The sequence below is a fragment of the Ictalurus furcatus genome, chromosome 5 (assembly GCF_023375685.1).
Source record: "Ictalurus furcatus strain D&B chromosome 5, Billie_1.0, whole genome shotgun sequence".
Lineage (NCBI taxonomy): Eukaryota > Metazoa > Chordata > Actinopteri > Siluriformes > Ictaluridae > Ictalurus > Ictalurus furcatus.
The window spans coordinates 27,566,563-27,710,741 of NC_071259.1; the positions used below are offsets into that span (position 1 = coordinate 27,566,563).

Consider the following 144,179-nt stretch of genomic DNA (forward strand, 5'->3'; position numbering starts at 1 on the left):
GAGGTATGAGGTGAATGTTCTAACCACCATGTGCCCTGAAAAATGAATCAAATTTAAGAATCCCATGTGAAAATAAATGATTCATATGTTCAAAAACAAACGAATCACGTGTAAGAATCACATGTGCAAATGAGAAACCATACGTAAAAATCACATGAAAAATTAATAATTTGTCAGAATCATATGTGAAAACAAACGAGTCATATGCTAAAAGTATTGTAAAAATGAATCGTGTGTAAGAATCACATGCACAAATGCGAAACCATACGTAAAAATCACATGAAAAATGAATCATGTGTAAGAATCATATGTGAAAACAAACGAGTCATATGCTAAAAGTATTGTAAAAATGAATTGTGATTAAGAATCACATGCGCAAATGAGAAACCATACGTAAAAATCACACGAAAAATGAATCAAGTGTAAGAATCACATGCACAAATGAGAAACCATGCGTAAAAATCACATGAAAAATGAATCATGTGTAAGAATCATATGTTAAAACAAACGAGTCATATGGTAAAAGTACTGTAAAAATTAATCATGTGTGAGAATCACATGTGCTATGAGAAACCATATGTAAAAATCACATGAAAAATGAATCATGTATAAGAATCATATGTGAAAACATACGAGTCATATGTTAAAAGTATTGTAAAAATGAATCGTGTTTAAGAATCACATGCGAAAATGAGAAACCATACGTAAAAATCACACGAAAAATGAATCATGTGTAAGAATCATATGTGAAAACAAACGAGTCATTTGCTAAAAGTACTGTAAAAATGAATCGTGTGTAAGAGTCACATGTGCAAATGAGAAACCATACCTAAAAATCACATGAAAAATGAATCGTTTGTAAAAAATCACATGCAAAAATGCATGAATCATGTGAAATAAAACAGTTATAATAGTTAAAAACACGTGCACTACGTATGAAAAAGGTGTTTCAAAAACCAAATGTGTAACTATCCCATGTGATTATTCATATGTGAAGCTCATTCTCTTCACATAAGGTGTGCATCCTCACTGTCCTCTATACGAACAGAGAAGTCATTCACACACATGGCTGTGCTCTTTGATTTCAGCTGCTTTCAGTGCAGTGATGTGAGATTTGTCTGTGGCCCTTTAAGCAGGGCGGGATGCCTGATCTTCCACTGGGACGCTTCCAGGCTTCCAGCCGGCAGATAAACTTTGAGTCCTGAGCCAGGAAGGCTAGACTATAAGGTAGACAGCACACGGATGTGGACTTACTTTCAAAGCCCTACAAAGAAAAAGAAAAAAAAGCCATGTAAAACTCAGAACCAGGCTTCAGACGAAGAGCGTTTGATAAGATTGCAGGCTTGAGCAGCATTAGATGCAGTGAGAGAAAGGGGGCAGAAGAAGAAGGAGAGGAGGAGAAGGAGGAGGAAGAAGAAGAGGAGGAGGATGGAGAGATCAGAAGCGGGTGAGATGCTCCTGCGTAACGCGAGCGCTGTCTGTCCTTGAGCGCACATGCAGGACGGAAACTAAACCGAAACATTAAGCTGAACAATATTTAACACACACACACACACACACACACACACACACACACACATTTTATATGGAAGAGGATTTGTGCTGCAGATTTGCGCAGAGAATTTGAGTGCTCCTGGGAAGGGATTACGCATTATCTGAAGTTCATCCCGATGACAGAAGAAGAGATGTCTTGCTTTCAATACGAGCTCAAATCGTGGAACAGAGCGCGCGTGCTCGGAGACATCGTCTCACAAGGTAAGTTTTGGGGATTTGAGGTTTTTCCCAAAGCCGCCTCCATACCCCGCGACCCTTTTACGCACGGTTCTAAGGCGCGTTTTTATTTCATCAGGACATTCTTCAAAATCAGCTGGGACTTTTTTTATTTTTATTTTTTTATATATAATTTTTTTTTTTTTAGTTACCCGCGTTTCCACCACAGGACTAGGGACTTCTGGGGGTTCCACTTGCAGGGACCAGGGTCTAAATTAAGTTCCTGGGAAAATATTTCCCCATTGGGAAGTCCGTACTCGGGAGGTGGTACTTTTTCAAAGTTCAGGAACTTTCAGGGGTGGGAATTGGGCGCTGAACATGCTGATGCATGGAACTGGAAAATGTAAAAGTCTACTTAAAACTATCAAGTGGGTTAAGCGAGCTGGGCTTTATTCATACAGCACTACAGTGCGGAGAAAAGCGCGTGCCCTCCCCGCCGCGCGCGCGCGCGTTCCTCTGTCTCAGTCATCTCTAATGATCAAATCCGTTTGCTTACTAGAATTAGGAGCATTCTGATCTCGCTTTACTCCCACTGCTCGTCTCTGAATTACCTGTTTAGCAAAGCAATGCATCACAATCCACAGCAGCACAGCTTGAATCTCCTCCATGCTTGCTGTTGATCAGATTTCAGAAAAGAATATTTTTTTAAAATCTGAACCTTTAGCCAAAGATTAAAATCTCGGACTGGGAATCACTACACCACCAGCTTAGTTTCAGCAAGACTCTAAACTTTGTATCTTTGCCATGGGCGAAGATTGTTCCTGTTCAAAGGTTTGTGTCCAAATCAGAACCTGCTACGTGTTTTGACATATTTTGTATAGAATTTTACTTCTGATTTTGTTTTGTGTCACATTTTGTCACACATCGAGTGTCCCTTTTGCCCCGAGCAATTAACCGTGGGCCACAACTGACTATGACCTGAGGACCCCTTTAATACAATGCATTTAAATATGTATTTAATAAATAGTGTGCTATGTGGAAATGATGCACTAGGGTGATGTAGTAGGCTAGGTAGTGTATGGTATAGAGTGCGGTTTGAGACGGAGACAGTGTGCTCCTTCTGAGCGATGTGAACTTTGTGCACTTTGGAGTGGTCTGGGATTCGGAAACGTTCCTAGAAATAAAATGCTACTAAACTGTACCTTTCCTTGTTGGTAGGGTAGCTTAGATTTTGTACCTGTGTACCTTTACGTTATGCAATTGTACCTTTAAAGAACACTGCATGTGTGAAGGTAAAAGATACATACTAGAGAGACAGAAGGTGTAAAATCATTTCATAGGATGTTTTTTTTTTGTTTTTTTGTTGTTGTTTTTTGAAAGTGAAGATTGTGTATAATTTTGCTTTTTTTTTTTTTTTTTTTTAATATCATTTCCCAGACAGAAAGTGAAAATGAAGCAGCTCGAGCGCCGCTCGGACATCTGACGGACATCAACATCGGAAATTTTACAGCAAGCCTTTCAAAGTAAATGGACCGGCCTCACATCCAGTTTCCATCAACGGGACACCTTGTTCAGAGACGAGTAAATTGCCGAGAGACAAGATCCTGAGTTAGGAAAGCACAATGCATTTTTTTTAATGACATTCAAATATTTCATGTTTATTCTGGCTTCTGGATAAAGCATGAATAAAGAAAACCATATGGACTTTACACAGGTGAAGAGATGTCTTCACCAGCTGTCGGAGTTCTGAGCCAAATTCCCAGGTTTATAAATTCAGAAGTAAACTTTTTAGAAGTGACTTTTCGATCCTAAACCACAAGAACAGTCCAAACCCACTTTCCTTCCCGGTTTTCTTAAACGATAGACCTCGCTTAGAAAGAGAACAAGTGAATACGCAATGGATGATTGACCAGCGAATCAACTATGAAAACGTCTTGGTGTCGATGCTGACAGGCTCCACCCCTTTCACTCGCTTGCCCCACCCCAAACTCCCGGTCCTAGTCCATCCTAGCGCTCCACACCATGCTCCTCCTGATCTGCCTGTTCCTGCACTGTGTGCTCACTTCTCTGGGCCAGTATGACATCTGTAAGTCGCTGGTGAGCACGGATGATGGGCCCACGTGGGAGTATTATGCATGTCAGCCCCGACCCGCCACCATGAAGGACTTCATGCAGATCCGAGTGGAGCCGCCGGACATCACGTGCGGAGACCCACCTGAGCGCTTCTGCACCCTGGTACACAAACACACCCACCCACACACACACGATTGTCATAGTGGCAGGGAATAGTGGCTAAGACAAAAAAAATTAGCGAATAAAATTCCTTAATGTGAGATTAGGGATGTGGCAATATTTTAAAAAATATCATCTCACAATAATTTCATGCTACAGAATTCACTTATCGCAATATTTCGCCTACTTTTACCTACAAAACTTGCACGAGTGCCACTTTTAACTCAAACCTTTCAATGATGTACTAATTTGACATTTATGGAGTGTGTGAATGTGTCTTTATATTGTCCTGCATTGGCCTGCTGTCCCATGCAGGGTGTATTTCCATTTTCCTGGGATATGCTCCAGATTTACAGCAACCCTGACCAGGATAAAGCAGTTACTGACGAAAAATGAATGAATACAAGAAAAAAAAAACCAAAACAAAACCCAACTGTTTTGCACAAGAGTAGATTTTAAAAAGCAATCATCTGTATATCACGGTGAATAATAATAGTTATAAACGTATAAATGATACCTGCGATACTGTCAGAAACATGCACAGTGATCAAATTGATCATGATACTGATATGATTTGATCATATTGCCCATATTGATCATATTGACCTGCAGTCTTGAACGAATACATTCAGTTTTGAACTCACACCTATGCTTGTTTTTAAAAAAAATAAAATAAAATCTTTACATAAATGCTGTAGGTCAGAGGTTTTTAATTCCATGCTACCGACCTCAAGTTGCATGAAAATAGAAATACTGACAAACCTGAAAAATGCGATTTTCTGGTTAAAAAACAACAACAACAAAAAGTCATCTAATGCATTGATTTTGGATGAACACACAGGAGGATCTTCCACTGGCATAATTATTAATGCATAACCCTAAACGTAACCCTAACCTTAACCTCAGTAACCAAAAGGAAACCTTTTGACTTTTTATTTATTATTTATTTTTTTAAATATTTAAACTCTGCAGTGTTTGTAAAAAAATAAATAAACCGATTTCCTCATGTGGACCAGATAAATGTCTCCACAAGGTCAAACCTGTCAGATATTACTGTCTTTGGTGTACCACAGGATACAAAATCATGACCACACACACACACACACACACACACACACACACACGAAAAATTCAGGTGTATTCAAGGAATGTAAATGAAGAATTGGTTTGCACACAGGAGATGTACTGTGTAACAAAAAAACTGTGTACTTGAAAAGTCCTTGAAAAACTTTGCAGCTTCATTTTGAAGCATTTATGTAATTTTTTTCCCACTAAAATCTTAGAAAAAAAAGGGTTCCTTAAAGATTTTTTGGATAGAAAAACCCCTCTGTTGTGGGGTCAGGAACAAACCAGAGAACCCTGGAGACTATTAAATGGAATATAGAGTATGTAAAAGAGTATGCTCACACACACACGCGCACACACACACACACACACACACACACACACACACACACACATGCATGCAAACCACAGACTGAACTGACATCGTAAGGCCCTTATTGTGTTCACCGATGAGAACATGGCTCGTACGGATGTTTCAAAATAAAATACCAGGACGTTGCAAAAGCCTTTCAGACACGTGGATATGCCAAACCGCATTCATTACTAAATGAACCCTGTTTAATGCCCTGTCTTTAATGTGTAGCCTGAATTCCCTCATGGCCTGTAATTGTGTTGTCTGTAATTGAAGGCGATTATGAGAACATAGTGATAGCAGGTATCTGCTACAGCTATCATCAGTCTCCTGTAATCTCTTTTCCTTCCTGAGCAACGGATTATAAATCGCAGACGTGCTTAATGGAAAAGCCTTGTTCACCGCAGCACCACGTGTGATACAGCTTCGGTGCTGTGCCGTGTATATGCACCGAAAGTGAACTACACACGAGAGTCTGTTTATTAGGGAGGCGGGAGACGGACAAAAATAGCATGTGATCATCAATGCCTAGCGCTGTATTGAATAAGGAATAAAACGCGACGGGGTGGTGTGCTGTTCAAGGAAAATATTTCATGACGTGGAGGTGCGTGTGGATGCCTGATGTGAAGCGGAGTTACTGTGAACATCTCAAAGTGTTTTGTGCCACTTAGACCACAGCAATTTACCAACTGAATGAAACGACATGCTTTTTATCAGTTTAGAGGGTGGCTTAGCGGTTACTGATCGGAAGGTCCAGGGTTCAAGCCACGGTGCTGCCACTGTTGGGTTCTTAAGCAAGGCCCTTAACCCTCTCTGCTCCAGGGGTGCTGTATCATGGTTGACCCTGCGCTCTGACCCCGACTTCCTGACATGCTGGGATACGCGAAGAAAACAATTTCACTGTGCTGTAATGTATACGTGCCCGATAAAGACTCATTATCATTATAGTTATATTTAATGTTACGGAATGGACAAGTTACTTCCTGTAATCACGTACGTTACGGCAGATATAAACCATCGTCCCCGTACTATCCTCTCTTTTGAAGTTAATAAGACCTCAGCTCTTCACGTTAACTGTTTCAAGACTCCTTCCATAAACGAGACAGAAAGCTTCACCGTATCAACGATTAGACATTTTTCTTTGTTAAATAACAACACACATTTTACCGTTTATTATTAACCTTAGATTACGGAGACCGTCTGTCATACAAGTCCCTGTGAATTAATTATTACTATTGAAATGATAATATATCAGTACAAGTGCATTGATATAAACCTCGTGTGTATTACTCCTAAGGTATAAGTAGATGTGAGAGATTGCGCACAGAATTTAATCAAATGTGCTTTATATGTGTGAGTTCTATGCATATTGCAGGCTTGTGTAAGTATCAGTGTTGCAAAGGCTATTAAAAAGTTGAGTTATAGATTACCAAACAATACTTTATGCATCCGTGCTCATTGTAGGCATAATTATGAAGTTGATTCCACTAGGCACGTGTTGTGAAGTTATTTTCGTTCTGTGTTTTTACAGATCATTTTTGGAAATCCTGTATTTATGAGCTACTTTTTGGACCACCCTGCTATATTAATGCCACTAAACCACTAGCATGTCCTGAGGCAAAGAAATGTGAAGTGTAAAGTCTCTGTTGTGCCCGGGGCATATTGCAGGACTTGAATAACTTACTAAACATAATTCCTGAGGCTAGGATTTACTCAAACAGAGCACCCACACTGGACAGCTATGATTTATACCTATACACTGACTTACTGTGATACTGTATACTACATAGAAGCCTTGCGATTGGGATTGACACATCGCTGTGGGGTTAACATGCTCTTTGTGTCTGTGTAACAGCTTCAAATAATATACACAATCAGAAAAATAACATACTAATCTGTACCTTTGTTTGTTACAGTGGTGGTACCTTGACGAATATATCTTGTTGTACCTTTTGTGTTTATCTATTACATGGTGATGTGAGGGGAGGGCCTCGCACCTCAGGGTTGGGGGTTCGATTCCCACCTCCGCCGTGTGTCCGCGGAGCTAGCATGTTCTCCCCGTGCTTCGTGGGTTTCCTCTAGGTACTCCAGTTTCCTCCCCCGGTCCAAAGACATGCATTGATTGGCCGTTTCCAAATTGTCTGTCGTGTGTGAATGGGTGTGTGAGTGTGAGTGTGTGTGTGTGTGTGTGCCTAGGCTGTCCAAGCCTCGTGCCCCGAGTCCCCTGGGGTAGGCTGCAGGCTCCCCACGACCCATTGTAAGATAAGCGATACAGAAAATAGATGGTGATGTGTATGTAGTGTACCTTTAAATATGATTTAAGGTACATAATTGGAGAGTAACCCTGCTGGAAAAAACCCCCCCAATAGAAACCATCATAGAAATTCTAATGGTTTCCACTACAAACTATCAGCTAACCATTAAAACCATTGCCATTATCGGTCCTTAATGGTATCCACTAGACATATCATGCCACCAATAGAAGGCAACAAATTACCAGTAGAGACCCACAGGGACGATTACAGTTGCAATTAAACCAATACAATTCTCATTGTCACCCAAACCTGGAACCTACCCCAGGGAGCATTGGGCACAAGGCGGGGTACACCCTGGACGGGGTGCCAATCCATCACAGGGCACAATCACATACACATTCACACACCCATTCATACACTATGGACACTTTGGACATGTCAATCAGCCTACCATGCATGTCTTTGGACTGGGGGAGGAAACCGGAGGAAACCCCCGCAGCACGGGCAGAACATGAAAGCTCCACACACACCGCAGCGGTGGGAATCGAACCCCCAACCCTGGCGCTGTCAGCAGGGAATACTTTAAAGGTAAACAACACACACCTTTCCTGGTAATACATATACACTAAAAGTACAAAAGGTGTATCCTTGAGGACTGACAAGGAAAGGTACAGTTTTTCCCCCTTTTTTTCCTGTGAGTTTATGATTTAACTGCAGAAATCACTCAACATCAGAGTTTGGAAGTTTGTTGGTAGTTTGCTGATGTTTGCGTCCGCACTAATGCAGGTTGGTAAAGGACAGCCACGCTGGTTAATCTCCATTAGAGACCTGACGAACTCATGGTTTGGGCACTCAGCAAGGCATTTGATTACAGAAGAATCGGATGGAGGATCTGTCCAGCTGGGCTGCTACTACGTGGCGAGCTGCAGACAGAGTGCTTTCGGAGCTAATTCACACGTTTAGCGCATAGGGATAAAAGGAAGACGTGCGTTGGGGTTGGTCTGGGCAGCGTTTACTAGGCGACGTCATTCTCTTGCCATGTGGCATGTGGGCTGGGAAGCACTGACTAACTGGACTGTTACAGGCCACTGAAATGGATTTTTTTTTACAGACGTGCATTTGCTTTAATATATTTCCAGGGGAAAAAAAAGTATTTTAAGAGACACTTTGAACAAGAACTTACATGAAGGATATGAAGTGTGCTGGTGAGCTCTCAGTGTTAAAAAGTCACAGCGCTACTACATTCATGCTTCAGTTCACAGGACGGCAGTGACATACCAGAACATTCTGAATATTATATGTGTCTATACTCATCTCCAATTCATCACCAGGAAAAATGCACCCTGAATGACTTGCATATATATCTTCCAAGATGTATTTTGATTGTTGGTCTATTTTCACTTCGGTTAATGGTTTTCTACATTACCCTACCTGCCAATAGTGGTGCCATTGGGATGTAGCTCTCGCTTCCTCTCTACCTAAAGGCAGCAATGCAGCAGCACTTTAGTTTCTTGGTCTAGTCAGAGTATTTCATACCTGCTCATCTGTACACTCTGTTCAAACAGATCAGCGTCCAAAAATTAGAACTTTCATGCCAATACATCAATGATGTCGTCCTCGTCAGCTTGTAGATCTCTAACTAGCTGAGCCGAGACTTTGAAGGGTGGGGGTTGGCTCAGCGGTTAGCACTCGCACCTCTGGGGCTGGGGGCTGGAATCCCGTCTCCGCCCTGTTTGCGTGGAGTTTGTATGCTCTCCCCGTGCTTTCGGTTTTCCTCCGGGTACTCCGGTTTCCTCCCCAAGACCAAAGACATGTGTCGTAGGCTGATTGGCATTTCCAAATTGTCTGTAGTGTGTCCCCCACCCAGGGCCCCGAGGTTCCTGGGATAGGCTCCAGGCTCCCCTGTGACCCTGTGTAGGATTAGTGGTGTGGAAAATGAATGGGTGCATGGATGACATCGAATGTCGCTCAGAAGTGGTAAGTTAGAAAAGAAGCCCTTGCGTGGTTGTTTTTGGACAGGAAAAGCTGTCTGTTATTACTTACAGCAGAGCTCATTTACATTTACTGTGACATCGGAGCAGTAGACAACCGCTAACTTCTCAAAGGAATAATGAAAATACAGCGCCAACCAACAAATATTTCAATATGCACACATTTAATGGAATTAAATGTAATGTATGTCTGTTATGTAATGTAATTCAGTTTTACTTTAAGGTCTGAAACGGCTAATGAATTTTTTTTTTGGTACTTTGGAAGTTTGGTAGCTTCCTTTCACCCTGATCACACTATCAAACTTTATCCACATGAATTGAAATTCTGATGCCATTCATTCAGTCAATCTATAGACACTTAGGCATCACGCATACTAATACACCATGTTAACTCGAGATGGCTATGTGAGCTAAATACACAGGAGAGGGCTTTTAAGAGAGGGGAGGAGACACGTGTGTGTGTGTGTGTGTGTGTGTGTGTGTTTGTATGTGCGTCAGCACTTTCGAACCCGGATCAATAAAAGCTGACTGATCATCAGACCACTCTGTATTCAGACATTCGGGGGCCAAGCACTTTTAAACAGCACAGACCTTCTGGCACTTCTGAACCTTTCCCACTTTACTCAGTATTCATAAATGATTCTTTTACACACTGTATATGGTAGAGTGCTGTCGCAATTTAGTCTCAGGCAAGGACTGAGGACGTCCTGGTAATTACATCAAAAACCTTTGATAAGAGAAAACTCCAGAAGACTTAAAAGACAAACTATTGTAGTGAGTAATTATTGAATACTGACACAGCGCTCTAATATTGATACCTACCCCATGAAGTATTAATAATGTTCCTGAAGTTATGAGAAGCGAGAATCTTGTGCGCATACTTAACCAGACACTCGACATGTCAGGCTCGCTCGATGACGTCCACTAGAGCACGACGTTCACCTGCTGCTTGACCGATAATGCAAGCCATATATTCGATACAGTATGGTTGCTACTCCATTAAGCCGCTATTAAAGCGTGTACACTTGACGTGCTTCCCTCTTCCTCCTCCTCACTGAAAGTGAGTTAATTGATCAGCAGAAGCCCTCCAGATTCAGTAACTTTGCGTTCTTTGGAGAAGCTTTCCGGCTCATTAAAGATTTAGAGGAAATTTCAGTCACTCAGCGCCCACAGGAGATGCCGTTGCATTTTTACTCAGCGCCTTTGCTCTTTCCTGAACGTGATGTTAGCTCCTGCTGGAAGCTCGCTGTGTATGTACGGCTAATGAGAGAGAGAGAGAGAGAGAGAGAGAGAGAGAGAGAGAGAGATGTGAGAGGAATGTGAAGGCAGGATCTTAGCTTAGCTAAGCAGAAAGATGAAGCCTGACCCTTTGCTGCATACATATCTGATCATCTGTGCACATGCAGAAAGCCTTCCTGTGTTTTTGAAGTGATGCCCAAACTTTCACTGTTGAGCTTCTTACTGGAATAAAGCTATGGATTTTTTATTTATTTATTTATTTTCACCGGTAGCAGTACCATCTGAGGCGTAATCCTGCCCCATATTGAAGTTGCTTATTTCAAATGCACTAACAGAACGAACTAAAAATAGCGACGGGAGGGGATCTACAGAGCAATGCATAAGGGAAACATTTGGTCCAAATTTTATGAGATTTCAGTCAAGAACAAACACACTGGTGCTCACTGAACCAGAGAACTGTGATGTGTTTTAAGGGAACCTTTGTAGTGGAACATCTCAAGTCCGGTACAGCTTTGTGTGTTATTTTGTGTGGTTTTTTTTTTGCCCCCCATGAATTTTGCATGAGGCCGGACTGCTTCCTCGCTATCCCATGGTCCCGCAGGAGAACAGGCCCATCCTGTTCTGTTTGTGTCAGTGCGCTATAATCCCCAGCTGCCTGTTTATCGTGCCTCCTCAGGTCTTCTAGGGATCCTTCAAATTACTGCCGATTCATATGCTAATCCATTGTCCAGTCAGGGCGAGGACCTGGTCGCTTTGTTTTTTTCTCATTACTGGGGGATTGTTCAGCCTGGATAAATGAATTATTAAAGCGGTTGACATTACCATAACAGATCTAACTATGTATATAGCAGAAGTCTCACTATAACGACAAATATTTGGGATTTCTGTGCCGATAGATTGTATCTCATTGTTTACAGTTGTGACTAACCTTTAGTTTAGTTATACGTTGTTCACATGAAAATTGGACACATGATGGTCACATGACCAGACCACAGCTATTTATTTCTTCTTACACCTTATAAAAATGTCCTTGTCAGATGTATATAAAGGGAAGTAAGTATAACATTATATAAAACATATACAACCACCATATTTGATACCATATTTGCTGTATAATATTTAAAGATTCTGTTAACGATACATTAATCGTGTTTTTCCCCCCTATATTTTTTAGCATGCTTACAGGAGGTGCAACATTTCAGTGTTCACTGTGATAATGCAGTGCTTCATCCTAAATGCACATATTTTGTTGTCTCAGTTCTGGAGACCAAAAAAAAAGGGGTGCAAGTTTATATCTTTTTATATTTCTGCACTGTAGCATGTCGGTAATATGAAATTACATTCAATTTAATTGCAAGTATTCATGCATGATGTAACCTTTGGCTATAGAGTCCCACTATTTAAAATTTTGACTAAAAAAGAAACTATATATTTTCACCAACTTGTGAAGAAGATTTTTAAAAGATGCATGGGGATGTCATGGGGATATCCAAAGAGTTAAAGTGCACTCATACACTTTATTTGGGATTAAATTTGGGATTACATGGGTTAAAGAGGCATATACAGTATTGCTCTTATTTTATTTACATATGCATTATACTAGTTAAAATTTGGACACACTGGCCTGTAGAAGGTCTTCCCCCCCCCCTATTTTCTGTTATTTTAGAATATTAATGAAGATAGTAACACTATGGAATTATGCAACGATCAGGAAAAGTGTTAAACAAGTCAAAACTATGTCTTGTTTATTTATTTATTTATTTATTTTCATTTGTAACATTATTCCTGATGAAGCGTTGCATATGCTTGGCGTCATGATGAAGCTTCACCCAGGAGGTTTTTTCCTAAATTTGCCAAATAGACCGAACTACCCACTGCTTCTGCTGTTTTATATATATATATATATATATATATATATATATATATATATATATATATATATATAAAATAAAATATATACTGTATAGTTACATTTGATATATATTTTATATACTCCGGTTTCCTTCCCCAGTCCAAAGACATGCGTTGTAGGCTGATTTCCAAATTGTCCATAGCGTGTGAATGGTTGTGTGATTGTGTGTGCTATTGTGCCCTGCGATGGGTTGGTACCTTGTCCAGGGTGTCCCCCACCTCATGACCCGAGTCCCCTGGGATTGTCTCCAGGTTCCCCGTGACCCTGTGTAGGATAAGTGGTATGGAAAATGTATGGATGGGATGGATGGATGGATATACACATTGTATATATATATATATATATATATATATATATATATATATTTATATATATATATATATATATATATATATATATATATTACGTGTAAACGTTTGGTAGTGTAACTCTTCAGAGGCTGAGTTTGTGACATTACGTATACTCTGCATAATGTTTTAGAGTATTACTGTAAATGAACTGTATTCATACATTTCATTAACATTGCCAACCTCCTACGTTTTTGTATGTCATGACTGAAACCATGAAATACCCAAAGTGTAAAATCTGCACAAATTGTGACTTTGTCTTTACTCCTGGATCTTCCAGTCGTGAAGGACTTTATAGCCAATTTCTGATTACCCTTCAGTCTGTAAAGCGTTTTATTAAATGCACATTTATTTTTTAATTAAACGATTCAGTGACTCCTTAGTTTTGGGGATTTTACTGTACCCTTAAATTGTTTTCTGCAAATTAAAGCAACCCTGGTAGTCTTTATTGTATGAATTTGAATGCAATTATTGGTTCTTATGCTTTGGAGAAACACAGTATCATTGCCACCATGAGTCATGAAGTGTGCATTAAGCAGCTTAACACCTGCATCCAGGGTTCTATAGAATTCCCTGAAACAGCATCCCGGGTGCCCCTGCACCAGTGCTGAGGTTACTAGCAGAGATGGTTGCATTGCATAGTAACATTTTTGGAAGTGTCGACTACTGCTCTAATTCATTCCACTCCATTTCAATTTGATTTATATAGTTTTTTAATTATACACATTTACAGAAATCTGGCTGTAAATAATGTCGCTTTCACACGTGTTTTTTTCTGGAATTGGGGTTCCATGGGAATTGCGCAATTGATCCATGGTTTGGAAAGAATCCTTCTTTGCGGAGGCACACTTGATGCGGACCACACCACAGTTTCGTAGGAGCGAGCCCCAGACCACCTCAGTCTGGTGTCTCAGAAAAAACACGCAAGCCTAATGAGCAAGCCAGAGGCAACAGTGGCAAGGAAAAACTCTCTAAAATTACAGAAACCTTGAGAGGAACCAGGCACAAAAGGGATACTGTCCTGGTCTGCGTGACACCGGATAGTATGATTTATAAATCGTTACTCTTCTGCAGCTCTATATTATAAAGTCAAACCTAAGCGTGTTGAAAGGATGCTCAGCATGATGTGTTCATATTGTTAATAAGAATCCTGGGATGAGCACAGGACAGTCTTTATGTTTACAGCAGTTAAGACTGCTGTGAATTCTGCAGACAGTGAAGATTTAACCCTCATTAAATAAATAAATAAATAAATAAATGTAACAACATTGTTTCCTGCATCCGCCCTGTGTTTGCACTTTCTACCTGTGCTTCGGGGGTTTTCAGTTTCCTCCCCAGTCCAAAGACCTCCACTATAGACTGATTTTATAGATTGATTTCCAAATTGTCTGTAGTATGTAAATGGGTGTGTGAATGCACAGCCCTGTGATGGGCTGGCTGCACGTCCAGGCTGTGCCCTGCCTTGGGCTTCAAGTTCCCTGGGATAGGCTCCAGGCTCGAACCTGTGAAGGATAAGCGTTACAGAAAATGAATGGATGGATGGATTAATATCCAGTTTTTGGTGCTCACTTGATGATGGGAGGCTCATGGTGTGTTTCTCAGGCCGGTATAATTAGATCGCTGTACATTGCACGCTGAGAGGTACTGCATGACTGCTGGCCCTGAGGGAGGTAGCGTCACTGTAATTAACTCACCTGGCAGGAGAAAAGAGGTCTACTTCATCAGGTAGAGGACTGACGTTGCGCAACCTGCAAATACACTGCCAACGTCCTGCTGATGACACGTTATGGTCATGTCTAAGAGCTGTAAACTTAAAGACAGAGTTAAAAGTTGACTTAGATGCCACGGACAGATCATACACACTCGTGAACACTATTCACAATAATATTAGGTGATGTTGCCTAATCGCATTGCGCATACTGTAAATATTTTTTTTGTATCCCTTCTGGTCTTCATATATTTTGATGTATTCTATTTCCGAACAGGTTTATGATTCTAAAACTATATAAATAGTTGAAGAGTTCACTGAAGTTCAGAAATTCCCTCTGTGTGTGTGTGTATATATATATATATATATATATATATATATATATATATATATATATATATATATAAGGCTAATTTGATGAGAGCATATGTGACAAAAGTGACATACTGCCAAAAGACACCTAGATATAAACAGTGTAGCACATGCTGGACATGATACACAACTCAGATGGTTTGGAGGATTTGGCAAATGCAGTGTACTGTAATTAAAATGGCCAATTCATTCATTTGGTCAGATATTATTAGTAAGTAGAGCAGGGTATCAACTTGTTCATGGTAATGTCTTTTGGTGCATTTGTCTTATTCTGCTAAGACTATGGATTTATCATAACCAAAATCTGTACATTCCTGAAAGCTTCTTTAGAGCAATGCCATAGTAGAATCATTTTTGATTCCCAGAAGAGCCATTTTGGTTCACTGAAAAACCTTTAAGTCCATGATTCTTTAAAGGTTCTTCTATGGCATCACTCTAAAGTACCTATTGAGGCACTTTAATTTTTATGGGTTTATTAGCAGGACAGTCATGGTTTTAAAACAGTGTTTCAGGGGGAAAAAAAACCCCTAATTTGTCCCAATCCAATTTGCTATCAAGTACTAGAAGCTTACATTTCTATTCATTATCTTAAATGGGTTTTCTGTTTGCCCCTTTGGGGGAACCCTTAAAATTTCCCTATAGGACTCAACAACAGAGGGATCAAAAATGAACCCTTCAGCAAAGATTCCAAGTAGAACCTATTTTAGAAAATGACCCATTTAAAACTTTATTAATGAACTGAAGGTGCTACTAAGAAATGCTATATTTCATGGATATCCATTCAACAAGAGGGTTCAGGCTGTCATGGGAATCATTCAGGATTTTGAAGAACCATTTTGAGGTGCACAGAAAAAGGTTTTAATATATAACCTTTAAGAGCTTGTCTTGGTGGGGGAACTCTTAACCCTTCCAGAGAACCCTTAATGAACGTTTTTCCTAATAGGAAAGAATCTATAGATTACTCAAAGATTTCTTCAGCTACAAATAGTTAGATAGATAGGTAGAACTATTTAGCTCTCGTGGAACCTCTGAGGAACCCTTGTTTTCTAAGAGTCTATGGCCACCAATTAGCATTGGACCAACTATATGCTAAAATCATCACACTTGCCTTGTACAAGCTGAGTAAAAGCTCAACTAGACTTCCATATGTTGTTTTTTTGACACTTTAAACATCAACACAGGTACATCCCACAGCTCCAGGGTTACTTCCCAGGGTTTGATCTTGAACTTGGGTTATTGTCTGTAGGAAGTTTTGTTTCCATGTGGGCACCCTGTGGGTCTTCATCCCATCTCCCAAAAGGTTGATTGGCTTTGCTAAATTGCCCCTATGTGTGTGATGTACTAGCGGCCCATTCAGGCTGAATTCCCACCTCTCCCCCAGTATTCCTGAGATAGGCTCCAGATCCACCATGATAACCAGGATAAAATGATCACTGAAAACGAATGAATGAACATTTCTTCAACGGACAGTCACCAGTCAAAAAAATAAATAAAAACACTCTGCAGGGGATTCTGTGAAAATCTGATAATAAGAAAAACAAGAAGGAAAGGATCAGTTGTAATTAGAGCTATATTACTGGGTTTGACCTTGTATCTGGCTGTGTACTTAATCCGGGTCATTGGCATATGATTTAAATAGAATTGTAGGCTGCAAGCTGAGCATCAGCTGTGAGGTGAATTTCAGCTTATCAGCTAAACCGGCTGAAATAAAATTGAACTGAATGAACTGTTAAATAAAGTTAACCCTAACTCTCATTTACAGTTGTGGTCATAAGTTGTTGCGGAATCTGCAAAATGTTAATAATAAAAACAAAAATAAAAAAATTTAAACCTGGATCATAAAAATTGCATTTTGTTTTTTCCTTATTGCTGCCCTGAATAATCTACTTCACATAGCATAGTCCACAAGACACAATAATAACTGAATTTACACAAATGAACCAGTTCAAAAGTTTACATCCAGTACCCTAACCCTAAACCTAACCCTAACCCTTAATACAGTGTGTCGTTACCTGGATGATCGACATGGTTTTTATGTTTTGTTACAGGTTGTTTGTCCTGAGCAGTTAAACTGCCCACCCTCTGCTCTTAAGAAAAATCCTCCAGGTCCTGCACAGTATCTGTTTTTCGAGCATCTTCTGCATATTTGACCCCTTTCAAACAGTGGCTAAAAGATTTTAAGATCCATCTGAGCATCAGTGAATGTTCGTACCTTTTAGAATAGTATGAGTGTACGAGTACCTCAATTGTCCTCCGTGTGGAAAAGATGGATCTCAACATCATCATCAGCCACTGTTGGAAATATGCCGAAGATGCTGGAAAAGCAAAGAATGTGCAGAACAGTGCGCAGTTTAACTGCTCAGGACAAATGATGGACTCAACAGCTATCACAAAACATAAAAACAGTCATTGATTATCGAGGTAACGACACACAGTATTAAGAATCGAGCGTGTGTAAACTTTTGAACTGGTTGATTTGTGTAAATTCAGTTATTATTGTGTCTTATGGAGTATATGTAAACATCTGTAATGTGAAATAGCTTATTCGGGGCAGTACTATATACATACATACATACATACATATATATATATATATATATATATATATATATATATATATATATATATATATATATATATATAATTATTAACATTTTGTAGATTCTGCAAGGCGTATGTACACTTATCACCTCAACTGTACATGTCAAATGGGAATGTAAACTTATATTAGAAGTGCATGTAGAACATAAGGCCTTAATAGATGAACTATTAATGTCCAGCATGGAAGTCAGACTAGCTTCATGTACAGCACACTGATTCTTGTTTATTGAATCTATGCTAACTAGTTCTGTGTTTTGACAGCCATAGCCGCAGACTGTGTGTGTGTGTGTGCGTGTGTGTGACCACCAGAGTGCAAATGAACATATTGTCAAACACTCTATTTTGCACCTTGTTAGCAGTGACAGGATTCCTGTCAGGCTGGTGGCTGTGGGGGTTTAGCACAAGAGCCACCTGGAGTAGCAGCTGGCCTGGATTTATTGTACTGGGTAAAGGATTGAGAAGCAAAGGTAACCTAAGGTTTGCTGTGCTAAGATTAGATTTCTGACTATGTCAAGATTAAGCTTTAACTGTGTCTTGGGAGTATTGTACATTATATGCAAGTATACCGGATTGCTTTTATACTGTAAGAACTATTGCATAAAAATCTTTCAATATTGTCTTACTTAAAGTGTATAAGAAAGTTATATAAGAGTGTACAGTATAGTTGTGTGTTTCTGTTATTAATTCCAAAGCACTGTTAAATTCTTGATTGTGATTGGCCAGAAGCTCTCAGGTGTATAGTAATGTGCAAGGTTTACTACGTTATCATTTCTATAGTAACAACTCATTCACAATGACCTGTTTGTCAGATGCATAATTTAAGCCTAACAATAAGAGAATAAAAAAAACAACCTGTTGCTATTTAACAAAGAAAAATGGATACATTGCTCTGGTGAAGCTTTCTGTAAAGAGACATTAAACATTCATGAAAGAAGACTGTAGGCAGCGTCAGCACATTAACGTAACCATTAAGTTTTCTGCCATGAGGAAAGTCTTCATTTTGCGGTTTCTCGGTACCATGGCAAGCAGTATTTTTTCTTATTATTACCTTCAAGTGAAAGAGGAAAACAGAGATGCTGGTGAGGGACCCTCTGTTTATAGCTGTTATAATGAAAGTGATAATTGGAGCTAACTTGTTTCATGGAAGTGCCTCAAAAAAACCAACAACAACAACAAAAAAAAAAAAACCCAGCACACTGCTGTCGTATCAGAGGAATATTTTAGGACATGCTGTTGTTGGAAAACAATCAACTTTGGTAACAGTAACACCTCATCAATGATTATTTTCTTATTACAGCACACCATGTTGTATTTTATTCCTTAATAATAATTATTACATTTCAGTTACAAAGACTGTCCTACATTTTAACCTCAGCATACACTGTGTTTTGCCTGTATCGGGATATTTTAGATGTGTCTGTTAACTCTGTAGAATGCCAATATATCTGAGGTACAAATGTATTAAGGGGTCAGGGTGACCACATGACTGTCCATCGGCTAATCCATCCCGTTTCTATGTCATTAAAACACTGGGGCAAATGTGTGCAGCCTTCACAACTATACTAATGACAGGGACTTTAAAAATGGGACAAAGTTAATCTAGTGTTAAGCAGTATAATCCAACAATCCACTAACTGCCATGAAAGACAGAAAGACAGGCCTGTTCTTAAAGCAGGGTGACATATTTAGGATTAGAATTGGACTTTTTCAGCATGTTCACACTCACTCCATGTGTGCTCAGTTGACCTGATTGTTTCCCTCCTCTATTTACTAATAGATATTTCATTGCCGTGGACCATTCGGTTTCTGAATTTTACAGCAATGTATCGTTGACCATTTTTAAATTCTATCCGGTTTATTTTCATCTAAATTATTTGCAATATATCTATAAATATATAACAATACCTATTTCATAAATAGACAAAAAAACCGCACACACATTGGCACATTTAGGGACCCTCTTGATAGTAGGTAGGGCGGCTAGGATCAGGTGGTAGAGCGGGTTGTCCACTAATCGTAGGGTTGGCGGTTTGATTCCGGCCCCACATGACTCCACATGCCGAAGTGTCCTTGGGCAAGACACTGAACCCCAAGTTGCTCCCGATGGTAAACTAGCGTCTTGCATGCCAGCTTTGCAGCCACTGGTGTGTGAGTGTGTGTGAATGGGTGAATGAGAAGCAGTGTAAAGCACTTTGTAGAACTGCTAAGGATAAAAAAGTGATATATAAGTGCAGACCATTTACCATTTAGGTGTATGCTTTTACCCCCCATATTTACCCTCCAACATCCACAATTTTTAACCATTAAAAATAACCTATAACGTATAAATATACCCGACTATGGAATTTGAAAATATGCAGCTGTCCTGGTAGCTAACCACTGGTAAATTAGCTTGCATTTGTAACACAAGCGGAACTGTTTTCATAAACTCTTAGAAACATCAGAAAGTGTTCCCGACTAGTAGCCTATCGGAAAGCTTAAAAAACCTCAAAGAAACAACAAAGAGCCATTAATCTAAGAATGCATTTTGAGAAATGCACAATGTTATTCATCACTAACATTACTTACTAAATTACATAGCAGGCCAGATAGCTAACCACTAATAAACTAGCTTGCGTTTCCCCCAGATTGACAAAAGTGAGATTTCGGTACCTGAATCTTGTTTACAATTGCCAAATTCTTAGCAAAACCTGAAAATATAGTAAAATATAGTAAATATTTTTTACATTTAATAGCATGTTGTAGATTACTAACATTAGAGCTATTAGCTAGCAATTCAGTGGCTAAGAGGTTCCACGATTGCTTCTGATGATAATTTGTTGTCCTAATCCATGGAGCTTGTTTAGTAGAACATGACTAACTGACCTGTAATATCACCCTAACCTAATCAGTTTTATCCAGAAAGTCCGTGTTTAAAATAGTAAAACAGTGGCTTTTCCACTATGTTAAAAAATTTGGCCCAAACACCAATCTATATAATCAGAATCAGAATCAGCTTTCTACAAGGACCATTAAAAGGTTGAGTTCTTTAGTTATAAATTTGTACAATTTGTACTGGTGTCCATCCATCCATCCATCTTCTACCGCTTATCCTCTTCAGGGTCACGGGGAAACCTGGAGCCTATCCCAGGGAGCATTGGGCACAAAGCGGGGAAAATCCATCGCAGGGCACAATCACAATCACATACACACATACACATTCACATACCCATTCATACACTACGGACACTTTGGACATGCCAATCAGCCTACCATGCATGTCTTTGGACTGGGGGAGGAAACCGGAGTACCCGCAGGAAACCCCCACAGCACGGGGAGAACATGCAAACTCCGCACATACAGGGCCACGGTGGGAATCAAACCCCCGGCCCTGGAGGTGTGAGGCGAACGTGTTAACCACTAAGCCACCGTGCGCTCTTACTGGTGTCTTCTTGCATTACCTGGATCGCAGTGTTGACCGATATTGTTTTTGTGTTCCCGGTTTAGGAAAATCCATACCTGTGTAGCGACGAATGTGACGCGTCCACTCCGGACCTGGCCCACCCGCCTCAGCTGATGCAGGACCGTGAACGCACTGGCCTCATCACCTACTGGCAAACGGTGACATGGAGCCGCTTCCCAGATCCGCTGCTGGCCAACATCACACTGTCATGGAACAAGAGCCTGGAGGTGACAGACGACATCGAGATCACCTTTGAGTATGGCCGACCCACCATCATGGTGCTGGAGAAGTCGATGGACAAAGGCCGAACCTGGCATCCATACCAGTACTATGCTGACGACTGCATGGAAGCGTTTGGTATGCAGCCCAAGAGGGTGGAGAACCTTTCAGCAACCAATGTGACTCGGGTCATCTGCACCGAGCAGTACTCGCGCTGGGTGGGCTCCAAGAACGAGAAGATTGTGCGCTTTGAGGTTCGGGACCGCTTTGCCATTTTTGCAGGGCCCAGGTTGCTCAAAATGGACAACCTGTACACACGCATGGAGAGCTTGAAAGGTTTGAGAGATTTCTTCACGTTCACTGACTTGAAGCTACGGCTGCTGAGGCCTGCGCTTGGAGGAACGTACGTGCAGAGGGACAACCTGCTCAAGTACTTCTACGCCATCTCTAATATTGAGGTCCTCGCCAGGTAAGATCTCACGTCATTGTATGCTCGTCACAGTAGTTTTTTTTTTCTCTCCATTTTTCTCCCCCATTTGGTAAGGATGCAGGCTAACACGTATTTCTTCCAAGACACATGAAGCCATCCAATCGCGTACTCATCGGAGAGTGCTATCTGCCCTCTTCCACATACATGACCTCACAGACTCCCATGATTGGCTAGTGTCACTGTGAGTGACAGGGGAGAGACAGCATGACATCCATCCCATCCAGAGAGCACGGCCAATTTAGCTGGGCATAGCTGTGGCATCGAACTTGTGATCTCCCAAGGATAGGGCGAATACTTTTCAGTTGTACCTCAATTGTTTGACAAAATATAAAATGCAAAATTTAGCGAAAATCTTGGAGGTTAGGTTCACATCTGTTGTCGAACTGCACATAGATATATTTCGCCTTAATGGAATACTCCAGTGTTCTTAGCACATGTGGAATTACCACGTAGCTGAATTTTGATTCAGATCTCATAACTGAAGAAAGAACCGAAAACCTCTTTACGTGAAACTCACTTAAAAAAGGGCAGTTGCTGGAAAAGTCAATAAGCAATTTTTTATAAACAAAAAAAAAAACCTTTGTTCATTCTTCAATCCAGTGTCTTTATAAGTCAAGCTCTACATCTGTGTTATTTGTTCTTCCAGACCTGGGACTACTTTTTCGAGGGAAGGATTCGTGGTGTGGATTTGCTTCGATTAATATGTGATTGTGCATAGACACCACAATATTTACCATATTATTACAATGTTTGAAAGATAAAAGTATAAAAGATCACCTCTCTCATATTGGCCTTATCCTAATTCCTTGGAGAATATAACGCTTGTAGTTTCGAATTTGTCTCGTATATTCGCTTAAAAAAAAAAGCTTAGTAGCAGAATTCAATAACTACACTTAGACCTCCATTATAAGTGAACTTTAAGTCAATGGGTTTTCCGGTGTTTTCTCAAAACAGGAAAAAATGTCTCAAAATAGTTTGATAATTGCACACACTCTACTGATGCCAGGAATGGAAAACAGCTAAACAAAGCTGACATATTCCCTTAATATTATGTCTATAGTTATTGATTAAGACTTCTTTCGAAGATTTAAAGCATGTGCTCAGAAGGGAAACACTTCTATCACAGTCAAAGCTGCTCTGTCCTGGATGTATATGTCGGAAAACATATACATTATGAAACTATTCGGGACGAGGGCGTCGATGCACAGCACAAACGTCCGGTAATACAAGCCTTCAATCAATAGTTATTCTAGTATGTCAAACAGGAAATTGTTTTAACGGCGACAGCGAGAGAGCTGGCTTAAAGCAGACAAATGGACCTCACTGAAGCTTGACTGATGTCTCAGTTCCATGATGCCTCAGTTCCATAATGACTAAGCCAGGCATTGAAAATGCTAAGCTAATACCCTGCTGGAAAATTGTTCCTGGATATTTTATTCATCCCACAATATTGGGAAGCGTTTTAGCAGCGCTGAATAATGAAAATGTCTTGGCCTCCCCGATGGGCCGGATGGTGAGTGCTGCTCTAAATAGACTGCACGGAGAGCCGTAGGGTGGCGGAGCGGGGAGTGCGAGTGGCGGGCACAGGGACGTTTCTGTCACACAGCGGAGGCCCAGCCATACTTTCTCTGTCATGCCTCATTTCCGCTTGTCAACAAGTGTGGCGTTATAATCACTGGTAATTACGTTAAATGGGGTATAATAACAAGGGATAAGCATCCCTAACTGAGTAAGATCTAGTGCTACTTGTTCAAAGGAATTCAGGCTTGCTGGTTATTTTTACCGCTGTGGTTTGTGTCTTGTTTCCAAGATCAGATTATGTGTTCCCTCAAAGCTTGTCTAGTTAGGCCAGATCACTAGCCTTGGTGGAGTGCTTCTATAAATATATATATATATATATATATATATATATATATATATATATATATATATATATAAAACAAAAGAGGCTGGCTTAAAAACAAAAAAGAGAGTGGTTTCTGTGTTTTTTTTTCTACTGCTTTTGATGACATCTATGAGTGCTGTTGTAGAGCTGCCTCTTTCAGAAGTGAAGCGTAACTTTCACAAAGCATCATGCAGTACAGTGCCGCATATGTCAAGCGGCATAATGAGGCACTGTCACTCTCTGTGTGTGCGTGTGTGGTTGTGTGTGTGTAATTGTGTGTGTGTGTGTGTGTGTGTGTGTAGCTCGCTCTTCACATCTCCATTTTTGCTTCAGTATTGCAGGAGAGAGTAGACTTGTGTTTCATTCCCCTGCTCTCCTGCACGCTGCCGCGCTGCAGTCTGACATGTGATCCAGGCATAAGAGACTTAGTTCACAGACAGGAGTCCCACTGGATCAAGCCCGATTTGGAAATGCTGGAATAGCATGGGGAGCTCTTCCTCAAGGAGGCAAGCATCCCAGAGACGTTGTCTTGAACCTGATTAAACCTGGAACCTGAGGAAATTAATTAGGTTAGCATTATTCGAAAGGATCGTGTCGAATTTATGCAAAGACTCCAGCTCATTAGCTAGCTGCTTTACCATGGGAGGATCTACACTTCTCGGTGTCTTATTTACTACACGTCCCCCGTCTCCTTTTCTCACTGCTGCATGAACCCTATCTCGGGCTTTGTGGTGCAGCTGTAGTCTGTGTAATGCTACAAATCAGAATCAGCACTGGGAATATGCTGCTGATGTTGGGTGGAGTGCACAGCAGCCAGTTGTGCTGTATTGTCAAAGTGCTGAGAAATCAAAAGTCCACTCTGCAAGAGTGAGTTCGAGTAAGGAAGATGTTAAAAGGAAGCTACACGTGCACAAAAGCGTCAGAGCGCTACACGTGCGCAAGAGCGTTAGACCGCTACACGCGCACAAAAGCGTCAGAGCGCTACACGTGTGCAAGAACGTCAGACAGCTACACATGCGCAAGAGCGTTAGATCACTACACGTGCACAAAAGCGTCAGACCGCTACACGTGCGCAAGAGCGTCAGACCGCTACATGTGCACAAAAGCGTCAGACCGCTACACGTGCACAAGAGCGTTAGATCGCTACACATGCGCAAGAACGTCAGACAGCTACACATGCGCAAGAGCGTTAGATCGCTACACGTGCACAAAAGCGTCAGACCGCTACACGTGCGCAAGAGCGTCAGACCGCTACACGTGCGCAAGAGCGTCAGACCGCTACACGTGCACAAGAGCGTCAGACCGCTACACGTGCACAAGAGCGTCAGACCGCTACACGTGCGCAAGAGCGTTAGACCGCTACACGTGCGCAAGAGCGTCAGACTGCTACACGTGTGCAAAAGCGTCAGACCACAATGCATGGTTAGACCATTTTTAGTGAACAGGCTGTATGTTCTTGGAGGAAACTTGTTGAAATGATCAGACTTGTGCTACAAAAGTACAAAAACCACAACTCAGAAGCATTCAGTGCCAGGAAAACACAGGTTGGAAATTTTCAAGTGATTTGCTGCAAACACTTTGGACTATAAATAGCTGAAACAGAGCTGTTGTCACTTAAGCACTGATCCTATATCAGAGGTCTGATGTAGACAGCAGCCGGGCAGTCTGCGTTAAGACAGATGAATCAGCTGGAAGCGCCCGTTCTGTCTGAGAGCTGGACAGAACCATTATCCTCCCTGACCCCCTCAGTCACTTCCTCCGTCAGAATGATTTTGGAAATGTCAGACTGTCAGCACAGAATCCTGCTTATCAGAAGTTAGTCTGAGGCTTCAGGCGGAAGCCGCACCACCGTGCCTGTCTTGAGTTTCGGTTTTAATTTGCCCTGCGTGTATACGAGGCGAGCTCCTGGCAGAGGAGGCAGCGCTGAGATTGTTACGTGTTGGTAAATACGACCGTGAACAAAGTGACAGAAAAAGCCGCTCTCCGTCAACTTCTGAATGTCCCAGTGTGGGTGTTGGAGAAACTTCTCTTTTGAAGAACATCAAGCCAGCGTAAACCACGCACAAACCTGCCTGCACTATATTCGTTCCGTTCTTGCAGACGTGGGCTAGTTATTGATTTGCTCTAATTCTACTGTATGTGTGTGGGTATTACTTCTCCTCACACCTCAGCTGCTACGGGGGGAATTTCCTTTGTCCTCTCCTGCACAAATTACACGTGAATTCAATTCTACCTGCACACCACAATATTTATATTGAAATGAGAGCATTTCTCCGCTAACCGGTGCTTTGATGCACCAAGCTCTCTGTCTCTATCTCTTTTTCGCATTAACCTCCTTCCCATCTGTCTCTTGTTCTACTCTCTGGCAAGACCGACCCGTGCGAGATACTTAACGGCAGACACTAAGCTCTCTCGGTAGCGGTAAGTGGATTAGCTGATGACTGAGTGAGCACTGAGAAAAACCCAGTGCGGATGAGTGAGGGAAAGAGCTGTTCTACTGCACCGCTCCACTGTTCAGAATCTACAGAGCGGGACCGGTTAGCTCAGATCAACTCGTTCGGCCCGATCCACCGTGTCGTTTAAGATGTAAAAGCTGGAGCTTAGATTTAGTACACTTACTTTAGGGAGGCTGGTAGGTGTATTCTTTGGCTTCGTGCTCTTAAAATATCTCAGGCACAATCCAGGATCAGCGCTTATGACTAAGAACAACCTACGATCAATAGAGGAACACTTTGATACAAGATTAGTGTCTGAAAATCCGTACACATTGTGGAATTTTGACTCTTTATCTTACACATAATTATGTAAACTACAGAATTTCTTCTTTTACATGTATGTCAGATACAAGTAATTGCCTCACACCTCTGGGGTCGGGGGTTCGATTCCCACCTCCGCCTTGTGTGCTCGGAGTTTGCATGTTCTCCCCGTGCTTCTGGTGTCATCCCCCATTCTGAAGATACGCATTGAAGGCTGATTGGCATTTCCAAATTGTCCGTAGTGTGTGGATGTGTGAGTGTGTGTGATCGTCCCCTGCTTTGTGTCCTGAGTTCCATGGGATAGGTTCCAGGCTCCCCGCAACCCTGTGTAGGATAAGGGGTACAGAAAATGGAAGGATGGATGGATGGAGGAATGGATATCATTCTGACTATGGTGCCGGAGCATCATGGACATTTCAACAGCCGATATCTAATGACAAACTGAATGAATTATCCTTATGATCTGTTTTGCTGCAGTACATAACTATGCAACCACTTGGGAAAGCCTGGCATTCACTATGTGAGGAAATCACACTTAGCTAGCAACATTGTAGACCGACTGTTTTTACCACATTTGTTAAACTGGCTCCTTACCAAACATGATCGTTGTGAAAAGATCGCCAAGGCATGATTAAAAAGTTTGTTTAACCAAAAAAAATAAATAAATAAAATTTTTATATATATATATATATATATATATATATATATATATATATATATATATATATATGACATATTTATAAGATGAAATATATTCATGGGTCGTTAATGTTGAGGTGTCAAAGTACGTTACAGTCAGAAGAATCAAATGAAAATTTGGACCAAAACCTGATGTATTCTTTTGAAAGTATGGATTTTTCTAGTAAATTCTATATTGATGCCAAAGGAAAGTGAATGGATATTGAGTTGTTCGGTTGGCTGCTAATTTTCATTCATACAGTAGCTAGTCAAGTTATCATGATTGGTCGAGCCATTTCTTCAAATCTTATTTTTTCATAGTTTTCGATATTGCTGGTATCAAGTATTGTCATCAAATACCAACTGTACAAGTGTGTGCATGCTGCATTCTTTGGATATACAGTATAAACCACAATATAAACTAACTATGTATTACATAAGAGCTTCTAGAGTGTACCTTTCGCCTTAACGCACAGTGTACCTAACACCTTTCACATTAACCCACAGTGCACCTAACACTTTTCACCTTACTTGGTCTGCTCAAGAATTTAGTATAGCATCTTTTTTGATCCGTCTCAGCTGTCTACGCTACCAGACGAGGCATGAATAGTTTGTTTCAACTGAAGACAAAGCACCCAGAACACTTCCTGCACCACTCTCCAGCATGTGCCCTAAGTGTGTCACATGTCATTATGGGTGAATCCGAGGGCTGTTGCTGCTCCTTTCTTTCCTCATGGGTGTCTTGGTGTTGTGAAGAGCAGGCATGCGTGAAGGAGACCAAGCACACATGCACACACAGCTGGGTGAGCAGATCAGAAATCCTCCTCCTCCTCATATTCTCTCCTGGGCCTTTCACAATTTGAGAGAGCGGGGGCTCCATCATCAGCCTGTCCTCCGAGAACTGGTACGCCAACACCTAAAGTTTGCATCCAAAGAGTGACAGAATGGATAGAGATCAGAAGCTTCCAGTCCCAATCCTCAGAGTGCGGTGCAGTACAAAGTATATTGGTTTTAATTAACTCGTTGGCGCATCCCTTGATTATTAAGCATTTTGGAGTTGAATCAAGTGCAGTGGAGCTGGAAAAATACAAAACCGGTCATTAAACGAGTGCATCAAATGCATGCCTTAATAATGCCAGATTCATTCATTCATCTTCAGCAATAAATCCAGGATTAATCCTAGTCAGGATTGCGGCAGATCCAGAACCTATCCTGGGGACACTGGTCTTGAGGTGGGAATACCCCCTGGATGGCCATTGTAGGGCACTACGTACACACATTCACACACTTAATCATACCTAGGAGCAATTTAAAGCCACCAATCACACCATTAAGTGCTCAGTTCTGAATGAACCACATATCACATTCTATCAGTCTGAAGAACTATAGCACAGCTATATATGAAGCCATTACAGTAATATCAGTATGTGTCCATTCATTTTGAACCAAGGAACAAATCAGATATTCTATAAATTCAAGTGCTCAGTATCTAATTAACTGGTGCCACCCATTAGTGTGCTGTGCCATCTCATATCTAGAAAGCTGGACATGCCACTGATACAAAGCACCTAGTGTAGACATTTACTAATTTTCCGCAACCACTCTATCCGGGTTGCAGTGGATCTGGAGTCTTTAATAGGAGCACTGGGGATGAGGTGGGAATACAGTTCATCGCAGGGCACTATACACACACACACACACACACACATTCACACATAGGAGCAATTTAGAGTTGCTAATCCAGTTACCAGAATGTTTTTGGGAACCCAGAGGAAACCCACACAGGGTGAACATACAGTGTGAAACTCCACATTGACAGTAAAACAAGCTCAGAATGGAACTGAGGACCCCCGAGCTGTTCAGTTCCACCAGGGCTGGCAACGAGAGCAGTCCGAAAGGTGCTTTTCAAAGTATGTTATTTATCTCTTATACCACAAATAATTGATTTCTTTACACTGGTATTTTTTAAGTGCTGCCACCTTTTTGGCTTTCAGCATTCTGTAACCAAAGCTCATGTTGAAACATTCTGAATGTGCTTATTTTTGAAACCTTTCATTGAAGCAGTGTTGGTTACAGAGGGTCACCCGCTACAAAAGTAGCAGAGCTTGAATGCTAGGGCATAGAAATCAATTATCCACGCTTACCATCTCGCCGAGTGAAAAGAACCACTCATGCTATTTGAAATATTGAATTAACCGACTGATGTAAAGACGTTCTGAGCACAACTGTCAGAGGTGACCTATTTACATCTTTAGCTAAGCAGTGTGCGGGGGATACAATTTTGCCACCTTTGCATGTGCATCTGTGAATTTTTCTAAGATTTGTGTGTAAATTTCCTTCTTTTTTTTTTGCTTTTGTCTGCAGTTGCTTGTGCATGATGTAATACTTGGCCTAGTTTAAGGAGGAGCTTGGTGCTGTTGGTACAACAGTACAGTGGCGAGCAGAAAGGGGAATGTATTATGGATGGAAGGGTCTAGGGCTGAACAGCACTTAATGCAACCTCTGGGGAACGGCACGAGTGTGCTGCTAAAAAGCCCTGCGCCATAAGAACTGACCATCAAATGTGAGTCCTTGGCCTCGGTTACTCTTCCGCTAAGGTTACAAAGCAGACAGCTCTCAATGCGGCTTCGACGAGAGCACTCTCAATACATTCATTACACTGGCATATGATGAGATACATAATTCAATGATGTCGAGCAAGTGTGGAGACAAGTGTTCTTGGTTATTGCCGGTGTAAAGGAGTTGCTGCGGCTCTCTGTAATGGACTTTCTCTTGGTTGCGCATACACATCTGTATACACATGTGTCGTACAGATTCATTTAGACGCATTTCTCTATAAACTGGCAGATAAAATGTTCCTGTAGACTTCTGAATTCATTCTGCTGCTACCATCATGAGTTCCATCATCAATAAAGATTAATGAGCCTGTTCTGGAAATAGCTATGCAAGCCCAAGCCATGACACTACCTCCACCATGTTTCATAGATAAGCTTGTATGTTTTGGATCATGAGCAGATCCTTTCTTTTTCCACACTTTGGCCGTCCCATCACTTTATTAGAGGTTAATCTTGGTTCCAGAACTTTTGTGGCTCATCTCTATATTTCTTTGCGAATTCCTATCTGGCTTTCTGATTCTTACTGCTTATTACATCTTGTGCTTTGGCCTCTATATTTCTGCACTCGTAGTCATCTTTGAACAGTGGATTGTGATATCTTCACAGGACATTCCAAATTGTTGTATTGGCTATGCCAGTAATAAGAAGAAGAAGAAGAGGAAGAAGAAGAAGATCTGATTTTCTCAGCTTCAAAATAGCTTGCTTTTCTCCCATAGACAGCTCTCTGATCTTCGTGTTGGCTTATCCTTTTTCACAACAAATGCAGTCTTCACATTTGAAACTGAAGGCTAAAACCAAGAGGAGATGTTCAGAGCCATTTACTGTTTAAACAATCAGTCCAGCAGGACACACCTGGCTAACAAAAAGAACCGTCACAGTCAGTCACAGGCCTACAATTTCAGAGGTCTGATACAAAATGTTGTTTAACGCGTCTCCATATAAATACCATGAAATAAAAGCTGAAATTCTAACCTCTCTTCTAATATTCATCTTTCGATCTCAAACCCAAATGTCTTCAGTCTACAGCAAAAAAACAAACAAACAAACAAAAAAACAATAAAAGAACTGGCCTTGCCATTCAATTGATTTGGAGGGGACTATATACTTGCTTAGTAACAGCCAAAACTGTCTAAGCTAAACCAGTCTCTTGGATCTATGCCTGAACTTTTGTTTTCCATTATACATTCTTAGTCTGTGAAAATGGGCAGCGAACCATTTTCATATTAGGTGAAAGTTGGACTGCATCCATGGCTGAAAATCTTGCGAGATATCAGGATGGTTTTATTTCCAGCTTAGTTTTCTTACTCTCAAAAATCCTCAGCTCTCTCTATTTCCCGAGAATAAAATGTAGTGGACTAATGATGTCCTCATCATTAGTATAATAGAATTAACCCATTGCTATTAACCCAAACCCTGCTCTCACCCCAAAGGATTAATGAGAAACTGATGTCCTTGTTAAAATCCTGCTGCCCGTCTACACTCTGAACTCCGATAACGCAATTAGCACTTGAGGGAGTCATAATTGCGAGGAGTATAGTGATACTGTAAAGTCTCCACATCTTAAGAATGATGAAATGGGAGATGCTGCTCCTCCATTACATTATGATTCAGCACCCAGCTGGAATCCGATCTGAATTTTACAGCCTAAGATAGCACACGTCGCAGTGCTTTCCGATGTTTCCGAGGGTGCAATCCAATACCACAGACGATATCATAAACCCTCCTAAATTGTGCGACGTCTCTTGTTCTGCACTGCTTGACATTGTGTGAATTTGAGCTGCCGCTCCCTCTTGAACAGCAGTCAGTAATGATGTAATGGGTATTATGGAAGGAGATGAGACTGTCATCCAGCGAGCGCAGTACTGTGATTAAAAAATGAAAAGAAACAACAACAAAAAAAAAAAACCCAGAAAGAACAATACGTCATGTTGCATGTAATTCAAGTCTTTAATCATTCCTGCTTTCTGTACTGCACTTCAGTTACAGTTCACAAGGATGATAGCAATTTTAATTACTTTGTGCATGCGAACACACACACACACACACACACACACACATATATATATATATATATATATATATATATATATATAAAAATGCTTGCACAGATTTCTTTTAGGCACGTGCAATGAAAAAGGGGAAAACAGCCTTTAGGATTTTGCTGTGATTTGTGCCAAAGTTTTCAAAAGGTTATCAAGCAGAAAGGAATCACAAGTAGGGGGAAACGCAGGAATAACTCAGAACTGTCCTCCTACACCTTTCTCTGAGCACCGGGATCTTTGAAATTTGATTAAGAGGCGTTCAACTCCCTGAAAGCCGGCACCACAGGGGTAAATATCTCCGCTGCCCGGATCTGCGCCCCAGGGGCTGGAATAAAAGCGGGTGTCCTGGGAAGGCAAACAGAATTTTTCATCAGAACGCCGTCCCTCATCAAACTTTCATCTGCCCATTCTTTATGGTGTACTATTTCCTGCGCATAACGCCACCTCGGTAGGAGATTCCTGCTCAGCCGATTCGTGCCCATCCTCCTGCACAAAAGCATATGGTGCATTAAAGGCCGCCGCGCTCTGCCCACTCGCAATACCAGCCTAAACACCACGACTGAGACGTGCAGGGTGGATGCATCAGACTGAGCAGGACTGCGTGGCTCCTCCATCCGGCTCCATGCTCGGGAGGTGTGAATCACACAAACTGGCCAGGGATATTGTAAATAGGACAAAAAAATAAGGAAAAAAAAAAAAAAGATGGTAACATTTACTCAACCCTGAAAGAAGTTTTTTTCATACTGTACACAAATATGAGGTCATCTACATACAAAAAAAGATCAGTGACTGAGCTTTGTGTACTTGTTATCCAAATAGGACTTTTTTTTGTTTTATACGCTGATAATATCAAGACAAATATACAGATTAGTGACTAATTAAAGGAAAAAGAGCTAACGTAACTGCAGGTAACAAATTAAATCACATCATTAAACATCATTAAGTATCTACTGCCCCTACACTGTGTGTGTGTGTATGGGGTCTGTTTATCTGTATTGGTGTGGACCAAGTGTCCCCACAAGGATAGGAATTTTTATTTTCCATTTCTTTTCTTTTTTTCTCCTCCTTCTTATTTTTTTGTTGAATTTTTTTTTAAATATACATGGGTGAATCAAAGGAATAACCTTGAGGTGTGATCCATCCAGCTTATCCTACACAGGTCATGGGGAGCCTGGAGCCAATCTCAGGGAACTCGGGGCATAACCCACTGTACGGAACAATCCCACACACATTCACACACTGCGGACCAATTATGGAAATGCCAATCAGCCTACAATGCATGTCTTTGGGGGAGGAAACTGGAGTACCCGGAGGAAACCCCCGAAGCACGGGGAGAACATGCAAACTCCACGCACGCAGGGCGGAGGGCAGGATTCAAGCCTCTAACCTCGGACGTGCGAGGGGAACGTGCTAATCATTAAGCCCCCTTAAAAGTGTGATAGAAGTTAAACTTAAATTAAATGGCACACGTCCATTGAACGAAATGGAAATTATGTACACTTTTGGAAGACCTACTTGCACTAAACAGTGCAAAAAATGTTTTTTTTGAGTCACCATCATACTGTGTGTGGGGGTGTGTGTGTGTGTGGGGGGGGGGGGGTAAAAGAGATTAATATTTAGGTGTAGCATAGTATTAATTAGCTGCATTAATAATTATGCCAGTGGAAGGTCCTCACAAAGAAACATGTGTGTTTAAGAAACGTGTGTGTGTGTGTGTGTGTGTGTGTAGATCCTGCACAAGGGTGATATGTAGAGAATAGTGTCCTGCAGGTTCCTGCTGAGGACAGTAGCGCAGCAGGTGATGGAGACACACTCAGGCAATAATTGGCAGAACCCCACTGTGATGCTTCAATAGGGGGCTGAAATGAATTATAGAGGGCCTTTATCCCATCACCTTTTCACTCTGCAATAAGTACAGCTCATGTGCAGAGGAAAATTAAGATGCCACTTCCTACCTTTTCTTTCTTTCTTTCTTTCACTCGGCCGTAGCAATCAATACGAAAAAGCTACTTTGTGTCGTAGGTATTTCCTTATTTATGTATGACATACCATACAGTTTGAAGCCTTTCTTCAACTTGCTAGGAAGGGCTTCGAATGCAATCTTAAATACCCGATGAACTTCACGGACATTCATTTTCGAGAGCTCTTGCAGACACGGAGTGTAAAATACCGCCATTGCGAGTGTAGCGGAAGAACCGGACACGCTGGACGAGTAGGAGTGTGAGTGTTTCTCTTTCCACTCTCTCTCCTGCATAGTGGTTTAGATTTGTTACCGATGCGCTCGTTGCTGTATCACACGCCTGGGTCTGGCCATCCTCGACTTGCTCTCCACTGTTCTCTAGAGGTCAGCCTTCAGCAGTGGTACACTGGGGTGATGTGGTGCTAATGCAGTCATGGCAAGAACTCTAGTGCTACTAGCTTCGGGTTCCTGTTTCATCTTTTTAGCAACTCAAAGAGGCTTCTTGCTTCTGCTTCATTTTTAAATTTCTGATGAAATTTAGCTTCAGTAATGTTAGACAAATTTGGAGTCGATTTGAACTCATCTAGCAATTGCTGACAGATCTGTCATATCCTTGAGTAGTGAATGTCACACCGTCGACTCTTTCAGAGTTTCCGAGTTTATGCATTTCTTTTATGCATTTCAATCTCAGATTGTGTTGCATTCAGGAGCTCAAAGGTCTTTCTTGTATTTCAAACCCAAACACACTCCCCCGAGCCTTTCTTTCTTCCTTTCTTTCTTCCTGTCTTTTCATCCGTTCTTTATTTCGCTTTTTTTCTCTCTCTGTTTTCCTTCCTTTTCAACATTTCTTCCTTACCATCGACTTTTTCGTTCTTTCTTGTGAAAGAAAGTGGTCGGGGCATTGCGTTTTCTGGTTGTTCATCCATCTGTCCATCCATTCATATTTGCATCACCCTTACAATACGAGATTCTTGTCAGTGCAGCATCTCAAGAACGAGCGCTTAAAGGTTTGTAGGATTTATATGGAATTATTATTGTAACCAGCAGAGGAACTGATTAGATTTTAGGTCAAGGTCACAGCAAGTGTCAGTCAAATGTCTGAAATAGTTTATCATTCGGAGATGTTACTTATACGTTCGGGATCAGGAACTCAAACTCGTTTCTTGGCTAGCTTTTTTTTTAAAATCCACCAGTCCATCCGTGCGTCCGCCCTTGCACCCATCCCCTGCTGATAACGTTGGCATCGAGCTCTAATTCTTTTCTCTCTCTTCCTTTTTTATCCTGTCATCCTTACTATTGTCCTGTCTTTCGTTCGTTCTTTCCCTTTCCTCTCACTCTCACTTTCTCTCTGACCACCTCTGAGCCACTAATGCTCCGTATGCGAAGCCGCAGCGGGCGACGCTTTACATTTACTTTCCGCCCTGTTGGCATCGCGATTGCTGTGGAAGTCCTCCCCATTCCTGCATCCTGTCTGAATAATTTACCGGGGCCGCCGGTGCCAAAGCTTTCAAGGTTCCATGCAACTCTGAGGGAAACATTCTGTAGGCTCGGTGCTCGAAAGGCCTCTCGTTTCATGGTGACCGCCCTGTTTTTCTATCTCATTCTGTCTCTCTTTCTCACGTCTAAAGAACCTTTCAACTTTTCAGATACTTCTGTAGGAGGTGGAGGGAAAAGGCTACTGAGGCAAGGTCTCTTGTGTGCTCCCCTTTTAGCACTGGCTTTTGTATGAGAAGCTTTTTTTTTTTTTTTTTTACTTCCATGTGTTTCCAGCAGGAAAAAAAGAAAAGAAAAAAGATTCAGTACCAAACTCCTTGTGAGTGCCTTTTCACAGATTGCTCAAACATTGGGGGGACAAAAAAAAAACAGCTGCCATTCAGAATGGCACGATAATGGACAAATGAAAAAAGTGTCTCTTTCTTACTGGGAAGGTCTTTTGGAGGAGCACCGCTGGAGAACAGGCATCATTAGTTGAGTACAGAGCTTTCACCACTCAAGTGATGGATTAAGACTAGGGGAAAAAAAAAAAAGTATTCGAAGCCAATTATACTTCTCGGTCTGAGTAATACCCCAGGCACTACTGTTCTTTACAAATCAATATTCTCTTCCTTAGCACATGCAAACTCAATAAAATCCTATTGTCAGGGAGCTGTCATGTTCGATTTACTTCTTACACACTTACATACACTATATTTCACATGCAAAAGTAGTACTATGACATCATGAACTTAGTGCTCATTAACAAGATACGCTGATATTCATTGCTCGTTACAGTCAGCAGGTGCTGATTTAAAATCCCCAGGTACTATAAGCACTAATGGATGTGGAATTGCTCCTTGGTTCTCTTAAGCCGCAGCCATTTGGAAGTAATAAGTAAGACGTGCCGCTGTAATCATGACGGATCTCGGTGTGCCCAGGGTGACTCTTGGGGCACCATTTGTTTCCGTTCTACCTCTGCACGTTTTGCTATGCGTAAGTGCCTCATGATCAGCCTGGCAGCACTTCGGGTCAAATGAGAATAAATGGCACATTGGGACGGCGAAGGCTCACAAAAGGAGAGGAACAGGGGGCCAATAAATATGGGTCCCATTAGCAGCAGTTCAGCTGCTTCAGAGGAGTCCAGTGTTTCAGTGCTCACCTTTTATCTGCCTTTGCACATTCGTTTATTCACTTTGACTCTGTTCGCTTCGTTTGCGCCCGTCCCCAGCTTTACGTCTTTAAAGAAGTTCGGCTTTTTATGTTAGGAGCCATAAAAGCATAAATGAATGCAGTTCCTGTTGGGTTGTTTGCCAAGACACCAGCTGTGCTGTGTTTAAATACTGCAGCTAACACGTACACACACTCCCACATAGATGTGTCAGTTCAAGTCAAGCCTTCAGGACAGCGGAGCTTAACCCGGGGTGATGACTACAAAAGCTCTTTTTAAAATTATACTTTAAATGATACTATCGAGACAGTTTGTTAGTGTCTTGAAAAGTGTCTTCAATCATCACTCTATCCTCACTCGTTCCTTAACTCGAAATACCACACATCGGGCAGACTCCAACATCCATATTCCTCCACTTTCAGAACGGAAAGACTGGACCTAGGTACCTAGGTTTGAAAAACTGCTTGCACACATGACCAAACTCTTGCTGCCTTGATTGATGAGTAAAGCATGCTTGGTTAATTCAAATAAATCGAATTGAATTATCCAGTGCTACCTGATACATTTTAAGTGGTGAGACGCATGTTATAGACTGACTGTGAATTAATTACACCGGTTACAGATTAAAGAGCCACACGAACACGAGCTTGGTGAGGCAAGTTAGTAAGAGCGTGTGGATTGAGAAATGAGTGGAATAGGCTCCATAGGGCTGGATCAATGCTTCATTTCCCCCTATAGTCCATATGTATCAAAGATCACTGATGCTGGATCAGCTTCCTGTGGATCAAGCAAATTGAGTTCAGTGTGATCTGAACTCAAATGAGAGAAGAAAAAAAAAAGGTCCTGGATATAACATGCTCTTCAAGATATTTGCTCTACTCCCCATCGGTTTTGACTCTGGTCTAAGCAAGATGTGTGGAACTTATTCTCCTGATCCTCCAGCCACAGATGGTTAGACAGGGGTTAGAGCGCTTGGTTCTGGCACTGGGTTCGTAATTGAGTTATTTCCCTGTGTTAATCCGTGGGGTGTCCACACTGTGGCCTCGATATAGCTGCCCTGGATCTTCGAGCAGGCCATGTTTATGCAGAACTTGTTAAACCTCAGTTCACACTCCGGAATCAGGAGCCGCAGCCGTGGCAACCCTTTTAGGCTCCCTGCTGTGTGTGTGTAAAAGTGTATCTATGCACAATGTCCTCTCATACCTGGGTGTAAAGATCTACAAGCAACAGAACATCCTCAGCTTTACTGCCCTTTACAGTGAAGCGAATGATGTATTCTGTCCTTGGTTTTTAATCAAGCTCCTATAGTGTCCACTTTGCACTTTTTTTATGAGGTGTCAATAATTTCGAATATTCATGACGCCGACGGTGCATACCAATCTCGTCGCTGGTACGGATTCTGCATGTGCTTTCGCACCCACTAGCCAAGCAAATTTACAAAATGCCAGCAGGCATTTATTCAACTGTCAGAGCAGACAGATTTCTTTTTTCCAGGGCTTTTTCCCTCCTGTCTAAACAGTGATTGAATCATTTACAGCGTGGTCCCTTCCCGGGATGGAGGTGGGGTTAGGTGACACGAGACGCATCAAGAATATTTGCAACTTTTTAGGAACTGAATTCTTTTCGTGCACGGTCGATGAGTCAGTGGACGCGCATTTCTGATGCTTCTTATAGCATTCACTGCCTCGGATTTAATCACACTTTTTTTTTTTTTTTTTTTTTAGTGCTGATGACTCATCAAATATATACATATGAATCATTTCCTGATTCATCGATGCCTGTAGTTTAGAAATTCAGTAAACTGACTTGTACCTAACACATGCTGTCTTTAAGAACTGGAAAAAAATAAATAAATAAACGTTCACTAAATGTATAGAATGCCTTCACAAAAATGTTCATACGAGTAACTAAAGGTTTATAGAAGACTCCTGCAGGCGTGTTAATAGTCCAGACGTGTCACTTGAAGTTTATTCTTAGTATACTAGCTTGACAGAGTATACTACAATAGTGTAGGGTAAACTATTAACTTACGTTACTGTGTTAGTATGGTTATAAAACATATTTTTTGGAATATATCTACTTATTACTCAGTTCTACATACACTAGGAGCAAATAAACATGTCCAAGGATGCCCAGTAAAAAGTACCATTATTTAAAAAATCATCATTGGTCTATGTTTGGTCTGCCTTGATTTGGCCTCAAATTATGTATGTATTTTTGGGTCCGTATTAATCTTTTATATATTACCACTTAAGTCGTTCTTTCTATACGATTGAAAAGATAACTTTCACTCTAGCCGACAGTCCACTAACGTCACCAAAAACAGCCACATCCTTTAAACATCTTTGCAACTAATAGTATTTTTTAAAATATCCTTTAGAGTAAACACATAATTGTAATACATATATAAGTATGCTTTTGTCCATATCGCTTTCTCCTCATAGCAAAATAACTAGAATGTGGATAATACAAGAAAACATGAATTCGACTTTTCAGTGTTAGGATGGATGTTTAAGAGATAAATTATCAACCTTGGGGTGCTAGGGTTAGGGTTAACCTAACCCCTAAGCCCTAACCCCTAAGCCCTAACCCCTAAACCCTAAGCCCTAACCCTGATATAAAACAAAGTTTTAACAACTACAAAGGAAATTATGTTCCAATGAATTGCATGCCATGGGGTGTTTTATTCCACCCATACCTAAATACATATCTTTTTTGTCAAAGAACAATACATTGTAATTTTTTTTTAAAAATCAGTTTGTAGTTATTGTGCAATGTCAGTGAAAGATTTTTTTCTTGAAGTCTTATATTAAATAAAAATGTACTATTATAAGAGCACTGACACTGGATACTCCTTCCATAAATGACAGACAAAAAAGTCTCCTCACGTTAAACGTAACCATTTACAATTGATTAACATTTTCTTTATTAAAAATCTGTTTCGTATTACGTTACGTTAAACGTCGAGGCGCGTCCTTCAGACAAACTCCTGTTATAATTATCATTTAATAACAATATAAATGATAATGTATAAGTATGAGTGCATTCATAAAGACCTTCATTTACCTTGCAGCTGGAACTACTGTCAGAAAAAACTGATCAACACCTTCTGACCAATCAGATTCAAGAATTCAACAGCACTGTAGTATAAGTGTACTTATGCCACAAATAGAGTATATTTTTCTTTAATGTTTTACAGACAGATTATGCAGGTATATCTAGCAAAAAGACGTCATCAGACCCCGAAGAGCTCTGAATTTTAATATCTTTGCTGCTTAATAGAATTGTGGCAGTCCCCCAAAGTAGATTAGGTCAGAAATTGGTAAGGACCCGTAGCTTTCTGTAATTGATTAATGCCCTGCTGGAATCGGGAACGGTCCGGTCGCTCTTGGTTGTCCCAGAAGACACAGCTCTTAATTTGTCGTGATAGAGACTTGATGGGAAAGCGCTCTTGGAAATATCCCTGAATGAAAGACACTGTGATTGACATCAAGTTTTAATTATAGCTTCGGGGTCTCTGGAGTGTGGTGTTGGTTTGGCTCTAGAGGCCTTTGAGAAAGAAAGAAAAAAAAGACAGACTTAATTAAAGTAAATGAAGTGGAATAAAACCACACTCTGTCAATTATCCAGCGTTATCTGCCATGTTGTGAGTGTCTGGACATGAGAAGATGCAGTAAGGATGGGATACAGATGGAACGTGGATACCAGCCCCATGAGAAGATTCTCTAGATGTTAAGTCATCATTAATGTCTGAGCGAAAGAACATTTGTATAAAAAAAGAAAGTTATAAATTGAATTGAGCCATCTTCACTAAAGACACGACAAATATATTCGGCTCCTGGATAGCCGTGCTGTTTCCCGAAAGCATCATAAAGTAGGCATGAATATGCATACATTATTCGGAACAAACAGATTTAAGCAATATTCCAAGAGCAAGAGTGCGGTTACACTGAACATCGACATGGCTGTGATTTGGCCGCAGGCATGCAAGACCCACGGCGAGCGCCGTAGCTAATCACAGTCAGTATAACTCCACGATTGCGATATATACAGCAGTTCTATAAACAAGAAATTAATATTGAATAACTGACACTTCGGACACAATATGGCCAAATGTTCTGTTTATTTTTGCTCCGCTAGCGGAAACAGATCCCAAACAAGCCATGCTGACTTTATAGCTTGTCGGCTAGCTCACTAGCTAGCTCATAACGATATGTACGTTCCCGTTAAAGGTGCTTCCAAATGACAAATGCTCATACGAACAGGAGGTGCCGTATTTATGTTTTGGAAAGTTTTACAGGAAACCAGAAAGGTTTACAGGGCATCTGGTTGAGACTAGACGTGTGCATCAGACTGGGATTATGTAGGACATTCTGTAACAAATAATTTGGGTATGAAGCATGCAGGACAAAGATAGACCACATTTACGTCCATACACTGACAACGTTCATTCGCTCATCCTTAGCAACTACCTCATCAGGAGAATGGTGGTTTAAATTCGGCTACTAATTTGTTCATAATTTGGGAAACTATGAACCAGCTCAATTTGTTAAAAAATGTCACAAACGAAAATAATAACTGCAAAAGCAGGTTAAAAAAAATATATTTCACACACTTCCCTATTTAAAACAAAAAACTTTTGGCCACACCTACTTCAGGTTTAAATGGAAATACAGATACAAACATGAATATTCGGAGCAATGAAGCACATACAGAAAGCTGAAATTGTAGTTAAGATTATCTTAACGGGTACAGATTGTGTTCAGAGTGAACCTCGCGCTAACATTTAACCATGCTCTCTGGTCTGTGAGCCGTGCCCTATCAACGTCGGTGAACATTCATTCTTGTGAATGTCATTTTAACTTTGATTAAAACCCGAATGCACAAGCACACAAGTGCACACCAAGTGAGGATTTCACTTAACAATCAAAAGGAGGCAAAAGTTATCCAATTACTCAGGAATGACGTACTTTCCAGCAGCATCAACTTTTTCATTTCGCCTTATAGATGCCAAATGTGAGCTATAATCTTATTATACAGCAATATACCATCTGTGTAAGGTTTAGTTACTGGGTGTTGTCGTGGAAAAAAAATATAGGTCAGCTTCATAAATATTTCATGCAAATGGTTAGTTGCTCATGCCATCCTTCTTGCAAATGGACAGTGGAGTTGCTCCCTCCAGTGGGAAGAAAAGCATCAGGATTCACTCATTTATTTGATTATGTAGACCGTAATTCTGAAAGTCGTCATTTCCATACAAACCCACTTTACTCTGTGCACCTACAGTGTTTAATCTCAACTATGAGAGGGCGTATGCGTGAGCATTGGTCATAAGCTGGGAGTCCAGATGCTTAGCTATGTGACACTTGGCAGTTTTATTTTTTTTCTTATAACACTGAGGAAGTACAATAAGACGAAGAAAAAAACCCTACTTGACAGCAGATGCCATCTCAGTATCGCCCATTTATTTTAATTAGGTGTGAAATCATCACTCTCTCTTGCACTGTCTCTGTATTTTCCTGTGTATTTCCCCCTGAAGCATAGCAGTTGCATGTCATTTACTTTTCGGTTTCTTCGGTTCTCGCTGCAGTGAGCTTTCGCATAAGAACAAAGCCCGATCAAGTCTTTTCTAACAGATGTGCCGTCATCTGGGCTGCGGAGGATTTTCTTCTCCTACTTTCACACTGTGCAGCTTGCTCACATCTGTCTTGCTTTCGGACATTTCGTATAAATCATGGTTTACATTGGGCCATGGTGTTGTGTCAGGTAATAACATTGGAGAATACATTCAGTCTTATCTGAATCTAATGCATCTGGAGTGAATGGCTTGATTACTACAGACAATCATTTCGGTGCATTGTTCTGAAAAGAGCATCAAACCTTTTGACCTAAAACACACTTATAAGAAAAGCCTAAAGGCATCAGCATGTAGAGATGCATTTTTTAACAAAAAGAAAAGGAAAATACAGTAAGAGGCAGGTGATACGTGAGGCCATTTCAAAAAATTTGTGAGGCTTTGGAATCCCTTGTCGAAGATGCTTTGACACTCCTCAAATTCATCCATCTTGGAATGAAGACGCTCGGGCATGCCTTCTTTTGTAACAGCTAATCACAGGCTTGGTCACGGAGCAGCTGCCATGTGCATACTCAATTACATCATATTTGTCACATATACCACTTTAGACCACGGTGAAATGCTTTTCTCCACCATATCACAGCTTATTAGGAAGCTGGGGTCAGAGCGCAGGGTCAGCCGTGATATCGTGCCCCTGGAGCAGAGAGGGTTAAGGGTCTTTGCTCAAGGGCCCAACAGTGGCAGCTTGGTGTTTGTTCATGGAAGCCAGCCAAATGACATCTTTACAGGAAGTATGCCGGGGACTTTAGGGCTTTAATTTCGTAAGTAATTGTTTATGCATCAATATGTGTGTTGAGTTTGTTACATATACCATTGACCACAGATGCGGGAAGTGGGGGTGTTAAGTGTGCTGTAGCATCCCTGACTTTCAGGATTCCTTCAACAGCATCTGCTAAAACACTACTACTACTACTACTATAATGTTCACTATATGGCCAAAAGTATGTGGACACCTGACCATCACACCCATATGTGGTTCTTCCCCAAACTGTTGCAACAAAGTTGGAAGCACACAAATGTCTTTGTATGCTGTAGCATTACGATTTATTTTCCTTCACTGGAACTAAGAGGCAGAAACCTGTTCCAGCATCAGCTTGACAATGCCCCTGTGCACAAGTACGGTCTATGAAAACATGGTTTGCCAAGGTTGGTGCGGAAGGACAAGAGTGGCCTGGATACCTTTGGGATAAATTGGAACAGCCCTTCTTGTCCACGATCAGTGCCCGACTTCACTGATGCTCTTATGGCTGAAAAATGGCCACAGCCACGCTCCAAAATCTAGTGAACAGGCTTCCCAGAAGAGTGGGGGGGAATGGCGTTGTCATAGCAGCAAAGCAGAGTTCAAGTCAGTATCGATGCCCATGGTTTTTTCAAGGGATGTGTTTAAAACGCACATCTGGTTATAATGCTCACGTGTCCACATACTTTTGGCCATATCGTTTATGTTGTTTAAAATTCCAGCACTTCCAAGGCGAAACGCTTTCCTGCATCCCTGATTATGATTAAAGACGGTAACGGACTGACCCAACCTTTAGACAGTCTATAAAAGTGAGTTTCAAGCAAATAGCTTTGTTATTTCACAGAGTTGGCACACGGTGATGAGGTCATCCGCCAAATCTAAACACAAGCCTGTTCTCAGCAAATGTGAAAACATTTCTATCAGATTGAAATGTGGTCCTGGTGTGAAGGCAAACCATTTAAGCATCGCATGCTTTCAAATAATACATTAGTACCCAGTAACCACTGTCTCCGACTCTCTGCACTGCTTTAGCTTCGGGGCGTCTCATGACAAACTAGGGATTCAGAGTGGTTTCACCCCTGTGGGTTATTCATTTTCATGCATAACCGCAACACCTCCTGGAGCTCAATGCCCGAACTTTCACTACCATATCTGATTCAGCTAATTAGCACGTAGCTTCTTCCACACAGGCGAGCTAATGAGATATCTCAGGGGGCAGGAATGAATATCCAGGGCAGGGTTTCCTCAGTAGGGTAGTCCTTGCCCTTGGCTGTACAGCAGGAGTGCTGTGGCCGGAGCGTTAATTGGCTTGCCTCTTTCTTTTGCTCTAAGTGTGTATTTGTGTGTGTGTGTGTGTATGCAGGTGTAAGTGTAACCTTCATGCAGGACAGTGCACGTTCCGCGACGGCAGCCTCCAGTGTGACTGCGAGCACAACACCACGGGGCAAGACTGCGCTCGCTGCGAACGAGGCTTCAAGGCCAAGTCGTGGAAGCCCGGCTCGTACCTGCCTACTCCCAATGGATCACCCAACACCTGTAAGCACTGTGTACATGTCATACAAACACACACACACACACACACACACACACACACACACGAGAAAGAGATGACAGTGGAGGAATATGGAATATAAGTAGCACACCTGCATGAGAGCACAAGCTGTATGAGCTTTAATATAGGAGCCGGTCAGGTCTCTGTAAAATTAGGCAAACAGGAAGAAAACGAAAGATGTACACACACACACACGCACATACACACTCAATCCCACTTCACAGTGCAATCAGTGAGTGCATGGATTCAACACTGGCTTGTCATTTTCACTCTGAGGAAAATAGCTGGCACATCATAGCGTCAGATGTAGAGATAAAGATGCGACTGTGTTTTCGAAAAAATAAAAGTAAATCTGTCATTTGTTCTCGCTCCCTTGTTACTCGGCCTTCCTGTTTCTCTTCAAGTGCTGTTTGTCTCGCTCTCTCGTGCCCGTTTCCTCGCTCTGTAACTATCTCTTATGCTCTCTGGCACCCTTGTTGTATTGTCAGCTGCTCAATTTTTTCTCTCTGATCAGTATAATCAGATGACTACAGCCCATATGTTTCATTTTCTTATAGGCTCTGATGTAGTAAAGGTTAGCGTGTATAAGAACAAGTGCAAGTGCAATAACGATTGCTGGTCGTTCATATGAATAAAATAGCACGCCTTGTCCCTTTTGCGTGTTTGCCTTCATGAATAAGTGTTACTGAAAATTAGCATTTGGTTGTATAGTGTTGGCTTTATATCAGATATAAGTCACACTTTTGCGCATCATACTGTATATCAATAGCATACATTTACCTTATGTACAGATGCACAGTCATGTATACACTCTTTTATTTCCAGTTCATAACTGTTTTTTACGTGCCTCAAATAGAGCTGCATGATTCTCAATGAGATTGGGATCCAAACATGACATGACTATCAAGTAAAGAATAAAACACAGCAGGGTGTGCTGTTAGAGGAAGATAATCAACTTCACAATAAATAATAAGCATCAACACAATCCTATAACTGCACACCCTGTTATGTGTTATTCTTTAGTCCTGAAAAAGTGTCATTCTTTAAATAATAATAAATAATAACTTATGGTCAAATTGGTGCGATATAAGTGGAATAAAACACATATTCCTCTTATAGCACAGCAATTTGCAAATTATTTATTTATTTATTTATTATTTTTTAGCTCTTTCTCACAGTACGCTGGCGTTCCATTTATCGGACACTTTCAATCAGTATGAACAAATGAATTACTTTATTACCACAAGTCTGTTATAGAATTAGTGAGGACACGGTTGGGTTTCTGTGTGTAGAGTATCATGCCTCTATGTTTAGCTGCTGGTGCACAGGGTGATGGGAAATTCGCACTTCTCCACAATGACATTGGTATAGAGTTCAAACGGACAGCAGAACTAAAGCTTTTTTGATACCAAAGCACCATATATAGCTGCCACAATAAAATGATGAAAATATAAACCTAGTAGGCTAGGTTAAAAAAGAAAAAAAAGAAAACCTATTCTCAAATTCTCAAAGCCCTGAGTTTCAAAAATACTTTCATATGAGCTATTAACCATTATTGTGGAGTGTGAGATCATGAATAAATTCATTGCTGAACATATCCACCCCAAAACAGACATGAAATTCCATTTCTTGGCCTCTGGTAAAAAGAGTTAAAGAACCATAAGTTACAGCATTACCTCTGACTGTTACAAAGTGCTGACACTGGAGACTCCTTCCATAAATAATAAAGTCTCCTTACAGAAAGCGTCAACGTATCACCAAATTGTTATTATTTTGTCTTCTGGGGAACATGTAAATATGTTTTGTAGCTTATCAAATAATAATAATTTACACTGAGCATCCTGTTCAAAAGTTTACACCCCCCCAGGCTCTTAATGTATCGTGTCGCTTTCTTGAGCATCAGTGAATGTTTGCACATTTTGTAATAGTCGTGTACGAATCCCTCAGTCGTCCTCAGTGTGAAAAGATGGATCTCAGCATCATATAGCCGCTGTTGAAAAGGGATCAAATATGCAGAATATGCTGGAAAAGTAAAGAATGTGCAGGACCTGGAGGATTTTTCTGAATAACAGTGGGCAGTTTAACTGCTCAGGACAAACAACTATCACGAAACATAAAAACATTGAAGTCGTTGATCATCCAGTTAACGACACACAGTATTGAGAATCAAGTGTATGTAAAATTTGATATGTTTCTCTTTATTAAATAACAACAGCACTTTAATAAAATCCATTTATTATAATTCTTATTAGATTACGTGGTTATCCGCTATACAGGTCCCTGTGAACGAATTGTTACTATAGAAACAAAAAACGTTGTGATTTGAATTACAGCTGGAACTATCGTCAGAGCTGCTGTTATAGACAATGAATCAACACCTTCTGATCAGAATCAGGTGTTCCATTGACGGAATCCTATCCTATTTTAAATATTGCTTCCTCCAACTATTTTGCATGTGATATGATTTACGCATCACGTAAAATCACCCTCAATATGTCCACTAACTGCACACATGATTAATAAGATTGCATGTGCAAATTAGTACTCCTTATTTGGGATCTTAATAAATCAGGGCCACAGCACAAAATGAAAAAAAAAAAAAAAAACCAACATCAAGAAGAAGAAACCAGTCTGTTTTATTTTAGAGCATACACAAGTGTCTGGTTGTTATATCAGGATGCGAAAAGCAGGTCAGACCCGTGTTGTCAGGTTTTAACGGATTGCTGTGAGTGCAGATATTGCTGTACAAGCAAATTTTCAAGTTCAGTCGGAGACCCTGTGGGCTTTGAGAGGGCGTTGGATTACACTGGAGCACTTTTCACTCTTAATAATGGTGAACAAATCTTTGCTAATAGCATCAGCAAATCGTGAACGTGGTATTCTCAGTTGTTACATCTAAATTATGTTCGCAATAAGGGAACGTTACTTAATACTCATAAAACCGTTGCTTTTGTCTTGCAGGTGAGGCGGCAGGGACTCTCGGCAGTAAGTAAAATGCTGATCTGGCTTTTGACCCATCGTGCTTGTGTTTGCTTTTCTTTCTTCCAGTGTCTCTGCATGATTATTTCCTGCTTAATTTTCATCTCTACCATTAAGTAGAATTCACCTATTGTACATTTTTCCACAGTTTCTTTGTCTTATATAGTTGACGTCTGTGATTACTGAGAGAATGTGTAACATATCTGGTAGAAAGGCTTCTCAAGTGAAATAAATGGACTCAAGTTAAAGGTGCCTGTAGTAATTTGGCACTCTATTCCCTTTTCATTTATCTGTTCATTTTAATTTGGATTTTAATCTCATTTTTATTAAGCACATTTATTAATAAATAAATCATTAAATAAATGAGTGACCCTAAAAAAGGAACATTTGATTGTTTAAATCAGTGAACTAAATGTTCTTGTTTTTTCCCCCTTAGAATTTCCCCAGCGTTTTCTTTTTCCAAAGTGTAATCATTTTGTACGTTTTTAATTCCTGTTCCTTAAATGAAATGCCTGACTGTTTTACACCTTTATGTTACCATTATGGACTCAGCTAAAGCCTTTCTCTGTCGTTGACATGAGTTAGCCAACATGCAGCAGCTCCTTCGTAAAGAATTGGGCACATTTAATAACATGAATCTACAGGGTTTCCCAAAAGTCTCTATAAATAGTTCCCTATGTACTGTATACCAGCACCACGTCGGATGTGCCTTCGTCAGTGGATGTTTGTGGACGTCCACTTCTCGGTCGGACGTACACTTTGTTAATAAGTTTGGCAACAGTGTCGTGTGTGATGTGCTCGCCATGTTTCCTGTTAAACTCCATCGCAAAATTGCCGATTCAGCCATGAGAATGATTTCAATATGTTCTTCTATATATCTATATATATCTATAACTATACATCTCGACATATGTATATATCTAAAATATATGTGTGTATATATATATATATATATACACACACACACACACACACACACACACACACACACACACACAGAGGGGAAAAATTACAGAGGGGGCGACACAATCAAGAGTGTCAGAATGGTATGTGCCAGCCATGCTGTAACTGTCACCACGATTACACAGGCATCTAAAACCCACAGTAGTTCAGGATAGGCCACTTCGCTCTCTGTTCAGCTTATAAATATCTCAGACCTGAGCATCACATCTCCTATTCAACACCGCGAGCCACCTCTGAAACCGCAGTCACAGGTTAGAGGTGCATGCTGCTCGGACTGTCACGTGTAGTTTTCTGTGGATCGTGTTATAAAGCAGAGGTGTAGAGGTGTACAAGCTGCAGCCTGTACTGTGTGGGCATGTATGTTGTAGGTGTGAGTGTGAGAGTGGGAGAGAAAGAAGGAGACAGAGATAGAGAAAGATGAAGGACATTTTATTTGTCCATCTCAGTGGCTCAGCTACTGCACTGGTATATACACAACAGAAGTGCATCAAAATGTGACTGTGAGCAGTTTCTCGTGCTGACCCCTGACTTCTGACAGATGAGAGAAGCTCAGCAGTGGAAGCACTTTATTACAGCTGTGTATACTGTTGTGGCCTCCCACAATCCCCCGAGCCACTGAGCTTCAACCACTTACAGTACAGTTATTGCAGCAGTGCGTTAGCAAGACACACATGCTGTACTTTACACAAGGTGATAAAAAAAAGAATCAGACAGTGAAAGTCAGCAAAATATATATTATATATAAATAAATAATCAATCCGAGATCCGTGGTCTAACACTGGCGTGTTGATAATTTGGTCAGGGGTCATGTTTTTTCCAGTTATCTCCCGTCAGGCTCAGAAATGAATGCACCAGAATCCTCTGGTGCAATAATTTGTACTCCAGTTTGGTCCGATTTTGCACTAATGCTACTGTCCAATGCCAGTGTGACAGAACCCCTTTTAAAAATAATATTCTCCTGACCTTTTATTTGACGTTTGTTTCACAACCAAGTTTTATGAATGTACAGTACACCATTCATGTCAACCCAACTACTAACTAAATAACTATCTCTGTTACTTTGTAACTCCATTCATCTATAACCAATAGGAATAAATTAATAAATTCATTGTCTGCTAAATGTAAGTCAGACTATTATTGCACGCAAGTCGTTATTAGAACTAGTTAATAGAAGCAAAAACAATATAATTGCTATCATATATGTATATATATACGCACACACAGTACAATATCACTTACGTTCTTCTATCTTGCAAGAAAATTGGCTTAATCCAAGGTCAGAATAATGCGTAACAGAGATATGCCTCCATTTTTTTCTCTAACTCCGCCCACTTCCCTCAAAAAGCGGATCTATTGCAGAGATAATTATGTGGTCTGAATACTGCTGTGTGGAATTTTGATATTAAGCTCTCACTAGACACTTGACCCTGAATACAACTTGTGCACAGACTTGTTTTTCGAAGGGAATGAGAAGATTTGATTTACATTCGCATGTACGCTGATGCCTGTCATCACCAGAATACTGTATATCTGACACATACACACATGAACCAATGCCGTGTTCTCGTGAATTATTGTTGTGCTTGCTCTATTCCAATCTAAGTTAAGGCTTTAAGAAATAGGATTATATAATTGCAGCAAATGCAGCACCAGGAAGTAGTGTTTTTGCTGCATTCTGAGTGTGTGTGAGTGTGTGTGAGTGTGTGGCACACTTGTTTTAGCTTCCCGTTTTTCAATGCCACAATGATTTCCCACATGAGGTATCTTGGCTGGATGCATGCAAGAAGGCTGCTGCATGCTTAAAGTTTCATGACGCCTCCAAATATTTTAAAACCCCAAGGTGAGAACAGTTCTTTTTCATTTTGTCGTGTGTGAACTATTGAACAATGGCACGTCACTCAACTCATTTGTCCTTATAAATGATTAACCAGTCCGATTGCTGATTCTAAGCTAGAGAGGTGACCGGATCAGTGACGTATCAAGATCAGACCAATCAGAGCTGAGTTTCCCCAAAAGAATTTTATATTGATATCTTAGATCAGGTTAACTTCTAGAGCGAGGGAGCGATTCAGTGAGCTTGCTGTAGGGAACACGACTCGGTCTTGTAGAGGTGTGTCGGTGAAGGTTTTTGATTTGCTTTCAGGGCTGGTCAGATTTCATACATTATTTCACCCCTGCAGAATGCTGGATACACCTCAAAGATACAAAACAAAAAGGGTTTACTCAGTCCACCTGTATTCATACTAGAAATGATTTGTAGATTGTTGATTCACTCTTTAAACGATTCTACAATGATTCACAGATCTCCATAATCTGATTTTTTTTTTTTTAATGATTTATATTTGCAATGAAAAGATACAAAACGGTTCACAATGTGAAGCAAGTCATAATAAAAATAGTAATAATAATCATTTTAAAAATCTATACATTTGGATAAATGATTGTTTTGGGCTGCAAACTTAAACCAGTTGGGTGGTGAAACATATGTTAGATGTATGTATGTTACAAAACTATCTAAGCTAGATAGTTAGCAGTTTTGTTGAAGGACAAACTTCAATGACTTGTGTCACCGCTTTGAAAGTGACTGTGTGGGCACATTTAGGATTTTATGAATTAAAAGGACAAATAGAACTGGAAAAGAACGTGCTGTGTGTTTGTTGTGTGTTAGTTGTGTGTTGTGTGTGTGAGCTCTGTCCTACCAAGAGTTTGGAAAGTATTTTGGAATTAGAATGACTATCTAAAATCCAGAGTTGGAGGAACAGTTTTCTGATGTTTCTTGCTCACCAGAGAACCCTCGAATTACCAGGTCAATTGCAAGCTTCATCACAAAAGAAACTCAGGTTTCCACTCAGCATTTCACATTCTGGAGCCAAGTGTAGATGTATATCATGTATAACATCGAAAAGCATCAAGATGCGTTGAAATCATTTTATAACCACCGTCTTTGCACCCTGAATTGAAATCACACTGAATCATTCCTGATCAATGATTGTGGCCATTGATTCATTCATTCATCTCCATTAAACACTTTATCCTGGTCAGGTTCACAGCGCATCCAGAGATTATCCCAGTAACAGAAGGCATGAGACGGGAATACACCCTGGGTGGGATGACAGTCCATTGTCGGACACCGTGCTCACACTTATTCACACCATGGAGGTAGAAAGAATCCTTAGAACCTCTCGGAATCCCACATAGACGTTGATAGAACACGAGAAACTCCACACAGTAACCTAAGCTCAAGGTCAAACTAAGGACCTTGGAAATGTGAGGCATCAGCGCTACCCACTGCGCCAACCTTTATTCAAACCTCAGTGTATTGGGCTTTCTCAAAGCCATGTTTCATAATGCGTTCACAACACCTTCCATTTCAGTCCACTGACACGTCAAACAGCGATGGTCTTTCTCTGATTTATTCAGTCATGTTTGACAGACAAGTCTGACTCTCAGCTCCACTGAAACACTTTTACGAATCCAGCGATCACAGCAGAGCTCATGATGGACTGCCAAATGCCAGTCCACAGACAAAAGTATTAAAGAACATACGTTTTTGAATCAAAGGTTTCCAGTGAGGCATCAATCATTTTTTTGTTTTTAATGGAAGTTTAAACAACGCACTATACAGTATAATCTCATCCATCATTCATAGCTCTGGATTGTGGATTGAAGCTCTCCAAGGTGAGCTGTGACCCAAACATACTCAATCCTTACGCCTAAAGGAAAGACACAGAGAGAGAGAGAGAGAGAGAGAGAGAGAGAGAGAGGATGAAAAAGATTTGAAGTTGGGATGATGAATGTTTATTAATCTTGTGGGGCTCCCATCAGACCCAAAATATCTCATACATCTACCCAGCAAGGGCACTGGTGGTGCCCTGGTGTCTTCTCCTGTTTAGGGAATAACTTCACTGAGATCTTGTCTTTGGGAATTAGAGCAGCGAGATCCCCTGTGCAAAAATATTGCTTGCATTTCTTCCAAAACAACATTTAGAGATATGGGCTCAACATCAAATTCGAGTTAGAAATTGAGGAACGGCTTCAACATACAGTAAATTATATTGCAGTTTAGAAATGGTTGATGCATGAAAATAACCAGTAGCGCTTCATGTAGTTCATCAGGTATTCAACATAATGTGGGTAGCTTTATTCAAGCGAAGCAAGATTTTTTTAAGGGAAGCAATGTCTGTATTTTGACAGAACTAATAGTATGCATGACGTAAGTCACCATCTAAAGGCGTGTGTTCATCAACACAAGCTTTTCAGTTATAATTCCAGCACCGTTTTTTGGTTCTTGCTCCAAAGTGGGTACTTTTATGTAAACCAGGGATCAAGGTGGGTGGAGCAGCAGTTTTTAGATACAAATCTACAGTATGCATGTGAGATTGAACCAAAGGTGAGTCTTGGGCGTCAACACTTTGTTTATGCTGAACCTTCTTTTATGCTCTGTGAATCAGTGAATCGTTTCGGTCATGACTGATATTCACACCTCTCGTTATTTTTACATTGCTCAAGCTGTTGGTTTTCTGCCTTGATGGCGCACCGTGCAGCTGAATGGTGCACTGAAAAGATTCAAATTTCAACTCGACATCATAAAAACAAGGCATACCTGCAGACACGCACACACACACACATTCTCTCATTCACACAGTCAGAGTGTGTGAATGCCTTGTTCAGAGTGTTTTGTTTGTAGTGGTGGGAAACACGGAGAGGGCGGAAGAGTGGCGGATGGCAGAGCCTTCCATCTTTTTTGTCAGCATTCTAGCATAGTGGCAGATGGTGGTGGTTGTTGGGACGAGGGGGGATCTGAAGTGTGCCAGTACTCACGTTACACACTCCTGCTGGCCATATGCTTGCCCTCCTGATGCTCCGCAGGCAAATCTCCGCTCTACAGAACACCAAGGCCAGGACAGGACCTGCAATGTATCCTCTCTTTTGTTTTTATTTCTCTTTCACAAACATACATGTCATGCCAACATCCCAGCACTCATATAATGTCTTGTAAACAGATACAACCACAGATGTGAATACCATGCACACTTCTTTTAATTATTTTTAGAAAGCTCATATGGCATCTGGTTGAAACTAGAGGTGTGCGCCAGGACAGGGATTCCCACAGGATGCAACACAAAAGTCACGCAAGCTGGAGGTTTTTGTGGGCAAGCGGTCAGATATGCATCTTGCAGGACAAAGAAAGGTGACATTTGTCATTCATTCATTCATTCATTCATTCATCCTTAGTAACTGCCTGGCCAGGGTCGCATTGGCTTACATTACTACGACTACTACTGGTCTGTTTATATGTTGGGAAATAGAACCAACTAAATTCATTAGAAAATATTACAGGTAGGCACAAACCAATATAATCACTTTTCAAGCATAATAATAATAACAATAATAATAATAATAATAATAATAATAATAAAACACTATGTTAATATCTCTATTTCCAAATAAAGGGGGAAAAAACCCTTCAGCTTTAAATTTTAATACAGAAACAGGAGCCCTAAACAGATACAGATACCTGTCCAGATATTGTATATATACAATGTCCAGATATTGTGGCATTGTATTATACTCCTAATGCAAACCCAAAAACTCAATTTATGCGGGCATGTGTAGACAAAAACACAGCCACACACTAATAGCATAATGACTGCTGTGATTTGAAGGTTAATTTGATTAGTAGTGTTTAAAAGGCAAATGCACGCACTGGAAGCTTTCACTTCAGTTCTATAGCAGCTGGCTGAAAGGCACAAGCTATCATATGCATTTCTTTCTTTCTTTCTTTCTTTCTTTCTTTCCATTTGCACTTTTATTCCATGAAATACTAGTAAATGCTGTGAATAAAGGCTTTGGACATGTTGTACAATGTGTTTGCTGATAAACATTTAGATAATTTCATTTTAAATACTTTACACAACTGGTTACCATTTGAACAGATGCACAATAGAACGTTGCTTCATTGTATAAAAAAGCTTCCCTGTAATTAATCTAGTAGATCGCTACATGAGCAAATCTTTTCTTACACAGCACAGCATTAGGTAAACAAAGCAACGGCATAATGAGGGGTCTTTGCTATTAGCTAACAGAACACATGCGGTAATTTTGTGGGAGTTAGATGAGTGGGCGGGTTTGTAATGCACAATTGGCAGTCTGTGGCTTGAGCCATGGTTTAATTATGAAGCCCTGGGGTGGGGCGCGGCTTTAATAAAACATCAGTATGCCTGGGCACAGGAAGTGGCAGGAGGTGATGGGCATGCTGCGGGTTGTGCTTTTCGAATCCCAATGTACTGCTTAGCAACGGTACTCCCTTAAACGCTAGGGAGACACCAGGATCGTTAGAGTCCTAGACCAGCTTGGGTTTGTGTATGCCACGATCTCATCCTCCCCCATGTAGACTCATAATATTGTTTTTGTCCTTAGTGCCCTTTGTCTATCGTGAATAGCTGAGGTCAGGCTAAAATGCCCCTGATGGGAAAATGGTCTTGCTATTTGATCTGCGTGTTTAAAATCTCACAACCTTCTCTGCTGACTAGACATCAAACCCTCCAGAGACATGCTGACTGCTGCTCCCGTCCCTGCAGTCAGCTCTTCAGTCCCGGACCTGCTGTCCAACAATCCAGGTGGGAGCTGCAGAGACCGCATTAGCATCCTGAGTTGCTCCGCTAGATGGATTAGTGTTGATTTAATGTGGCCTAGTGAATAAAAATAGCTTCAGGCTGGTGCTTTCAATTAAAGGAGCTTTCTTTAGGCTGACATTTTCAATAATAGCAACTTTCCGATGGTGTTTTTAATATACTAGATCTGCTTATAGAAGTAGTGCTTTAGGCAGTTTTGAGTTAGTATTTTGCATTAGCTTCGTTTCTGTGATGACAGATGCTTATTGCTCCTGTCCTGCAAGACACTCATAATTGAATTCTGAAGTTTGTTGTGTTTCTTTCTTTCTTTCTTTATGTGTTTTTCTTGCATAAACTGAAATGTGCCAGTGCACACTGTCTTTATGTGGTCTAGCTAAACCACAAAAGAACTATGATAACTGTTTGGTAATTCTTGATTATGGAAATACTGTGTATTATTTTTTTAAGCGGAAAAAAAAAAACAATAGCAAAATCAATATGGACAGTATCACTAAACTAAAATAAACCGAAGCTTCCCTGCATACGTGATTGATAACCTAAGGATATACAACTTACTGAAAATGTGCATCGTATAAATATTTACTGCAAATCACTAGCAGTAAGAAACTGTACCATGAACTAACATTAATTTAATTTAACTAACAGTATGGTACTGTAAATAAACAGTAGTTTTTTTGGATTTTGCATACATAAAAATTCTTTAAATGGTTTATTCTTAAATAAATAAATAAATAAATATTATACTTAAAAGTAATATATACTTGTGCGCTTTGATTTTAAGCGACTTGTACCACCATTTTACGTTAATGTTAAATTTTTAACAGAAAATAACATTCCAATAAATAATAATGACCATTTTGTCAAAAGAACTCCTAGCTATGTATCCATTCACGTATGTTTATGCGAATTTTGGGATATTGCATAAAAAAACCGATGGATGAAAACACTAGATGCGAATAAAATCTACAAAATGCACATAAATACTCATAAACTATGATGGAAACACATTTGGCAAATAAATTCCTTGATGTACATCAAAAAAAGTCATGTGACTTTGCCTCAACAAATCACGTGATTGGATAGTTGGCTCAGAAGAGTAAAAATGGCGGCGAGCGAGACTTTCCCTAGAAGTGACATGGGATGGAAACGTTGGTTTATTCCCAAATGTTTTATGCGATAATCCAATTTAGCACATAAGTTAAATTCGCAACTTGGATGGAAACATAGCTATTGACACTTTGGACCTGAAACTTGGTCATTCGCACATTTCTTAAATTTGCACCTACTCATTTCCTTTCCTCACTTCCCTTCCTCGCATCTAAGCTCCCCCTTCTGATGAAGCAAAGAAAGGATGCAAGGAAAGGAAATGAGGACAGGAGAAATCAAGGGCGAATGTATTTACAAAAGGAGACGTCCTTGCGCACTGAAGCATGACTTTAAAGTGACTTAAATTATTTTTGCATTTTATTTATAAAATATTATTTATTGCATACATCATTCACTACAATAAAAAGCATCTGCCTAGGAAGCACCTGTGTATCCTTGATCTAGATGCCTGCTTGATTCTTTATACTTCAGAGTGCATTTTAAGATGTGCTTCAATTTATTTTCACATCGTGGGCTGAAGGACATAGACTGAGAAATCAGAGAGGCATTAATTAGAGTTTTGGGATGCACTTTTCAGATCTAGAAGCTGAAATTTACTATTCAGGCAAGTGAGAGGACACACAGTGGTCCTGAGACCTACTATTAGCTCAAAAGATTTTCAAGTGGGAGCCAATTAGCAGAACTAGCTAATACCCTTTTTTAGCTAACTAGATACCTAACAGCAATTCAAGGTAAAAAAATAAAAACTCACCAATTTATCAGTTGAGCTTGCTAACTGTAGAAAATATTACTTAATACGAGCATTTTGTAGGCAAACCTACATTGTAGTCTGTTCCCCAGTTTAGTATTTTGTTAACACGCATTAAGTAAACTTTTCAAAAAGGTTTTATGTAGTCAGGACTCATTTTCCCAGGGCCCTATAAACTTTATTACCTTTTAACTAGAAACACATTTAAAGGAATAACATCATACATTAGATTAAAATCCATACTTCATCCATACTTTTGTTAGTTCCAAGATATGAACTTGGAATGTTAACTAGGTTGCACTAAAAATAGCTGTTAGTCTACATTCATACATTCATACAGTTCAACTCCATGCATGAACAATAGTGAAATGTATACACTAACCTGAAGAAATGCCATGCTGTAGCCTAGAAAAGTAAACAGTAAATGGTTATAAAAGGAACAAAAACGTTAAGTATGAACGTGTCCCAGCTCTCACTTATGCTGAAGTCTAACTCAAGCTTTATGTGCCATATAAATCTGGGGAAGATAAGACCTTGGGAACTGCCAGTACTGAAGAGTCAAAGAAAGCTATCTATCTAAATTATTTTGAGGTTAATTTTTTTGAAGTAAACAGCTGATTCAGATATTTTACATTGTACTCATATAGAGCTAATTAGATTCAACAATTCAGTAACTTACTGCCAGGTGCACGGAGGGTCAAGACAGCACTGCTAACCTGTTTCTGATTGCAATGAAAGATATCTAGCTCTGTAAATGATCAGTTATTATAAATACTTTATGGGAGAATGACCCAAAACTGTTATTAAGCAAAGAAGCTAGCTAGCTAAGTTAGCTAAATGATTTGGAAGTTCATTTCTGAATCAAAGAGCTAATTACAAAGAATAAAGGTTCAACAACTAAATTATTGACACTACTTTAAAGGTCCAAGGAGAGTCATCGCTGTTTAACTGCTTCTGACTGAAATGCCATGTTAGCTGTATGTAAACTACTGTAGTTTTCTAGTAATTTCCATCAAGGCATAGTGTTAGGCAGTGAAGTGTTGGAAATAAAAGCAATTACCCAGCCTACTAACCCAGTTTCCTCTCCAAATGCACCCACACTGACACCAATGCCCTCAGACACTTAAGAGGTGCTGTCCAAAATCTCCACAATTTCTCGCTACAAGAACAAAGATATCATGCGGTATGTAGTGTAAATGTGAGAGCACTCCAACAACATCTAGGTCATCACAACTTTAGTGCATACCTTAAGACCACTTCTTTTTTTCGTTACCTTGTTGAACTTATAGCAAGTGAGCCTGTGACCGGTTATTTGGCTTTAGAGATTCTCCATGAGCTTGAGTTAATAATTGAAGAGCGTAATATTCAACAAAGGTGATGTTTATAGTCGTACCTTCGCTCTGACACCTTGTCCTCCAGAGCATGTGAGTGTGCATACATTAAAACTGTTCCTTCAGAAGCTTCACCTTCACATCTACATGCAGTCTGCTCATAGAACGTGACTGGAAATATTGTACTTTATGATAGTGTATGGGAGAAAAAAATATTTGGTATTAATGATAGAGTAAAGTCAAGGCACTGTAAAAATCTCTACATAATACTTACCTGAACTCATGGATAATATGAGTCAAATCTTCACAGCCCAGACCATTTGGGACAACAAAGGACCAGAATATTGTATTATGTTTTCTTTCCTTCTCCAGGCTTTAGAAGGAAGCAGAAACTGCTTAACTCTAATTCCACAGATGATTGATGGTGGTAATAGTGTGGCATATTCTCTCCTGAGGTGGCGTGAGGCGTTGGGATTAAACCTGATTACCGCTGTGCTAAACAGGTCATTAACGTATATGGGCCAAGATGCCAAGCTAACAGCACCATTGTGCTGAGCTTCTTTCACGTTGTTTCTTCTCGTAATGGTGTCCTTTAACTCATGAGGCCAGGTCGTCTCACAGCCTGTGGAAACCCCTCAGACATGTCTGTAACGATTACGATTGGATAAGCAAGGTCTGTATAAATCACAGCTTCACGATGTTCATCACACAAAAAATTCCATGTGCACTACGTACAAACTGGTTGATTTAATCTTTATTATAAACACTTATTGTAAGGTGCAAGCAACTGTGCAAGTTGCTCTGGATTTTTAGTACATTTCCAGCATTTGGCAGATGCCCTTATGCAGAGCGACTTATATTTATTTTATTTATACAACTGAGCAGTTGAGGGTTAAGGGCCTTGTTCAAGGGCCCAGCAGTGGCAGATTGGTGGTGCTGGAATTTGACCTACCGACCAGTAGTCCAATGCCTTAACGATTGGACTACTATATGGTCACATGACCTTAACGTGTACGTAGGCTATGCTTATAACCTTAACCCAATATCTTTAACCCAATAACTTACATAAAACCTCCAGAAGTGTCGCTTCTCTGACAAGTTCTTGTAAATGTTTATATTTTATCGTTCTGCAGTTTACATGCAGCTGATACTTGGTTCATTTTAGATGTGGCAGGAGATAATAGAAAAGGGCACATCCTGGAGTGTCTTTATACCGAAGAAAAAGTGTACACGATATTATATTCCACAGGATGTAATGAAATCTTTACCAGCGTGTCAATTTGGATGGGATATACAGTATACATTATTACCCGGGGTTATTTCTACTGGCTATTTTATAGAAGGTAAAATACGGTATAATCTTTCCAGACACATGAACAGACAGTCTGTAAAAAATTGTCACTGACATGAGAGATCTGGATGGGACTAAAATCCTACTACATAGAGAGAGATACTACAGTGATAATTACATTATCCCATCTCTCTTTGTAAAATGAATCCTATCCAAATAGGGCTTTATTCACACTGCGGTCTCAATCAACTCTCAGATCCTGTTTGTGCATTACCTAAGGGCAAGTACAAGTAGAATTGAATATTTTGAAGCATTTCTAAACCATCTGGTGTTGTTTTTTCATGCGTTTAATTACCGGAGGGAAGTCGTCAGCATATGAATCATGTCACTGTTGATATGCATTGAAGGCAATGATAAACAAGTTAACCACTATAAAAACAGTCTGTTAATTACCTTAAAGCAAGTTCCTCTCTTGCTTAGACAGCACCCCTGTGACCAAGCAGGTGGAGTAAAGAAAAGAATGTTGACTGCAACAAAGTGCCGTAATATTTATTTGTCCTGTCCAAAAACCAGTTCACCATTATGCTTTGCCACCGGTTCAGCCCTTTTTTTCTCCTACACCCAGGTGTTTATCAGCATCCACCTGTGTGTTTCACATCCGTCGTACTGCTTCAGAACACAATCAGCCATCGTGGGCGATAAATCATTAAATACTCTGTTATTGTGAAACACAATGACTTCTAAGAGCCGAATGTGTGGCAGGTGGGGCTCAGCTGAAAGGCCAGAGCTAAATCGTTTCAGATCTATTTTTGAATAGCGATTGAATGAACCGCTGCTAAATATTTCATAAGAGAAAAGAGGCCAGGTCATGGTGAGGGACACCAAAAAAAAGGGCCAATTTATTGAACCCGTGGAGGGAGATAGATACATGAAACCATAACAGGAAGGAGTGGTAAGACCTGTCCTTGAATAGGATGGGGTTGCGTGTGCATGGAGGGAAGAGGTAGGGGGGTTGGTGTAGCGATGCTATCAGGGCACGTGTATCCCATTTCTGCTGAAGCAGAAATGGCAAAGGTTGAACCAGTGCAATTCCATCCATTACTTCAAATATATACACCCTAAAGGCAGCGTTGTCGGATCATGGGCGTCTATAGTGACAGCAGGTGGGCAGAAATATTAGCTCTTTGACTATCTGTGGTTTGTACAATGTTACAGCTACCTCAGCATCGGATGTGGTCACTGCAGTATCTGACACAGCTGTCAATGCGACAGATGATGTCACAGCAACGACTGCAGCGTTGAGCCGAGAAACGACTGCCTCGCGAAATCAAGCAAGTGACCCCAGCTCTCGGTTGCTCAGTACACTTGCTCGTGGAGTATCTCGTGGAGTTTCTCAGATAACAACCACAGTCACACCAACAGATGCAGCTGCGTCAACACCAACTGCTGTCGTCCAACTGTCCTTTTTTCCAGCTACAGTCACTGATGTCCAAACACCGAATGTGGAAGCTGATCCTGGTGCAGCTCTGGTGCTAACAGATGGAACTGCTCCAGCAACTGATACAGTAAAGGCACTTATAAATAAAGTTTCTCCTTCAACTTGGGCAGTGTCCTTGATGACAGAAGCTGTTGCTCGAGCAAATGATGTGCTCAGTCCAGCAGATGATATGATTGCCTCAGCAATGGATGCTGCTGCTCGGACAACTATTTCTGCCTCTCAAGCAACTGATGAAGTTGCACAAACATCGAATGAGATGAATGGCACAATTATTCCAGAAACTGAAATTGTCCCTTTATTGACAGATTCAATAACGTTGGCTCTTGATGATGTCAGGGACTTTCAGGAACCTGGTGCTGCCTCAACAACCAAAGGACCAATGGACCCTGCTAAAAATATGCCTTCACCTGCTCTTCTGACAGTACCTCCAATAAATTTGCCTGTGATTCCTGCACCGGACTCTGCTGAAACTGTTCCCCTTGATGCGCCTTCCTCAAAACGCCCTTCAACTGATGGTCTCACGTTGCAAGCTCTTGCACCTGAACCTAAAGCTCCTGAAGTTGCTGAATCTGAAGATCCTCCTCCTGATGTGACTCTACCTGAAGTTGCTGTGCCTGAAGCTCCTCTTCCTGAAGCTCCTACACCTGAATCTCCTCCTCCTGAAGTTGCTGCACCTCAATCTCCTCCTCCTAAGGTTGCTGCACCTGAAGAGTCTCCTCAAATTCCTGCATCTAAATTGAATTCTGGTGATTCTCCTCCTCCCCGTGAAGCTCTTCCTCCAGACGCACCTTATTTGCAGGCCTTTGCACCTGAATCTCCTCCAGTTGATTCTGTAGGTCCTAAAGCTCCTTCTAAAGCTCCTCCTAAAGCTGTTTCCCTTCCTGATGCACTTCTTCCTGATGCTCTTCTTCCTATTCCTAAGGCTAAACAAGGGAAAAGTGATATGCCACCTTCTGATGAAAAAGAGAAGTCAGAACCTGCTAAATCAAGAAACCACGGAAAAGAGAAAAAGAAGCCAGGTACATTCCCTTCTTGCAATTACACTCACCCCAGATACTCTCAGAATGTTTGTGGCGAAAGCTCAAGATAAATGTAAAGCATTTTGGCAGAACATCTGGCACAGTATCTCCAGGCATGCTGTATTTTTTGTCAGCCTAGTTGTTATGCATACCCGTTCAGTACTGAGTGAAATACATGACATCTGATGTGTTGTCTGTCGCTGTGATGATCTTTCTGGTGCAAATAGTATCTGGAAATGGTAAGGAGGACACTGAGACTCACAAAGTGGGAAAGAGCAAGCATTCCAAAGAGGAAAAGAAAGAGACGGAAAAACATCAGGAAAAAGATTATGAAAAACAAGAGCATGGGAAAAAAGGTATCTGGAAATAGACAGCATAGCATCTGTGGCAGTGACATGGCTATGGCTATAGATTTGTAAGTAGAAATGTCATATTCTCAAGTTACCCAAGTTACCCGTGTTACACAGGTATTCCATTCATTTTAGAGTTTCATTTTTCCAGATGTTTCATACAGCAGTTCTAAAGGAAAATTCAAGCATTTTCTTCCATGGATGATTTGACTTTTTTCCACTGTAACACAGATCAATATTCAAGCTTAATATAGATCATATCACTGTATGTTTGCCAATAATTGAACGGTTTAAACTAAGCAGTAGCCAGATGTCTTACTTTAAGGAGTTCTAATTGCATACCTTGAAACAATGCTAGCTAGTTAGCTAGTGTTATACTAACAGTCAGTTTATGTGATTGTAGTAATGTTATAATGGCTTTGTTAGCTGCTTGGCTAAATGATAGCTTTCGATAACCTATGTCGTTCTTGGAGATCTTGTTTTTGCTGTAATTAACTAACTGCAGCTTATTTTGGCAGCTCGGTGTAACAGTGTGACGTTAGCGAGTAGCTGTCTATTCGATACTTGTAGAAGCTGATACTATACCTGCTGATATGATTCAAGCTCGAGTGCAAATAATTAAGGGCTAATTTGCAATCCATCACAGAACTGGCTTGGCCCTGCAGACTTAATATGCAATAAAGTCAAGAAAAACTTAACTAGTTGCGAAATTATGAAACCATGGACTGCTTGTGTTTTCTATCAGTTATTTACGTATATTTAGAAAAAAAATAAAGCTTTTTCCAGTTATTTATTGCAAATTAAGCATCAGTAAAGATAAAGTGTCTGTACAAACCCTGTATTCTGAATAAGAAAATAAACTGCAATATGTGGAATATCTGTGATTCTCAGAAGTAGATGTAGCAATGGTAGAGTACAGGGTGTGTTAGATCTGTGTATAGTAATCCTACACCATGATTTTCTGTGTAGCTTGTGTTTGGAGCACCAGTACTGTTTCTGATTGCACCCTCTTAGTGCATTTGTGCCAATAATATTTCTTTTTATAGTTTTAGTCAGTTCCCTGAAGGGAGTCAATTCAATTGTACTTGATTTCATTCCAAAGTCATTCAAAGGCTTTTGATACCTGGTGGGCCAAGAACTCAGTTGACGAGGATAGCATATGTCAAAACTGAAGGTAAGACAATGCCTCAAGATAAAGAGAATTGAATCCTTGCATTATTTGACAACATCTTGGAGACATTTGCTGATAATGTCCTTCAAGTTAATGGGTCTCAGTGATATTGGAAACTGTGGGAAAATAGTGCCTTTCTTTATTACATTCTTCATCTTCACTGTATATTTTTGTTCTTTTCATTTCTGTACTGCATGCTCTGGTTTGTCTCATAAGGTGAGCCGATTTAGATGTATTGGTGTCTTGTGTAAGATAACGCAAGGATTTCCCTGCAGCTGTATGAGAAGTGTTTTCCGTTTGAAAGTGTTTTAGGCTGCCTGTCTTGATAAATTTTAGGGACAGTTTGTGAAACATTGTTCAGTCCCTTTGCTGATCTATGGAGTAATTGAGCATTTATATTTCATTACATGCTGTTGACATCGTCCCACAGCTGGGTGGACTGCGCTACAGCAGGGCCCCATGTCGCCAGCATCTTTAAAACATCATATCAATTATTTATAGTCCCTGAGCACCAAAACATTAAAGAAGTGGAAATTTTGGCTTACTAAATAACTCAACTTTCCACTCAAAAGTGGTGCAAATTGGCTTTTTGAAGTTTATTAAAAAATGCATTCGCATGCCTTGATGTGCCATTTGGAAATAATTATAAACAGTGTTGTCTACCTATGACAATATAATAGTGCCACACTATTGAATATGCAAATAAGTTTACTTTTTTCCTTCCTCACTATGATAAATGTGTTTGATCATAGGACCCCAGGGATAATTCTGATCACCTACTACACTGCCCCACTGTCTTTTCCTGCATCTCACTCTCCTTTCCTTATACTAACACCTCTCTTCTCTCTCCTCTACCAGACTGTGAGTGCTATGGTCACTCAAACCGCTGCAGCTATATTGACTTTATCAACATTGTAACTTGTGTAAGCTGCAAACACAACACTAGAGGGCAGAACTGCCAGCACTGTCGCCTTGGATACTTCAGGAACGCTTCGGCCGAGCTGGATGATGAGAATGTTTGTATAGGTCAGTCAGATCTGCCTCATTTTGCTTACCCACAATGCTAGACCATGTTAACCAGTTTATTTTTAGTTAACAAAATCTGGAACCTTTTTTTTTTTTTTTTACCTACAGTGAATTTAAATCTGGACTCACTGATGATTTTTTGGGAGTTCAAGAGGTTAATCTCTAAAGTCTGTTATCCAATTGTAAGCTAAAATATTCAATTAACCAGCTGTTAGAGAAATGTCTGGGGAGTACCTCCTTTCCTTCTTTCAATTAAACCAGCGTAATCAGGGGAGAAAATGGTTCTGCATCAATGACTTCCAAATTACTACCGTTCAGCCCTTTTCCATCTTCCCTAGTCATCCTTTTGGCCGTCCACATCATTTCAGTGAAGCCAGTTTAAAATGAATTCTAACTTACGATTAAGTAAGAAATAAAACACCACACTGCATGCTGTTATTGGAAAATAATCAATGACACACTAGTGTCAGGTGTCATGTAAAGGAGTTTGAGACAGATGCAAGTGCAGTTAAGAGCTTTTATTGAAGAGAATATAATCCAGCGGGCATGGCAAAATCAACAACGAAGACATGCAAAGGTTAAGCGATCAGACAAACAGACTAGTGCAGGTAAGGCAGATAATCAGAGTGAAGGGCAAAACAGAATCACAACACAATAGAGCGGCTTGGTAACGACAGAGACTTGATCAACTGAGCGTTTACTTTGCAAAGGTCTAGTGAATGCATTTAAAGTCTCATTTAAAGTGTGGTGTGTGTTATTAGTCTTCTGTGGAAGGTGAACGTGTCTGTATGTAGTTTGTAGTTGTAGTTTGGGAGTCGTAGTGCAGTGGGCGTCGGCATGTTTGTAGTCTGGGAATTGGAGTCACTAGTTTGCCGTGACCTGTCATCAGTGTTGGAGCGAAGTTACTGTTTACCAGCCTGATTATTTTTCAGAAACTGCACATCTTGGAGTGTTTTATTCTTTTCACACCACAGCAATGTGCCAATGATTACAAGCATGACATGTTACACTATTATCATTTATCGTTTATATATATATATATATATATATATATATATATATATATATATATAATGTATATATATAAACCCTGTGATTTGAATTGCAGCCAGCACTACTGTCAGAGATGCTGTTAAAGAAAATGACTCAACACCTTCTGACCAATCAGATTCAAGAATTCAATAGCGCTGTGGTATAAATTGTACATTTAATAGTGCTGTGGTATAAATTGTACAAAAGACTGGCCGTGTTAATGCTGGCCATGTTGCTGGTGATGTTGGTCCTGGATGCAGAAGTGCTGCTGTAGCTTATTGTTAAACTGTCAGAGATACTGAATGGCACAATGACAGACTGACCTCTGCTGGAGAGAATAAACCCACATACTAACAATCCAATAAAATGGACAGGCCTGTGTACACATTACAACTCCTGTACACAACACAGTTTGTTCACTGGCACTCTGTCACTGCCAGTCTAACAAGGCTTGCCTAGGAATAACAGCACAGAGGCTAAACAAACCTAAACCTTTATAAAAACTCAAGACTGCAGAAAACCCAAGACTAAAACAAAAAGGTGTCACCTTGATAGATGAAATAGTTGGACAAAATAGCAGGCTATGAGATAATGCTGTGTGAATCTGGAGACTTTGTACATCCATCAGCATATTGCTTTAGGGCGTTGTTCTAAATCCAGCTTTCTCATCCTGCGCATTAGTTAAAACTAAGTAGGGCTTCTCGTGCACCTGCTTAAATTCATCTGCTGATCAAGGGGGAATAAAGTCAGGTGTTCCAGGGCATGCATGTAGGCTAAGTAACAATAAGGCACCACTAAAACTAACATGTAAGCTTTAAGGGCAATCTTTAAACAGATTTGCGTAATAGTCACAGCTGACAAATCTCAATATTCATTCTAACATTGTTTTTATTTATTTGAATTATTCAGTTATTCAGTAACTACTTAGCAGAACTATTGGTAACACTTTACAGTAACAGTACAGGAATAATCAGGCACTAATACCTGAATTAATACATACTTAAATATGAACTAATGATGAGATAAGGCATGCACTAATCCCAAACTAATGAAGAGCCAACCTTAAGTACGCAATGAATTCATGCATGAATAACCTTAAGTACATGTTAGTACACGTTTGTTAGTTAATGTATTAATCAACGCGTAAGGGATAAACAGAATCAAACATGCTCCGAAAGAAAGAATATGAATTAAACGTGCATAATTTCAAGTTGTTTATATGATTTGCGTTACGCAGGTGCGTACACAAACATCATCGAATGGCGATGAATTACTTTCATTCGTCCTCCTTATTGAACATAGAAAGACGCACTAATAATAAACACCAATAATGTCATCTCGGCGCCATCCAATGAGGTTTGTGTAAAATTATATAAACAGTTTGAAAGTTTGCACGTTTAATTCATATTCTTTCTTATAGAGCAGGTTTGATTTAGTTTACCGCTATGTGTTAATTAATACATGAACTAACAAACATGTACTAACATGTATTTAAGGTGTTCACTTAAGGTTATTCACGCATGAATTCATGTCGTAGTTAAGGTTACAGTAGCGCTTCATTAGTTTGTGATTAGTACATGCCTTAACTCATCATTCGTTCACATTTAACTAAGTATTCATTTAGGTATTAGTGCAAGTGTTCCCGAACTAACAGAAGAAAGAAAAATGTAGTTACGCGAGTGAGGAATTTAATGTAATGTAAAAATAGAATTTCAAATGGTTCGATTAATGTAAGTGGTTAATTAACAGAGAAAGACAAAATGTGTGATTATGATTAACCCATTAAACTCCCAGGATGCATTTTTTTTTGGGGGGGGGGGGGGGCATTCCACACTCTCATAACTACGAAGGTTTTCCCATTCACTGTAGTTATATAGAATCATTTGTACCAGTTGAATTATATGCTTTAATTGGAATAAGTCATTGAAAAAGTCATTGGACGTATAAAGGGTATCAAATGTGATGAATTGTGCAGCTCTATCCAGGATAAACTCATCTAAATTGAAATGAGGTAACCTTTGCTTTCTCTTGCACAGAGTGTAATTGCAATCAGCTGGGCTCTTTACATGCTCGCTGCAACGAGACTGGTTTCTGCCAGTGTCGAGAAGGCACCACGGGCCAGAAGTGCGAAGACTGTCTGCCTGGATACAACTGGAAACAAGGCTGTGTCCGTAAGTCAGAGTGATTCGCATAATGATTTAAAATAAGCTACAGTTTAGTGTGCGTTTAGGAAGGAAGGAAGCTGAAGATGAGTTTAGTTAGGTCAAATAACTTGTCTTGTCTTAAAAGCACATTTTTCTAAAAGCTTATCTGGCGACAGGATAAGAATCCAACAGTTCAATTCAATTCAATTTTTATTTGTGTAGCGCTTTTTACAATGGGCATTGTCTCAAAGCAGCTTTACGGAAATATATCAACACGGGATACAGATTTTAAATGTGTGAATTTATCCCAATTGAGCGAGCCGGTGGCGACGGTGGCGAGGAAAAACTCCCTAAGATGTTAAGAGGAAGAAATCTTGAGAGGAACCAGACTCAGAAGGGAACCCGTCCTCATCTGGGTAACAAAGGATAGTGTGAAAGTAAAGGAAAGTTCATTCATGGTTTAATATGAAGTCTGTTTCTTGAACTAGTCCACTGTTCAAAGGAGACCCGAGTGCAAGACTGCAAGTCGTAATTGAAGTCCCAGGGCCTTAGAAGCGACCGTAGTCCCAGCAACCACAGTGAGAATGTCCATCTGGAATTAGCGTTGATGAGAGCTCCAACCAGAGGTAGAGCATCTTAACGGATCAGGCAGAACCGGAGAGCAGAAAGGATCAGGATCTCTAGTATCTCCATAAAATCATGAAACAGCTTCTCTGTCATTAATGCCTCTTTCCTCCTGCACTGATCTTTTTCAGAGAACGTCTGCGACGACGAGCTTCTGCTCTGTCTGAATGGTGGGACGTGTGTCCAGAACCAGAAGTGCGTTTGTCCACCTGACTTCAAGGGCGTCCTGTGTGAGCAGGAGCGCTGCGATGGTGAGAAAGTCTGCAACGGCGGTCCTGCCTGCTACCTCAGCTTCCTGACTGTGCTGCTCTGTTTCCTCGCCAACAGCGTGCTCCTAGCCAGTGCCTAGTGCTCTAGTGCTCGCCTCGGTCCTAAACCTCGGCCCTAGGCCTCAGTCCCGCTCTGTCAGCCTGCCTCGGACTGAACCATGCGGACAGAGGAGGGGTCGCTGCAGCTCCTGTAGCCCTGAGCAGGCCTCATGGTGCTGAGATCTTCTGGGCCGGAGTATGTTTTTAGGGCAGGGCGCAGTCCCAGGTTATAGTCGCCTTCACACAGATGAGAAGCTGCTTGCTCATCTCCTTGCATCCCTGAACGTCTGAGCAGAAAGAAGTATGAACCATGAGACAAAATGAAATAAGAAACAGTAAATCACTCTAAAGAAAAGTGTATATATCTCTCTATATATACACACATATATATAGAAGATGCATATATAATTATTGTTTATTTTTCTTTGTTTGTCACTCTTGTAGTTGTGAGTTGTCACTAAGCTCACTGAGATTCAGGCACTGCACTTATCTGGGGTTTCTGAACAGCGGTGTTTATTACACAAGCCTTCTCAGGCCAAGGTTATTTACACTTCTTCTGAAAATTTCTTTCGAAAATACTTTCCGCATTTTCCTTTGGTGTCTGTTTTCACACAGCTGAACCTGAATAGACATGATGGAAAGGTGTTGCGTGTTTGTGCTGCTAAAAGAGAGAATATCGGTGTAGTTTGCGTTCGAGATATTTATGTAGAGAATCCAGAAGGAGGTAAGTATTAACATATACAATATGCCCGGATTTGAAAATCTTTTATCTATCTATCTGAAAGAGAACGCATCAGTTATTGTAAATGAATTGAATGTTCCTTCATTATTTTTTTGTAGAAAATTATTTTTCTTCCGAGTAAATGTTATAAAGATATAACAAAGCCTTTTATTGCAGTTCAGACTGAAATAATCACATCAGCACATTTATTTCATATCATAATTCTTCTGATGCTTTGGAATGTTCCTCCACTTATACCATTATAGCGTATATAGGGAAATAAAAGCTGATTGGATTAACAAGGTACCCAGCTTTAGCTCCGTTTAAGCCTCACACATGGAGGCCAGCATGCATAGATCATGTACACCTGGTCCTCCTGATAAACCTCCAAGAGCCGTCATTATTCAATCCAGCCGTCATTGATTGATTGGTCACATCACTGCTGTAACCATAGCTCAAAAGCCAAAAACAACAACCCATAACCAACAACATTAGATTATCTGACAAATGAATAACAGCAACAGCACAATGATAAGATAAAAGATGTGCTATGAGTAAAGCGATGAGACTGTTAGGTGATTGATTAGCTTGGTTGAGTAAAGGCCCTCATTCTGTCGCCATGTTTTTAACATGACATTATAAACAGGACGTGTGATACGGTTATCATCTCAGTCAATGTCAGTCTATATCACTGTGGTAACAAAAATGGATTAGAGTATTACAATGTGTTAGTGACACGTGCACCAAGTCGGGCTGCTGTAAATGAAGGTAAACAGAAGTTGTTGTATTTTCACACCTTTACAGGCTTTGCTTTTGGGCTTTCCTGATCATGATGGAACAACTAGCTGACTGAAAGTGTACTGTCAGCATTCCAAAGAATAAAATCTTGACAATCAGAAAGCACACATCAAGTGGTGAATGTTCTTTCTTTTAAACCCTGACACATTACAAACAGACCATTCATCTATCTGTCATTGAAAGCTATGGATTTGATTTATGATATGACAAATGCAGTCCATTTCAGTAAAGGTGTTTGTAATAATGGTATAATGTGGCTTGATGGAAAGTTCACTGCAAAACCGGATAAGTTCATTTAACTCAAACAAATTTCAGGAAACTAATTACCTCAAAAATTTTTACGTTGATAAATCAATTTCTTTAAGCCAAATATAACAAGTTTGAGTTAAATTGTTGTTATATTTAAGTGTATTTGCTTTAAAAAAAATTGATTTATCAACTTAAAAAATTTTGAGGTAATTAGTTCCCTCAAATTTTTGGAGTTAAATGAACTTATCCGGTTTTACAGTGTTGATTGTTTTCATATAACAGCATGGCCCGGAGTGTTTTGTGTCTCTTATACGATGGCAGTGTGATAATTTTCATGTGTCTATAGTTACATTTAATGTTGTGAAACGTACACGTTTCAAGCTATAGCGTCTCTCATTTTTCTCACTTTCTTGAAGTTAACAATTAAAAAAAAATGTAGCTTGTCATATTACTGAGAAACTGCGAGACACAAAGATTTTACTTACTGTTATAAAGCGCTGACACTGGAGAATCTGTCCGTAAATGTTAAGTAAGCAAATCCTTACAGAAATCTTCACAGTATCAATGATTTGTTGTTCATCTTTGTTAAATAATTTGTTTATTATTAGAATTCGATTATGTGCTGCTTTCAGCATACAAGCCCCTTCAATTAGCTGTTTCTATGGAAACGATAACTTATCAGAAAGAGCACGTTATATAGCGTTATAAATAATAAACCCGTGATTTGCCTTACAGTGTCGCACTCTTGTCAGAGTTGCTGTTATTTTGCAGGGGAAAAGAATCAACAGCGTCTGAACAATCAGATTTGAAAATTCATTCATAGTATATATGGACAAAAGTATGTGAACACCTGACCCTCACACTTGTATAAGCTCGTTGGACATCCCATTCCAAAACAACAACAAAAAAGACCAATTGTTTTTCATTGACCTTAGTGCTGTTTGTAAAAAAATCCAATCATACTTCAGTCCCACCTCGCCTCGGTTAGCAATGCAGGCCCTTATCTTGGTTCCATCATATATCACTGATATACGGCAATTACAATTGGGAACCATTTATTCTCATTCCCTGTTAATAAAGGCGTGCCTGAGGGATCAACTCTTGGTCCTTTTCTTGTCATAACATACATGTACTTACACACCTAGAGTCAATTTATTCCCTACCATAATCTCAGATTTTACTACACTGATGACAGCCATATTTATGCTAGCAATAAAACCTACCACTGATTTGTTACTCTACACCAGGACAGCATGTTATCTACGAATTTCTCAAATGAAATACTGCCACAGAAAAGGAATGACTGTTTTTTTTTTAAAATATGTAAATATCCTTTCTGTTTACACTTACATTAAATTATCACCACGCTTATCTTTGGGTTTCTTGCCATCATTACCATAGGCCAACGAACTGCTCAATATGAGCTCTTTGAGGTAGACAAGTGTACCTTTTTAAAAAAAATAATAAATAAAAATGTAACAATTTTCATTTTTATATATATATATATTTTAAATTTGCATAAACATATATAAAAACATGATTACATAGAGTGTGCTCATCTGTAGTTACCAGCCACAACCTTTAAAAACTCTAAAAGTAACTGCTGAAGTTACTCCATTAGTGTCCAGAAGTGGTTTGTTTTTTTTTTTTAAAGTGATTTGTTATAGTTTCTTGTTTTTCTGTGAGCGACCTTGAGTTTCAGAAAGGTGCTATACAAACATAATATTAAATGCTGAAAGCTGCATTAGAAGTGTTGATTAATGTTAGATTCCTGGTTTTGCTTTGCAATGAACAATTACTAGGCTATGATGACCACAGACTCAGACATGCTGAGCATGATAAAATACATAAAGCCACCTGCGCAGAGAGAAAGTGACAGATACACACTCAGAGACAGAGAGAGAGAGAGAGAGAGAGAGAGAGAGAGAGAGAGAAACACACTTTTTAGTCAGCACTGCTAATCCCAGGTGAAGGGTTCTGCTGGTCCTAAAAAAAACTGTAGCATCGTTATATGCAACACAGAACTGATCTGTATGCTATAATAGAAACAGAATTTACATAAATCATATTGCATGAAAGAGAACATAAAGGCTTACAACTGCATAAATGGAATTGGGTTTGATCTAGTACATTAAATGGTTCCTGGTGGTGGTTTTAGGTGAACCTATAGATCCTCACAAAAGATTATGTTCTTTCTTTTTTTTTTTACCAGCCAAAGAGTGTTTTTTTTTTCTAAGGGTGTGTACAGCAATTCTAATTACATAAGTTTACCAGATATGATGTGAGATAACTGATTGTTTTTCTGTAACATTCAACAACAACCCCCAAGGACTGTAATATTTTATTATATTGGAATTGAATCTTCAAGGTTTACCATTTTTTTGGTTTCTTTTTTTCTGAAAATTTATATTACACGGTCCGTTCAGGATTTCTTGGCGTTTTTTTTGGTGATTATTACAGCAAAAGATGTTTGATTTTGTTGCGGCTTTTCAAAAACAATTTGCGATACAATTTGAGTCGTTTTTTTCTGTGCTTTTTTTTTGTTTTTTTACTACTTGAAACTACAAACTACTTGAAATGGCAGAAACTGCAATTGCACTAAATTGTTTTGCACGGTCTTGCACAGTGATGTTTGTAGGTAAGTGAGACCTTTTAGACGAACGTTAGTTGAAGAGGGCTTTGACTGAATGCGTGTTGTGATGACGTCACATGACACGTCTTGGCCCAAATCTGCAGAAAATCTGAGGTCATTTTGAAAAATTACAGGCTCCTCTGACTATTTCAGAGTTTGCTTGACTTGGTTACTCTAAATTGCTCCTAGGTGTGAGTGTATGCACCATGTGCTGTGATTGACTGGCTGCCCATCCAGGGTGTATTCCCACCTCACGCTCAGTGCTCCTGGGATTGCCTCTAGATCCACTGTGACCCTGACAAGGATAAAGCAGTTACTGAAGATGAAGGAGTGAATTTTATGCCATATATTAAGAGGCAAACATTTTAGAACTTGTTCACATCATTTCATAAACTTGCAGAGAGTCTACTCAGTTAAAAAACAAAAACAAAACACCATCAGAATTAGATTGGCATGGGGTAACGGGCCAATACCCAGAACTTTGATATCAGTACTGTATAGAAAATGAGATAAGTCTGATCGGTACCTTAGAATTACCACAAACAATATCAAAGATTATTACAACACGTTTATATACAGTTCAAAAACATAAACATAAGGAAAACATTCCCTTTACATCTATAGATATACACCGATCAGCCATACCAATAAAACCACCTGAGCCAGTCATCTACCTATTACAATTTGGCCCTTGTCAAAGTCACTCAGATCCTTACGCTTGCCCATTTTTCCTGCTTCCAACAAATCAACTTCAAGGACCCTGCTGAAAAAATAATAGAAACTCATAGAATTTGTAATGGTTTTAATGGAAAATGTAATGGTCCCTATGGGTCTCTACTGGTAATTTGTCGCCTTCTATTATCTCATGTTTAGAGCATACAATTATGAACCAACAATGGTAATGGTTTTAATGGTTAGCTGATGGTTTGTAGTGGTATTTGTAGTGGACACCATTAGAAATTCTGTGATGGTTTCTATTGTTTTTTTCAGCAGGGAACTGACTGTTCATTTGCTGCATAATACTGTAAATCCCACTCCTTGTCAGGTGCCACTGTAATGAGATAATCAGTGTTATCCGCTTCACCTGTCACTGGTTTTAATGTTATGGCTCATCTGTGTATTTGTATAGTATTTTTTGAGTAGTAATTTATTATCTTCAGGGAAAACATACAAATAGTTTTTCTTTTAATTCAAATAAAACCAATAATATTACAAGAAGATGGCATTCAGTTTAAAATCAAGTCCTTTGAAAAAAAGGGGGGGGGGCGGTATGTAAATAAATGAGTTAAATAATAAGCTTATAAACACAAACACTGCCATATCAATGAGTACAAATTGGTCACAGGGACTTTTACAATTTATATATATATATATATATATATATATATATATATATATATATATATATATATATATATATAAATAGATATCTATATATATATCTATATAATAGATTATATTTATCAACTAAAATGAACAAAAGCCCATTTTATCTTATATTTTTGACACGGCTTTTAGGTATTGTACCAGATAGTTCTTAAAGACTATAAACAGGGGAAGATATATTTATTTTAAATCTGTATTTATGGATAAAATGTTTAGGCAATAAAATAATGTTATCTATCAAAAAACTTTCGTGTCCTTCTTCTTCTTCTTCTCCTTCATAGTTCCCATTTTTAATATCTACAATAGACAAGTTCAAGTTAGCTGGAAAACATACAAGTAGTTGTACCGCTTTAAGAAATGGCATGACGTCATAAGCCTGCGACCAAACTCGAAGAGGTTAACCGGCTTCATGTACAGCACTGCTGTTGGACGCGTGTTGAATTTAAGCGAAGAGCTAGCGAACTGGATAAATGAGTTTATCAACAGGAGTTTGTAGATAAGATTAAAAGAACAACAACAACACTTAAGACATTTTATTTGATTAGTAAACAGACTGCAGGGTGTGAAGGTGAACGATGCAGCGCCTGTGTTGTTCCCGGTGGTTCATCTCCGGAGTGTCCTTGGCAGTCGGCACCGGTGTCGGTGTTGCTCTGAGCAGCTCTTCAAACCGCTTTCGTCCTGAAGATGGCCTCCTCCAGAGAATCCCCGTCATCCCGATGCCGAGCGTGAACGCAGCGTCGGAACTAATCCCGTATCAGCACGGTCAGTTAACCCCGAGCACATCCACAGCGGCGGTTAAGTACGGCTTCCCGTCTCTGTCTCACATCAGATCGCGGGAGTCGTATGTCACCTGTTACGATTCGCGGAGCAGGACGCCAGCCTGGGTGATCGAGCAGCTCAGTGCTGACGCTCTGACCGGAACATCCGACCGGAAGCTGTGCAACTTTAAGGAGGATGATTCGGTGCACGTGTACCACCGAGCGACGAACAGCGACTACAAGGGGAGTGGCTTTGACAGAGGACACCTGGCCGCCGCTGCGAATCATAAACGGAGCCAGAAGGCCATGGATGACACTTTCTACCTCAGCAACGTGGTACCACAGGTCCTGCCTCATCCACTCTCTGACTAGTGCAGTGGTGACCCACTCTGATCCTGGATCAGTCTGATCCTGCGTCCCAATTCGCCTACATACTGTATACTATGCCAGGGGTTCCCAAACTTTTCCAGGGCAAGGCCCCCCAAATGGCATTAACATTTGATCGAGGCCCCCCTTTTGCAAGATGTCTTTAAAACACATTAAAAATACAGACTTCTGAATATATCCCTCCCCCCTTTTTTTTATTAATAATTACATCTTACATCTTTACATTACATTACATTACATTACATTAGGAATTGATTGTGTGTGTGTGTATGTGTGTGTGGGGTTGTCTGAGAGTGAGAATTTATTTTTCACACCAAATTGTTGAGGCCCCCCGGGCGCCCCCTGGCGGCCCCCACTTTGAAAACCACTGTACTATGCACTATAAATATGCACTATTTTTGTGAAGGAAAAAGTACATACCTTTTGAGTGTGTAGCAAAAGAGTATGTAAGTACTGGGACATAATAACATGTCACGTAACAGAAGAGAACGTTGTTGCCTAGATACAAATTTCCCATTCCCTTGATTTATTTCTCCACATTTCATTTACACCTCTGTAAAATGCGTCCTACCTTATTGCTGAGATTTGCAGATCTACCAGACGCAGGTCTTGCATGAGAAGACTGGTACTGATGTTTATACCTAATGATGTGTGTAACAATAAAAGCCAAGGTTATGATATAATATAATATAATCTAAGTACTGGCTTTAAAATAACCACTTTGGTTAGTGCTTAACATTTAAGTTCTTACACTTAAATACTGAAAACGCATCACTGACGTTACGCTCGTCTGCCATGTCGGCAGGTTGAGTCTGGTAACGCAAACCATCAGAAACGTCCTCCTTCCTCATGCAAGGAGTTGTGGGCAATATTAAATGATAACGTGTCCACGCATACACGCTTTGCAAATCTACACTAATAGGAAATAGTAGACCATGCGGGTACTTATGGGGTACTCATTTCAACATGCCGTGATTCGGGACACGTTCGTTCTAATCTCGGATACTTTTTAGGACGGACAGTAGTTGAACTGGGACGTGGCATTAGTGTTGTCCCTCCTCGCAACATACCTGACATTCAGATAAGCAGCTAATTAGCAGCTCTTCCTACTGTACGTGGGTGGGTTAGAGCAGGGAAAACACTAAAATGTGAATGATGGGGTACTCCAGGACCATGCTTGAGAACCTTTGGACTAGGGCAATGGTGACCATGGTCCTGGAGTACCCCCAGCTCTGAGAGCTCGGTACAATTGGTGTGTGTGAAAGCTGTTTTCAAGCCCGAGAGTGGTCTTGAGAGCGCTTGTCCTCTTGAAAAAGTTGGTCTGGGACTCTCATCCACTGAACCATGGTGCGGTCTGTATCAGGTATGGAAGCGCTCCGCTCTCAATGCTGTGTGCTCAGTGACGTGATTTGTAATGGTATGGAAAGGGTTGTTATGATCAGAGAGGAGGATAGAATGCCTCGTTGGCAAATAAAACCAGACTTTTATAGGATTACAGCACTGTATTTAGCTCAGCTTTGCATGTCTCATGCCGGCCTGCATGCCTTTCTAAAAAAACGGCTCATTCTTTGGATCCAAAAAGTTCTGTTGGTACCAAAAGAAAACGGATGAGATTTTTTGCAAACCTGCATGCGCAAAAGTGACGTATGGAATTGAGAAACAATCCACAGTTTGAAAGGAATTCTTCTGTCTGATATCAAACCTGCAATAATAAGCTCTTCCCTCACGCATGACCTGAATCTGTCCTGGGTGCAGGCTTAAATGAGTGGCTTAGTGGTCAGCACATTTGCCTCGCACCTACGGGGTTGGGGGTTCGAATCCTGCCTCCGCCCTGTGTGTGCGGAGTTAGCATGTTCTCCCCGTGCATCAGGGTTCTCGGGTTTCCTCCTGCAGTCCAAAAACATGCACTGTAGGCTGGTCATCATTTCCAAATTGTCCATAGTGTGTGTGATTGTGCCCTTCGATGGGTTGGCACCCCATCCAGGGTGTCCCCCATCTTGTGCCCCGAGTTCCCTGGGATAGGCTCCAGACTCAGTCATGACCATGTGTAAGATAACTAAGCAGCTAATTATCAACCCTCTGAGCAGAAGTGTGTGCTAGAGCAGGAAAAACACTAAAAAGAAAACCTGCAAGCATGAAAATGAGCTATAACATGCAGGACAGGAGGTTCTCCAGGACTATAGCTGGGATTCTGCATTACTATAAGCCCACTTTTCAATGTTCACGTTGTTGTTTTGTGCCCTGTGATCAAACCGTACATTCTCAGAAACCACAAACAGGTGTTTCTGTTGATGTGTTAATGAATTACAGCATTCTCACGACTCGAAAAATGGAAATAATTTTGCTTTTAAAGAAATATAATAATGATGGTCAATTTGTTAACTAAATCGCATCAAAGATTCTATCATTTGGCTTCGGGGAAATTGCCGGATTGTGCTGTTACTTTCAAAAAGCAGTGTATACGTATACTGTTGAAGACATTTTGGGAAAACAGTTTTGAGTTCCAATTTGGATTCAGCACCTCAAGTTAAAACATAAGATTTTTAAAAAATTTTTTTGACTGACTCAGAGAATTATACGCATTCCTTTCTCAAAAAAAACAAAAGTTTATACAGAGATCCAGACTAATTTTGTTTAAAATATGAGCTCCAGACTGAATGTGGGAAATGTGGGAGATGTAGGGTGATATTCTAGATGTAGATATAGGATGTAATATATTGTAGTAATCTATTGCAGTGTCAGGAATATGAACAATTCAGTATCCCTATACCTATTACATACATTTATTTTAGTTCCTGATTCTGAACGTGTTTAGTCGACTGGAATATCGATCACAGGACTACATGATATTTTTCAAACCATTAACAAAAGTAATAATCGCCATTAAATAATAGTCGAAGCATAAACGTAATAACCATTGAAAAAAGTACACGCATAATCACAACGTGGTACTTTGTCCATAGGGTTCAGTCTTTGCTTCCGCACTTGTATTGTGATTTGATAGTCATTTGCTTTAGAGGTGAAAAAAAGCTTAAGATGTTATATCTTGCAGATTTTGATATTTGTCAGATTTTTCTCTCCACAGAATCCTCACCTAAACCAGAATGCGTGGAACAATTTGGAGAAGTACTGCCGCTCTCTCACTAAACACTACGAGAACGTGTACGTGTGCTCGGGGCCGCTTTATCTACCCAGGTATGCCACAGTTACTGCCACTAACCTCAACCCGTCATCTGAAAATGTAGATATGTCAGAATTTTAGGAGATGGACTCCTTTGTAAAGATGATAGGAAGTTGGTGTAATCACATCTAGTATGTTCCACACTGCTAATAATTGAATCATGCTCTGACGACTAAAATTATACAGACAAAAGCCACGTTGTCCTGTAGCCACTCTTTTGTTATCTTGGCTGTGTGCTTAGGGTCGTTGTCCTGTTGGAAGATAAACCTTCACCCCAGTCTGAAGTCCAGAGCGCTCTGGAGCAGGTTTTTATCAAGGATGTCTTTGTACATTGCTGCATTCATCTTTCCCTCGATCCTGACTAGTCTCCCAGTTCCTGCCGCTGAAAAACATCCCCACGGCATGATGCTGCCTCCACCATGCTTCACTGTAGGGATGGTATTGGCCAGGTGATGACTGGTGTCTGGTTTCCTCCAGACATGACGCTTGCCATTCTGGCCAAAGAGTTCAGTCTTCGTTCAGTCTTTGGTCTGAGGGTCCTTCAGGTGCCTTTTGGGAAACTCTAGGCGGGCTGTCATGTGCCTTTTACTGAGGAGTGGCTTCCATCTGGCCACTCTACCATGCAGGCCTGATTGGTGGAGTGCTGCAGAGAAGGTTGTTCTTCTAGAAGGTTCTCCTCTCTCCACAGAGACACTCTGGAGCTCTGTCAGAGTGACCATCGGGTTTTTTGGTCACCTCCCCGACTAAGGCCCTTCTCCCCCGATCGCTCAGTTTGGCCGGGCAGCCAGCTCTAGAAAGAGTCCTGTTGGTTCCAGACTTCTTCCATTTATGGATGATGGAGGCCACTGTGCTCATTGGGACCTTCAATGCTGCAGAAATGTTTCTGTACCCTTCCCCAGATCTGTGCCTCGATACAGTCCTGTCTCGGAGGTCTCCAGACAATTCCTTGGACTTCATGGCTTGGTTTGTGCTCTGACATGCCTTGTTAACTGGGGGACCTTATATAGACAGGTGTGTGCCTTTCCAAATCATGTCCAATCAACTGAATTTACCACAGGTGGACTCCAATCGAGTTGTAGAAACATCTCAAGGATGATCAGTGGAAACAGGATGCACCTGAGCTCCATTTTGAGTGTCATGGCAAAGGCTGTGAATACTTATGTACATTTTTTTTGTTTTTTTATTTTGAATAAATTTGCAAAGATTTCAAACAAACTTCTTTCACTTTGTCATTATGGTGTAGTGTTTGTAGAATTTTGAGGGAAATAATGAATTTAATCCATTTTGGAATAAGGCTATAACATAACAAAATGTGGGAAAAGTGAAGCGCTTTGAATACTTTCCGGATGCACTGTGTGTGTGTGTGTGTGTGTGTATATATATATATATATACACACTTAAACAACGAGAGCAGCAAGATATAATGTGACAGGATTAAAAAAAAAACTTTCTCATGAAGTTACTTCTCAAGCAGTAAAGGGCTTTAAAAATGACAGACTCCTCCTTTAAATGAATACCTCTTCCTCATGTGTTCATACTTGTATCAATGAATATAAGAAAGATACATATCGATGCAGGTTGTGCAGAGTTGTGGCGTTAATCCAGACTTTGTGCTTTTCTCAGGCAGGAGCCTGATGGGAAGATGTATGTGAAGTATCAGGTGATCGGGAAGAACCACGTGGCAGTTCCCACACACTTTTTTAAGGTTGTGATCCTGGAGAAGAAGCGTGGCGAGGTGGAGCTGCGATCCTACGTGATGCCCAACACACCGGTTGATGAGAAGATCCCGCTCGAGCGCTTCCTGGTGCCCATCGAGAGCATCGAGAGAGCGTCGGGTCTGCTGTTCGTCCCCAACATCCTAAAGAGGACCAACAGCCTGCAGGCCATTACTGCCAGGGTGTGATCTCTCCACACACGCAAAATCACACAAATAACCCACAGCTGGATGTGTGGTCTGAAAGAAATATAAGGTCCATTTACTTGAACAATTGAAAAGTATGAAAATTCATCGTTTAAGTTTCCATCTCAGGGAGTTTTTCCTCGCCACCGGCTTGCTCAGTAGGGATAAATTCACACACTTAAAATCTGCATCCTGTGTATTATATTTCTGTAAAGCTACTTTGAGACAGTGTCCATTGTTAAAAGCGCTATACAAATGAAATTGAATTGAATTGAAAAGTTTAGGAGAACAATCCTGTTGCTACAAAATATCGTGACCAGCTACTGAAATGCGCTTGAGCACAGATCAGTGAGATGTTGCAGCTACTGTATGAGATTTATATGCATAAACATTACAGATTAATATATTACATTATTTTATTCTAAAATGGTCAATTGCATTGAAAGTTCTAATAATAAAAATATTTGAACGACTCGTTGTGTACGTTGGAAAAGATATATTTTCTGTATTTTCATGTTGTGTATCTTAAGCCTGTTTCAGACTTGGGGCTTATTACACATTTTAAGGCGTAGTAAAGCTGACGTGCAGAAGTTACAGAGGATACATGACAGGATTTAAAGAAATACATTCACCAAAACAAAAAAAATGTCTTAGCAAGTAAAAACATCTTGAAAATAGGCATCTAATATTTTGCTTTATTAGACATTAGTATAAGATATAAATATAAGATTATGAAGCCTATTTCTAGATTTTTGTTACTCATTTCAAATTTTGAAATGGTCTTATTCTATTGGAAAAATAAATTTAGCATTGAAAGGATTTGGAGAGATTCTGTATGGAGGAAGGAATGGTCTCAGATCCCTTTCCATGTATTCTCCAACCTCATCAGGTATTATAGGAGAAGGCTCAGAGCTGTTATCTTGGCAAAGGGAGGTAACACAAAGTATTGACTAAAAGGGTGTCAGAAATTGTTGCACCTATATTTAACAAAGTTTTAATTTTTTTAAAATAAATAAATCTGTCTTATGTTTGCAGTTGTTTGATATCCATGAGAGCAGAGTATTTTTGTGAATCTTTTGACCAAAAGGTTAAACAATAAAGGCAATTTTTCACAGCCTTCTTTGCTCATATTTACAGAGCGTGCCAGTATTAGTGGAGGGCGCTGTAATTTCTGCAGTGAATGCTTCATACACAAGGAGTGGTGTGGAACCCATGAAACAAGCTCGATTAAGCAGACATAATGGAAAGGACATTTTTGTGTTGTTTCCTTGTTTAAAATGAAGTAAAAACTTCTGATAAAAAAAAAATCCTGAAAACTGGACAGGTCATGTTCAACTGGAACAGAAACAGAAATATTGAAATTTGTTTAAATCACTTTTACATGATTGAGAACTCCATATAATACCAAAAAAAAACAAAAAAAACAAAAAAAACACTTTCTCACCTCCTTAAATCCAGCTTAATCTTAATTTAATCTAGTCAGAATCTAATTGGAATACATTTATGCATACTTGTTTTTTAGAACACATTAGTATGCATGCTTATTTTTTGAGTATACATATTATTTCTGAGTGTGCGTAGTGTGCGTAGGCATATTTATTTGAAAGTATCCTGGCTTTATTTGAACAAGTATCTTGCTGTTTATTCTTCCTTTGAGAAGAGAACACTTTCTTCATTCAGTTGGACTTTGTTACACTTTGCTGCTTCTTCTTCTTCCTCTTCTTTTTTTCCCCTCAGGTAAATCCTGCGGGACTTCATGTTCAGAAGGAAAAAAAAAACAACTTTTTTTTTTCTGTAACATTCTTTTTTTTTTTCCCTGGAAAAGTAAGGCTAGGAAATCTAAAATGTTTTTGTACTGAAGAAATAAAGCAGAAGACAGAGGGAGATGTTCCCACCACACACGGTGAACATCTACGCTTACTCATGTGTAACCAAGGAGAAAGAAGCATAAGGAATTTTGCTTGTATGCATTTTTTTTAAGCATGCATGCTTAACTTTTAAGTACTCAGTATGCATACCTTAAAAAAAAAGTATTTTATACTTATTTTCTATACTATATTTTTCTATACATTTTATACTGAATTGATTTTTTTAAAAAAATCTAAAACTGAGATAAATCCTGAAAACTGGAGAAATTACTGTTCAATTAGAACAGAAACGGAATTATTGAAATGACTTTTAATCACTTGATTTGTTTTAATCACATGATTGAGAACTAGATATAATAAAAACACGAATCACTTCATCGCCTCCTTAAGCCCAGGGTGACCTCTGTTTCTTACTGACGGTGGCTTTGGTGTTTAGCACGTTCGCCTCACACCTCCAGGGTCGGGGGTTCGAGTCCCTCCAGGGCCCTGTGTGTGCGGAGTTTGCATATTCTCCCCGTGCTGCGGGGGTTTCCTCCGGGTACTCCGGTTTCCTCTCCCAGTCCAAAGACATGCATGGTAGGCTGATTGGCATGTCTAAGGTGTCCGTAGTGTATGAATGGGTGTGTCAGTGTGTATGTGATTGTGCCCTGCAATGGATTGGCACCCTGTCCAGGGTGTACCGATGCTGCCTGGGATTGGCTCCAGGTTCCCCCGCGACCCTGAAGAAGGAGTAAGCGGTAGAAGATGGATGGATGTATGGATGGATTCTGCATGCCTGCTTATTTTGTATATTTGTGTGCATTCTGATATATATGAGAACAGCAAGACACTCATTTAAATACAATTTTAAAAGAAAAAATAAGTATGCATACTCAAAAATTAAGTATGCATACTCAAAAATTAATTAATATCTTGCTATTTCGGCTTCCTTTGAGGAGAGAGCTTTATTGTGTGAACTTTCTGAATATGCATACTCTTTTCCTCATAATTATATCAACTTAAGAGACAAGGATGCATACTTGTTTTTTGAGTATGCGTACTATGCATACATGTTTTTTACGGCATGCAGAATCCATGATGCTTCTTTCAACTTAGTTTTGATCCCCGTCAGTAAGAAACAGAGGTCAACCTGGGCTTAAGGAGGCGAGGATGTGACTGTGTAAAATAAACACTAAAACCATAAATAAAATAAAAAATTCCTGTTCAATTAGAACAGCAACAGAAATACTGAGATTAGTTTTAATCACTTTTACATGATTGAGAACTACATATAATAACAACACAATCACTTCATCGCCTCCTTAAGCCCAGGGTGACCTCTGTTTCTTATTGACGTGGATCAAAACTAAGGAGAAAGAAGCATCATGGATTCCGCTTGCCTGCTTATTTTGTATATTTGTGTGCATTCTGACAAATATGAGAACAGCAAGATACTCATTTAATACAATTTTTAAAAAATAAATAAAATAAGTATGCATACTTAAAAACTAAGTATACATTCTCAAAAATTAAGTATGCATACTTAAAAATTAAATATGCATACTCAAAAAATAAGTATGCATACTTAAAAACTAAGTATGCATTCTCAAAAAATAAGTATGCATACTCAAAAAATAAGTATGCATACTTAAAAAATAAGTATGCATACTTATTTTTGAGCATATATAAATAAGTATGTATACTTTTTGAGTATGCACATTTTAATTTCATTAATATCTTGCTATTTCTGCTTCCTTTGAGTAGTAACTATTGTGTAAACTTTCATTCAATTATCTTCAGTACCCTGTTTGCCCTGATCACGATGTATTGATTCTGACAAGTGTGACCCAGCAAGTGTTTGTGTGTATGTGTGTGTGTGTTGTTATTGCACAATTTTGTGTATATTTATTTTCTGTGTATACATATTGACCATGCTTATTTTGTGTTCAAGGAGAAAGAAACATCATGGGTTCTGCATGCCTGCTTATTTTGCATATTTGTATGAATTCTGATACATGAGAACAGAAAGATACTAATTTACTTAAAATTTTTTAAAAAAGTGAAAAGTATGCATACTTAAAAAACAAGTATGCAAACTCAAAAAAAGAAGTATGCACACTCAAACATTAAGTATGCATACTAATTTGTTTGAGTATGCATGCTTATTTTCAAAGTATTTATACTTCTTGAGTATGCATATTTTAAATCATTGAAATCTTGCTATTTCTTCTTCAGCAAGTGTGTGTGTGTGTGTGTGTGTGTGTGTGTGTGTGTGTGTGTGGTGATTGCACAATTTTGTGTATATTTCTTTTCCAAGTATGAAATAAAGACACTGTAATTGCTTCATGCACTTAATTTTTAGTATGCATATTTTTGTACACGTATGTATGCATACTTTTTAATTTTTTATATTTTTATTTAACAATGAATACTAATTTGTCACACGTTTTTTTAGTATCCACGTTTTTGTGTTTATTTATTTGTTTTTGTTTGTCTTTATTTATAGATGAATACATTCATAAAGTGCCTTAATAACACCCAAGGTTTCAAATTTTGAAAGCATGCTGGATTTTGCTTACATGTTAATTTTAGTATGCATACTTGTCTTTTAATTATGCTGAAGTATTTTCATGTTTTCAATGTTCTTAAGTATGCATATCATGATTACTTTGAAGTGTGAAGTGTGTATCGGCGAGTGTCTGTGTTTTGCTTGCATATTTTCATGCATTTTTTTTCGAGTTTACAAAGTTGAGTACACATCTTTGCTGCTAAGTTTTGAAGTATATTTACTTATTTAACAGCACATGCTACTGTTTTATTCCGTATTTAAGCAGCAGCTTTCTCGGTGTGATTTCGGTTTTTTCGGCAATGAAAACAAACAACACCGGCAGACCTTTGAAATAGCTAAATAAACTTTAATAATTCTAGTGGCAATTGTACATTTAATTGCACTGAACATTCTCTTTAACACAAATGACTCTCCATATACTAGTATGTTTACTTTTTTCTCTTGATGTATTTACATGGAGCAAATTTTACTCTTAAACATACATATAAAAGGCTTTGTGAGATGTTAGAAAAAAACAAAGTTGATCTTTTTTTGCATGCCAGAAAGGGGAAAACAAACTTTGTTATGGCCTGCTTTACCTGGTAAAAGAAGACACCGTGCACAAGGTGGCAGAACAGGATCACTGGAATACATTATGATGTGTGTGTGTCTGTGTGTGTGTGTGTGTGTAGTACTATTGCCTTCAACAGGGAAATAAGACAGAGGAAGCTTATGTGCAATGGTTTACATATATATGTATATTATATTATATTAATATAATATTATAATATTTTATATAGAACACAATTTCTCATCTCTGTAAACAAAATATTTGCGTATCAAGCGTAGCAGTTCAGGGACGGATGGATGTTTAGAGTAACGGAAGGGGCACATTAAGACCACTTATCAGAACAGCGATACTGAGAATCCCGTGTCTGTGAATCTCAGCTACCTGACATCCATCATATAATTCACAACTCAATAAACACAAACGCTGGAAAACATCTGGGGCCAGTCGAACATGGAAATACGTCGTATTAAATAAAATAAATGACCATGGAGATAAATTAAAGTATAAGTTAAACACAAAGTCATAATTACAACCCAGCTTGGGAGATGAATTTTAAGGAAGGAGTTGAAGAAACTACAATTTGTGATATATATAGATATATATATATATTTTTTTTTGTTTCCCTATGATTTTGTTCATTCTCACCCTCAAACAGTCATATAAATACCACTACAAAACCGTCAGAAATCCCAGTTCACCTGGGCTAAAAACTCAACGCAGCAAAATAGGTGCGTCTCTGAAGAAGAGACAGAGCGCTCCTCAGCAGGGTGGAGAGCCTGCAGATTTAATGTCATGCTGCGTTCAAAAAACTGTTAGAACTGTTGCTATTAAGACTGGAAGAACACAAACTGGACCTGAGGGGGGAGGGGGGGGGGAATCATATGCACAGCCTTCTTCATTTCCTCACTCGCTTTCAATGCTACACGTTTATTTGTGTGTCCATGGATAGTCTCTATTACAAGATGTTGTGCTGTGTTTTTTTTTTTTTTTTTGGTTAAGGAGCGTATCCCTACTGCTAGAAAGTGCATAATGGTTAAACACTGATGCATTAAATCCAGGGGGAAATGATTTCTGTTTTCTCCCTACACAAGAACAACATTGATAAGTGTTTCTTTTTTTTCCTCTACCCACGCCACAGCACAGCCACAGCTCGAGATTAGCGTTATGAGTGAGGAATGCGTGCGCAAAGCTTCTCAGAGCTCTGCTGTTTCTAGAAGCGGCACCTGAATTTACAGCCGAAGCCTGACACGTTTATCACAGAACTGAGGAATTTAACACAGGAATAGGAACAGGAATATACACTGTACAAAATATCCCTCTGCTCTGCTAAAAAAAAAAAAAAAAAAAAGAAAGAAAAAAGAAAAAAAATCATAGTGTATGTTTTATGTACATCGACAATACAAACCAAGTTAAATTAAACTGTAAATGTAAAAAAAAAATAGGCAAAAAAAAAAAAAAATCCCTAAGGAATTACAGATCTCTCCTTACCAACACAAACAAACAAACAAACAAACAAACAAACAAACAAAATATACTGCTAGCTCTGGTAGCTTTGAGACATGCAAAAAATAAAAATACAGCGTAAGTAAGAAAAGAAAATACATTTACATTTGGCCTACCAGAAATCATATAAATCAAAAAACACTTAAATAAAGTGCTCTGACAAATAATAATAATAATAATAATAATAATAATAATAATAATAATATACATTTGTATTATTAGCGTGCTGCAAACTAGCAAACTTTCCAATTAAAATCACACTTTCACCACCAGGTTCAGTCTTCAGTCATTCAGTTTGTCGTCTTTGCTTGCTTTGTTCATTCTGTATAAAAACACACACGAGTCAACGAAGCGTACAACTGATGTCATGTCTACTAAGAAAGCTGATCTTCATCACTAGGTTTCACACGCCTGGTTTTCTGGTTATTTTGTACTACTAACAAATGTAAGACTGATTAAACCTGTCCATCAGTCGCTCTGAAATCTAAAGCCCAAAAATGTTACCTTTCCCACAACAAGTTCTGCCATCAGATTGAAGAGCGAGTGTTTTAGCTGAAGTCCAGAGAGTCCCGATTGTATTCCACTGCTTGTGTTTGTTTATTTATTTATGTATTTGTTTATTTATTTATTTTACCCGTAGCCCTTGTACCCAACAGGGTTGTGTGTCGTTGCTAGCAGTTGCTGCTGTTGCGGAACTCGCCGTTCTCGGTGATCTGCAGTTTGCTGGGGTTGGTGGGCGAGATGCCGTTGCGTGTCTGCATGCTGTAGCGTTCCTTCAGCTGAGACAGAGCGCTCATCAACCGAGCGTTAGCCGCATCCAGAGATGCTATCCTCTTCTCCTACAGACAAACAGAGAAAGACAGTTTGACGAAGGAAACAAGCGGAGAAAGTCTAGAGGTTCACATTTATATTAATGAATAAGGCAAACACCAAGTGAGACAGAACACAATCCAAGATTATCAGCTAGAAAGAGATGCATCAACCTAATATCTGGGACAATATTTGTCTAAAACTCTGGACTAGAGTTGTCAAATTTTCCAATCTAGTGTATTGATGAATATTTCACCACAGCACTGTTGAATTCTCAAATTGGACTGGTTAGATTGGACTGTGTTTATTAATGCGTTATAACAGCAGCTCTGAGAGTAGTGCCGGCTGTAATTCAAAACTCAGGTTTAATGCACTCATTCTAACATGCTATCAGTTTTTTTTTATAGTAACAGTTTATTTAGCAATAATAAATGGATTAAAAACTTGTTATTTAATAACAAAACACATATGATCATTGATATGGCGGAGTTTTCTGTAAGGAGACATTTATTTGCCATTGAAGGAAGGAGTCTCCAGTGTCAGTGTCATTTTTCTGCCACGGGAAAGTCTTCAGAAGAGAGGACTTTGCGCTTTCATGAAAGAGTGTGTTTTATTTTGTCTTATTAACATGAAGAGAGAGAGAGAGAGAGAGAGAGAGAGAGAGAGAGAGAGAGAGAGAGAGAAAAGAGAGACTAGTGAGGGAACAACTGTTTATAGCTGCTATAAGGTTAAGTGATAACAGGAACTAACTTCCACAACGTTAAAGACAACTACGGGTAAAAAAGTATGATATGTCATTCATTAATAAATGAAAAATAATATTTATTGCTATGGGTAGAAGAGGAATAAATCACTTTGAATCATGCTGTTATGGGAAAAGAATCTTTCGAGTAAATGAACTTTAGAGTAACAGTAACTCTCCTTTGCGTCATGCCGAATTACACAACCCTGTTGTTGATTATTTTCTTATAACACCACACGCTAGCATTGTTTATTCCTTACATATTTACATACATGCTGTATATTATACACTGTACATATAATATAAGCTACAACAGGTTGCAGCTCTCTGCACTTTTCTGACAAGCTAATTAAATAAACAGTTTTTAAGGCTGGTGGTTGAGAAAAGAAAACATTAATATGATATCAGGATTTTATCAAACAAGGGGAAAACAGGATGGATGCAAATAATAATCTCACAGAACCTGGGTCACTGATCATCTCACCAGGTAACAATGCTTTACTGGGTTGAGCTGCTAGAGATCATACTTTTCTAAGCTCATTATTATGCATATGTTCTGAAATTAACTGTATTTTAATATGGGTCGAAAACACAGGTTTATCCAAAAAATATATATGTTAAATGTAGGTGTGCCACAATTATTGGCAACCCTATGAATTCATATATGAAAAATGTATTTGAAGTATATTCCCATTGATATTTAATTTTTTTAGTACACCTGGGTGACTAGGAACAGGATATTGTTCAACCATGACTTCCTGTTTGACAGGGGTAGAAATATGAGGTATCACACAGGCCAAATTCCCTTAGTCATTCATAACAATGGGTAAGACCGAGGAATTTAGCTGTGATGTGTGGCAAAAGGTTGTTGAGCTTCACAAAATGGGAAGTGGCTATAAGAAAATAGCACAAGCATTGAAAATGCCCATTTCCACCATCAGGGCAATAATTAAGAAGTTCCAGTCAACTGGAAATGTTATGAATCAACCTGGAACAAGACGTGTGTCTATATCGTCTCAACGCACTGGGAAGAGGACGGTTCGAGTGGCCAAAAAGTCTCCAAGGATCACAACTGGAAAATTGCAGAAGTTAGTCGTGTCTTGGGGTCAGAAAGTCTCCAAAACTACAATCCGAAGTCACCTACATCACCACAAGTTGCTTGGAAAGGTTCCAAGAAAAAAGCCTCTACTCTCATCCAAAAACAAACTCAAGCGTCTTCAGTTTGTCAGACACTACTGGGACTTCAAATGGGATCGGGTTCTATGGTCACATGAAACCAAAATAGAGCTTTTTGGCGATAAACACCAGAGGTGGTTTTGGTGCACACAGAGAGGTAGCCATATGGAAAAGTACCTCATGTCCATGGTTAAATATGGCGGTGGCTCTTTAGTGTTTTGTGGCTGTTTTTCTGCCAGAGGACCTGCACATTTTGTTAGGTACATGGCATCATGGACTCTATCAATTATCAACAGATATTAAATGGAAACCTGACTGCCTCTGCCAGAAATCTTAAAATGGGCCATGGTTGGATCTTCCAGCAGGACAATGATCCAAATCATACATCAAAATCAACACAAAAATGGTTTACTGACCACAAAATCAAGGTCCTGCCATGGCCATCCCAGTCCCCTGACTTGAAACCCAATGAAAACCTGTGGGGTGAACTGAAGAGAAGAGTCCACCAGCGTGGACCTCAGAATTTGAAGGATCTGGAGAGATTCTGTATAGAAGGAGGAATGTTCTCAGATCCCTTTCCATGTATTCTCCAACCTCATCAGGTATTATAGGAGAAGATTCAGAGCTGTTATCTTGGCAAAGCAAGGTAGCACAAAATATTGTCTAAAAGGGTGCCAATAATTGTTGCACACCTATATTTAACAAAGTTTTTTTTATTGATAAACCTGTGTTTTGTTTGTAGTTGTTTGATATCAATGAGAGCAGAGTCTTTTTTTTTTTTTTAAACAAAAGATCAAAAGGTTAAACAATAAAGACAATTTTTCACAGCCTTCTTTCACTGCTCATATTTATCAAGGGTGCCAATATTAGTGGAGGGCACTCTATAACAAATAAGCAATAACCAAACTTAAATAAGTGTGTACAAGCACAAATACAATTACAGAAATATGTTAAATCCATTAAAAGTTGGAAATACAATAAAACCTGCATACTTCTCTGCCTATGTCTTGCTTTCTCATCTTTTCCTAAGGCATAAAGGGAGCTTCTTCTCCTTGGAGTGATTTTATTATGAGCACCAGGGGGTGCTACCGTCATATGCAAGTGATTTCTTATCAGCCGTAAACTGCATTGGCTCCCTGCGTCCCTCTGAACATTGAGCTCGGGGAGAAAGAAAACATTCCGACTCGGATCTGTATAGCCGAATCGGGAATTTTCCTGTCGAAGGGTTTTCCAAAGTGAACACACTTGACATCACAGTCAAAATGCCAGAGTCTGTGTGATGAACACGAAGCAGTACTTGTTTTTGGATCGGTTTAGCTATTTTCTGTAATTAGAACACAGCTTTTGACAGAATTTGGATGATCTGGCAATAACAATAATAGACAGAAGTATTTCTTCCCATGCAGTATGTATGATTAAAGGTGGTGTGTTAGCAAGTGAATGTCTAGGGTACTTTGTTGATCAAGGTGGACAGATATATCCGTGATTTAAGCAAAATGAAAATGTTTTGCGGTATTCCTTATACTGCTGCAGTAATTAGATCTCATGATGCTTGTCAAATTCCATACCTAAGGGGTTTGAAGGTTCGTCTTTCAAACGATATGATACACATTTCGATTTGTATTATACGACATGATACACTTAAACAAGGAACAAGATAATAGAGTTAAATATTATTTGTTTCAGTGCAGAGTCCAGTCAGGCCTGATCCAGTATGATTCAACGTAGATAAATATAAGTTTTACATTATGTGGCGCAGACTCACCGAAACTTGACAGTTGAAAACCAAGAAAAGTTTCGATGAGTCTGCGCCCATGATCGTCTCAGGTTCCTGTTCTTGGCTGACAGGAGTGGAACCAAATGTGGGATTCTGCTGTCGTAGTCTATCCACCTCGAGGTTTGATGTTTTGTGCATTCTGAGATGCTTTTCTGCTCACCACGGTTGTAAAGAGTGATTACAGATTTCCTCTGATCTCTCATATCAACAAGCCATTTTAACCCACAGAACTATCGCTCACTCAATGGTTTTTGATTTTTCGCACCAGTCTGTGTAAACTCTAGAGACGGTTGTGTGTGAAAATCCCAGGAGATCAGCAGTTTATGAAATACTCAAACCGGCCCTTCGACCAACGACCATGCCACGTTTAAAATCACAGAGATCACGCTTTCTCTTCATTCTGATGTTTGATGTGGACATTAACTGAAGCTCTTGGCATGATTTTTTGCACTGTAGTGCTGCCACATGATTGGCTGATTAGATAACTGTAACTGCATGAACATGCAGTTGTACATGTGTTCCTAATAAAATGGACAGTGAGAGTATATCGTTCATTTCGGCATCAGTATGATTAGATTCAGGTACGATCCAATAGGATTCAGTTCAGTTAAATCGATGTTTTACACCATGTCGTACTTTAATCCCACCACCTTGTCTACGGGCAATGAGAACATTCGTGATATAATTTTGGGGGTTGTTTCTTGCCTTCAAGCTCTGAAAGAAATTCTAAATCTTGTTTTCTCTCCAACACACACTCACACACACAAACATTTTGATAGCAGTAATCTTTTCCATTTCAAATTGAACCAGATCTTGGCTTGTAAGTCAATGCAGCCGTATCATAGACTGTTAGACTGATTTTCCAATTCAATCCCCTACCACACAATTCATTTGCTGCAGACATTCATTTAGAATAAAAAAAAAAAAAACGACTTCTAAATCCCCTGAACACAACTTCTACCCAAGTAGCAGCTAAAATCCAGTGTGTGGAACTGTACACTGGGGATATTTGGTGTTTGATGATCACCTGGGCTTCAATGATCTTCTGTTTGGAGTCAACGATGGCCTGCATATCTGCATGGTCTTTTTTCAGCTCCTCCTCGACCGACATTAACCTGCAATCCAAAAGCCCCAGAGAAAAAGTTAATTTTTTTTTTTTTAATGTCCGAAAGATATCCAACATCCGGTTATCTGATCAAACTTTAATAGGCTGAGCCTTAGACATGCTGGTTACATTTATAATATCCACATATTAAACAGATTCAAGGCCCCGAGCAAACTCACGGACGTAAGTACAATAATGAGATCTTTTGAGAAATTTGAACCTTGTGTTTAATTTATTGAAAATGGGACAAAAAAAAAGTGGACATAGACCTACAGTAGAAGCTGAAACAAGGTTATTTGTCGTGGGTCAAATAGCGACTCGTGTGAATCGTATCATTGTAAGAGCTGTGTTCCTCTGTGTTCACCTGGTGATGATGCTTTTCATCTGCAGTTCTTTGTCCTCCTGCTGCCTGCGCAGTCGCTCCTCAGCATCCTCCAGCCGAGCCTGGTACTCCAGCAGCATCTTCTGCGTTTGATCATCCTGGGCCTGCAGACGCGACTCGTACTCCTCGAGCTTCTTCAAGGCCAGCCGGAGACGCTCCTGCAGCATGCTGATCTCCTGCTGATACTGGAAGAAATGATAGGGGGGAAAGGAACAGGAATGAAACTTTTATGGATTATTTTTTTATTTCTTGCCAGCGGCTGGGCGTATCGATTGTCAGTGTTGGAAAAGTTAAATCACTGTTAGTGCTGCATACAAAACAAAAACAAAAACGTACAGTGGCAATTAAAAAAAAAAACTAAGGAAGGGTTCAGATCTTAATGGGAGTCTAAATGTTGCTTTATTTCAGACAGGCGCACTTGGAGGAACACTTATTGCCAATATCAGTTGTACACATACGCAGTGTTTAATATAAGTCAGGTTTTCTAATCTCTTTAGTAAACAGACTTGACAGCAATTGCTCAGGGAGGCTCTCGACTATAAAATTTGATAAAAGAGTTTGAGCAAAGAAAAGAGCAGTGAGGGACAGACATCATGTGAAGCGTTCTGTAAGGAGACATTATTTAATATTTCTGAAAGGAGTCTCTAGCGCCGGTGTCGGTTTTCTGCCACCGGAAAGTCTTCAGGACAGAACGTTGTGCTTTGCGGTTTTTATGTAACATGACAAGCTGCGTATATATATATATATCATAAATCATAAAGTGAGACTGGTGAGGGAATGGCTGTTTATATCTGATATGATGTGATAACAGGAAAGAGGAGCTTCAGGCACTTTCCGAAACATGAACGTAAATATAAACAGATAAAAAGTATGACGTCGTTCTTTATTAAATAAAATGTCTGTACTGTTGGGAGGTGTTATTATAGAAAAAAGAATTAATTACAGGGTGATAACAGTTATTCCGTGTCGTGCTATCCTTGATATAACAGCACATGGCGTCATGTTACACTGTATTAGAAGTTATGAAAAAAATATGCAAGCCATCAGATTTTATCTTGTTATTTTGACATCATTTTTATGACTTAATATTTAACACCCCACAATCAATAAATAAGACTTTTATTGAATATTAGCTTACACGGCCCCCTCCCAAACTATTGGAACGGCAAGGCCAATTCATTTGGCAAGGCATGTGAGATCAAAAGATGAATATGAGAAGAGAGTTTAGCTTTTCAGCTTTTATTTCCTGGTATTTATATGTACATGGAACATATTGGTGACAGGCTGAACATGTGTTTCTTGCACTGAACATCTACTCATAGTTTTAGCCTCCAGTTTCACCTGTGAAGACTGTTGTTAAAAAGGACAAGCCAACATGAAGACCAGAGAGCTGCCTATGGGAGAAAATCAAGCCATTTTCCAGCTGAGAAAAGAGGGAAAAGCAATCTAAGGCAATGCAGAAACACTGCACATAGCCAATACAACAATTTGGAATGTCCTGAAAAAAAAAAGAAAGCACTAGTGTACTGAACAACAACAAAAAAAAGAAACCAACAATTTGGTGATGTCAGTGATTCGCAGGCTTGATGCAGTTATTGCAAGCAAGGGATATGCAACCAAATATTACGTGTTAGTTACTTTAATTCTTATTTGTTCCTATACTTTTGCACACGTGAGCATCGGGTGTTCTGATACAAAAGGTTCTATTTTATGTTCTTTAACACATCTAGATGTAGATACCAGGAAATAAAAGCTGAAATCCTAAACGCTCGTCTCATATCCATCTTTTGATCTCAAACCCAGATGTCTTTGGTGTACAGCACAAACAAATGAACTAGTCTTGCCGTTCCAATAGTCTCAGATGAGACTGTAAGTCTTTTCCATAAGCAGTTTCACAGATACGTATTCGGTTGACATATAGCACTGTCTAATATACCAGTTCTGGCCTCCTTACACTTACAAAGACGGAATTCTGTAACGGACGTAGCGTTCATTTTATACAGTAACGAAGATGAATAAATGTTGTGCAAAGATGTGTAGGTACATACAGATCGTATTGCACTAGCTCAGGCACACGGATGTATATACACATAGCCTGAAAGACTGAGCTGAGGAGAGAGAGAGTGTGAGTGAGCAGTGAGTACAAAAAGGAACATAATTTAAAGCCTGTATCCATCACCATTCTGAACAAGGCCAAGTTATAGGACAGGGCCAAAAGAAAATAACCAGCCGTGAAGAAAATAACCCATCAGCCTTCTGTTGCTGTATTCTTGCCTCAAGGTCACTCCGTTCCACGGCTACTTGTTAAAAATTCATTGTAGACCTTTAGAATAACACACTGTTTGTGGTGAAAATTACACTGTAGAGTTCATAAACATGTGCACTGTACATACTAAACCTGATCAGCTTTAGTGTTCAGGAAATGTAGGTTTTATATAGGGATGGGATTAAAAAAAAGAAAAAAAAAGAAGTAGTAATCCACCTGCCCCCCCCCCCCCCCCACACACACACCATCACCAAGATTCTTTATAAAGCTCAGAGTTCAAACTAAATTTATATTAGCCTCAGTCCTTCATTTACAATTTTAAGACCCTGAAAGTAGCCCAGTCCCTTCCAGAACAGAGCTAATAATATTAGCATCAGGAGACAACTGGACCCTGAAAGAAATGAGCGTTCACACACCAAAATAACCCTTACTGTAAGTCATTAGCACCTCCAGGTAGCTACAATACCTTCTGTGTTCTTAATCCCTTATTCTACATCCACACTAGAAGGTGACGAAGCAACAGATGGCTATTCATTTTCTTCGTATGTGACAGAGCTGTGATTTCAGCAACAGCCTCAGGTGAGTATTTTTAACTAGTTACTGTTAACTAGCAAGTGCAAATAACATAACATGTAAACAAATAAATCATACTGATTAGTGCATTGTTTAATTTGTCTGTAGCTAGTTAGCTTTAGAACACTTATAACTACGTCCGTTTCTCATCAGAACTAAAAACAACGTTGGACACGCCCCAAAAGCAACAACAGTAGCAGCCACTACACCCGCAAGCGTCACTAGCCAGTGACCTGTCCAGTATTTCAGTCCTTACCCTCGCAACTACATATAGTACATTCCTATTCATTTCAGCGCAGTTACTAAATATTATGCTTTAAGATAAATAACTGAACCATAAGGTTGGACTTTAGAGGTTTAGCCGTCATGGTAAATTATGTGCATAAGTGTAGTGGGCGTTACCTTTTCAGCCTGGCTGAGCTCATCCTTGTTGAGGAGGTCTTCCCTGTGTTTGGAATCTGGGTCAATTCCCTCCTGCTCCAGATACTGCGCGTTCATATTTAGCAACCACGCAGCCGTGCGGTCCAGAGCGCTGGGATTCACTGGAGATGGGGCCTGTTTAAATTCCAGATACAATACACCCGATGCACACGGTGAGATGTACTGGGGGAGGGCCAGTATGATTATTTCAAACAGTGAAACATTTCGAAGCAAGAAAGGTTTTTGAGTAGGGATTAGCATGTTTCTACTCTCCAGTATTAATATGCTTTGTGCTCTTTGGTTTTGCTCTCACAGGACACAGCAAGATAAACTAACTCTACAAGATAAACTAAAACTTATCATCCTAACCACATTGTCTCTGGGCTGCTGGTTTGATGAACATTTCGTTTGTTTGCTCATTTTAACAATTTGGCTCCGTTTCCAAGCACGTACCTGCACAAGCACGCTCCTAAAGCCCTTTTAAAAAGGCATTAGATGTTGTTTTAAAAGTTTTCAAGGTGACAAGAGCACTCAGGCCGGCTGGGGGATGCTTGATCCATTTTTAATGAAGATTCATTCTGTCAGACTTGAGACGAACAGTTTGGCCAATCTGTGCAGTCATTTAATCAACTGTGCTCCGTGTCTCTGCTCGGGCTATTAATCTAGCCTGTCTGCTTCATTCCCACCCGCTCGTCCAGCTGTGAGTTAAATGCCAAACTTTTAACTTGACTAAAAAGTTTAACTTGTGTGATTCCACCAATAAACTAATATATATATATATATATATATATATATATATATATATATATATATATATTAGTTTATTGGTATTTATTGGAATGAAGCAGACATATATATATATATATATATATATATTAGTTTATTGGTGGAATCACACAAAAATAAATCTCATCATGCCCCAGGTAAATTATAGCTATTCATATCAGAGTTCTAGATAAATGACAGTGTCATTCAAAACAGATGTCCAGATGTGAGGTGTCTTCCTACAAAATCCAAAAGTATTGTGGAAATACATGTAATGTGCATCAATGTAAAGGTTTTATTTAATTAGGAAGTTACAAGAAAAAAAACTGACATTATCTTGAGCTTATATTGTCTATAGCTCAAAGAATCATTAGCTATGATGAGTTAGCTAGTCAATTTCCTTTGCAAATATTAGCTAGCTAAGTTAGTTTGATTGTGGCATTTGTGTAGCATCAGTCTACGTAGAACCCTTAAACGATCCCCCCAGAAGGACAAAGCGAAGACGACATTTTTCTTTAGGAACAGGAATGAGACTGGCTCACCTGTTTGTGCAGTGTGCGAGGTTTGGTCTCGGGACTGTCTCCTTTAGAAGACGAGGACTGCTGCCTCAGCCTGGCTCCATTGCTGGGCCAGTCAGGAGATGACGATGACATCATGCTGCCACTGGAGGGCCGTGGATAGGGTGCAGTGTTGAGCATGCTGGGAGGAGTGCGTCCTCGAGTGACTGTGGGTGGAGGAGGCTGATCGATCCGCCTCTGTGGGCCAGCACTGTTCTGTCGTGGGATGTTGGATTGGTGCTGGGACTCAGTGAGGGACATCTGTCTTCGTGTAAACTCACCAGAGCGTCGCGCAAAGTCATCAGCGTTACTTGCTCCTGCTCCTCCACTTCCAGACCCTGTGCCCATGCTGGCTTGTGTGATGAATGTGGGCTTGATCCCTAGTGTGGCCACATCTTCAGGATTGCCCTGGGAACCGGTGGAGCTTTGGCATTCTGAACCTGAATCAGCAGTGCCACGTGGAGACACTGGCATAGCAGCCGCCATCTGGTACACAGGGTTCTGGAAGCAGAGAGGAGCTAGCAGCTGTGGCCGGCCTGGGGCACTCTCTACGCCTGGTGTTGTGGGTGTTTGCCCACTCTTCCTCAGGGTAGGCCCTCCAGCTGTGCCACCTTTCAGAGTACGGGCAACCCAAGCCCCTGTGCCCTGTGTGTCATTGGTAGGGTCACTGGACACTGTGTTGGCGCTGCTCTCAACACTTCTGCTGTCCTGTAGGTCCACCATGGACAGGCTCTTGCTGCCATTGGAGATCTGCATGTCTGGCTCATTGGCCTCTGAGTAGCTGGAGCTGCGAGCTGGAGATGCCTGAACTCCTGACGCCCTAGTCACGAAGAACAGATCCTTGTTCTCAGGGGTCGGAGAGGGCAGCCTGGTGAAATCCACCAACCTGCAAATTAATAAAGTCACAGCTCAGCTTTTGACCTGCCTCACTGCATAAATTAGCATGGCTGATATAGATGCTAATGAGAACACCTTAATAGCATAGATGAATGTTACCAATCTTGGACCTGGAGCACACCTTCCCTGTACATAGAGTTCTCCCACTCACACTGATTCAGGAAAGGGTTTTTATTAGTTGGATTAGGAGAATTGGAGCAGGGTAGAGGTACTTCAGGACTGGGATTGAGAAAAGGATTGTTCTCATGTAAATCCACAGACGCTAGTACTAAATGGTAGCTCAGCGGTTAAGACGTTGGACTACTGATCATAAGGCCATGAGTTCTAATCCCAGCACTGCAAGCTGCCACTGTTGGACCCTTGAGCAAGGCTCTCAACTGCTCAGATATATAAATGAGATAACTTCGCTCTGGATAAGGGCTAACATCTACATTTACGTCTGTAATTGTAAAAGGTTTGTGACAATCATTAAACTCAAAATTCAGACCTACAATGGAAGAAGCTCCCACTGCTACTATATACCTGCACTTTTGCAATTATACACAAGTATGCTGGAATTATTTTCAGTTTATCAGCTTACAGGGTGCTATGTGTACCTCTCATTTCAGCTGAGACCTCTTGACCGCCAACAGGAAATGCGAAAACTGCAAAATGTGCCGACTAATCACTTTACAAAACAATGCACCATCAACAGATTTAATGAAGCTCTATAATGTTTTGAAAACAGCTCTGCTTGGGGGCTGCTGAGACAATAAAGATCTTTTATAGTGTCAAATAAAGTTATAATGAAATAATTAAAGCTTTAATTCTGTGCTACTACTTCACACTGAGAGTGGCTTAATTTCCATAAAAAGGCTTTTAAAAATGTAATTTCCTTTATTTCACACTTTGTAGTACACACTTCATCTATATCCTATAACGTCTTGATTAAAACCCTTATTATTGCCCGATTACTGCTAACAGAATCAAACTAGGTTTATAATGGAGTCACGTCCACTGTGAAGTTTGGACATTTTTGCGTATTTATTGTGCTGTATGAAGTGTACCTGTGACTGTCACGTATAAAAACGGAGCAGTTTTACAGCCTTGAATGCCATTTATATTAAAAAAGATGGAACACTGTATACATAAGGAGTCTCAAAGTTGAATGAAAAATGACAGCGCAGTGTGACCACCTAAACCCCTATCGCTTTACTGCGCTTGATGAGCACTCGTAATACAGCAATAATACATGTGCAATCGACAGTTTATTATTATCAACTAGTGCCTAAAGCTTTACATAAATGATATTCCAGGAAAACTGTTCGTGAGTTACAACTCTAATACTGACACACTCGTGATGTTTTGTACTAGCTGTAGCTCTGTAGTGGTGCTAATTCCTGTTTTTATTGTTTTTTTTAATAACTATATTTTTTCCCAACATTAAACATGTATGTGTTTAGCAAAATTCATAATAATATAAACATAATAATTATAAAAGTATGTTAATATTACAGACACACACACACACACATACATACATACATACATACATACATATATATATACATACATACATATATATATATATATATATATATATATATATATATATATATATATATATATATATATATTATATATATATATATATATACACACAATTTTATATTACAGTTGGGGGCAAAAGTTTGTACCCCCATGCTTTTCAAATTGAAAACTGGAAAATGTGCCCCAAGACCTATTCTGATGAAGACATTAGATATATAACATCTGTCAGAGTCTGAGTGTGTGGGGTGGGTGGGCTACAGGGGTCTGAAGATTACAACTAGAGACCTTTTGAGAGAGAGGATTTTGAGGATACAAAAAAGGTTTAAGTTAAGAACAAAGGAGTGGGTTTAAAAAATTATTAGAGACCATTTCTGTCACCTTCAGAAATTTGAATCTGGCATTTACTTTTTTTTCCCCACAAAGTTTGACCACTCGTTATTTTATGGAAGAACATCTGTGAAACCCAACATACTAAAGGTATTGTTACATCCCTAATGTGTATTAAGGGTGTGCAAACGTTTACACTCAACTCTGCGTTCTGATTTTTTGTATATTTTTCTGTAACTATGAAATCAAAAGGTCACTTTAGTCCCTGTGACATTTCCTCCATCGCCATTGAATTTACACTATCACTTAGATCAATCATTTTTATATTGATAATAATTGAATATTTAAAAATAAAGTTGATCAAATCCAAACAGACAGTGTGTTTCCATGTGGACATGAGCAGTACATTCATTGCTAAATGGATAGTGAACAGAATATTAATGCTAAATTGGGAGCTGTACAGAATGTCTCTTTTTACCCGCTGAGCTCTGAGTCCATGACTAGCTTGTGCAGACCGGTTGAGACGCTACTACAGCCGGGCATGCTTGGAGAACCCACGCGTTCTGTAGGGGAGGACATCGGCGCTCCAGTGGGGTTAGTCAGGGCCACGTTTACGTCCCTCAGGATCCGTACCAAAGGCCCCAGTTTAGTCGCCGTGCTCTGAAAACACAAGTGTACAGTGCCATTGAACACAGCATATTATTGATCAAACAGAAGGCTAAAGCACATCAGAATTAATTAAGATGAAGTGTTTTAATAAACTTCTTTCTGTGGCGTGATACGCATTCTACCCCTCAGAATATTGAGAGAAGCTGTGTTTCTCTTTTCCTTTGAATTATCCGATGTTTCTGAGATAAATAGCCTACCACCTGTAAGGCTTAACTTAAGAAGAGAAAAGGAGTCAATACTTTAACCAAAAATAAAGTAATGCAGACAACACTGAAATTGCAGCCACTAGGTCTAAGTCACTTAGATGTAGATGCAGCTTGATAAAAAAAAAAAAAAAAAAAAAAACTAAAAAACTACAGTATACATAGCTAATGATTGAGGTCTATAGAATGTTAAAAAGACCTGGTCGAGCTGAGCGACAGCCTCAGACAGCAGTGAGTGGAGTGTGGAGAGCTCTCGGCCCAGGTCAATGTAGCCCTCGAAGCCTGCTGTGTTGGAGATGGTCTCTGGGTTGGAGATCTCCAGCAGGAAGCGCTGCATGTTGGTCCACTCGTGCTCCAGGAACTGGTTCATGAAGGACATGTACTCCTCCTTACTGCCAAACCTAACTCAACACAAGACAAAGAACACATGCTGAGAATCCCTCTGTTCTGCACAGTTTCATGTGTCCTGGCTCGAACAGATCTGATTCAGCTCACCAGCTATTAATCAATAACTTAGGAAACATGTCCAAATAATGATCAATTTGAGCAGCATGATGCTAGTGAACAGCCTGGCTAGCATATGCTGCCATCGTCGCATATTTATCTGTAGCATTAGAAGTGAGAGTGACACATATTTTCAAGGCATCAATCATGAATTAATGGCAGATTTTGGCTTGAATTCAGTCGGCGTGTTTTCGAGAACAGACTGCCCACTGCTCTAAGTGGCTGCAAATCTCCACTAATAAAATCTGCAAAAAACCTTGGATAGATTCTTGAGGAGATTTGCGGGTTTTTCACTGAGTGATGCCTAAAAATGGCTGCTGCTTTTTGGAAACCTGCATCATCACCATATCTGCTTAAACATGGAAAACAAAGTTTTGGAGATAATGTTGAAAACTGTATACAAGATGTGTTTGCCTAATAAAAAAAGATGAGCGTGGCTCAGCTTTCATTTTCATTTGTTTCCATAAATCAATAAGTTCAGACTAATGAAGTCCTTAGTGAGCTGAATGATGCATGTTCGAGCAGGAAAGTTCTAAACCTGTTCACCTCCCATGCACTGGCACTCACTTGGTGAAGTTGGCGAGGTTCTGCGTGACCTTGGCGATGAGGGTGAGCGTGCGCGCCGTGCGGTCGTCAGGATATTCCTGCATGAGGTCGAAGAGCGATGGGGACATGATGGCGGGACACAGAAAGCGCAGGAAGAGCGAGGCACTGATCAGCCGCTCACTGATGTCCGGCCGACCGCGGTTACCGCACTCCTGCCTCCAGGATGCAAACACCTCCTTCAGCTCGCGTGGGAACACACTGCAGTGATGAGACGAGGTGCAGGAGTTTACAACATTGTACTACACCTATTGTACTGGGTTAAAAAAAAATGACCCCTATTTTACAGTTAATCTAAAATTAAAAATTAAAGATATCACATTTTTTTCCCCTTCTTCCGGCTGCTCCTGGATGCCCTTCCTGACGCAACCCTCCCCATTTTCCAGGCTTGGGACCGGCACTGAGAGTGCACTGACTCGTGCAACCCTCCAGTGACTCGGGTTGGTTCCCTGACCGGGAAATGAAAGACATCAATCTTATACATAAATTCAACAAAACTTGACATCAGTGTTATGCTGCTCTGCGACGCAGCCTGAGCAGTAGCTCAAAAAGACGAGATGGCTGGCTTCACGTCACTCGGAGGAAGCATGTGTTAGCCTTTACCCTTCCCGGTCGGTAGCTGTCGTATGACGGGGAGAACCGGCTTGTGGATAGGCATCGGCAGGTGACCAAATTGGGGAGAAAATGTTAATAAAAAAAATTCACCATGTGCAGGAAGTTCCCAAATTGCCAAACATCTGTGAAACTTAACGCACTAAATATCATGTTGCAAACAAAACAGGGATTAAACTAGACCAGGGATGTCCAATCTTATCCGGAAAGGGCCGGTGTGGGGGGAGGTTTTCATTCCAACCAAGCAGAAGCCACACCCCTAAGATTGGACACCCCTGGATTGGACATTCGCTTCAATTTGTACCCGTCCAAATGTAGCAGATAACAGTTCAGCCACAACAAAAAGAAACGTGAAGAAAAAGAGAAGGACCAATTTGAAGAACTGAGTTTGTCTCTCAGACTGTACTGAATCAGTATTGAATCAGCATGACTATGTGTATTTAATGTAGTCCTAACAACACTCTATGTTTAGAGACGCTCTCTCTAAATACTTTGATTCCTCTCATCTGGCTTGCTTCAGTTTTCATATCGACATTATAACAGCTCTGTCCTCCGCTGAGGCATCTAATCAGGTCTAACCTACTGTCTAGTGCAGTCTGAAATAAACTAAAAAAATAAATACAACATAAATAAAAAGAAAGTCTGTAGTGAAGAGTTGTGGCCTAGTTTGGAATTGATCGCTTATCTGAGGCAGAACTGGGACTCAAATTAAGATTCCCTTCAAAGGCAGAGGAAATTGAACTTGCGCGAGCTGTCGAACGCAGGACCAATTTCTTTACTCAGCATGATTTCTGCTATAACTGGGATTATAGTCATTTCCCACGCAGTCTGGGGGAAGAGGTTTCGCTTCACTCTTGGCTCTCGGAGGAGAGCGTACACTCTGGATGTTACCCGGAATGCTAAGCAAGCATGGTAAATCAGACACACTCAGACACACACACACACACCATCTGAAACCAACAAAACAATGAAGACATTCGTTTTAGGAACGCAGTTTGGTACATGGAAAACAGCAGACCTTCAGCATTATATTGTTATGCTGAGGTGCTGATACATGGACAGAAACAGGAGACAAGATCGACCATGCAGGAGTTTCCATAAGTCAGTTACTCTCAAGTCTCTGACGGATTTGATATCATGTAAGGTTAAGTAGATAACGATCGCATTTGATTGAAATGGTCTGCACTTTTATAGCATTTTTTCCAAAGCGCGTTACATTGTGTCTCATTCACTCATTCACACACACACACTCACACACCAATGGTAGCAGAGCTGCCATGCAAGGCGCTAACTTGCCGTCGGGAGCAACTTGGGGTTCAGTGTCTTGCCAAAGGACACTTCGGGATGTGGAGTCATGTGGGCCGGGAATCGAACCGCCAACCCTACGATTAGTGGACAACCCGCTCTACCACCTGAGCCACAGCCGCCCGCGTTTATAAGGTCTATAAGGATGTTTTCCAGTCCCTCCAAGATTTCACAATTTTACAAATGCAGAAATGAACGCAAAATCAAGCAAACCCTGCGATATTCAGAGGAGCTTACGATTTTTCTAAACTACCGCGGAATTTCCGAAGATTTGGGCAGAGACACTTGTGATATGACGTCATCACAATGCGCATTCAGCCAAAGCTCTTCGATTCACATGTGTCGAACACGAGTAAAACTAAAAGGCATCATTTACCAACAAAGACCATGCGAAACAATTTCGTACAATTCAAGCAGTTTTCCGTGAAACTAAAGCACAAAAAACAGAGCTGCATCACAAATTTTGAAAAAGCCACAGAAAACCAAACAGTTCTGGCCGCAACAATTAAAAAAAAAAAAAAGTGATATCCTGTAAGGACTGGCTTTCACACCTATTAGTCTGTTTGACGAGTCGAATCAGAGGGAAGTTGATACTTTTCATTTGCTTGATATTTAGATGGTTTGGTTTAATGTTGCACATAAATAACTGAAACAAAAAAAAACCCACCACAAACAACAACAACATCAACAACAACAAAAGACTGACTAAGGGGCGTGAAACATAGACTACGTTTACATGGACAGCAGTAATCTAATTATTGACCGTACTCTGAATAAGACAATATTCTGATTAAGGTGTTTACATGAGTCGCTTTTAGAATACTTCTTTCATGTTCCCGTTTTACATGTTATAGAACATAGATCGATTAATGGCACACGCCATCCGACGTTCCCTCCAGAATTTCACGTATCGACATACAGTTCGTCTCCGTTATGGTACCGTATACAATTTTGGGTGTCTTTTATTTTTTTAATTTTTACAAATGCTTCAAGTGCAGTTAATTATTTGTCATGCTGTACGTGCAAATAGACGACTGCTTGAAGCCGTGGACTGCGTCCCAAACCGCGTACTTACCATCTATATAGTAGCTGAGATACATGTATTTCTCCTACTATAGAGTAGGCAAAAGACGCTCTCTTGTTTGCCGTCAAATGGTTGAGCACTGCTGTGTGTGTATGTGTCCTGTCGCAAAATGCGGTGAAAACTCTCACACGGCGTTAATAGTGTGATTAAAGTGTTTACATGTCTGTAATACACGTCGATAATGTGACCAAAACAGGAGTACTCCACACGACTTAATTCCATTTGTGTTTACTTCGAGTATGACTTTAGTCAGATTAAGGTCATCAATAATCGCTGTTTACATGCTAGTTTCTTAATCAGAGTATCGTCTTAATATAGGATTATTGTTGTCCATGTAAACGTACTGACTTTCTTTCAGAAATCAGTTCAGAAATATGGTGATAGAAAAGGTAAACAAATTTTTCCCAAGTGCATAGAAATCACAAAAATCACCCGAGCACAGAGAACACGGCGTCAATACTAAAATAAAAATAAAAAAAGAATAATGTGATAATTATGTAAATAACTATTTTTGTCTGATCGATCCAGAATTTTTTTTTTTCATCAGTCCAAATATCCAGAACACACATTCCTGCAGCACTACAGCTCTGTCCTGTGGTTCAGTTAGTGCTGTGTGACTGTGCAGTGTTTATCAGTTCGTATCTACAAAAAACAAAGAAATTTAAAAAAAAATAAAAAATGACGCACCCTAAAATATGGCATGTTTGGTTCACTTCCTGCAGTTGGCTCGATTCAGAGTCTTTTCTCACTGCAATCAAACCTCACTCATTTAGAAGTTCACGTCGAAGTGGTCCGAGACCTCCTCGCTCAGACGCCCTTGATCAGACCTGTGGTTTTGGTCTGATTTGATGTGAATGTGATGTTCTCACCTACCTAACGAACCACACCGAGGATAAAAATGCACCAGGGTTTGATTCAAACAGATTAAACACTGCACATGTGAAGCAACACCAAGTGATCGCTTCTTCAATGAATCCTTACAAACATGAATCAGCTACTTCAGTGGCGGTTTTAATGTTTTGAAAATATACTTTTAGTTTTTAACTCTAAACTCCTTGCAGAAGGTGAGGTTGGAATTTCATCTTTCCTTACCTCAGGTCTTTTTATGCGCACTCTTATCTGAGGAGTCATTCCTGTCTTCCAGATTTGATGCTCTTTTTCTCTGACGTCCTACATTTTCAATATTCAGCTTCTTATCAGTAACTCTATGTACCGTTAATCTCTTCTGAGGCGAGTGAAAAACAAACCAACGGCCAAACAAAAATAATCGGCCGTCTGCAAGAAATATCTCAGCGATATCTCTTTCAAAATGTACTTCCTCCTCCAAGGTCATTAGGTCATTCCTGGAAACGACTGCATGACCTCTGTACAGGTCACACTTACACTAGCTTTTAGTGACGTTTGATGAACTTTGACAAAAAATTCCTCCATGTTGAACATTTTTATTTTGACCTCTGAAGGTTACATTTACAGTTTTAATTTTGCTGCTTCGGCATTTTTTTTTCCCCATTTCCTTACACAGAGAAGGTGTGATCAGATAGTGACACGAATGATTCAATTAGTCGCCTATTTACAAAAGTCATGACCAGACTACTGCATTAAAGGGACAGATTTCATTACGCCGCTCTGTATTCTTTCGCTGGGTTTAATGTTGGCGGTAAAGCAGGAGCGTAGAGCATTACCAGTAGGAGTTGATGATCTTGCAGAAAGCGAGCTCACAGCACATCTTCAGATTGCCTTGGTGCTCGGCCAGGTCGCTGGAGGAGCACTTTGACGGATCCACTTCGCAGTTTTCATCTGATTCGTACAGCGCTTTGATAAACTCGCCTGACACACACACACACACACACACACACACATATATTAACCTGCTGGAAATCAGATAACTTCTTTAAAGTATTTCAGTGTTCAGATGTTTACATCTTAAAATTCATGTTTTCAAAAACAACAACAACAAAAAACGAGCATCTATACATCTATAAACAAAAAATACAAATATTCACAAATTCAGATTCACTTCTCAAATAATTAACTTGTCAAATGTTTTAAAAAAATTCACTTGGAACAAACGTGGTAATTTCCCTGTGGAGTACAGTATATTGCAGCACTGGAGGCAGCAGTAATATTCGAAGTAAACGTGAGCGAGATCGTAGATGCAGGATCTTCCCAGCATACAGCGGATAACAAAGAAAACCCTATTGTGCTGAAGTGTGTGTGTGTGTGTGTGTGTGGCGTGTGTGTGTGTGCGTGGAGAGGGCTTCTGTGTCCAGTTGTATTCATCTGCAAGTTACCCGGATGTTATTCTGTATGCAAATCTAAAAATGTGAATGAACAGAGAAACTGAAACTTCATTTCGAATTTCAGAAATTTACACTCTGCTCTTCTGCAAACCTCAGAATTCTCACGGTTCACTCAACATTCAATTTCAACTTAAAATTCGATCAGAAAATAATAACATTCAAATTCAGACTTCTGCATTTAAAATCAAACGCGGGATTGCATGATTGTAAATAATCCGTGCATCATTCGCTCAATCCGTTTCGAAATAGAAATGCAACGATTCTTTTATTTGTCTTTTCTTTCCAAAAAACAAACAGTTCAGTGGTGTTTTCACGACTAAAAATTCAAACATTAACACTCAAATCTTTGTCTGTCACAATTCGAGGTTGAGCCAGAAGCAGGTGCAGATACAGATGCAGATAAAGACATTTATTTAAAGAAATGTACTAAGACACAAATACACTATGACAACCTTGAAACACACTGTGGCAAGAAACAAACATCAAGACATGAACAACGGGAGTCTAAGACAACAAAAGACCTACAAACCGTGCAGACAGGGACTATATATACACAGGAGTGCTCATTAACCAAAACGTGAATCAGGTGCAGGTGGTCATGTGACAACTAGTGCAGTGCAGTGGCTGATGGGAAATGGAGTCCAGAGTTTCTTGATACGTGACATTGTCTCTCTCTTATTTTTTTGCGTCCATAAAAAACAAATTCTGGAAGTTGTGGATGTCATGAAAATGGAAACCTCCCTGAACAGAAAAACGCCAAGCCCTTACGAGAGTAAGCTTCAATGCTCAGAACTCTTCTCTTTCTGACCATCTTGCAGTTGACCAGTGGGCCTTCAAAGAATTACTGATCTCTTAAATCAATTAAACAATGCTCTGAACACGGGCACTTACTGATGAAAAAACAACATGAACGAATAAATGACTGATCTTCCTGTACTCTAGATTGTACACTTGCACCACTAGAGCAATAGTGAAAAGACTACGCTGGATTGAACATGGTGGTTTTCTTTAATCAGAAAAAGCTTTCATCAGTAAACCTATGAAGAAATAAAACAGTCTTTAATAAAAAAATAAATAAATAAATAAAAAAGCTCAAATCTTACCTAAAGCATCCTGCAGGTACTTCTGGCCCACCAGTTTGAGATATTCCTCAATGGCTTTGGTGGCCAGCGTGTTCTCCCGAAAGATCAGGTGCTCGTTGTCGCCACACCGATCGACCTCTGACATCATCAGATCAGTCAGGAAGTCCTGCATCATACACAAAGGAAAACAACAAAACGACACAATGGCATTTATAATAAAATGTCACGATTTACAATTTTAAAATGCAAGCATGCTATTCCAACCATTGAATAAAAATGAACACCACTATGAGATGGCTGTCCACTGGTGAAGCAGTTTATCCCATTTCCTGTATGGAACTATGCTGAATTGTTCAATACTGCAACTCCATTGATGTCTATTGAATTAATCAATGACCATTTCCACGGCACCAGTTTAAAATCACACATCCTTTACAACAGCACAGTTTGGTCAGAAAGTGTTTGTTCGTTTTCTCGAACAGGAGCTCCTGACAGAGCTTCCAGCTGCAGGGAAAATCTCAGCTTTATATTAATGCACTTGTTCTAATATGTCTAATATTTCTATAGCAACCACTTAGACAGGGACTGGTACGATGGACGGTCCACATCAACAGATTACAAAAACGTGTACTTGTTGAAATGGTGAGATTTTCTGTGAGATGTTGTTTTATTTTGAGTCTCCAGTGCCAGTGCTTGATACTGTAACAGTCAGAGGTAAAGCTGATTCTTTAAGTTTTCAGGAACAGGATGGAGGGCGTTGCAGTTTATTGGTAACATGATAGGCTTTAAGAGAGGCTGGTGAAGGAAAATATCATATAAAACTGCACTCATTGGCAAATTGTTGCGGTATAAGATGAATAAAAACACTTCAGGGTATAGGAAAATCGTCAACTTTGCAGTATCGATGGTCACACGTCGCGGACGTCCACTTAGGTCCGCATTTGGTAAGGTTTATAACGTTCGCTGGCGGACGTTCCGAGAACGTCAGAGTCATAACATAATGTATAACATTACTGAATGTATTCATTTCAGCGAAAGTCCCCTAAGCTTCCCGAATGGCCGTTGGACGTCCTGTGAATGTCCTACGGACGTCGAAGGGGACCCTACACATGGACGTTCGGGGGACATTCGTAGAGGCCATTTAAGGGACTTCCTGGGGACCTTTTTTTGTCAGCTGGGTACATTTTAAGATGTTTGTGCCTAACAGATCTTTAACTCTTACTTAACCCTTTCAGAGGGTCATGGTAAAACTTTGACTTCTTTCTTTTAGATCTTCTAGACAATTTTTTCTATCAGTGTTTATAATTGCCTTATTTAAAAGATACGCTCTTGTTTCATTTCTACAACTTCTTGTAGATAAATTGCACAACAGATAAACGTATGCTCCGTTCTTAGGGTGTGAAAACTTTTAGCATAATGAACTTTTCCCGGTCGAGTGGTTGGAAGATCGAATCTGAACGAGCTGACGGTTCGCTAATGCAATGCAATCTCTGTTAATGCAATGCGATCATGCTAGTGATAATGTAGTGGAAACTAAGAAAACAACGAAAGCACGGAGCACATCATATGTTCTGTGTTCAGCCAGTCAGCTTTGTGTACTGGGGTACTGGACAGTCTTTGCTGGAAGGAGATGTACTGCAATTTTAATATCCAGTCTTATCAGACGGTCCTCTCATCTAGTTCTCTCCTTGTTTTTGTGTTACATTCTGCACTGTACTATTCTCTCTCTTTGTTTAAGTATGTTCACAGAATCCAGAAAAGTCAGAGAACTGGTTCTTGACCTCTCCAGACTGGTTTAAAATCACAGTAAATAAAACATTTGTGTTGTATTGATTGTTTCATGATGTTTCAAGATGTTTCAAGATTCAAGAAAAGGAGTGAATAATTTATATGGTGTCAGAACGGTCAAAAATAAATAAATAAATAAATAAATAAAGAAAGAAAGAAAGAGTGTTTGAACAGAAATGGATTCTGGTGATATCAGATGATAAAGGAAGCAATCAAAGATATCCACCTGGTGGTAAACTATTGACTGTAGACTCATTTACAAAGAGAAAAATAAAATATAATATCCCTTGACAATCCCAGACTGACACGGTCATGTTCACTCAGAACTACTGTATATTTTCTCGAATCCTGAGATCAGATGTGTCTGTACTGCAGTCACGATACTCAGTGGATAACATGATTCCTGTGAGCCCTGCAATCCTGGCAGGACTCAAAGCACCAGGGATTCAACATGGCCGCCGAGGCTTAGTCTTTTGAGCTCAGCTCCGCTCTGGCTTCCTAGAGGTTCTGACCTGAAGACCTGCTGCTAATCTGCTAAGCTCTCCGTGCTCCAGCTGCATCCCATCCTGCATCCCCTGTCTTCCCAGATTTTACTCAGCACCATCAGCTTTCAGAGGACTTGAGCACAGAGAGCAAAGGCCACGTCGAGGAAAGAGCATCAACGCACAGTGCGAACCCACGAGGATGGGTTTTTATTGGATGAAAGAGCTGAGTGGAAGAGAACAGCTCCGATGACTCAGGAAAGCAGAGTGGAGTATGCACAATTAATTGAATCACAGCACTACGATCCAGATGAACTACAGCGTTCTGGCAGTGTGATCTTTATTCATTTTTAAGTAAGGAATAAAACATTTTGGGACATCCTGTTATAGGAAAATAATCGACGCCGGGGTTGTGTCATGCAGCCCCATGTGAAGTGCCCCTACGCATGAGTTACACTTACCAATCCTCATACCACAACAGTTTGCCAATCATTACATTTATATTTATAAAAGAATGTCACTTTAAAAAAAAAAAAAAAAAATCTGTTTATAAATACATTTAGTATCTGCTATGTTACAGCAGCTAGAAGCAGTCATTCCGGCACTTTCTCTTCGACTTAATAAGACAGAAGAAATGCAGCTTGTTACTGAGAAAAAACAAAATGCAACACACTCGGTCCAGGAAAAGGTAAAGCAGCTTTATCTCTGACTGTTACAAAGCGCTGACACTGGAGACTCCTCCCTACAGAAAACTTCACCATAACAAATATTATAATATTGTTTGGTCAGATAACAAGACAATTTTTAATGCATTTAGTATTTGTTTTAGATTCCGGGGACCATCTGTCATACAAGTCCCAGTGTTTTTGCTGTTACTGTAGAAAGGATAATGTATGAGAATGTGCACATTAATATAAACTTTTGATTTTCCTTGCAGCTGGATCTATTACTAGTATTAATGCGAGTTGCCTTTTAAACAAAAGAGGCAAAGTTATGTAGCTCTGCTTTGTCTGGGGGCCGGGCTAATTCTGGGCCAGAAAAATGCAATTAAAGACTGTGATAAAGAATCTAGTGAGATCTAGTGAGTTGCATGGTGATATATGAAAACACTTCAGACTGCAGCGTTAAGGGATGAAGCTTTTAATGTAAACACCCAGCTGTAAAACATCTGGTGCCGTAATGATACGGGGGATAAACAACAGGACCAAAAACAACAAAAAGAGAAACAGCAGTCTATAAATCAACCATTCTATCAAGTTCCTGTCCTCTATAATTTATAGTTCTTTTTTTATTGAAGAAGAAGCCTTTATTGATCACATATACATTACAGCACTGTGATAATTCTTTTCTTTGCATATCCCAGCTTGTTAGGAAGTTGGGGTCAGACATGATATGGCGCTCCTGGAACAGAGAGGGTTAAGGGCCTTGCTCAAGGGCCCAACAGTGGCAGCTTGGCAGTGCTGGGGCTTGACCTTCTGATCAGTAACCCAGAGCCCTAACCCCACTGAAACAAAGCAAGACATGGCATTTCATCAAAACTCCAGAGCTACACTGATGACAGGTTCCTCTAAGGTAAGTACCTAGAAGAGTGGCAGTGAGAGTGTGTTTCTGTGTTGGTGTGCGTGTGTGTGTGTGGGGGGGTGGGGGGGGGGGGGGGGATGGTGGAGTGTCTGTTTAAAAAAGAGCCCCAGGCTCTCAACTAATGACCCCAGCCTCCCAAAATGGGCCAGCAGAAAAATTACTTTCTGCACACACACACACACACAGAGTTGCATATGCGCCCCCACACACCATCACTCTTGTGCGAATCCCAGTGAGACCCCTTGGGCAGTGGCTGCATGAATAGGAGCTCATTAGCAGGGGGCAGGGGCTCTGAATCCCCACCTCAGTCACACTGTGTACACACTCCATCAAACCTCCACATGGAACTGATTCAATGACCAGCGCTGCTCCGGTATGATCAATACTCACTCCACAAACACAATAGTTCTTTAAACCTGTGTCAGAGTTGCATCTGTTGTAATTGGTTTTAGATTCATGGTATCGATACTTGGATATGATTTCTTGCGCTTGTGCAAATGTAGCCATTATGCGGGGAGAATGTGATATTATGAGGAAAACGCCTAAAGCCTAAAGCATAATGTCTACATTTCTAAAACAGTAGCCGCCTCAAATTTAAGGATAGAAATCCACAGCGACCACATTGTACATCATTCATGCAATCCAGCTTCATACTTCCCCTCATTCATGACTGCGCACTGACCTCCCGACAAAACCAGGAAGCCGATGGCATGCGAGGCGACCCTGATTGACCTTGTTTACGGTAACCATGCCACGGCTTAATGAAAGACAATACAGACACTGACCAGCTCCGGCCTCTGCTAATGAAAGACAATACACTCCCGATATACTCCCTGACTAATGTCCTGTGTAATGACAGAGCATACCATAACTGACTGATTTAGCCCAGCGCTAATGACAGGCTAAGCCCGCCAATGACCACTTTGACCAGCTCAGAAATTATACATTATACAGTAGGTTCTGTGGCCAATAAAGGTCTTTCGTTGTACATGGTGGAGACAAGAACAGAAATGAAGCTAAAGAACTCTCAACGTGGTATTTTCACAACATGCAAAACCCCATCCATGGACACTGGGAAGGTATTATCACCTTTCATAACCTAGAACTAATTTGATCAAACCAGGTAGAATAGTTGAACGCATCATTGAACACATTTTATATGATCCAGCATGTACTGTATTGCTAATGTTTGGCTACTGTTTTTATGCCACCAACTAAGTGAACTAAACTGTTACTGCTAACCTGAACTAATTATGTATTTAATTCTCGCTACTATTTACAACAGGACACATGCTTGTCTTTGGTAGTTGGTAGAGCAGTCAATGTTGTGAATGTTAGACCACTAATACCACTTAACTTTGGCTGTCTCTTTATCTACTTTGCTTAATAGTACTGTTTGTTGTTTTTTTTGTAATAATAATAATTGTTATTATAATTAAGCAGCCCTGTGAAAATGCTAAGCAGTTCTAACTTTTATTGTTGTTGTTGTTTCTGTTTCAATGTTTGAAATAATGATAAGAAAATGGCCCTGGTGGTCTATTTTCTAGGCAAAGAAAAAGTATTATAAATTCTTTATTAGAATATTTTGAGATACTGGATTTTTGATTTCCATGAGCTGTAAGCCTTAATCATCGCGATTAAAACAAACAAACAGAAAAAGGCTTGAAATATTTCACTTTATGTTTAATGAATCTAAAATGTATGAAAGTTCCACTTTTTTAAATGAAATTACAGGAAAAAACGAACTTTTCCACGATATTCACATTTTTTGAGACGCACCTGTATATTAACTTGTAATTTGCCAGATGGGAAATTATGTCATAAATGCTTAGTATGTAGATATCATCCTATATAACACAGCTGTTAAAACTGGGCCACAATGGGGATAATTGCACCACATGCCAGTTCCTTCAATTCTACTTTAGGGGTAATGTTTCAAACTTATGAAAGTGGCAAAAAAAAAGCCACTCCGTTTTTGCCAAGAAGAATCGATGAAGTGAAATGAGTGATCCAGAGTGAGGCTGAGAGCTTTTGTACGTGTTGTCACCTCATTCAGAACTGATTTATGAAGACAATCAGCGCCAAAACACGCTGTACGCTTGAGTTAATGAAGACAATAAGAGCATTCACGCCTCCAACGATTCCACGAGAAGAGACAGGGCCTGTCTCCATTGTTCTCGTCTATCGACTGGGTTGTCAGACGGTAGACTTGGAGTAAAGATCACAAAAAAGGCCGATTCTGCTGAGGTGTCTGGTTTAAAAAAGTTGTTAAATCCATCAGTTGAAGTCTATTTTACAGCTGTATTAAGCCATGGACTCCTTCCAGCATCGTTTCCATTTAGACGACTTAATTCGATATACAAAATAACATTAGATACGTTAATTGTGAAAAAACAAGGAGGGCTACAACAGCGAGTTGGCGCTCTGGAAAATATTTAAATGATGAAACAAGCATAATAAATTCCAATAAAGTTCAATTCTGACAAACAGGGGTTCCTTGAGGGTTCTTTGCACAAGTCAGGGTTCTTCACTTCTTGAAGGAGTGACCCTTAAGGCCCGCTCTGCATTTCTGAGAGACCCTCGGTTCATTCATTCATCTTCATTAACCGCTTCATCCCGATCAGGGTTGCGATGGATCCGGAGTATATCCGGGAACACTGAGGGCAAGGCGAGAATGTACCCTGGATGGCACAAACCTATTGCACGGTTCAATATAGACCAAGGGTTCTAGAATTGACTTTTGAACCAAATGAAGCTTGCCATGTGTTGGATAGTAATGGGTTTTTAGCTTCCCAAAGGGGAGCTACCCTTTGTAAACCTCCCTTCTAGGTAAACCTAACGTTGTAGGATTCCAGCCCACGACTTCAATCAGTCATCTGTTTGCACATACAGCATGACAAATAATTAACTGCACTTGAAGCTTTCGTAAAATTAAAAATAAAAACACCCAAAACTGTATACGGTATCATAACAAAGACCGATTGTATGTCGATATGTGAAATTCTGGAGGGACGTCGGACGGCGTGGCGCGGTGATGTAATGACGTGTGCCGTTAATCGATCTATGTTCTACAACATGCAAAACGGGGACATGAAAGGAATATTCTAAAAGCGACTCATGTAAACACCTTAATCAGAATATTGTCTTATTCAGAATAAGGTCAATAATTAGATTACTGCTGTCCATGTAAACGTATTCAATGCCGGACAGAATGTATCTTTCAGTTCTTCATCATAGGTATGGTTGAATTTAATCAAACAGTAGACCCAATTTTTCTTACCTTAGCCTTGCCAGTGCTCTGGAGAATATGCACGAGTGCACAGGCCATCTCCTCCTTGCTCTTGACGCTGAGTGCAGGCTCAAGCACTGAACAGAGGAGCATGTAGTTGTTGGTGATGTACTCAGCGAACTCTTTGTACAGCTCCATGGGGAGGATGCTCATGCTCTGGTAGCGGCATTTCATGCGCACCATGGGCCCCGGCGCTTTGCCCTTGCTGGGGTTGGGAGTGCTCACCGTATACCACTTCTCCACAAACTGTCGTCCTGTCACTGCGCCCACGGGAATGTTCACCAGGCCCACGTAGTTGTTCTTGTCCTTCTTCTTCTTCTTGTCCGTCTCTTTGTAAAGGTGCACGGTGATGCTCTTGACTGATGGCAGGTTGTTGAATTCAAAGTGTTCACCCCAGAAAACATTGTCCGTTTTGAGCTTGCAGGTAGTCCGAGCGTAAAGCGTGTCATCGAGACACAGTTCGCAGAAGTACTTTTTCTTGGCTGGCAAGTCCTTGGCTTCAATAATCCAACATTTTAGCATGTTCTCCACTCGACGACTGTTGTCCTGAATAAACATGTAAATATACAAAAACGCCACGATCAATGAGTCTCATTAAATCAAAGTTTGGCCGACATAAGAAAGAGAATACACTAAAATAAAATGAAAAAAAGACCTTTATTCCGGAAATGCCGCAACTACTTTGAAGTCGTATGCTTTACCTTGTTGGGATGCACGGCTCGCCTGAGGTTCTCCATCCATTTCTCTCTCTCTGCTGCTGACCGACAAGAGAAGCATTTACTTCCTGTTGATGTAGTTACCTGTAATTACACAGTGGATACAATGCTAATATGGATGAAGTAAAGAGCAGAGAAAATGGGTAATTGGACATTAGGCTCAGGTAATCCACCAGTTTTCATTGTGCACTCAGCTCTCATCCACTGAAGAGGTTCCCTCAAGTGGGGAGTAATAACAATTGGCCAAAGAATAGAGAGACTGAATATCCCAAACACAGAAAGCACTCCTATTAAATGCACTTCTCTAATGCACTTCTCACAGAGTAAGGGTGGGGAGTAACTTAAATCATGAAATCATCATCAGGTCCACTGAGATTGATCTGGAAAATGGTTATGCCGCACCTTTTATTTGGACCACTTTCCTGCTTTAAATACTGGTGCTTGGACCCCCGATGGATTTTCATTACGTTAACAGTAGAGATGCACCGATAGTAAATTTCTCAGCCGATACCGATAACCGATTATTCAGAGTGATATCGACCGACACCGATACCGATAGTTCTGCCTTTTCTGCCTTCTTATAAATTAATAAGAATTATTTCCACAATTCTGAAAGAAATGCAAATAAAAACTTTATTCTCTCCGTTTCAACAAGTTGTTTCACAGTAACTGGTCTCATAAACAGAAAACACATTACCCTAAATAACATTAACACATTCATTAAATTCTGAAGATTAAAGTAAGATTTCTTAACTTATTGAATGTTATTCATTCATAATAACATTGACTGAACTTTTAAAAACCTCCTGTTAGTCTCACATTCACTCGTCACAAAGAAAAACATTTCTACTTCATCACTGAACATCAAACTGGTAATATATAATATAAACATTTTTATATAATAATATTCACTGGATATGAAATATACTACTCTACAAATATATTTTTCTGTGAAATATATACTTTTTTGTCAACTCATCTTCATTTAAATCTTTCAACAGCGTACAGGCGCTTTAATTCAGCTCGAGCAGCGCGGGAAAAAAAAAAATCAGACTAGACGCCGAAACTCCCGCTTCACTGCTGCAGCGTCCGGTGTAAAATTTTTATCAGTGCAGAGCTTACAGAGATTACAAACTGCAGTTGTGTCATCATTCCACACAAGATACATCTTCTTTACACACAGCACGAAATCGATGTGTTTTCCCGCCCTCTTTTGATTGACAGGATATAATCGGCCCTGATCATCGGATGTTTCTAAAGCGCGAAAAACTGTCTTTCTTGGCCGATACACCAGTGCGTCTCTAGTTAACAGGATTACATACTAATGCTTACAGAGCAAACTCTCTTACTAAAATGACATGTATGATAGCATAGTATTTCATTTCCTCCACACAAAAGTACAAATAGATAATAAAAGATGCTGCTGATCAAGGACAAAGTGATCAACAAGGGTTTTTTTTTAATCCACGGAATGCTTTCATTGATCTGCCTTATTAACAGCTCTATCATATATTTTAAATGCATTGGTCTTCAACTAATATTTGTGAAGGTCCAGTTGCATGAAATTACACACAGATCATTTGTATAATCTGAATGGTACACCCAGAAAATGAACTTAAGCAGATGCTTAACCTGTCTCTGAAGGCACATAACTTTCCCAGTATAAATATTGATGTGATTTTTGGATTTAATTTAATTGAAACTCAGCACAGATGGACATTATATAAATACTTTTAGACAGACTATAATACTGTGTGATAATGTTGTACCATTATATGGGTATGGCTTAAAACAAGCGTGTTCAATCTTATCCTCAAAGGGCCGGTGTGGGTGCAGGTTTTATTCCAATCAAGCAGGAATACCTGCACCCACACCGGCCCTTTCCGGATAGGAACGGACACCCATGGCTTAAACTAGGCAAGCCTAGAGCACCTAATAGGTCTGTGATCAGTATTAGTCTTTGCTAGCAGGAGATAATAAGTGTAATATCCACATAGCCTGATTAGACTGTCTCTTCCCTTCCCATTACCCCTGTAATCACTTGGTCTACAGTTGGGATTAATAATTGTACTGATTAATCATGTATGGAAGAAGAAATACTGTATATATACATTGTAATTCACTTCCATTTTACTCATGGTTTGAGTAAAAGAAAAAAAAAACCTGCTATCAATCTTTCCCTCCCTTCCTCACTGGTATGAGGCATCCAGCTGCCAGCTGGCCACAGTGAAACTGAGACCATGTCAGCCTGCTGGGCCTTGCCCAGCTCCAGTGAGTAGTGATCAGGACAAAAACAGGGGCGATTCAGACAAAAGTCTGGAGCTGTGCACTGAGCTGAGAGGCAGAGAGATTCACACTGATATTCTCCCAGATATTCTCTTTGTTCTCTCTGTCTAAGACTAATACAGTATCTAAAGGAATACTCAACATTTTCACATCAAATTCGATCTACAGCATCTGTAGCATGTGTGTGTGATTACCATAAACAAAGATTTCAACATGTTTTCCTGTCCTGAGGAAAGAATGAAAAACCTGGATACTTTTAATTTTGACTTTTAATAGATGTCTAAGGGCAGGGGCAGGCAGTAACTGAACTCTGTATAATTAGACTTTACAGAAGACGTTTTTTCAGAATAAAGAATTAGTCATTATACATTCGCAACATGTGGTTCTCATGGCTCAGGAACCAAATGACTTTTAAATACATCGCTCAAATAATTCAACTACAGAAAACAACTTTGGTAAGACTTCTATTCTTAGGGTGGAAATGTTGCAGTGAGTAACCTATATTAGCATTGGGGCAGTGGTGGCGTGGCAGTTAAGGCTCTGGGTTACTGATCGGAAGCCCCATCACTGCCAAGCTGCCACCTGGGCCCTTGAGCAAGGCCCTTAACCCTCTCTGCGCCAGGGGTGCTGTATCATGGCTGACCCTGCGCTCTGACCCCAGCTTCCTGACAGGCTGGGGTATGCGAAGAAAACAATTTCACTATTGTTTATCATTATCATTGGTAAAGATGTGAAATTTGATTTGATTTCCTGACAGAATTAAACAACTGCTCTGAGGTTACCATTACAAGTGAGTTTTTGAGTAAACTGGTTCCTTGTTCTTTTCTTAGTACAGGAAAACATTTTTAAATGGTTATATTGTACACTATGGAAAAAAAATGCTAGACAGTTCCTTTAATGATGATGATCGAACCTAACCCACCGCACTGCTCCCCTGTATGACTAACACAGATTGGATTATTTTTTTAGTTTCCTGTTAAGACATTAAGTGGAAGCTAATATGAAAGGTTGTTCTCTGAGAATGGTAAATGTTCTGTACTTGTATAGTGCTTTTTTAACCTTAGCGGCTCTACAAGTGCTTTACACTGGTTTTTATTCACCCATTCACACACACGGTAGCAGAGGGTTACCATGGTAACCAATGGTAGCCATGCAAGGTGCCATCGGGAAGCGTCTTGTCCAAGGACACTTCGGCATGTGGAGTCATGTGGGCCGGGAATCGAACCGCCAACCCTACGATTAGTGGACAACCCGCTCTACCACCTGAACCACAGAAGGCGTACATGAGATACTCCACACTAATTAATGGTCAGATCAGCCTCGTTTGTTTACGGCACAATGAACAGACTCAAAGATGGCATGTATGTAAATGTCACCCACTGATATACCTGTGATTAACATTTTCATCGCTCACATATTTCCTTCTGCTATTGTAAACCAGAGCACATGCAAATGATTCACCAGTCGATCTCACTTTCCCAACACCACACTAGGACATTCAGTACATGATACTTGGTGAATGACACTAAACTGGCAAATTGACGGTGCTGACCATTAGATAAAATTCTTAATAAAACCAAGGTGAAAGATCAGGGCTCAGTGGACTGACCTCGAAGCAGAAGTCCTGTCCCAGGATGCTGCTGTGCACAGGTTTGATGAGCACTTCCTCCTCCATACTGAGATCCAGAGCTTCCACTGCACTGCTGGGACTGAGCAACGACTCGTGAGACCTCGACTCTTTCAGCCTCGGCATCAGATGGGATCTGACGGGGAGAGAAGAGGAGATTAAGACAGAATCTTCAGAATAAGTTTCAAAACACGTGCTAGGGAAAGCATTGGTGTGTAGTGTGGTGCTGGGATTACATCTAGTAAGAATCGTTAGGTTTTTCCCCAAACGCATGAGCCTGGAAAAAAGGACAACAGACATCACTGGTTTGATTATAGGTGATAATTCATGTTTAATCAGTCATGATGTTGAGCTAGAGAGATGGTCAACGCTATGGGAAGTGTAAAAACACCAGCTAAATGATGCACTTTCTCTGCACTTAGACATCAATTTAGCAATTTATCAAGTAAACCTGCCATTACTGACTGTGGTGCGCAGCTGGTCATCCATCCTCTCGTCTATCCATCAGTGGAAATGGACGACCATCCCTGACTAGATATTATTTAAGACAGTGGATCATTTTCAGTACACCAGTGACCCTGACATGGTAGTGACCCAAATAAAATGCAGTCAGTGAATCTATGGAGGGCTTTTTCCATTGATAAATGGAGTATAAGGGAGAAAACAAACAACAACCACTAGGCAACAGTCAGTAATAGAATACCTACAAAGTGAAAATTTGTAACTCAGTGTAGGCTTCACTCCTTTCAACCATATAACCATTTGTTCCTGAAAAATGAGACATTTTTGCAGTGCGCCACTGCCAAGGTTCAGAGCACAGCATTGTTATTTACCAGACATTTTCAGAAAACTGTCATGCGCCTGCACATAACAGTTCTGTCTTATCTAGGTTGTGGAGGTAACCCACAGTTGGTCTTTCAGAGTATGGAGTAAAAACACCCCTGGGATACATAGGAAACTTGAAGTTAATTCGTTTTACAAAGAAAATGAGATTTTATAATAGAGAAGCGTGTGAGAAGAGCATATTTAATTTCATATACCTGTACTTCCTTGCTGGTGCCAGAGAACCAACCAAAACACATGCTTGTTAGACTTAATTAGATTTCCTATACTAATCTATGACCTGTCCACCAATCTCCAGGTCAGCCATGTTGCCGGATGTTTAATAGCTCATGTCCCAGTCAATGTGGAGAGTAAACCATGGCAATTAAGCACCTGCTGAGAGCTGGCTTTGTGCACACTCACTCTATCCTAGCTATGAATTAAAGATATCTGACCTGAGGAAAAAAGACCTCAGATAGACCTAGTGCTGGCATCAATGAGGACGACCGTAAGCTCATTTACCTGGTTTTCACACAACGCAACCAGGAATCGGAATAAAACCTACAATTCTAGTATAAGCCTGAAGATGGCAATAATAATAATAATAATAAATGAAATCTCTAAATAGAAAGGCCAGTGAATGGAAATCAATGTGTGATCAGATTATGAGTGATCAAATATTGTCCCCAGATTAAAGCATTCCAAGGAACAGTATCAAAAACATGAAACTAAATCAACTGTGCTCATATTCAACTTAATATGCCGATTTCATGTTCTTGCTACATCATCAGAACAGGTCAGATGGCTATGGAAAGCTCGAAAGCCCATGCCAACTTCAACCTCAGCACTGATCGAAGGTAATAAAACCACTTTCTATCAAACCCTCCAGACAGACTGCAACATTATACCTCTGATGGCATGAGCACAACTCATCATCATTTCATAGTAATACATAACGCTGACTCGATAGAACCCGATTTCCCATTGCTTCGGTGCAATTGAGAGAGTGACAAACAAGTCATGACATACAGCTGATATTAAAAAATAACGACTTTCTCCAATGATCTCGCCAAGCCCCTAGGGAAATCACACACAATCTCAGACACTCATTTGTCCTCTAAAGCAGGAATACCTGCTGACTCTGAGGAAATACACAACGCTAATGTAAAACAGCCACGCAGCGATCAGTATAGTGAGTACTGATCAGAAAAAGCCAAGGTCTCCATCAATCAGTCGTAGGCGAATGCTCAGAATTGCTATGACTCCAACATCTAACCTTTAAAGCATTTAGCAGACGCTTTTATAGAGAGCAATTTACAGAAGTGCACTGAAGTCTCATGCACTAGTACAAATAGACTGTGTCTAAGAATGCTGTAAGACTAAAACCCTGTTAGTTAGGAGTTAGTGCAAGAGAGTGGCAGCAAAGTACAATTTAAACCCCAATTTTTTTTAACCTTTCGAAAATAAGCGGCGTCAATCTAGTGCTCGTTTAATCAAGAGGCGAGTCAGCCGACTCGGCTGTTCAGACAGCCGACGGAAATTCATTCCACCACCAAACATTAAGCAGAAGAAATCTGACCTGCAGGAGCGTTGTGAATATGACACACACTTCAGCATGCTGAGATCATGGCACATCAAGGCCGGGACCGACCGAGATAACGTAATCCTCCTAAACCCTCCCTTCCTGCTGCGATACACTCATCCAGGAGGAGAGCTTTGACTTATTGGCTATGACTCACAGGCATTCAGCTGTAGGTTTAGTGGTGATTTACTGTACAGATTACATTCATTGTAGTGGCCTGAGAGGGATAAATACGCACCAAGAGCGCAAGCGCAAATCAGAAAGTGTCAAAAGAAAAGCAAGAAAATAAACAAAAACGAACAGCGAAACCAAAAAAAAAAAAAAAAAACGAGACGGCAAAATCAAAAATACAACAGCAAATTCACAAACACAAAAGTACAACAGCAAATTACACACAAAAATACAACAGCAAAGCCAAAAAAACATGACAGCAAAAGCAAAAATACAACAGCAAAAGCAAAAAACATGACATCAAAAGCAAAAATACAACAGCAAAACCAAAAAAACATGACGGCAAAAGCAAAAATACAAGACCAAAACCAAAAAACATGACAGCAAAAGCAAAAATACAACAACAAATTCACAAACACACACATAAAAAAAAAACCCAAAATACAACAGCAAACAAACATCAAAACCAAAATAATAACCACAAAACCAAAAACACGTCAGAAAAACTAAACAAAAATGCAACAGCATTAACTCCCAATGTGAAAGGTCAGTTCCCAATTGAACATCACATACTCTTTGTTGATTGCACAGCTGGAGGTTTTATTCTGGCATTTTCTGATTTGCCGTAGTGTTTTTAATACTTTTCGGGGTTTTGTCTCGGGTTTGCGTTTGTGATTTTGTTTGTGTTGTCGTTTTTTGACTACATTTACAAGCACATCAATATTCTGAGTAAAGTCTATATTCGGGGTTGCAGCCATATTCCGAATACCATGTCTATACGCGTGCAGCCATCAGAATATTCCTGTATACATGGTTGTTGGAGTGTAAGTATGCCCGAGTTACCGTTCCTAAAAACCTAGCCTACAGCTAAGCGTCTGTTAACGCCCACAATTCCTTGCGGCCTGAGCAAGCGCATATATCTGCTTTCAGTGGATTTTCTGAATAAGGTGTTTACATGCAACACGTTTCTGATTAAAACATGCATATTCCAGGGGTGAGAATCAGAATCTAGGGAATCAGAATATTGTCCAAATCTGAATCGGGTAATCGGATGGCAGTGTTTACATGACTCGATACGTATTAGAATATTGCCTAATGATGTGCATGTAAATGTAGTCTGTTTTTGCCGTGTTATTCAGAAACAACAGACTGAAAAAAAAATCATCCAATCAGCATCAAGCATATGACGTTCAATAAGGACCTACCCTTTTCATTATGAGTTAATGTCGATGTGTTTTGCTGTGGTGGTTCTGAATTCGTTTTTGGTTTCGTCGTCGCGTTTTTGCTTTGTTAATGTGTTTTGGACTTATGGGCCACCGTAAATCCACAGCAATGCAGCTGTAGACAGAACAACAAGGAAAGGACGTCTGAACCTGATTGAAAGACATCCACACTGGTGATGTGTCTCCTATAAAAGTGAGCTCGACATGAGTCATCAGTTATTTTACTATCAAACTTAATGGCATCGTTAGAGGTCTGCACATCGGTGAGATCGCTACAGCTGCGAAGAAGTAGGAAGGATTTTGGGTACTTGCAAAATACAAACACTAATCACATGCACAAAAAGTGAATTTACCCAGACTTAGTGCTGTAACTGGTTTCGTCAATCTGATCAGCCTTTTAATGATTTATTAATGGGCTATAGTTTATATTTCAACCTACACGTTTCCTCACGTTCTTATTAAAAGATTTGCCTCAACAGAAAAATTATGTACCATAACAATCACATTTCTGCTACTCTGTTAACTGGAGCCACCTGTTCTGCAGAAACTGCAGCCATATACAGAGACAAACGGAGCATGAAGAAACGCCACATTTCCAGTACTTACTGTTTAACGTAGCGATAGGCCATGATCCCACTGAAACATGAACCGACTACTGAAGGATCGGTTCGATACGTTAGTGTAACGATCCTTGATTTCCTCCTACGGTGTTATCCGATGATGAGGTTCGAAAGCAGAGCACAAACACGGGTTAGAGCAGTCAGGTTGCAGTGCAGCGCTGCCTCTGAGCACCCAAGGGAACAATCCCGTGTGCCTTGAACACACCCTTCAAGCATTTTTCCCCTCCAAGCATTTCTATTTTCAAAACATGGCATTTTGGTTGAGAGTGAAAACTGCTAGATGTACCAGTCGTTTCTGGTTCAGATTCCTGCCTCTGTGTGTGTGATGAGGGAAAAGAAAGAGGATTTGTATGGACCGGGACACGTGGGTTCAAATCAAATGGACCTAACGTTAGGGTTTAGTTAATCCTTTGGACTGCACAATGCTAAAAAACCAAGTAGTAAATATCCATTCCAGAAGGGGAAACGAAAACCCACTGGTACAATCTGCAGCTGTATTAAAGAACAAAAGTGACAGAGTGATAGCAAGGGGTCGGATGTTAGAAAAAGAGTGGCGAGACGGGGACCTGTGTGGCGTCTAATTAAACTCACATGACTGAGCGTGTGTCCTAGGCTCTCTGTCTAAAAGAGACTGTGCACTCCACATCCAAATGGTTCCCACACTCACTGACAGGAAGTGAGCGCCTCCCTCGAGACCTCTGCTTAAAATCGGAAATGACTGCCATGCAAAGCCTGCATGTCAGGAAATCAGCAGCGCAGGCAAAAGGAGCGACAGTTTAGCACTGAAAAAGTCAAATGTCGGTCTAATTCATTACTTAAAAGATATTACAACAAAAATAAAAATAAATAGGGACCTGAATGCATAAATAATTAGGCTTGTGCATGAATACTCAATCAAATCAAAATCAATCCAAGTCAGTGGAGGCACCACACGTTGAATTTTCTCACTTAGTGTTCAATCGAACATCACAATAATAAAGACAACAATTATTCTGAAGCCAGTCAGGCCATGCGGATGAATTTATTACTCGCCCAGACAGCTTACGTAATCAGGCGAGCTATAGACAGGGTCAGCCCTTATAAACTGACAAGCCTCTTTCTCAAAGCAGCTCATTTGGGTAATGCTGTGGTAGAATGCTAGGCTTTAAAATGACCAGAAGCAGAGTACATCAATATTTAAGGAGCCAGAAAATGGTGTTCTTCTGTGCAAAAACATTGCTATTATTCACACAGTTATGTCAATCAGTCAGCTGACCTATAAACGTCACAAATCAACAAACATCCTGACCCAAATATCAGCACAACACAAAAAACATGCACAACTGGACTCAAACCTAATTCCTATTTCTCAACCTCTATAGGAAAGGAAAAAAAAAAAAAAAAAAAGGACTCTTCATACAGAAGCGACACCAAAAGCACAGCTCTGTCAACAGGGAGCCAATTAAAATGCACTGCCATATCTCTACTAACCTCGGCCAAGTGTGTGATGAAGCAAGACCTCGCTCTGAGTTTTGGAGTTCACATGCTTCCAGGCCATTTGCTTATGCGGCCAAAATGGCCAAAATGTGATGTAAAAGAAAGCACATCAGATCTGTGAGGTGGCAAATTCAGCATTCGGCACGCAGTAAAAACAAATCTCAGAAGTGTGCTCTGCAGTTTTTGGACTCTCACTCACTATGATTCTTTTCCACCCAATTTATTCCTCTTGGCACAACAGTGAAGGCCATAAAGGCCAGACAGGCTTACTATCCTGCACGTCCAGCCCAAAGCCAGTCCTCAACGCAAACCTGCCAGTAACAAGCCAAATACAAAGGCAAACATATAGTCACGTATTTTTTTTTTTTTACAGCCAGTCCGTATCGACTTAAATTACACCAAACTACTCAGTGTGAAATTTCTTTTTAATAAACACAAGGGGAAATCAACTCACAATAAAATCCGAGAAAGGAGCGAGTTGAAATCAGCAGCTATGCAGAACAGTTATTTTATCTCGTTTTTTATTTAAATGAGCCATCACAACGAGTTGCAATTGCAAAGAAAACACAGACAAGCCATTCTCTTCTGCCGAAATGACCCCACACCTTCTGATGAAACTTCAGATGCCTCCTGAGTAACCTTTTAGCGAAAAAAAGGATCAGAGGCGATCTGCTTCGACTGTGGGCGGAGCTTATTTCCAGGCCAGAAAATCCCAACAGAAGGCTGACATAAAGAAAGTAGCTACATGGAAATATTACGAAATTTCAGTTTTCCTTTGTTATATGAGATCCGAGTATTAAACGTCTAGAGAGAATTTTAAAAATGTACACTGTAGCTTTATTTGAAACGTAGCTTGTGTGGTGTGTAATCAACAATCACATTAAAATAGAAAAAACACACGAAATGTCTACGTGTATATGTTTGTTGCAGAGCCGCAAAATCAATCAATCAATCATTCTATCTCTCTCTCCATCCATCCATCCATCCATCCATCCATCTATGTATCTATCTATCGTCATTCATTCAGCTAGCTAGCTAGTGTCACAACAAATTGAACAACCATTTCTGACACATAATACCGTGTTTCTGATGGGGATTGATTGTCCAGTTAATTGTGACACCAACAAAACAAGAGTTAAAGAACCATCAATCAAAAGGGTCTCTTGAGAACCAAAATTGCTTTCCTTTAGCATTACCCTTTTAAAAACGTAGTTCAACGAATGATGATTGAGCATCCCCGCAACCCCAAACTACCCCCCCCCCCCTCCCACCACCAGCACCCCACCACCACCCAAAAAAAAAAGAGTGTATTTGTCCACAATTGATGTCAGGTGCTGATGTTGCTTTTCAATCACTACTGTCAAAAAACACCAACGTGTTCATAATCCATTTCATTTCTAACTGCATAACAATATTCACATTCAAAATATTCTTTACCATCAAATCACAGCGAAGAGTCTTTATCTTCATGCAGTGCTCCTGCCTGGAGCTTTACAAAGCTCTCCTGCTAACATTTACATTAAGCTTTCAGACAGTCACACTTCAAAGCACATGTATTTACACACACACACACACACACACACACACAAAGCAACAACAATTTACCTCTGGAAACCCAGAACACCACGGGCATATTCTACATCTCGACCAGCATGCGCTGCTGACACCACCCAGTTCCAGAGGGGTGTCGTAAAGTGAGTCTATGCTTCAACACCACCCCTCCCAATTAACCCTCAGCACAGTGCAGCGATATTACAGATGGCACGTCCTCCTCTCATCTGCAACGCTCTCGCAGCGTGCGCTTCCACCTCTGCTCACACACAAAGGAGAGTGTGCGGATGCTCCGCGCCGTCAATAGCATCCCGATTCGTTCCTCATGCCTGGCCTTCCGTCAACCGGCAGCCTCCCATTGTTCCACATTCTCTTCCTAACACTGACAGAAACACTGTTTGCCCGCCTTTCTCTCTGACTCTCTGTTCTACCTTCAGAACAATCCATCCTGATCTAAACACTCACCTGGCATTCTGTACCGATCCTCGTGTGGAGCTGAGGATGAGAATGAGAATGAGAATGAGGATGAGGTAGTGGTGGTGGTGGTGATGGTGAGGAGAAGAGAACACGTGCAGGCGGCTTTCTCTCTCTCTCTCTCACTCGCTCACTCACTCACACACACACACACCCCTCCTTCTCTGTGCTTGGTCCAGCCTCCTTATTTTCCCCCCACTCTCAAAGAGAGAGAGAGAGAGAGAGAGAGAGAGAGAGAGATCCACCCCTTTCCTTTAAGTGGGCCACAACTTCCTCGCTTCCTGTATCAGGCTGTAAGCTGCACCAAGCAGGAGATCTTTCACTACCACCCTCTCTTTCTGTTACTCCCTCTTCCTATCACCACTTATCTGTCTCTTTTTTGTCTCTCCGTTGTTCCTGTTTGCTCCTGTATGCTGAAGAACGTTGAGCACAGTGTGAGCTGGCCCTGCCCCCGAGCCTGCTGTTTATGGGTGTGTGGGTGTGTGTGGTCTTTGTCCTGTGCTCCTTTGTCATATAATGTTCTCTGGCCTGCACTGGAACCAGCCCCTTCTTCCTGCAGCAGAGTAATTAAACACCCAGAAGGAAAGTCCCTTAAATAACAAGCGAAAAAACCTCTGATGGTGTATTAAGGTGCATGAGAAGCACTGACTTGTAAGATAAAATCCTCCCTCGTCGTGGGAGAAATGAGGTTGCATAACGATTCAAATGAAAGTAAATCACTAATATCTAGTGCAGTTTTGATAAGGCCAATCAATTATAAGATTACCTAACAAGCTTAGCGCATAATGCTCCTGATATGCAGTGTTAACACGGGCAATTATGAAATTGCCATAATTAACCAGGATCTAAAGAGCTCATGAGAACAATATTACATATAAACGATAAAAGACAGGAAAACAGGACTGATGCACAGAAATGTACCATGGGGGTATTTTTTTTGGTGAACTTATTTCTACTAGTCTTTCTATATAAGGCTTTTGCGTCATTCCCTCTGACAATAAACGAATGAACGGATGAATGAATGAGTTTTGCAACTGAGAAAAGAATAATAAAAAATAAATAAATTATAGCCAAAACTCACTTAGAGTTCCCTCCAGAATTGTTGGTGCCCTTCATAAAAATGAGCAAATATGATTGTATGAACTAAACATTTCACACAGTTATTTAAATTGTCCGCTCAAACAATAGAAGAAATATTCTCAGCAAAAAAAAGAAATGTCCTCTCACATTCAACTGCTTTTATTTCCAGCAAATTTCTTAACGTGTAAATATTTGTATTAACGTAAAAACATTCAACAACTGAGACATAAACTGAAGAAGTTTCACAGACATTTGACGAATAGAAATGGAATAATGAGTCCCTGAACAAACGGGGGGGGGATCCCCCAGGAAGCTGTCCTTCCTGTCTCCCTGTTGCATTGTCTAGGTGTCTTACATTACAGACATTACAGTTTATTGCTCTGAACTCATCTGCAGTCCTCATGCCTCCCTGCAGCAGGCCTATGGCATGTTCACACAGGTGAGCAGGAACCCTAGACATCTTTCTTCTGGTGTTTTTCAGAGTCAGTAGAAAGGTCTCTTTAGTGCCCTAAGTTATTGTAACTCTGACCTTAATTGCCTAGCGCCTGTAAACTGTTTGTGTCTTAAGGACTATTCTACAGGTGCACGTGCAATAATTGTTTATGGTTCATTGAACAAGCATGAACAACATCGTTTAAACCCTTTCCAATAAAGATCTGTAAAGCTTATTTGGATTTTACAAAATGATTTTAAAAACACTTTCCCCTGAAAAAAAGATGTTTCTTTTTTTGCTAAGTATAATTATATTTGTTCTAACAAAACAAACAAAAAAAAATCTCATTTTTAAAAATACTAGTATTTTCTCCAAAGTTTTGGAACGGCAAAGCCAGTTATTTTGTTTTTACTATACACTGAAGACATTTGGGTTTGAGATCAAAAGTAAGACATGAATATGAGACAATATATAAGAAGTTATATAAGAAGTTATTTGAATCCACCCATTTTTCAAGTGATCAAGAATAATAGAACATGTGAATGACAGGTGTCCCCTGTCATGTTGATTATTTAAACAATGAATAGCTCTGAATGTCTCGGTTTGAGATCTGGGTTTTAACCTGTGATGATTGCATTTATTGTTAAAAAGGATAAACCAACATGAAGACTAGAGAGCTGTCTATTGGAGAAAATGTATAGCAAAAACTAAAGAACTGGCCTTGCTGTTCCAGTACTTCAAAAGAACTTTCAAATAAATGCAAACAAATTGTTATTCTTGGAAAAAAAACTTAGAACTCTGTTGTTGATTTGAAGCACATAAATTTCTATGGAAACCCCCCAACAAATTTCAATATGAAAGATAAAGCTGGTTAATTAATTCATACTTTTAGAGACGGAACAAGGCATGTATGATTATGTGCTACCACCATCAGTTTCTGCTTAATTGGAAAAAGCATGGATCTTTTATTTATTTATTTATTTATTTTACAATATTGCTACTGTTTTTGAATGCTGGATAAAACTACACAAGTATAACTTTCATAAGACATTATATCATGTCTTTCTGTGTTATTAGACTGGAACTATTGTAAGTTGAAATTTGTGTTATATAGTCATTTATTGTACATGTTTTTTTACTGAAAGAAAAGTGGACTTTTCAAGGTTTTTATTTCCCCTCTAAAGGTCAACATAGGGAAATTATGGTTTGGTATACATGGTCACATGTGTTAAACTAATATATATATATATATGCTATGTTATATATATTATAACATAGCATATTATTATATTATAACATAGCATATATATATTATAACATTAGCATATATATGCTAATATATATATATGCTATGTTAGACTAATACATTATATATATATATATATATATATATATATATATATATATATATATATATATATATATATATATATATATATATATATAAAGGTAAAAGTAAACTAATGAGAAGTAATAAAGTGCTTCAGGCTTGCAACACAACATAAATGCTGAAAAAAATCATTCACTGATTCGTATAGGCACAACTGACAAGCCTTACTTTACAAGGTATCCAATTAAATGGTGTTACAGTACTGCAAAGCCACATATAGAAGATCAGTTTTTATTTCAGGTTGTTTTTAAGGTCATAATACATATTATACTTAGATTTCTGTCTTTGGGGAATGCAAAAGGATGAAAAAGAGAATATGTGAAAGGAAAAAAAAAAACCTCTCACAGTGTATTACCCAATTTATCAATATGCAGTATTTGAGAGGTGCACTTTCCATCCACTTCAATGAATGTCCAGATCAGGCATCAGAATGGGGGTGGGGTGAGGGGTGGTTTGAGTATTTCAGAAAAGGCGGAGCTCCTCCTTTCACACATAACAGTCTGTAGAGTTTACAAAGAATCCAGTGAGCGCCTTTGGGGCTGAGAGAGGTCAGAGAAGAATGGCTAGACTGGTTCAAGCTGACAGAAAGGCTAAAGTAACTCAAATAGCCACTCTTTACAACCGTGGTGAAAAGAAAAGCATCTCAAGATGGGCTACAACAGCACAAGACCACATCAGGTTGCACTCCTGTCAGCCAAGAACAGGAACCTAATGCTACAGTGGGCACAGGTTCACCAATACTGGGCTGTTGTAGGTTGGAAAAAGACCACGATTTCATGCACTGTGCTGCTGCCACATGATTGGCCGATTGGATAATTGCACGAATGAACATGTGTACAAGCAATAAAATGAGTGTATACAGTATACTGTAATTAATGCATAACAGTATAGTATCATATCTATATAATATCACGCCCCTAAGATCAATAAATGTGACATAATGAATCACACATTTCAAAGAGCTCTGCACTGCTGCACAAACGAAATCTCTACACAAGATACTAAAAAGCCTCTGGTGCAAAATGTCACAGTCTCGAGCATCTCTACACTTTCGATTACACTCGCGCTCAAAGCAAGAGCCACAAAACTGCACTCATTTCAGTGCTATTGAGGCAGCTTCAATAAAACACAAGTCTGTTTCTTGTCCTTCAGGGCTTGGAGATCAAGGTCAAATTTTTCCTGTCATACGCTGCCAACACACGGCTGATGTGGCAGGCCATGCTCGGCTTACAGAGAAAGAGGACGGTAAGCAACATGCTAGAGCAGAGTGTAACAATTCATGCTCATTGCACAACCAATTCACGTCCAGTCTGTGTGGAATATTTCAGATGCCGTTCGTTTCTGAAGGCTTTCCAGAGCTGAATTCATTAAGGAGCTGAATAATGCAGAGGTATGCCTAATAATCCCAGGGATGGATGTGCCGTGTGGGAGAAAAATTTCCATATTAGTCCATTCTGCCTCGTTGCAAAGTTCATTCTTTTATCAAATGTACAGAATATAAGTGAATGCATGATTCGCTCTCTGCTAACGAATTAACAGTGTGCTCTTCCATCATGTGGCAAGTGGAGCAGGGAGCTGGGAGAAGATTCATACTGACAATCTCCCCTGAAACCATCCCCATTCTCAAACCCTGGCTGTGTGTATGTGTATGTATGTGGGTGTAAGACCAACTAATTGTCATTCAGATGGCTAACCTACAAGTCAAACTGCTAGCATTGCGTCACAAAGAAATAATAAAGCTAAAAAAGACCGACAAAAGCACAATACACTCAGCATCCACTTAGGAACAACTGACCGTCTGTAAGAGAAGGCGGCAGTGTTGTCATTTTGTATCTTCAGTGAACGGAGACGAGACCAATCAGACAGGGTTTACAGGAAATACTTATGTGTCTTATTGACTGATGGGTGTTTTATTATTCTGCCAAATGCTAGCTCACACAGTGTGAGGGGAAAATGGATATACGCTGATTTTCTTTTTACCAGTAAAGGAGTTGAAACCGAAACACTAGCATCCTCTCATGCTGAGAAGGAAAACAAGGTGTGTAACTGTTTAAATGAGTTCTAAGTTACGTGAGCATGATGTGAGCAGAGCATAAGGATGGCTAACATACTTTGCATGGCACTGTAGCCAGCTACACCAATACAATGATAGCTTACTTGTGCCTCTCCTTGGCTAGCGACACCAAACTAGCCTAGTCTCGTGTTATATAGCCAAAACAGTGCTATCAACAGTGATAACACCCGAGTTTTATTATAAATCTAAGTTTTTGTCGAATTTTCACATTTTTTTTAAGCAATTAACCCTCACATGCAAGAAAACAATGCATTTAGAGATACGTTTTTTAAAGTTTTTTTTGACGGAGAAGAATCTGGGCTCAGCCCCGGATGATTAACAGTCCAGGTAACGCCCCTGACTTTCTTCCAAATGGAGGATTAAAACTCTAAAAGCTAACTGCTACAATCTAAAAGCAATGTTACTTACGTCCATGTCCAATCTCATCATTTAACCAACCATTAACTGTTCTTCACGTTTCCTCTATTGTTTTTAGTTTTTGTAAAATCTTTTTTCAAAGCTAATCTTTGACTGCACCACAGTCTTTGCGCTCTGAGAGACTCGGCCCTCAGCTGTAGAGATGACCTCCTACAGTTAAGCCACTGTTCCTGTTCCTTCTCTTCCATTAGAGGCAATTACACACTTGCGAACAGAACACACATGGCACCCTGAGCGGCGCTGTACTCCCCCCCCCCCCCCCACACACACACACACTTCTGCCTCGCAGGCTACATTAATAAAACTTGCTGCACTGACCCATTTCTCCAGACATCTAAGGCCATACCGTTACTGAAGGAAGAACAAAAACGCGCAGAAATAAATGTATGATCTACACAAGAGGTTACAAATGACACCACCGTAGGTTTCATTTGCAGAGTGGCAGTAAAGTAGACAGGAGGAGTACTGTAAATGTGAGCTTCTATTAGCCCATTCCACTTAGCTGAGAAAAATGAACAGAGGAATTTGCACTCTTAACATGGCGTTAAAAGAAGAACTGGATAGCAGAAACATATTCTATTCATTCCTGGTCTGTAAGCATCTTTTTTTCCCCAATACAGGGTTGCAGTGGAGCCCAAAGATTTAAAAGTAAATACACCCTGAATAGCAGCCAATCTATCGCAGGTATATGGATGCAACTGAATATGTATACATTATACAGAAAAAACGGCTAATGTAAATATAAATACATACACTGGGGGGAAATAAGTATTGGATGCGTCAACATTTATTTCAGTAAATATATTTCCAGTGATGTTATTCATATGAAATTTTCACCAGACATCAGTATTAACTCAAGAAATCTGGAAATATAAAGAATTCACAACATTAAAGTCTATAAATAAAGTTATGTGTAATAAAGTTGAAAAATTCATGTGAATAGCACATCTCTCTGGAAATGTATTTACTGAAAAAAATGTTGATGCGTCAAATACTTATTTCCCCCACTATATAGGAATAAGCGGAGCAAGTCTTTTTTTTTTTCAAAGAAAACTTGCTTGAAAGATTCACAAGACATCTGGTTGAGACTAGAAGTATGCATCAGGACTGGGACCCTAAGGGATGCAATAAAAAAGTGCACAAATGAGATGTTTTTACATTTATGTGGGCGTGAGCGTAGCAGTCAGAAAGATGCATTTACAGCAACTGCCTGGTTCTGCTGTGACTGTGACTGTGGTGGTTCTGCTACTAGTTTTGCGTAAGTTTCCGGAAACAGGACCAACTGCATTTGTTACAAATTATTGCACACAGGTACAAACACAAATAATAACTGTACGATCTCTAGTTGAGACCAATTATGGACTTGAGTGATGTAGCTGTAGCGAAGGGATCTGTCAGAGTCACTAGGGAAAAAAAATCCTTCCAGTTTATATCACATCCACTTCGGTTTCAATCCAAATCCAGATACTGATATTTGGAGATCACTAAATACAGATAGTAAATTGCAAATACAAGTCAGCTGCCATGGCTTGTTTTATGGGAGGTGGGAAGAAAGCAGAGACCTCAGAGGAAATCAACATGGAGCCATATAAAAGCTCTATGTAGACATTAAGTGGTCTCAGGTTCGAACCCTGGAGTTCGAAACCTGCTGCGCTTCCATGCTGCCCAAAACTGGAATGAGCAGGATTAAATTTGTTATGTTGCTTTGTTACTATGGCAACTCTAGGCAGGTAAAGTAGGTCTCCGTTTGTGCCTGGGAAATGATGGCTCTCATAAGCAGAGCCATTAAGTCAGCAATTTCACCTCCATAGGATGCAAGTAGTTTACACAGATTACTTAGCCATTAAATGGCACTGTGTGCTCAAATTTTTATATATATATATATATATATATATATATATATATATATATATATATATATATATATATATATATATATAAATAAACAAACGGTGGTAAGAATATTTTTTTTCCTTTTGAGAAGCACTAGGTTTGCTAATTATAAGATTGCCACACTGTCAGTTCTTATCATCATTAATACATGTTCTAAATGTTTATATTTTATTTGTAATGCTTAGTTGTTTCAGAATATTCTTTTTGTTGTTGAGGAGTGATTCATGTCACTGCGAAGCCCCCGCCCCCCCAAAACAACAACGACAATGACAACAACAACAACCTTGATTCACATCAAGGTACCGCCGAAATAAATTTGAGCACAACATGGCAAGAGTATGGATCTTTCATAAATCACCCAACGGTACCAAGTATATTCATTTGAAGCTGGCTAGAGGAGGCAGAAAATCCAAAAAAAAAAAAATGACACTGTGGCAACAACTACCTGTTTAGCAAACAAGTTGGATTGTATACACTGTATGTTATACTGATATTTATATGGGGCGGCTGTGGCTCAGATGGTAGAGCGAGTTGTCCACTAATCGTAGGGTTGGCGGTTCGATTCCCGGCCCACATGACTCCACGTGCCAAAGAGTCCTTGGGCAAGACACTGAACCCCAAGTTGCTCCCAATGGCAAGTTAGCGCCTTGCATGGCAGCTCTGCTACCATTGGTGTGTGAATGGGTGAATGGGTGAATGAGACACAGTGTAAAGTGCTTTGGATAAAAGCGCTATATAAGTGCACCATTTACCATTTATGTACATGTAATCTGAGTATAGGACGACAAAAATGCATGCAATGAATGCTGTTAATAAATCAGAGGCATCAGGGTCAGTACGTGACAACATGACCGTGGAAACAATGAGTTGCGGAAAATAGTGCAATAGCCTGAGAGGATCAGAATTAATTGATATGATAAGCACAAAGACAAAAGGTCAAGAGTATGATCTCATTAGTGATGGTTATGTAATGAGTTCTGCTTGTATGGGTTATTCCATGACTGCGCTGCCATTTAGCCCTTGTTATTCTTCATAATGTTTTTAAAATTTTTCAACACTGAATCTAAGAGCACATGCATTTAGCCATTCAAAAATGTCATTGTATTTCCAAAGTTGCTTTGCTGAAGATGGCAGCGTTTTGCTCTTACACGAGTAGCTTGGGGGTGGGGGGAACACGGTGGCTTATTAGAGGTAAGCACGTTTGCCTCGCACCTCCGGAGTCAGGGGTTCAAATCCTTCCTCTATCCTGTGTGCGCGAAGTTTGTGTGTTCTCCCCGTGCTTCTGGGGTTTCCTCTCCCAGTTCAAAGACATGCACTGTAGGCTGAGGGGCATTTCCAAATTGTCTGTAGTGTGTGAATGGGTGTGTGTGTGATTGTGTCCAGCAATGGGTTGGCACCCTGTCCAGGGTGTCCCCAGCTTTGTGCCCTGAGTTCCCTGGGGTAGGCTCCAGGCTCCCCTGCAACTCTGTGTAGGATAAGCGGTATGGAAAAGGGATAGATGGATGGATGGATGAGTAGCACGGTTAAGTTTTATTTAATAGAATGTTTTAGCAAATACACAAAATGTGTTTAAATAGCATCCAGGCTAATGGCATGTGGACATTATGGACGTCATAACAATTTACTTAAACTGAATAAGTTACCTTATATACCTATCTATACTTTGGGTAAAAGTTTTATACTCTTAGAAATGATCTATTCAGTTCATATCATAATACTGTAAAAAATAATAAAGAGAAAAAAATAGGGTTACTTAATTTTCTTCCTGCTATGAGTTTAAGGAAAGTCTGTCTTTGTCACGCTGTTAAACATGTGACACAGATAACAGTGTCGATTGGCTGTTGTGGGACACAATAATGTATGTTACATAACCTATAATAGATGACTCATGGAAAAGGACAGTAGAAGCATAAGATGTTAAATGGATTCATGCATTAATGCAAATATAATAAGATGTTTTTGAAGTATCTAATGGCTATATTTCAGTAATATATATATATATATATATATATTGAAAGAAAACATGATAAAACAACCACATATCAGACAAGCATAATTTAGACAATTGCTTAGTTTAGTCAGAATATTGATTTCATTGCTGAGTATTGATTCATGTGCTACCTGGCTAAACAATGTCAAGACAGGGACTAAGTAAATCCATGTAAGATTCTCTAGTGATAGCAGATAAATGAAATTGTGGAAACATTTACCTGATTACAAATCAAGTTGCATTGCTAAGGCATAACTTGTGTAGGCAGACTTGTGTATCAAGCTAGGAAGATAAACATATTCAAGACTGGAATGCATTTAAACCGATTTACACTTAAATTTAAAACGGGTTCCGTGCGAGACAAAGAGACGTGCTTCAAAGCAAAACTCAGCAACATTAGTATTCCTTTGGGCGTCGTCAGCTCGTCCATCCAAAATAACAGTGAGGAATCTGGCGGAATGTTAAGCAACCTGATGGATTATCTTGATTCAGGGGCAATTTGTCTGACTCATGCTGCCAGAAATAGACTCAGTTGACGTAAAATGTTGCAAAAAAGTTAGGCGTCATGATAGAAAGCGATGGAGAGTTCCAGCAGATGTCAGGGACTTGTGAAAGGTTTCCTCATGAGGCCCGCAAAAACAACCTGATATGTGCTGGAACACTAAAAGCTGACATTACAATGCAGTCTGATGCCCTTTAGCTGACAAGAGGGACGCTAGCATTCTCAGGACTCTCGCTCCATTTCTCCTCACAATTTTACTCAATTCCAAAACTATGGACTGAAACGGGTCTGCACAAGGTCACGCTAGAAAGAGCTATTACGGAGCCTAAACAGCCTCCTCGTCTTATCGCGACCGTACAAAGCCGATGGCGCTTTTGAAATGCAAATCACAATCCAGTTCAATCGGAACCGCGCTACCACGGGCTGATCGGAAAGATCCGTGAATAAGCCGTCCTGTCAGAGCAACGGACGGCAAAAGTATATGCTACTGAAGAGAGTTATTTGCTGTAAAAAAGAACGCAATTCAAATGCAATGCGTTTGGGGTCTGGCTCCAACAGATCTCGTTGTGCTCGCGCTAGAGCTGTCACTGTACCTGTTTCACGATGGATTAAGACCACAGGCAAGCCAAACAATGCGCCGACTTTGCTCGCAAGAATGCAAACTTGCAAGGGTATCAGGATACAATGAAAGTCTCTGGCAGCAGCTTGGTCTCTAGAACTCCATCATTTTATAGTGCTGTGCGGAAATTCAATTATCAGCACCACCTCCTATCTGATTCGATAATAATAAGCACCTTCTCGAAAATATTCAGCAGCAGTCCTGGTGTGTCGAAGTCAGGGCTGATGAAATTGGAATTCAGGACAGTACACCACCGGAATGTGTCTTAACAGGAAGGTGAGGATGTCCTCTGGCTCGGCCTTCCATCAACTAGACCTCAGAAGGAGACGGGTCCACAAATCACAAATCACCTTCTTATAGCCCGTGATATAGCTGGCACAAACACCAGCATGTCTCAACAAATCTAATTACTCTTCATCATCCCGGGGACGGTTTATAATCCACCATGGCCGTCCGACAAATGAAGACAAGATGCACGGTTGTCAATAAAGAAGAGGCGTCGGGGTCAGAACGTGACAACATGACCGTGGAAACAATGGGCTGTGGGAAATATTAGCGCAAAAGCCTGAGAGAATCAGGGTGAATTGAAACGATAAGCGCAACACCGAAAGGTCAACAACGTGGTCTCGTTAGCAACGGTTTTGTAATGAGTTCCACTGGTGTGGGTGTCATTGATATGTTTATTCATTAATGTTGATCAATCTGAAGAGATCTATTGATCTTTCCCAGCTTGAAGAAAATACGGTACCACCAGAAATCATCTAAAAATCTTTTTTCTTTTTTTTTTCTGTAATCACCAATTTGTATTAGAATTAATGATTAATTTTATGATTCCCCCCTTGAAATGTCACTGAGCTGAGAAATAAAGGTACGCATGCATTTATTAGCTTGGCTCAATTAAAAATTGGCACTGTTCTCCAAGGTTGAGCCAGAGGTCCTGCAAATATTCACACAGTTATGGCTTAAAGCATTATTTAGAGCTAGACAACTTTTTTTTTTTTTTTCTTTTGGGTGAACATTCTGGTTTTGTCTAGACAGGTGACACTGAAAAACAGCTAGACTCCTCAGGACATACAGAGCTGGTTAACTGAGCTTCCTTGGTCAGAATACTGATCAGTGAATGACAATCTTCTCATAAAATGAGAGAAGTCACTCACAGCAAAATGACTGTCATTTCAGGCAAATCCAATTACATAAAAATCTCCCAGAGCTGAGACGACAATTAGTATGCATCAAGCCATGGGTTTTCCAAAGTACATGGCATCAATTTAAGACAAGCCAAGGTGCGGCAAAATCCGAGATCAACTCTGACATCATGTGACATTTTGGCTAAGAGCTGTGCTCTGTCCTCGCATTGAATGTAAAAGACATTATTTGTCTTTAAAGGCAAGATGACTGCGTATAGGAAGCAGGAGAGTTAGAGAACAGATTTACTCTGGACTTTATTTTGCTCGGTTTCATCATTGTTTCCACATTCCAGCGTGTTCCTGATTCTGAAAACTCTCATCTGTACACGCTAATTAATCCGTCCGACCGTTCTACTGTCAGCCAAATCGCAACTCAGCTGAAAGATAAAAAGTAGTGCAGCAGTTGTTCCGATTCATAACGAGTAGCTCGCACGATAGTTACAGTAACTTAAAGTAGTTAGATAAAGATAGTTAAAGTAGGTTTCAGAAGGAAACGCATTAGCGGAAATACGGAATCAAATCTCACGAAGACTTTAAGATTAGGGTTGGGTTTGGTTAGCGTTTGTACCTATGAAATCGAATTGAACCCAGCCATTACCCTCGGAGCACTCTCCAGTCACCCAGTGTCGGACGTCTCATTTCCTGGAAATGCTAAGTGCACAAGCTTCCTCGATGTCAAGATGGCGGTGGAGAGGCTGAGGAAGGATAGTTGGAGCAATGACATTTTCGACGCCCATCATTTTGCTCCAGTGCACAATGAACGAATCATCCTATTTAGCTAAAACACTGAGAAATGTGCCACTTGTTCTACGGTACTGCGTGGCCAGGTTCGCTGTAAATGCAGAAAGGAAACATTTCAGGAGAAATTTTGGGTTTATACTGAATAATAGGATGAAATGGGAAGCAGAATAGTCCAAGATTCAGCAGTGTAAGGGTGGAACAGATAGAGAGCGAGAAAGACAGACAGATAGAATGGAGTGAGGACACACACACTCGCTGTAGGGTTTCTTTAGGAGGAAATGATTTAATGAGGCTGAGCCACCGTGGGCAGAGAGCCACTGTTTTCACCATCACTCAGTGAACATCACTCATTCACAGTCTCCCAGTCCAACCACACACACACATACAGACTCCGCTGATATCCACTTCATTTATGACTCCCTGTCCATGAAAGCTCCAGACAGATTTTCAGAAGGGATCCATTTGAAACAAAACAGCATCTAAAAGGTAACAGTAGTAAATCTAGAACTGACACAGGTGTATCTTCAGTAATCAAGCGCTTGCTGGGTTTAACGAATGGATGTACTGTAAGGTCTAGCAATAAATGCCAGCTCACACTGTTTATTATGAACTGACACAGACTTATATGGCAATAAACAATCAACTAACAGTCTCTCATTTGCTTTACAGTTTCACACATACACACACCTACACACTTCACACTGAGACGAAATAAGCCACGCAACCAGAGAAGCAAAACAAAGCAATACAGACAATAACCGAGACAGGCCTCTGGGGTGTTGTGGGGATTATAGGGGGAGCATTGTGTGGCCCTGGGCAAGCTTGTCTCTTGGTATTAGCGAGGCCACGTGTTTCACTGGCCTCTATGACTCTCGGGCCTGTAATTAATTGGGCCATAGAGCAGCATGGGGAGACGGTGACCTGGAAACCTCGGCGTGTCCGTCTGGGACATTTATTTCTTGCTCTTGGAACTGAAAGGCCATTTCTGTATGCTTTTAAACTTTGTTCTGGGTGTGTGACATTCACGTAAGGGTAACTGAAAGTAGGTAGTCCACCTAGTGGCATGTATTTAGGAGGTGGGAGGAAAACCAGAGAAACCCAATTATACATGGGGAGAACATGTAATACTCCAGGACAGTAACTCGGGTATCGTATAGAATCGAACCTGGGACCATGGAGCTGTGAGGCGGCAATTTATCTTTCTTAAAAATATGAATATGTGTTGTGGAGTGGGAAAATGCATGGATGTTGCTCTGGTTGAAATTTGGTAAATATGAAAAATCGTGTTTTGACCAAAATTCCTATTTTTCTCTCCATCAGCTATAAGAAACTATAAATATATGTCACCAAAAAGGAGGGAATATTTGTATTTACTTTTTAACCTTTCCTAGGCTAGGCTTCGTATTGGGTAAGAAGCCAGATTAACCAATGCAGTGGTAAAAAACCTAACAGTAACCAAACTTTGCCTAAAAGTGTGTAAAACCTTGCTTGTTAAAAAAAAAAAAAAAATTAATAATAATAATAAAAATTCCTCACATGCTGAATGTCACGCTTTAATCAAGTTGTTGTATATAGGGTGTCCCAAACGTCTCCATACACAGGGGAAAGACTTTTTTAGCAAAATGTCTTCCAAAATTTTTCATACTTAGTTTACAATATATAGATTTTTTTTTATAGAACGTATTGAAGTCATTCTCATGGCTGGATCGGGAAGCTGTCACAAGGTTGCGATGGACTGTAACAGGAAACATGGCAAGCACATCACACACCACACTGTTGCCAAACTTAATAACAAATTCTAAGAGTCTGTTAGTGTTGCGGACCGACGTTTACGAACATCCACTGACGAACGCACAACCGACGTGGTGCTGGCAAACATAATCCCCAATGTATAGAGACTTTTGGGACACCCTGTACTTCCAGTGTGTTCCGAAGCAAAATGGATATAAGCTTTCTAACGACAGTTTGGAATCAGATACCAGCTGTGAAAATGTCCATAGTTCTCCTTGTATCTTTAAATAAAATATTCTCCAATTGCACTTTTGGAGGTGAACAGATTACTTGCTTGTGGTTGATACACGTGCAAAAGAGCAACAGTTCAGGAAATCCTGTAGTGGTAGAAATAGGAAAAAAGGTCCGAAGGAAAAATGTGTAGGGTCTTCTCATGCCAGGACACACATCCAGTCATGTGATGACAGGAAGTCATATTTGAAATATGACTAACCCTTTGAGAGAACGTTCACTCTGACACTGCATGTGTGCGATTTATTCAGATATCCTGAGCAGTTTGTTGGCACAGAAGAGTGGTGAGATGTGTTATAAACCACAGACGGATTATTTCACTGATAACGACTGATGATTATTCAAGCAAACACAAGTTAGGTACGTAGCATCAACTGTAATCTCTTGAGACAAAACGATATGTTAGGGATTCAAACTTTCTGGAATAGAGGCAAATTCAATTGATATTTCTTTATATTACATTGTTTTTAAACAAATATCAGATTACTAAGCCTATCTCTAGTTATTTTTACTCATTTTCAGCTTACTGTCGATTCTCTTGCCGTATAAGTTTGCTTATTTCAAGTGTTTATTTATAGAAGGATGCAAAATGATCTGCCAACAGAATAAAACATCTTGAAATTAGACAATATATCTAGAAATCAGCTTGAAATGGTCTTATTTTTGTTATATAAGTATCTCATAATGAATCCTATTAGATAACCATTTCTTTATTCAAAATATCTTCACTTTCTAAGATATCTTTTTTGTTGTAGCGGATAAAAGCGATGGTTTGTGATTGGTTATTTGTCAGACAAATTGCCTACTTTTGCTGTAGTCTGAAGACATTTGGGTTTGAGATCGAAAGATGACTTTTATTTCCTGGTATTTATATGTAGATGTCTTCAACGACAGAACACAGCACATTTTGTATCAGATCACCCAAACTGTAGGTGAGAAAACATATTAGGACCTTGTTACCCAGGTGTGTCCTGTTAGATTGATTGTTTAAACAGTAAATAGCTCTGAACATCTACTCATGGTTTTAGTCTTCAGTTTCACCTGTGAAGGCTGCACTTGTTAAAAAGGACAAGCCAACATGAAGATCAGAGAGCTGTCTATGGGAGAAAAGGAAGCCATTTTGAAGCTGGGAAAAGACGGAAAAGCAATCAGAGGCATTGCAGAACCACTGGACATAGCCGATACAACAATTTGGAATGTCCTGAAAAAGAAAGAAACCTCTAGTGTACTGAACAACAAAAAGAAAAAACCAACAATTTGGTGACGTCAGTGAATCACAGGCTTGATGCAGTTATTGCAAGCAAGG

General features: G+C 40.0%; 3 protein-coding genes across 7 annotated transcripts in view; 2 read left to right on the forward strand and 1 right to left on the reverse strand.

Moving 5' to 3' along the window:
* The first annotated feature begins 1,364 nt into the window (after positions 1 to 1,364).
* On the forward strand, positions 1,365 to 68,708 carry ntng2a (netrin g2a). Its single transcript, XM_053625915.1, has 7 exons — positions 1,365 to 3,945; positions 21,271 to 21,914; positions 44,253 to 44,425; positions 47,403 to 47,426; positions 64,392 to 64,559; positions 67,628 to 67,762; positions 68,491 to 68,708. The coding sequence occupies exons 1-7, from the start codon at positions 3,733 to 3,735 to the stop codon at positions 68,706 to 68,708; spliced, it is 1,575 nt and encodes a 524-aa protein (XP_053481890.1). The 5' UTR covers positions 1,365 to 3,732.
* Positions 68,709 to 74,854: 6,146 nt separating this feature from the next.
* endog (endonuclease G) lies at positions 74,855 to 81,133 on the forward strand. Its single transcript, XM_053625571.1, has 3 exons — positions 74,855 to 75,556; positions 78,684 to 78,793; positions 80,403 to 81,133. Exons 1-3 carry the CDS (start codon positions 75,029 to 75,031, stop codon positions 80,680 to 80,682), a joined length of 918 nt encoding a protein of 305 aa, XP_053481546.1. The 5' UTR covers positions 74,855 to 75,028; the 3' UTR covers positions 80,683 to 81,133.
* A 4,021-nt stretch (positions 81,134 to 85,154) lies between these two features.
* The window catches only part of dab2ipa (DAB2 interacting protein a), a 93,814-nt gene continuing 34,789 nt past the window's right edge, over positions 85,155 to 144,179 (reverse strand). Inside the window, exons 4-17 of one of the 5 annotated variants that reach the window (XM_053625573.1) lie at positions 120,589 to 120,742; positions 116,679 to 116,777; positions 115,969 to 116,523; positions 108,859 to 109,003; positions 107,138 to 107,282; positions 102,419 to 102,655; positions 101,547 to 101,748; positions 100,954 to 101,135; positions 97,707 to 98,607; positions 96,382 to 96,534; positions 93,123 to 93,325; positions 92,681 to 92,768; positions 87,783 to 87,987; positions 85,155 to 87,470 (exon numbers count right to left, since the gene is read on the reverse strand). In XM_053625573.1, the coding sequence (XP_053481548.1) occupies positions 87,820 to 87,987; positions 92,681 to 92,768; positions 93,123 to 93,325; positions 96,382 to 96,534; positions 97,707 to 98,607; positions 100,954 to 101,135; positions 101,547 to 101,748; positions 102,419 to 102,655; positions 107,138 to 107,282; positions 108,859 to 109,003; positions 115,969 to 116,523; positions 116,679 to 116,777; positions 120,589 to 120,742 (3,232 nt within the window). In that variant the 3' untranslated portion in view covers positions 85,155 to 87,470; positions 87,783 to 87,819. Of the gene's footprint in view, positions 87,988 to 92,680; positions 92,769 to 93,122; positions 93,326 to 96,381; positions 96,535 to 97,706; positions 98,608 to 100,953; positions 101,136 to 101,546; positions 101,749 to 102,418; positions 102,656 to 107,137; positions 107,283 to 108,858; positions 109,004 to 115,968; positions 116,524 to 116,678; positions 116,778 to 120,588; positions 120,743 to 125,010; positions 125,475 to 128,105; positions 128,450 to 128,516; positions 128,583 to 144,179 lie in introns of those variants that run through there. The other 4 variants (XM_053625576.1, XM_053625577.1, XM_053625575.1 and 1 more) reach the window with 4 other exon arrangements.

Coding starts and splice junctions, on each gene's coding strand:
- ntng2a (XM_053625915.1), top strand. CDS start 3,733: ATGCTCCTCCTGATCTGCCTGTTCCTGCACTGTGTGCTCACTTCTCTG. Junction 44,426..47,402: donor CAATGGATCACCCAACACCT/GTAAGCACTGTG, acceptor TTTGTCTTGCAG/GTGAGGCGGCAGGGACTCTC. Junction 64,560..67,627: donor TGATGAGAATGTTTGTATAG/GTCAGTCAGATC, acceptor TCTCTTGCACAG/AGTGTAATTGCAATCAGCTG.
- endog (XM_053625571.1), top strand. CDS start 75,029: ATGCAGCGCCTGTGTTGTTCCCGGTGGTTCATCTCCGGAGTGTCCTTG. Junction 75,557..78,683: donor TCAGCAACGTGGTACCACAG/GTCCTGCCTCAT, acceptor TTCTCTCCACAG/AATCCTCACCTAAACCAGAA. Junction 78,794..80,402: donor GGGCCGCTTTATCTACCCAG/GTATGCCACAGT, acceptor TGCTTTTCTCAG/GCAGGAGCCTGATGGGAAGA.